A 141,362-nucleotide genomic window follows, 5' to 3' on the forward strand; every position below is an offset into this window, starting at 1 on the left:
TACTTGCAAAGGGAAGGACTTACCACATATCCACCTCTCTGCCCACCTGGCTCCTCATGGCCGTTCCGTGAGCACTGACCCAGTACTCCCATTGAGCCCCTGCATACCATCTTCTCAAGTAAGGCTGGTGCAGTCTAATTACAAATGCAGTAATACTCCACTAATAAAAGTAAACTCTCTACAGGGATGCTACTTGTTGGAGAGTTTACTCAGTTCAGCAATCAGTCACTCACCAGAACCTCCTTTTCCAATAAACACTTTAAAACTGCAAATGTCTGCTTGAGCCTGCTCTCTGAGCTCAGTTTAAACCAAACTATGACACTTTTTTGGAATTGGGTTGTACTTTTGCTCATTTGGCAGAAAGCCCTGGAAGCATGAGTTGAAAGGCTGGAGAGCTCAAATGTTGCACAGTTGCTTCATTTACTGAAACCCTTCCTAATGACTCAGGTTAGTCATTTGAAATTTGAACGCAAAGCAGCATTTTAGTTAAAAAATCAAATATGTATGGTACACCACCACCAACGAAAGGCTAATTTTACCCTCTCCATAAAACTAGAAGACATCTGGATGTGTGTGTTCATTGGTGGCTAAAACGACATTTGTTACACAATCTGTGAATCAACTGTATTGGTTACAAAATCAGTTGATTTTCCCACTTCTTTAACAGTAACCATTAGAAAAGTTGCAACAGTTATTTATGAGGATAGTCATTTTGGTCATTTATGAGGATGTGCATGCAATGCTATCTAAAAAAAAAGTCTTTAAACAGCACTATTGTAAAAAAGGATGGAGTGATAATGACAGTTTTACAGCAAACGAAGCAATAAAGTTTGTTCATACTTCTTTGCAATAAGCTTGCAAAACCTTTTAGGTAGAAACCTTGCTTTCATTTTGAACAGAAACTTGGCTGACAGGAGTTTTTATCCACGTATGAACCTGCACCTGGCTGCTTTAATGGTCACATGTAATCTACATGACCTTTACTGTAAAACTCAGCTCAGAATAATGAGGCTAAATAATTTCCAATAAATCCTGTGATCGAAGTTTTACCAGAAACTCCGTGCTGTCAGCAGAACAATTATGTTTACCTCAGCAGTCGTCTTGCCTGACCGGCATGTGCAGTACAGGAGTTGTCACATGTAAATCTGGGCATTCCTCACTTCCCTGAACTGACTATATCCTGTTCTAACAAGACTTATATAGGTCTGCTGCAGCTGCTTTCATTATCCACAGCTCTGACGGCTTTATAAAAGACTGATCTGCTGAACTAAGCTGGTCACTGAAGAACATGTTTAACACGGGAGTTTCGACATATCTGTGTTTGTTTTTTGCATGCTGCTTCTCCTGCAACAAAGCTATGCCTGCTAAACTTAGCAATGAGGCTGTGAATGACAGACCTGTGATCGGTGAGTAAAATGCACCTTCAGGGCTTCATGTTTGGTATTTTACTTGATACTTGTGTTTAAAAAACGACAAATGTAGTTGTGTCTCTGTCGAATGTGTATTCAGAGCTGCTGTATTTTTATTCCACAGGTATTTTAACTCAGGTTGTTACGGATGAAATCATGAAACCATTTGGGAAGACTTACATCCCTAGTTCTTATGTGAAATACATTGAGTCTGGGGGCAGCAGAGTGATGCCCATCAGGTGGGTTGAGTAAAGACTGGAACTTTCTGAACTGTGTTCTGTTGATTTCGATGAGTAGTTAAGAACAGGATGTATTTAGAAATGGTTATGCTTATTAAACCAACCACAAAGCAATTAACCATCTTTTTAAATCTACATAATAAAAACAGAGAAAGCGTTTCTTTGGGCAGAATCACTTTGGGTTATTAAAGCTCGGAGACTTTGCATCTGCATCCAACATTAGGTGAATGCTAATCTAATGTTGAAATCACTGATGACATGTTATGGAAAAAGAAGAAGTTGACTCCCACTGTGAGCTATACCTTTGTGTTGTTTAAACAATGTAAAACACTACAGTACTGACTGGCTTGTTTCCCTGCACAGATTAACTCTTACTACGTCTGAATATGAAAACATCTTCAGGAAGATAAACGGGTGAGCTGCTGTATCTGAATTTGGATGTGCTGGAAAATGAAATTTGTATCTTAAATAATTACATGAAGTTTATTTTCTGTGCGATGTCGGTTTAGGCTGATTTTCATCGGGGGAGCTGCAGATTTGGAGACTTCAGACTTTGCCAGGGTGGCAAAGATTTTTTACAGATTCGCCATGGCGGTTTGTGCACCATTATTTTCACTGTTTCTGTCTAAGAGCCTGTCTCATTTACCTCTCTGCGTATGTTCCTCAAATTCATAATGTGTCATATCTTGTTTATTTATTATGAGTGTTTTTAAATGTACAGAAATTAACTCATATTAGAAGCAGTTCTTGCACCTCTCCTGAGTGTTTCCGATGCTTAATAAGCAAAGAATATTTAAAAAATAAGCTACAAGCTAAAAGCAATCAATTATTAATACTCTGTTGTTGGTAATATTGTATACCTTTTACCTAAATCTGCAGGACATTTAAGCTGCTGTTAATAGCTGACAAAAGTAAAGAACGCATTTGTCTGTAAATTTTGATTTTTCATTTCCTACTGCATGCACAGAAAAATTACAATTCCAACCTCTTGTGTATTTCAGGCTAATGATGCTGGGGACTACTTCCCCATCTGGGGCACATGCATGGGAATGCAACTGCTCACTGTGCTGGTGGCTGGTAAAAATCTACTGTCAAATACCACAGCTACCAACGTAGCATTGCCTCTCAACCTAACTGCAGGTCAGAGCTTGGTTGTTGTCTTTATGTGACTCTAGCTTTTGCAATTTGAATTAAGCGACAGGATGTGCTTTAATATTTACAAAGTGGACTTTTTTCAGTGGTTGGAAACATTTTGCAGAAAGGTGCCTGAACAAAATCAGAACACTTGGTGTCAGTAGAGCCAAGTTTCAAATCTGAGGGATTTTTGGCCCTAGCTTCACCTGCTGTCTCAGTATATTCATCTTATGGTTTGATAAAATCTTGTATATTTTGCATAATAAAAATATTTGAGGAGGATCAATTAAAAAAAAAAAAAGTATTTGTTTGAAGTGCTCTTTATATGGGATACAAAATGGGAAAAAATAAAAGAGCGCTAACATAATCTGTTTTAACCCTTGGGCCCCAACCCCAACCCTAACCTTAACTCTTACCATAGGCAATCAGAATATGTGATTTTTGCTTTTATTAAATTGTTCTCCAAAGTTTTGCCAATAATTGTTCAAACTGAGACACTTCAAAAACTATTCACATTTTTCCCCCCAAAAGTCTATTTTTGCCTTTAGGGTATGGGATACCCTAAGGCTAAATAACTGTTAAAATGTCTTTATTCTCTCATCCTACAGAAATATACCTGTTCAAATCCCTCACAAAGGCTTGAATGGATTTTAATAGTAATTTAAAAGAGAGTTTGATTTTCTTTCTGTGTTTTATAACTAGACCTAATCTACATATTCCTTCCTGTGCCTTGCAGAGGCCCATTCCAGCCGGATGTTCAGTGGTTTCCCAGATGAGCTCATCAAAGCGTTGACCCAGGAACCTTTGACTGGCAATTTTCACCACTATGGGATCACAGTAAAGGTACAAGAAAAATCCTGCTTTGGGCCAGTGTCACTGTACAGAAAGTTTTACTTCCTGTGTTAGGTTTCTGCCTCGTTATTGTGTGGGGAAATAAAATCCCAGCCAAAGAGCCGATCATTTTTAACATCAACAAATGTGGTTCCCAGATTTTCCATTTAGAAACCTTTGATAGGGATATGATAAATGTTCTTACAGACCTTCCAGGAAAATGAGGAGCTACAGAGTTTCTTCTCCATCTTGTCAACAAACATCGCCGAGAACGGAGCTCACTTTGTCTCAACTTTCGAAGGTTACAAGATTTATTTGGTTTTAACTTTTCAACTTGAGAAACTGAAGGAAACTAAACTGTACTCATAGATATGTTGTTTTGTTATAACAGGTAAAAAATATCCCTTCTATGGAGTGCAGTGGCACCCGGAGGTGAATCGTTTCCAGTGGAAAAGAAATCTGAACTTCCCTCACTCCCGTCACGCTGTTCAGTTATCATCGGTGTTGGGTGAATTTCTTGTCAATGAAGGTAACATGATAACCATGCATTATCAATAAATATACTCATACTGATTGTGATTGAGCAGCATTATTAATGATGTTGTAACACAGTGAGACAAAAGGCCATTAAAAGAACCCTGACAGTATAATGTATTGTCTGGTGCACATCTCAAAGTCTAACATACCAGCAGCCCCACATATGTGCACAGAAAAAAAATGTATTTTGATTACATTACATTAACAGTTGTGCATGCAGTGAATCCATCAACACAGAAAAACCCAACCCAGGCAGGAGCCTATCAACTACAAATGATGATTAGATTAGACTTTTATCTGCAGTTTTGTCTACAGATTTTACAGTGGCAAGAATGTTTTTTAATTAATATCCTTAACATTAATGAAGGTATTCGACTACTGCAGTCAGTGTAGCAGTACAAACACAGTATATCATGGTTTATATAATTATTGGATGCAGTGACTAGTAATTTCTCTGGCACAACCAAAACCAGAGAGACAAAAGTGATATCATATAAAGAACTTGCGGTGAAGTGAAACTGAGTGTTGAAGACACTGAAAACTGTCTAATATGGAGTCTCACTGTCTGTTTCTCACGTGTGTTTTTAAATCTTCGATGACTTCCTTTTGTCACTCTCTTTCCTGCTGAAACCAACTTTTTAACCAATCTGCATCACTGGTGCAAACCTTATTTAAATATGGCTGCTATCTCACTGTGTACCCTCTGACCACTTTCAGCACTGTTGTTATAATTAGATTGCTACCTGGAAGCACCGTTTTGATCACCTGCACTTGCAGACGTGTGAAAAACGAGTACCTTGTAGAACCACCTTTACCGGCTATTACCTCATTTTCTGTGTGACTTTATGTCTCACATCAGTGTGGAGGAATTTTGGCCCGCTCTATTTTGCAACATTGGTTCAGTTCATTGAGGTTTGTGGGCATTTGTTCATGCACAGTTCCTTTAAGTCCCCCCCCCAGCATTTCAGTCAGTTTGAAACTTGGGGCATTGCGCAGGTCCTGTGGCTGCATTGTGAATGCTCCAGACCTGTAAACTGTCAAAACTTCTGCTTTTATAGAAGTGGTCTATAAAATCATCACTTGTTGAGGATTAATTCACCAAATGCATTTGATGAGCAGCACCTGGCTGCTAATTACAGTCTTAATTGCTATGGAAGCAGAAAGGGAGTACTTAGTGCTTCACAGGACTGCAGAGAGCCATGTGAAGCTATGAGATATATTTCTCTCAGAAATCCACCCAGTTATACTTAAAATAATACAAATATTACCTTTAAAGCTTTTATATTTTATATCCCACTCTACCAAATTTTCTCATTAAGCTATGGATGGATGGATGGTAATCTAACCCATGCATTACTTTTCTGTTTTGTTTAGCAAAGAGAAGTTTACATCATTTTGACAGTCCTGAGGAAGAGGATTCATCACTGATTTACAACTACTCACCTGTCTATGCTGCAAACTTCACAGGATATGAGCAGGTCTATTTCTTCTGAGTTCCTCCTGCACCTGACTGGGTCTCTGTGCATGCGCATGTTTGTATACTGTAGTGTGTAGTACGCTCATGAAGTCTGCTGGTTTTAGCCAGAGGTAAACAAAAGTGTTAAGTCTTTTATGTGCTGATTCAGAGTGGATTTTTATTACACTGAGGAAGTATCTTCACTGGCAATTGTGGCATTACTAACATAGAAGTATTATTTATATTACGTTGTGTTTTTTCCCCATTAATGTGCTCATTTGAGAAAGTAAAGTCAGCCTTTTGTTCCTGTAGATGTGAATGTGTTTGAAGTAGAATATCTAGATTGATTTTAAGAAAAATAGATCCATGTCTTTTGCTCTTATTTCAAAAGCCAATTTTAATTAAAAAAAAAAATTTAGGTTAATTTAAAACAAATAAGAGTTTTACAAAAAAAAATAGTCCCCCTCTGAGTGAGAAATATCTTTCTCAGCAGATGTGTTTTGTGCAGCTGTCATAGAAATGTAAATATGAAAGTTCTATCTGAATATTTTAAGGATCTTTTTATCTGACTTTTTATTCATTGTTTAACAAGTAGAAAAAGCAATTGACCAAAAACCTCACTGCGCTGTCCATTCAGTATTTCCAAGGTCAACAGAGGACCTTTAAAGCTTTTGGATGAAGGATAGGGATAGGTTCAAAATTGAACCCTTTAAACCACAAAGCAGTACCTTGAAAACTCTTTACCAGGGGTTTCTTAGGAGTTCCATGAGGAACCTTTTTCAGTTGAAAAGGTTCATCCACAATGGTACTTCTAATAGTGCATGGCTATGCAATGGTGAAAATTGCAGTAAGGTCATTAATTACTCCTTTTTTTAAAAAATAAAATGAATTGCTATTCCTGGTGCGGAGATGTGATGTAAGCATTATGACTCCATCAGTGAAAAGGTTTGGAAACATAAGAGTATTTTTAGATGTAGACAAGTTTTTTTGAGTGACAGTGACATCAGACACGATCGTATTGCTCCTCTGTAGCTCCTTCGCGATCAGGAAAGTGAAGTGGACAGTAAACTCACTAAATATAGAAAAACTGTGACAAACTGATGAAGACGTCGTGGGCTGTTGACCATCTTTCAGTAAATGGGTTATTGAATGTGAAAATGTGAACTTTTTAAAGTGTATGCTTCCTTACAGCAAGCTCAGTTAATTTTTTTTTACTGTGAACTGAAGACATTTGAGTGTGAGATGCATATGAGAAGAAAGCTCAGTTTCAGCTTTTATTCTCTGGTATTTCTAGATACAGTATAAAGTTAAATACAGTTAAAAATCACAGAAAATAAGACATTTTGTACCACCCAGCTTTTCAAGTGAGCCAAAGTATTGGAACAGAATGATTTCAGCTGCATTAAAATCCAAAATACTTAATGTTTGGTTGCATATTTCTTGCTTGCAAGCCTACGACCCAGACTTTTGTTTCTCACATACTCAGTTCGGTGACTGGACTTAAATCTTTGAATAAAATTAATGTGTATAAATGTTTAGCCACATTATCTTATTGGAGATTAATTTCACCTTACAGCAGCTTCAGCAAGTGACATGAAGCAGTTACCTGTGACTTCACAGGACCGCACTTTGTGAATATATTTGTGAAAACTGCCAGTGTCAGTCAAGATAAATGTTCATAAATCAATGTTCCTTTAAGTTTATATGCATTTTCATAGATATATATATATACACACTTTTTGGAAAAATATTTACCCTAAACGGGCGAGGAACCATATATGGTTACTTTATCGATCCCGATCTACAACATAAAAATAAAAAATAAAAAAGTAAAGTAAAAGTCCTGCTCCAATCACACTCTAGGGTTGAAATTTTAAATTTCCATGCATTTCAATGGCCTGACTTGTAACATGCAGAGATGACTGGCCATTGGCCCGCGACCTACAGCGAGTCGGACCCCTGCTGTAAAACATACACGCATCAGTAAACTGCAGATGATAATGAGCTACAGGAAACACACCAACCCGTCTCAACGCAGAGCGACCAGGCGGCCTCGCCATTGGTCTCCCCGCCCACCAGTCACGTCTGGCGGGGCGGGCGCAGGAACATCGAGCCTGTGCTCTAGTTTTCCCCTCTCACACAGATGCTGCTGCGGTTGCTGGGTCAGTGTCATGTCGTCTGTTAATAATAACAGAGTCAAAACAGCAGCAGCGAGGAGAAGCTGGGGAAATATTCACATCAGCATTTCTGCTTTTTGAGACGAGCCAGCGCGCACACAATGTTGCACAACCCCGCTGCAACTTCCGATTAAAACATCGCTCTTTATCCACCTTTTAATTCGTCATTTACGACCTCTTTGGGGTGTTATTCTCTCGCTCACCTCTGCCACAGCTGGCGGGCAGTCACTGGCTCTACTCGTGCACTTCATCGCGGCTGTCCATCTGCGAGGAAGCCTGCGGTTTGTTGGTAAACACGACTCGTATCCCGGCGGCAAGGACTCCATCTGGTGCATTGATGCACCCGTTTCAGTGGTGTAACGGTGAGGAGTCATTTTGTGTTGTTTTGTTTTATGTCCTGTGTTTTTAGGCCTCTGTGATATAATGTGCAACACATCCTGTTATTTTAGTACTGTTAAAAAAGATCAAGAACAAGAGTGAATCAGCCCAGTGTTTTCTAAATTTAGACATCCCCACTGAGTACAAGGACAATGTGCAAGATATGACCGAGGCAAACAAAATTAGTCCTTATTAGATGTGTGTATGGTGCTTCATTTATGCTTAAAAGTGCCCCTAATAACTCCTCATTTATGCTTCACAAACAGCATATAAACGTTTAATAAATGTTTTATAACAGAGAATAATGTAGTTCTGTAAAGGAGACTAACAGCTGCGCAGTAGTGATATCAGTCCTATACTTCATCCTGCTGGTGCCAATAAGTCAAAGTCCACAGAAAAGAAAAGATAGCATCAAAAATGTAAATATGTAAGTGTAGGAAAAGTTGGAAGTGCAGAGTGAATGCTACAAAAATGTCGTTATATCTGCAAACAGAAACGTTATCAGAGCTTTGATTTGAGTCATTAATTTGAAGCTGGTTGAATGCATTATCTTTGGCTGTGGGGCTTTTGTCACAACTTTCTGACATTTTGTAGATGCAATAATTAACAAAGAGCATGATCAACATGGAAAGTCGTGGAAGGCTGCAACCTTGTAGCTCACAGAGTGTTATGAACGTTGCAATCTGCTTATAAATGGTAACTTAATACTTACATTAAGGAGTTATCCACCAAAACAGTGACTATGCTATCAGAAATGTAGTCCGTTTTTGTGAATGGTAGATCAAGAGTGCCTGATCAGTAGGAAACTTTATTTTCACCTAGTGTCACTCCATTAGAAAGTCACCCAAGGCCAGTAAATGTGCTCTCTGTGTAATGTTTGGCCTATCAGGGTAATCTTGTTTGCACTGACTATATCTACAGTCCCTCACTTACACTCTTCACTGCTTCAGCTGACCATCTTCCAAAAGGCCAGAATTCTGAACAAAAGCAGTCATACTACATAGAAAAATGAAACCCTTCACTGAATGGTGTTCAGTGTTTCATTGTTATGGTGAGACTGGGTGAAGATGATGGATTGGGGGTCTTTTTCCCCTGACTTTGCCTGTTTGAATGCACCACTACAGCAGCCTCCTCAGTGGACTGTTGGTGGTGTTGAGACAAGAACAATTACTCCCTTTGTGCAGCTCAACTCGCCTGCCATTCATAGGGGAAATAGTACACACACACACACACACACACACACACACATAGTATGAAAGAGTATCATTCTGCTGGAAAAATGAAGCCGTAACAGTCAGCCGCAACTCTGTGTGTCTGTGTTTCTGTGATCGTGCCTATTCATTCTAGTGTTTATATGTGACACATGGAGTGCTTTCATGCATGTGATGGGGAGACTGGTGCCTCAACCTACTTTCGTCTTGAAAACAGCAGCAGCCATGCAGGCAAGCCTGAGTGATTCCCCTCTATGTGAACTGCTGAATATTTGATGTGAAGCTCTGTCTTTAGTGAAGGCAGGAGCAGCAGCAGAAAGCAGTTTTGTTTGAACACGACATATATAGGACAAAACCCCACCAGGCATCTCATAGGAGCTGTCAGGGAAACTGCAATAGTCGAGGTATTTTACAGCTCGATCAAATCTCAGAGGGAATTTCCTGCCTTTTTGAAGAATAACTCAAGAATCTCTCGGATTTTCTTTGTCCTAAAATGAGAACTTTCATTAGCTAACCTCCATCCTCTCTCTACATCTGCTACTCCATGGCAACAGCGCGCCTCATAAGACTGCCAATATATAGGTCACTGGTCATGCAAGGCTCCACCCAAATCAAAATATCACTTAGTATAGCTGTCTGCGTTCCCTGCATACAAATGTGGAGAAGGAAAACATGAGTGCCCATCTATACACACAGCTGTGACATGATGAACAAGCACAAAGGTAGGAATATGTGTGACCCAGATTTGGGTTGTGGGTATGCATACAGGTAATTTGTGTCATCAGCTGTGCAGTGACATGAATACAGGAGCTGACATTTATACTGTTCCTATTTCACTGTGTGCGTCTCTTTGAGTGCTGATGATCTTTGTGAGGCAGACTCCATGACGCGTGCAAAGATGATGGATTAAATTAGATCACATTGCATCTCTCTGTTTCCTGAGTGATATTCAGGGAATATAGAGCATTTGATGCATTTTGGATTAACGCACATACTATATGTGTTTGGTTTTGCTTTGATTCGGATTTATCCACTTGATTGTATTGTAAAAAAAAAAAAAATAATCGTGAGAGAACATCTGCGATTAAAAATTTTGAGGAAACTGCCTTTAAAGGATGTCTGTTTTTCAAGATGTAAGAAACATAGTTATCTGACATAATTATTTGTACTAGAAATTCCTCTTTGTCATGGCTAAATGTAGATTAATGTGGCAATAATGAGTTGAGATGGTAAACTAGTAAATTAGTAAAACATGATGTCATTAGCACGTTTGCAAATATTTGAATTGTGTCATTTATTCTGGGCAACAATGGTAGAGGGGATTGGAAGAATATATGTAATATAGCATGTGTTATCCTAATGCACCAGATTTTTTTCCTTGTAACTGTTCTGAAAAGTAATGCATCATGAACATAGTATAAAAGATGACTGTAGCTACAGTGATATCATCCACTGGTTTGTGCAGTCCTGTTACAGTAACAGGACTGCAAGTTGTTATCCAATGAGCACACCCCAGATAATCCCCCCTTTTCATTTGTAAAACAACCAAAATTTACAAAATGGACTTAATGATTTATTAAACATGACCTGAAATGAGTGACAGACCTTAAACTCAGTAGGAAAGTGTTTATAGAGGTCCAGCCAGATGGCTGTTTCCCCATAGACTTCTATAGGAATGGAGTCTTTGTGCAACCACACGTATTGCTCAAAATTTCACTGAAATACAGCTGCTGTTTCTTCCATTGGGTTGTTGAAGTTTTGTCTTCTTTAGACTCTTTTCAGGCATTTGTGGATTGTTGGTTAAAAATCAGGCTCAAATCTTGGTGTATCTGGCATTGATTGCCTCTGGCTGAGTGAAGTGGTGGAACTTGAATTTGCGGCCATCAACGAGCCTTGATTAATAGACATTCTCTGCTTGTTCAGCATGAGTGGAACCGAGAGGCGTATAATATTGATCCTCTGATACTGCTGTTTCCACCGTGAGGTGGGAGAAGTGTCAGATAGAAGTCTCAGTCTGTTCCTTTGGCTGCAGGAGTGATTAGAAATATCCTGAATGATTAAAAAGTGGTCCTGGAAGAAAATAATACCCATCACTGGGAGATGAAACTGGTAAAGATCTTGATCTATTCTCCCATCTGCCCCATCCATGTCTTCGATAAGTTGACCCATTAGGCTTTTCTTGAATTTCTGTTATATGCAGTATAAAGATACTGTTAAAATGGTGGATGTTTAAATAAACAAGAGCACTGCTGAGCGGGTGCCAATACTCAGCTGTTTTGGATTTGTAACAGGGGAATGGGGAGGAGTGAGGAGGGGAGGGGGCATGATAATTTTGTCATATTGCATTACAGATTTATGGCCCTTGGTCAGCATGTAGCCCTTGTGATAATGAACAAGTGTGTGGAGTTTGATGGGTCTAGTTTGAACAGTATGCATCTATGGCAGGGGTGTCCAAACTTGCGGCCCGTGGGCCCCCTGATCTATGGTGTGAATTTGAATCTCCTAGGTCACATCGTTCTTGAATTATTGAATTCTCAAGATCTTCAGAAAACTTGACCTCTGACCTTTAGGTCAAGGTCACGGAGATTTGAACTTGTCTGAGATTTTTAGTAGATGCATTTATGGTCTGAATTTGAACATGGCCAATGGTAACGTTTTTGTGCAACAGATGCCAACGCCAAGGCAATGACAACTTTTCCTTTGAAACAGTTAAAAAGGTCCCCCCCATGGGACAAAGTGGAATAGATAGATATGTGATGTGAATTAAAGCTAATATCATCATCTCAGGGACTGTGAGCACAGAAACCCAAACCCTCTATTGCTCAAATATTTTGTTTGTTAGGGGCAGGAAATGACAAGCACTGGTTACTATGGAAAACTGTGTATTCCCTGGCTGGTTGGCAAAAACCTCCTTGCGACTGCTTTGGTCACTTGCAAATTGACGCGGTTTCTCTTAGTTTGCATGGACTTGTCTGCAAACCCTCACTCCAGCAACCTCCAGCAACCACTCACCAACCAGTCTGGAATTACACATTTCCCTGGTGACCGGTGGTTGGATCATATCCAGTATGGTGGACAGCAGTTGAGCACTTGATTGTTGGCATTTGAGAAACCTCTGTAAGATAAATATGATTTTTTTTCCTGTACTCTAAGGCATACATAGCTACACTAATAAACTCCAAAAATTTTAAATATGGTGCTGAAAGGCCATCCATCCATCCAGTCCATCACAGGATTAGTAAACACAGAGAGAGACAACACATTAACACCCATACAGACAGAGCAGAGGAGAAGGAGTGGGTGGTAAATTTGTTTCAGGCAGCATTTGTTGCAGTTTGTTTTTACAGTTAATTTACTTCCATATATGTGGCCTGGAAGGCCAAGAGTCTCCCTGTGAAACAGTACACAGGCTGAGCTCACTGATTAGCACCTTGTCTCTGGGTGAATATGCTAATCAGTGAAATCAGCTGCTGTAGTGTTTGATGAAAATGAAAACCCACAGACTCTCTCAGCCTTCTGTCTTATTGCTGTTCTAATCTGGACTTGAGAGGCCTGAGTGCAATGAGTACTGCGTGAGCTCCACTTCACTATCACTCGCTGGGTTAGCGTGACCCTGATCTCACAAAGCTCCTCATATGCCAACTTCTCATTACTCACTCAGACGCACAAAACAGTGTCCTCTCTGTGTCTCTCTGTTTATCTAACTTAAAAACTGTTTCCCATTTAAGGTTATTCTCTATTTAGCATTTTAGTATTTAGTATCAAACAGTAGTCTGATTTATTGAAATGGATGTCAACTGATCACCACCTGGTGGTGAGTTGGATCAGGTGGCGGGGGAAGATGCTGGACAGACCTGGCACACCTAAACGTATTGTGAGGGTGCGCTGGGAACGCCTGGCAGAAGCCCCAGTCCGGGAGATCTTCAACTCCCACCTCCGGCAGAACTTCGACAGCATTCCGAGTGAGGCTGAGGACATTGAGTCCGAATGGACCATGTTCCGCACCTCCATTGTTGAGGCTGCTGCTCAGAGCTGTGGCTGCAAGGTGGTTGGTGCCTGTCGTGGTGGTAACCCCCGAACCAGATGGTGGTCACCGGAGGTGAAGGGAGCCATCAAGCTGAAGAAAGAGTCCTATCGGGCTTGGTTAGCCTGTGGGACTCCGGAGGCAGCTGACAGGTATCGACAGGCCAAGCGGAATGCAGCTCGGGTAGTGGCCAAAGCAAAAACTCGGGTGTGGGAGGAGTTTGGTGAGGCTATGGAAAAAGACTTTCGGACGGCATCGAAGCGATTCTGGCAAACCGTCAGGCGACTCAGGAGGGGAAAGCAGTGCTTCACTCACACTGTTTATAGTGCGGGGGGGGTGCTGCTGACTTCAACTGAGGCTATAGTCGGACGGTGGAAGGAATACTTCGAGGACCTTCTGAATCCCACTGACACGCCTTCTGTAGTGGAAGCAGAGTCTGGGGATGAGGGGGATGACTTGACCATCACTGGGGGTGAGGTCACTGAGGTAGTTAAACAACTCCTTGGTGGCAGAGCCCCTGGGGTGGACGAGATTCGCCCTGAGTTCCTGAAGGCTCTGGATGTTGTAGGGCTGTCTTGGTTGACACGCCTCTGCAACATCGCGTGGAGATCTGGGGCAGCGCCATTGGATTGGCAGACCGGGGTGGTGGTCCCCATCTTTAAGAAGGGAGACCGGAGGGTGTGCTCCAACTTTCGGGGGATCACACTCCTCAGCCTCCCCGGTAAGGTCTATGCCAGGGTGCTGGAAAGGAGGGTGCGTCCGTTAGTCGAACCTCGGATTCAGGAGGAACAATGCGGTTTTCGTCCTGGTCGTGGAACGCTGGACCAGCTCTTTATCCTCTCAAGGATATTCGAGTGTGCGTGGGAGTTTGCCCAACCAGTCTACATGTGCTTTGTGGACTTGGAGAAGGCATTCGACCGTGTTCCTCGGGGTGTTCTTTGGGAGGTTCTGCGGGAGTATGGGGTGTCTGGCCCATTGTTGCGGGCCATTCAGTCCTTGTACAACCACAGTGAGAGCTTGGTCCGTATAGCCGGTAATAAGTCGGATTTGTTTCCTGTGGGTGTTGGACTCCGTCAGGGCTGCCCTTTGTCACCGATTCTGTTCATAATTTTTATGGACAGAATTTCTAGGCGTAGCCAGGTGGCGGAAGGCTTCTTCCTTGGTGGCCTCAGAGTCTCATCTCTGCTTTTTGCAGATGATGCGGTTCTGTTGGCTTCATCAGGGGGGGGCCTCCAGCTCGCAGTGCAACGGTTCGCAGCCGAGTGTGAAGCGGCTGGCATGAGAATCAGCACCTCTAAGTCTGAGGCCATGGTCCTCAGCCGGAAAAGGGTGGAGTGCCATCTCCGGCTCAGGAACGAGTTCTTGCCTCAAGTGGAGGAGTTTAAGTATCTCGGGGTCTTGTTCACGAGTGATGGGCGAAGGGAACAGGAGATCGACAGGCGGATCGGGGCTGCTTCTGCAGTGATGCGGACGCTGCACCGGTCCGTCGTGGTGAAGAGGGAGCTTAGCGTAAAAGCGAGGCTCTCGATTTACCGGTCGATCTACGTTCCTACCCTCACCTATGGTCACGAGCTTTGGGTAGTGACCGAAAGAATAAGATCGCGAATACAAGCGGCAGAAATGAGTTTCCTTCGAAGGGTGGCTGGCCTCTCCCTTAGAGATAAGGTGAGGAGTGCGGCCATCCGGGAGGGGCTCAGAGTAGAGCCGCTGCTCCTCCACATCGAAAGGAGCCAGTTGAGGTGGCTCGGGCATCTGATTAGGATGCCTCCTGGCCGCCTCCTGGGTGAGGTGTTCCGGGCATGTCCCACCGGGAAGAGGCCCCGTGGTAGACCCAGGACACGCTGGAGAGATTATGTATCTCGGCTGGCCTGGGAACGCCTTGGGGTCCCTCCGGATGAGCTGGAGGAGGTGGCTGGGGAGAGGGAAGCTTGGGCTTCTCTGCTTAGGCTTCTGCCCCCGCGACCCGGCCCCGGATAAGCGGAAGAAAATGGATGGATGGATGGATGGATGGCAACACTGCATAACCACCTGAGTCAAATGTTGGAAGGTAATATCAGTTAATTATCAGTTGTTTAATTACACAAATGGCGGATTTTTAACTTAATTTCCTGTTTTTTAAACATAAATCACTGTTTCCTGTTGCTTTAAGCTTAACGAGTTTGCAAGAGTCAGCTTTAAGTTATCTTGAAACGTTTGAAAACCAGTAAAGAATTTTTTTTTTTTTTTACAGAACACAGAACAGCAATGTGCTCCGTGACGTGTTATTATTAAAAACAGCTTCTCGGGCAGAGATCTGGTTACATAGTGCTCCATTTGTGGCGATTTCTCCACATCTTCCTCTGCAGCTGTGCCCTGGAGTCAGACCACCAGCTTCACAATTGTTAAAGAAGTCCTCATTCATTTGCAGATTTTGAATTAAACAATTACACTGTGTGGTGCTGTTGGTGGAAAAGGTTCCTGAACCAGCTGTTTAATTCTTGAAGGTTAATTTAGAACAGTGAATAAACAGGGTTCAGCTATCCAGTTACTTAAAGTTAATCCAAACATTTCACCCAATCAGACTCCAGTGGTTATGGTATATATATAAAAAAAATAATAAACACACCTGATAAAATAATGAAAACTGTACACTTACCGCTCAACATTTGGGCTGGATTGTATATAGCAACACTACAGCAATCATCTGTTTCATGGTAAAACACATATGGGTGCAGCATCAAAGTAAGAAGGATAGATGAAGGGTGGCACCTTTGATGGGATATCATCTGTTTTGGTTGAATCATGCTGCAGAAGGTGCTCAGTGCTGCATTTGTTTTATAGGCTAGGCTAAAGATTGTATTTTGCCCTTTTTTTTAATCAAAATGTATTCACTGATTCTTGGTGTGTGAGTCTTAAAACTACAGACAAAGAAATGTGTAGCGTATGCTAAAGTACACTAAAACCATCACAGTGCATGGTGGCAGCCTTTTCTCTCTGCGTGTTGTGTTCAAAGGCTCGGTTTTTTGGATTCTCATAGAAGTTTGCGCCCTGCAGGCCTGAGCCTCAGAAAAGAAATGTGGTTATAGCTGCATTCTTTCTTATATTGCGGTATATTCTTGTCAGTGTCAAGCTTTCATTATCTGGCTGTTTGATGCTAAACTCTTCCTGTAAATTTGTTTTGGTTGTTGTTTTAGGGTGCTTCTGTGGTCTGGGACTGGTTTACTCCAACAAGTCGTGCACCATGCCGCCCATCACCTTCCAGGACCTACCTCTCAACATCTACATGGTCATCTTTGGGACAGGCATCTTTGTCTTCATCCTGAGCCTCATCTTCTGCTGCTATTTCATTAGGTGAGAGGCAATAGAAACATGAGGCAAGACTAAAGTTGTTTCAGGCCGGTAGTTTGTTTGCTCCTCTTCAAATTAGAGCAGAGTTTATAGGAGTTGTTTTCTCCTTGTTTCAGTTTCTAGACATGTTAACAGTTCACAGCAAAATAATACATCACTATTTTTCCTCTGTCCTGTAGTGCTATTTATTTATCGCTTTATTTAAATTGTTTTGGTGAGAGTTGATCATTTTTAAAGATAGACATCTGTCTTCCCTTGATTATAATAGAACTAGATACCCCTTGCCTTGTGCTGCTAAACCTCCCCCAAAAATTCATTAAAAATACTCAGAAGCAATGTATTTTTCCAGAAATCATGCCTAGTGAGTCAGAAGTTGTTGTGAGTAGTTTAACATTTTTTAATGAAGTACAACCATATCACTGTCCAGAAGGACTTCTCTAATGACAGTGACTCGTGAGGAAATTATAGTTCAGTGGTGGTTGCGCGTTGGCAGTTCGTTGGCAGATACGGACTACTCGTCTACCTGCAGAGAACATGTGTTGTCAGATGGAGGCAGTGTCAAAAATATGTGGTGCGGGACACCTGGGTGGCTTAGTGGTGAAGCCGGCGACCACATACATATGCCTCGTTGCGGTGCGGGCTGCGCGGGTTTGAGTCCCGGCCCGTCGCCAATTTGCCTGCATGTCTTCCCCTGTATCTTTCCCCCATTTCTCTCTCTCCACTGCCCATAAAAGCTGCTGTGGCCAAAAATGCAAAAAAAAAAAAAAAATGTGGTGCAGCTGGTCTGCGGGATGCTGTTGCTGGTCCATCAGCCAGCCCCGTGGAAGAGTGAAGTTATAACACACAAAGAGCTGAAGTAAATTCAAGTGTTTAAAACAATGATAAGACAGCCATCATCTGTACTTTTCATACTGTATTTTTTGATCTTTGATGATTTATTCACGCCTCTCCCTTTCTCGATGAACTCTGCTGTCAGTCCCTTCACTGTTCACTTGTCTGTCAACTATTCAGCATCCAATTGATGCAAAGCATCATCCACATTGAGCAGGTGGGATTTTCGAGGACTGAACGCGAGCATGTTTGCGTTAGTTGAAAACCCCTCTCCATAGGCTCTTTGTAGGCAAATATCTCTGCAAACGGACACAATCATGGTATAATAACTGAAGCATTATGCTCTTCACATTAATGGGATCTCCCTTTCTCAGCTGAGATGTAGAGTTAGTTAGCTGCATGCTTATTAGTTTGGTAGAAAGAAAATAGTTCCTACAATAAAGTCTTGAGTCCTTGAGTTGAAGGCAGCTAGACTTCTTTTTTGATTCATGACTTTTCACCGCTCATCAGATAGGCTTCCTAGTTTTAAAACCTGATGGGGAGTCCCAGGTATTTAACTCCTAGTGGGGCTGTTCCATTGGAGGTGGTCCTGTGTAGAGAGAAAAGGCTGCTCATCAGGAAGATTCAGATATACATCTACCCTCAGGCCCCGTTTACACAAGAATGCTTTCAGTGGAAGCGGTGTTGTTTTGCCGTTTTCGTTTTCGAAAAGTAGCGCGTTCAGACAGAAACGTTTCAGAAACCTTCTCCATTTACACAGAAACGCTGTTGAAAATGCTGCAGTTCCCATTGCCAGGCCACAAGTTGGCATTGTGGATATAGGAGCCACAACCACTGTGTGCATGTGCCAGGGCCCCCATTTTCAAAAAGTAGCTTTTTCACCTGTTTACACAGAAATGGAGTTTTCTGTTTTCAAAAAGTATAATTTAAATGGTTAAATGCAGAGAATGAATCTCACTGCATGTATATGTATGTGACAAATAAAGCTCTTTCTTTTCTTTCTTATGTTCATTGGACAGGGAAGAAAGATAGTTTGAAAGATGAGTAAAAGAATTATTCAGTTATTGAACAGAGGTGGTGGATTGTGACACCAGCTATGAGCCGCCTATAATGCAGTCCTGTGATTCCTTCTCACCATTCACACCTTGACCCATGTGACCATGGACACCTTGAGCTTAAGGTGTCCATGGTCACATGATAGCTCACATGATAGCTCACATGATGGCAGGGTGGGGCAGTGTTTCACAAAGAATTCACACCTTGGCTGTTGTGACCACAGTGACCCACCACTGATTCACACCTCATGTGAACCATAACAACTTGCATAACAATAGGGTGGGTCAGTGGATTTCTGAGTTCCAGTTGGAAATTTCATCTGGAATGCCCCCTCAAGTCAGATTTCCAACTTGGAAAATTGGAACAGCCCAACCAACCCTGACTTAACAATCCAAGATGGTGGCAGTGAATGTAAACATTAGTAAAACTTGTACTGCCATCGTTGTGTATTTGTGACTGGCTAAATAAGCAATGTGCAGAGCATTGACCAGGCTCTATCCATAAACGTACTGCAGTGGTGTTTTCAAGCCCCCCCACCCCCACCCCCCAAAAAAAACCAAAAAATAAAAAAAAACCCCAAAAAAACAAGCACTGTGCTGTAGTGCTAGTGATGCATGAATGGCTCTACCTTGCTAAGGAGCAATACAAATCCTGTCTTTCCTTGCTTTTCTGCCTTTACCACTGGAAGGCATTCAACTTGTGAGTGACATCATTCCCAGCTCCGACATCCGACTTCTGAGACAAATAGAGGGTGGCATCAGGACCGGGACTCCCCCACTAGGGGTTAAATAAATGGAACTCCCCATCAGTTTTTAGAGTCCAGGTGCTTTCAGCTCAAGCGCTTAAACCTAATATGACCTGGACAACTGGGAACATACATAGGCTTCCCAAATAGAACTACTTTCAACAAAGTTTGTGGTTACCTGCTCATGAATTCCAGAAAGAGATACTGATTCTGAGCTTTTCAGATGATTCAACTTCTTTGAATGTTACTTTGAGTATTTAATAATACTTGCAGTAAAATAACCCAGATGGATAAATAGCACTATGGCCATGAGAAATAAACATTTATATTTCATTTTGAGGTGAAATGTCCATTTACTTCAAATATATCTGGAACAAGATATCAAGAAAGACAATTTTCTTGATTACTGAGCAGATTTCAGGTTATTCTCGGTGCTAATAACTTTTGATTATGGGAAATATAAATGTTTGTAAATAATTTGGATTTTTTTTTTTTTTGCGAATAAGAAACAAATGAAAAACAATATGATAAATATTTAGGAAAAGTTTAGTATCTGTGATTGTACATCAAATTTCAGCTTAGACCAAACTAGTCCCTAAATAATCTCCACAGCAGGGAGATTGTATGTGTGTGCAGTCAAGAAACATACTGTGGGAGGGACTGAGGTTAAAAAAAAAAGAGGAACAGGGTGACCTATCCTGCTGTTGACTGTGAACTCCCTGATGAGCTGAGGATAGGAGGACGGGATGTGAGGCAACAGGAAGCCTCCCGTCACAATGTGTGAGGACAGCAGTGAGGAAAGGAGAAACTGTGTAAACATAGCCTAAATAGCACACAGTGGGAGAACATAAAGTCATCATACATGAAGGTCCGCAGTGAACAAAACGGAAACGTCAGCACCTGCTGCAGGGATTGCTTTTTGTCTTGAGCTCTCTTTGGATGACTAAGCATCTGTTTTTGGCAAATTGCTTGATGTCACATAATGTGGTGCGCTATTGTTGGACATTTAAATGAATGTGAAATGATGTTCAAATTGCAGTGTTATGACAATGCGGGACAGTTTAAGAAATGTTCTGTCTAGAAAACAGGCAGGACTAATGTGCTGTTTGTGAAATAAAGCACAGAGAGAAACGACAGAATACAGATGTGCGGCCACTATCAGGAGGCATGTGGCAATCTCAATTCACATTTGTGCAGATAAAATCCCTCCTGTGGTCCTCAATCGTTTTCTTTCTTATAATTAAATATAATGGAATTCTAGTGAAATAAATGTCACTGCCAGACACCTAACTTAATCTAGACTTAAAGCTGACTCTGACTCTTAGAAAGAAATATTCTAACCATAAAGCCAGTTCAGCAGAGGTGATAAAAGTGCACGTATTCATCACTTAAGTAGAAGACAGATACTTGTTTTAAAAATGACTCTGCCCTGATTCAACTTCTTTACTAAAGTAAAAGTGAAAAAGTACTAGTACATTTTGGAGGACATTTCTACAAGCCATTTTTTTTCTTATTAATAACATAATAAAACAATGTTAGTACAATTTAGTGCAGACTCTATATCCAAATTCACATTTTTATTTTAAGGTCTTTCATTCATTATTGTGTCCAAACTACAATGCTGTTTCCAAAAATCTCAATAAAAATGTAATGAAATGAGTGGGAAATCTTTGCATATGCTACCCCCTTTTTCACAAGGAGTTGATATCGCAGGCAGCTTCCTAACACAAACCCAAAGGGATCTGTGCCTCCTCCCAGAATCAAACTGGGGTTCTTCTGCTTCTCAGACAAATGTGTAAACTACTACATTATGGGAGAAGTTATTAAATGCTAAAAACGTTTCTTTAAATATATGCTCATTTGAATTTAATGCTGGCAGCATGTTTAAAAAAAACTGGGACTCGGGCATGTTTACATCAGATCGCATCTGCAAGCATGCATCTCATTTCCTGCTTAGCGGCCTGAAAATAGTAACAAAGGAATCCTGCTCCTTTTGGCTCCTATTTATGATGTTCAAAAGGAAGCACAGTGTGTTTGATGACTTTTTTTCCTTTTAATTTCATTGTTTCAAAGAGCTATACACTCACCACCCACTTTATTAGGTACACCTTGCTATTACTCGCTTGGACCCCCTTTTACCTTCAGGACTGCTTTAATTCTTCATGACAAAGATTCTAAAATATTTGCTGGAAACATTCTTCAGAGCTCTTGGTCCATATTGACATGATAGCATCACACAGTTGCTGCAGATTTGTTGGCTGCACATCCAAGATGTGAATCTCCTGTTCCAAGACATCCCAAAGGTGCTTTCTTCGCTCGAGATGTGGTGGCTGCAGAGGCCATTTGAGTACAGTGAACTCCTTGTCATGTTCAAGAATATAGTTTGAGATGATTTTAAGTTTGTGGTACATTATCTTGCTGGAAGCAGCAGTCCCTGAAATACTCAGACCAGCCCGTCTGGCACCAACAATCACCCCATGTTCAAAGTCACCTTTCTTCCCCATTCTGATGCTCTGTTAGAACTTCACCAGGTTGTTTTGACCATGTCTACATGCCTAAATGCACTGAGGTCCTGCCATGTGATTGGCTGATTAGATATTAGTGTTAATGGATAGCTGAACAGATGTACCTAACAGTGGCCGATGAATACATATACATATACATATACATATACATATACATAAACATATACATATACATAAACATACATAAACAACTGATACATTTTAAATGTATTTTTTAAAGGGAGATTGCTGTCATTCAATAATTATTTCACAACAAATCTCTCTAATAGGTAAAGTAAATAAACAAAACTATATACCAGCACAAAAATGAAAAAAAACATAAACCACCATCCTCTAAGCTGATTCATTACAAACACTAACAGACAGCATTTGAAGTGTGCATTTTTCCTCCGCGTATCTCACTGATGTGCTGGCTCCCTGAAGCGAGCCCCAGCTCTAAATGGGCTTTGCGGTGAGATTAATCTTTCAGCTTTTGTATGGAAAATTTGGGATAAGTTTCAGCACGAACCATTAAGTTCTTCATATGCTCAAAAAAATTGGAAATTTGAACACTTACAATGACAAATTGTAATTGGTGAATATTTGTTTCCATTTTGATTGATCTGTGTTCTAATGTTGAAGACACACTTCTTTAACTAAAAATGTTTTCTGTGACCTGGTCTCACCACTAACGTGAGCATCATCTCAGTCTGAAAAGGCTCAGGTCCTTCCTGTTTCTCCTAAAGGTCTTTCCAAAGGATCATAACCAGCGAGTCACTTCCTTTGGCTCCATTAACATGCTGAAGGTACTCTTGGGTGGGAGTGTGATTGTGAATTCATTTATAGACCGGGTGATTCATCACATGAATACTGAGTGATGAAAGGCGCTCTGTGTTAGGGGGCAGGTCTCCTATTATCTCTTTCAGACAGGCTCTTTCTTAATCCTGTGTGTCAGAGTCTTTGTGATGTACAGCTTTAACATTAGATTGAGATGCTGACTACCTCTATTAAAATGATTCCTATTAAAAAAAAAAAAAAGCCTTGATAACGTGCGGTGGTTAAAGTTTGCTGAGATTTACTTCTCCCCCACAAATAGATGATACTTCTCGCACAAAGTTGGGATCGTCATAGCTGTACCTGCAAAGTATGAGAGTGAAAATGCGTAAGTGTTCCACACCAAGGACACACTGAAAATTTCACATCTTTAATTATGTTCCCATCTGGTCTTACAGTGCAGTGCAGGGTTTGTATTCAGCAGCGCAGCAGCTAGTCGGAGAGATATTTTAAGATCCGCAAGGCTCAGGAGGGAGGTGGTAATGTTTTTTTATCCAGACAGTACAATGACTGAGGAGAGATATTAAGCCATTAAGTGAATAGCTTTCTAAAATAAACTTTAATTTGCTGGAAGAGATCTTGGAGACATCCCCAGAAAAACAACAACAGCAACAGGCAACACAGGAAATGTGAAAGGTTACTCAGCTACAGCCACCTTTTACATCCCAAACTTTGAATCAAAAAACAGTTTATATTCAAACTGTGCTTCTTAAATCTCCTCTGTCATCATTAAACTGATGGTACCTCGCTTGCTAAAACTATCAGGACAGATTGAGTTTAGCAAAATAAAAGGATGGCTATTTCAAAAATGCGACAGCAGTGAAAATGACAGACTGGAGGTCATCTACTGTGAAAACAGGAATGCAGTCAGCAGTTTTTCTAGCTGTCCTTGGTTTCAGATTATGATGCTTGCACTGGAGGATGGCGGGGTACAGCACCACGGACACTGGGGGTAATGCTGGGTGATTTATTATGTCCCTCAGTTACCTCAGTGTGCCAGGTTGATATTCTGAATGCCAGAGGTGCAACTATGGCTTCATTAGCAGCTTAATCCAGAGTGCTGGCCTCAACCTCTCTGGTTTCAGAGCACTGAAAAAAATGCCATGCTAATTATGGATATAGTGAGAAAATGATAATTTATGTTATTCTGTGTTGTGTTTAGCAAGTAGATATACTTGCCACTGGACAGGTGAAACTGTCGTGAATAGCTGTTATCAAATTCTCCCTTAGATTTCTATTGAAGAGTCATTTGTCTCTCTCTCTCTCTCATAATGTCCTTATAGCACCTCTTATTTCCATGAGCAGCTTGTTTTGCTGGGCATGGTAGGGTAGATGTAGGTCAGCCATGTGGTTGCTATGCCTTGTCTAGCAAAAATGTTTTTTGGCCACTGCTGCTTTCATGCAGATTAGTCTTAGAAAGGATGTACCTCTGGGGAGATCTGTCCATGTTTCTGCCCCATAGAGCATGGTGATGAAAGGTAAAAGATACTGTGTAGTGAGTTGACACGTGACTTTTTAATGTTGACTAGAGAGGAGACCAAATTTGTGTTTAGGGCATGCTGTATGGACTCTTGGCTATGCAGCATGGTAACACAGTCTTGGAGTCATGGTGGAGCACACAGATTTGGCAGCTCATTGTTTTTGATTGTGCTTAGAACTGTCTTCTGTCAATGTGGTACTCCAGGTAAACTCCATCTGCGTGTCCTAGTGCATGGGGAAGAACCCCAACCTCAACCACAAAGGACTTTGTCTCTGAGTTTCCTGTGATGATTCTAGGTTGCACTCATGCAATTTCTGCAGGAAAAGGAGAAACTTTGTTGGGCCCCTTACAGTTTGTGGTATCAAAGACTTGGCTGGGATTGATGGTGAAATACTGATCTTTGTGCTACTCGGCTGCTTGTGGTGAGTTTTCTGTTTGCTGATGCTCTGTAAAGAGGGAGATTAGCCCATTCCTATTCCCATTCTATACTGGCAAAGGACTTTATGCCATAGAAGATCCTCTGTGCTCACTCGACCTTTGAAGTCTGCTATGAGTATTTTTAGCTGGGGGTTTTCTGAATGAAAGAGTTGAGTCTTGTGTCAAAGTCCTCTCTAATGTTTTGCTCTGTGTCCAGAGTTGGTACGGAAGTGCTGATGGGTGTGGCAAAGCATCTTTAATGTAAATGTTTCTGTGTAGTAGGGTTGCAACTAATGAATAAGTTATTTCTGGCTAATCAAATTATTGCTCATGTCAGCAAATAGTGACAGGTCCTGAAGGCAACTAGAATTTTCTACAGAAGGTGGAATACAGTGGAATGCCAGGAAACCAACCAATTTAAATGAACTTCACCAGTTCTGAGTTGATGTGGCAGACGCTTGTTGATGGTTACCAAAAGAATCTGGTCAAGGTGCAACTTGCTAAGGGACATTTAACCAAATATTAGTGGGGGTGTATGTATAAATTTAAGCCTGTATGTATGCTTTTGACCCTCTGTGTATTAGAGAAAATCCAAAATAAGTTCAACTAATTCAAAGAAATCATTAAAAGCCCCAAATTACCATGATATTAATGCACTTCTGACCACAACTGTATACTTAAAATCTGAATGATTATCAGTATTAAAGACAAAGCAAAGCACCCTGAGAATTTTTGGGTAGTGTGACTTTAATATTTTTAAATGTCATTGATTATTATGATACAATTGTAGCAGATTATCAGATCAATTTATTAACTGACTGATTAGTTTGGAATTAACTGTGGCAGAAAAGCCATAGCAGTACCATGTGTAAAATATTCTTTCAAACGTATGTTTCGAAGATGTAGAAATACAAACATGTAACAGTGTTTTGTAACATTGTAACAGAGCTGGTATTTTAGCATACAATAAAGCAGGACATGGCATGTGAGGCTTTGAGGTTGGTTGAGAGGAATTTCTATTCTTGCAGACGTTCTTGCACAATGGCTTGAACGAAACACAGAAATCTCTGTCGTGGGCCCCCTTTCACCCACTTCTCATCATTATTCAGGCATGGGAAACCTCAACATGTAAATTGTGTATCCTCACATTGTTCACATGGAAAACTATTAGCAGCCATCAGTGTAAACAATAAACCAAATTACAAAAACAACAAACAACTGTCAATTCCTTTCTGTAAGTGGTGAATCACTGCATTCGTTTTTTTTTTTTAGCGGGATACCACCACAGATAAACATCTGCCTTTTCTCAGAAGTTGTCGCTGCACTTACTTTCAGGCCAAATTTACGGACAGCGGTAGACCTTTGGGTCTACGTTTGGTTGTTGCAAAAACAAGAGGCCAAAAATAACCGCCTGAATAGACACAGCTCGCCAAGTGATAAAGATCGCTCCATTGTTGCTTTTGGGGGTGGTGCAGAGATTCAAAGAGCCAACATACTCATTAGCTTGTTTGTGTATGCGTGTGCATGTATGTGTGTGTTCAATTTTTTGAATGTAGTTACACGATCCATAAATAACAGTTCAAACATTTTTTTAACCTGATACCAACAACCTGATAACAAAATCATCTTTTTTCTGTTAAAAATCAAGTGGAAAATGCTTTTTCACAAATATTACCTCTAGGTTTTATATGTAAATATTCCAGTTTTGGTTCACTATATTTATCTATTAGCTTTAATCAAATGGTTGATAAATAACTGTTTTACATGTCCTATTTTTTTTTATATAATTAAAGTTTATTATTACTGGGAAAAGGAATGTGCCATGACCTGATGCCATACACCACAGCATTTATAGCCTAAGCTATAATTTGAAATCCCTATTATTCTGGAAAATACATAAACCACAGCTACACATATATAAGGAAAGGCAAGAAAGGAGAAAATCAACAGGACACTACAGACAGAACAATTTAAGAGCACAAGGCACAAACAATAAGAATAGAACAAGAAGCACCCGATCATTCTGGGCTGCTCGCCTTTTTAAAACTGGTTTGTAAATTTAAAATGGTGCCAGGCGGCATTCAGTTTGAGTTCTGCAGTTCCTTTTGGACATTCAGTATCTTTCTGAGCCCGAAACTCTTGAGTGGAACCGCAAGGGGCAGTTAAGCAATCTTCCTGTCATAACCATGTGACTGTCATCTAATAAGTCTGAGTTTTAGTAAATTTGCTTTTGCAACCTTGATTTCCTTTTTTGGGCTTGCTTGCCTTTATTTGATAGTGCAGTGAAGCTTAAATAGGAAAATGGGGGAAGAGACACAGCAAAGGGCCTCCGGTCAGAGTTGAACTGAATTTAGCCTTAAGGCGTGTGGTTGCCTGCTCAGCCTGCTGTTCAAACCTTCTGTTTGTGAGGGGCAGCCAATCAGAAGAAAGTTAGCTAAAGCAGAGGCTGGATTAAAGTGGGATGATTTAAAATGGCTTGCTTCAGATGGGATTATTTTTATCGGTGAATCTTTAAATCTACTTAAGAATAAAAACATGATTCTGAAAAAAAGAACCTCCTTGTAACCATAGGTGTCTTTTAAGCCAGACCATGATATTTTAAACAAGAAATACATGCACACTGTGTTTAAATGAACATTATACAAATTGTCAAAGTGTATTTATGTGTTTCTCCACTCATCCACAGCAAACTACGACACCAAGCACAGAGTGAGCGGTTTGGATACAGAGAGGTAAGACTGGTGTTAATAATTTTAAGAAATTTAAGGAAAAAAAGCTCTTTTAAAACATCATGTGTTACTCCTACAGGTAGTTTTAAAAGGAGATCCAAAAAAGCTGAGTCTTCATGGGGTAAGAATGAAATTCACATTCATACCTGTTTGTGTTCAGCTTTAAGCTGTTGACTCAGGATAATTTCATCTAATGACTGTCCTCTCCCACGCCCTTCTGTCTATCACTCACACAGCAGACGTGCGCTGTGTGTCTGGAGGACTTCAAAGTGAAAGACGAGCTGGGAGTGTTGCCATGCCAACATGCTTTCCACAGGAAGTGAGTAGAGCACAGTGGAGTCTTTCTTCACGCTCGTTTGCCAGTTCACACCTGCTGCCCTTGTTAAAATGAAAACTGGTCATGTCTGATGTGAAGTTCATTCATCAAAAGTTACTTAAAGTAAATTTTTTTGGTGGCGTACTTGTCATCATTCATTCATATCGTGGTGCTGTGTATTCCTGTTGAGGAGCTCGGCGTGTACGTCAGGCACAGCTAGTCTTAAGACCTTGCAGAAGAGGCAAAGTTGTGTCTGATGTTTTTAGTTGTCTAAAATTAAAGTCCTTAATATGAAAAACATTTTTTTAAACTGGGTTCTGTGAGAAGAGTGTAAAAACAGTTGTTAGAGGAGCAGTTTTGGGCTAGCAGCCTTGGGCTACAGTAGCTTTGGTATAAAGTGCTAAAGATTCTCCAGGTCATAGTGTAGGTACAGTCACAGGCAACTGGAGCTCATTTTGGTTCCTTAAGTATCTCTTACAACTAAATAAGACAAGTCATGCAAGGAAACAATCATATGTGGTTTGTTGCTACTGCCTCAAAAACACACCCAATTGGGAGACTGGGGTTTGACTCATATATGATACCATATTTGTTGGATTTGTTGAGGTTTTGGCCACCAAAGCCACTTTGTTAGGGTTATGAAAATGTCATAGTTTAGCTTAAAATACACTCAAGGTTTTCTAGGTTACAAGTTCTATTAGAGCAAACCCAAGATGCTTATTATTGTTCTCGGACACTTCTACAGTGGCTTTGCATGATTCACTGTTCAACATAATCTTAACTTGTCTTATACTGAGCCTTGGTGCAGCCCTTAAGTTAGCCCCCTCTCTGAAAGGGCCATTTTATCTCCTCTCCCTTTAATCCAGCCTTCTTCTGATTGGCTCAATCTCACAAACAGAACGTATGAACAGCAGGTCTGTGGAGCTGCTGTGCTCACAGCCAGTGCTGCCTGCATGTATCTGTAACAATTAAGGCAGATTAGAAATACTGACACCGACTGTTTTCATCAGTCTGCAGACTGAGCTTTTGGTAGACAGGTATCAGTTGTACATACCCAGACCCCATTATTTGAAGCTTTGGTCAGGTTTAATATACAAATCCTTCACTTACTGCACACAGCTCTAGTTGCAGGAATTCACATGGCTGCTAGAGGTTTCTTGCTTTTAAAATGTAACAGCTTGCACTGATGACTAGTCCAGCTGTTTTCCCTGTGAGGATGGTCTTTGTGAGATGAAGCATCCATCCACCCATCCATCCATTCATCCATCCATCCATCCACCCATCCATCCATTCATCCATCCATCCATCCATCCATCCATCCATCCATCCATCCATCCATCCATCCATCCATCCATCTTTTTCTAAAATCTAAAGTCAATGGGTTATTACAATTCAATTCAATTTTATTTGTATAACACCACATCACAACAAACAGTCGTCTCAAGGCACTTTGTATTGTAGGTAAAGACCCTACAATAATACAGAGAAAACCCAACAGTCAAAACGACCCGCTATGAGCAAACATTTAGCGACATTGGGAAGGAAAAACTTCCTTTTAACAGGAAGAACCCTCCAGCAGAACCAGGCTCAGGGAGGGGCAGCCATCTGCTGCGACCGGTTGGGGCTGAGAGAGACAGGACAAAAGACATGCTGTGGAAGAGAGACAGAGATTAATAATAACTAATGAGGTGAATAAAAAGAAAGTGCATCATGGGAACCCCCAGCAGCCTAGGCCTATAGCAGCATAACTAAGGGATGGTTCAGGGTCACCTGATCCAGCCCTAACTATAAGTTTTATCAAAAAGGAAACTTGGAAGTAACAGAACCTGCCTACCTTTAAAGCTAAAACACTTCTGAACTTCCTGCAGTCTTGCCATTGCTGTGGGACAACCAGCACAGGCTACAGGAATGAACTGCCCCCAGCCTAGAAATAGTTTCTGTAAACACTGCTTACGCATGAGTGGTGGCAGCATCACATTTTGATTCTTGCTTGTAAATGACAGAAAAATCAGTGAGTCCTAAAAGGCTCTCACATACGCATGCATGGGTCATAAGGGTGTCATTTTGTGAAAAAATTATTAAGATGTTTAATGGTTTCGTGTTGCAGATTTTGTTGAAATTAGTCCAGCTTGCTTTTTCTTCTCATCTCTGCCCTGTCTTTGTTTCTCTGTGCAGGTGTTTGGTAAAGTGGCTGGAGGTGCGCTGCGTCTGCCCCATGTGCAACAAACCCATAGCCGGCCCCCCTGAGCAGCACCACAGTATAGGGACTCTGCTGGATGAACTGGTATAACTTCTCAACTCTCATCAGCCTGGGCGGGACGTGGGCACCCGGCCAAACTAGCTGCTGATGTGAGTTAGTGACCAACAGGAAGAGGGAAACTGCTTTGCCATTTAAACACAGCAAAACACAAATATAATGATGGTAAGTCAGGGTAACCTAGTTACCACCCGGAGGAAGACTCTGAAGGATGTTGTTGCCTAGCAACAGTCTCCGTGATGGCAACACAACACCTTGTGGTGTCTAAGAGATTATCTTCAGCCACCCACACATCACTCCAGCACTCTCCTTTCATGATCCCCTTCCAGATGCCTTTTCTCCACATCTCTCACATCCTCTCTTGTTGGTTTGACTGAGGTTAACAACACCACTGAACGGAAGACTGTTTTTGTGACCCTGAAGTGGACAAATGAGCGCTGATGAACAACAGCGCTCGGGAGAAGGTGCCGATCCCCTCTGAGTTGTGTATCAGTGCTGTATGTCATGTGCTACCAGGGGTTAAATAGTATCCATATTTGCTGAGGTTTTAGAAACTCCTGCAGGAAAATTATTCCAGGATGTGGCACTCCATGAAATTTTTTCAGTTAAGAAGTTTTGAGACAAAATTATATTTTGTGTTCGACATCCCCGGCAGTAGCTCAAGGCCAGTTTTTAAGATTTTGTAGAAAAGAACAGGCAGAAGAAGAACAAGAATATCTGGAGCTGAAGAGAATAAATATCACTGTAGCAAAGACAGAGAGGGGTAGATAAGAAATGTTTTTTTAAGATTAAATTGAGGTCACACTGCTTAAAAATAAAGGAACAGGAAAAGTTATTCACATTACATTTATTAAAATGTTTCCACATATGAACTCTGAACAATGACAAACAGGACATTGTCTGAAGCTGCCTTTTCTTACATGTAGCACGCAAAAGGAGATTAATTTACTAGAAATTTTCCATAAGGTTTAGCTGAGGGATGGTGTCTGGGTTTAATATGCAGGAAACCCATTTGCTGTGAATTCTCCAGACAGTTGGCTGCTCTATTCTCAAAAGAGATGAATCGGACATCACACTGAATTCATACCGGGGAGCTGGCAGGTTAAAAGTCAGAAGTTAGTGTTCTACATTTAGCCCAGAAAAGTTCAAGACTGCAGAGCATGTGTGAAAACGGCTTTACAGCATTTGCAGCTGCAGCTTTCGTTCACGTGTGGTAAATGTCTGCATCAAGTTTCTCTCACAAACCATTTTTTTCTGATATGATGTCTAAAATCCATTCTGGTGCCCACCCCTCTGACACTATGATATTTTCACATGCTCTAGCTGTTTTTTTTTGTTTTTTTTTAAAGGGGATGTGTTATTGTCCTGATGTGTTCTCATGTTAATAGATGAAAGGAACACATCCTGACTTTCACGGTAACAGATTTATTGAAATATGTTGAAAGCTTTTTTTTTTTTTTTCTAGGTATTGCACTTTGAATTCTCACACACACACACACACACACACACACACAAACACACACACACACATGCCTTTGTTCTTATTCTTATAAATGTTAGACTTAGGTTTGGATGCAGCACAGCTGTGTTTTGAGGTGTGGTGAATTTTTCATAAAAGTCTGTGAAATGTCAAAGCTGAGAGATAAAGGGAGCAGCAGCGCAGGCCCTCGCCAAATTCACCTGGGAAGCGACTAAATCTCACTCTCATAAACAGCATTTTCGTGGCATTATTGCTGGTGGTTTACATTCCTCAGTCGTAAGTTATTTCTGTCTGTTTTGTGATTTACAGATTCTGAAAGCGAAACACTGCCTAAGTTGAGCACAAAACTCACAAAGCACATTGTCCAGATACAGCAGGCAGCTGCACCGTAATTAAAATGTCCATGTGCCAAGAAAATAAAGTTAAAAAAAAAAAGAAGAGTTGATCCTGTTTCATTTTCTGTACATGAGGAAAAGAAATGTTCACTCTGATTCTGACCACATTCCACATTTTGTAATTCAACAGATGTAAATAATAAATAATAATAAAAATAAAAAAAATACAGTTCTCTGTTTGGCCATGCAGCTTCTTGCTTATTTCTTGAAAGTCATGGATATGGCACCACCATCAGGTGAAATCATGTATCAAGATGTGTAAGATTTTGTTGTGCAATGCAAACAAAGTGATTCAGCCCCATTAATGCTGTAGCAGCAGGCAGAAATTTTGAAAAGTTTCATCTTTTCTCTGTTCTAAGCCCCTCACCTCTCTTAGAATTGTTTAAATGTTGGTGAAACTTTTTTGGCCTCATGGAATTTGAACTCAAATGTCCCATGTAAAAGTCTTCGTAGTGTAGTAGTTTACACATTTGCCTAACAAGCAAGTGCTTCCTGGTTTGATCCTGGAAGGAGACATGAACTCTTTGGGGTTGCATCAGTAGGGGCATCTGGGGAAAAAAATCAACCACGTGGAGCTACCTGCTGTGGTGACTGCTTGTGAATAAAGGAGTGGCTGAAAGTATATTCTCCCAGGTAAAAGCCTTCAGCGTAACCCATATCTTACTACTGTAGATACAGTATATAGAGTTTTTTCTGTCTTTATACTACTTTGGATGACTTGATTTGAACTCAAGAGACCCAACTGACCAAAGTCTCCCTTCACAGGCTAAGCCTAATGCTTTCAAACCATTTTAATTACTATATGCTTAAAGGACATCATGAATTTTTGAACAATCATGCCAAAAAATTTTAGTCTGAGAATTCCTGCAAGAAAAAAAGTTTCCTTGTCAAACTTAGTTAAAAACACTTTTGAAGTAATGTTTTGAGTTCCTCTTTCCAGTGCTGCAGCTAGGAACCCCCAGGGTGGTGACCCCCAGACTGGGAGAGGGGCTTTAATTATTAATGGTTAAACTCTTGACTGTTTGATATCTAGCCATCCAAATAGTTTTTCTTGATTTTTTGGGGGACTTTGAATCTGTCTCTGAGATTCTCCATGAAAATCAAACCTCGCATCAAGTCAATTAATTCTAAGCAGCATACATTGAAATAGACAAAGTTTTTTTTTTTTAATATATATTGAATTATTCCATATGATTGCTTTACAATGAAATACAAAACAAAACTTAAAAAAGAGCAGTAAAAACAATCAAACAAACAAAAAACAATAAATACTTACAAATAAACAAAAGTGTGTTTAAGAGGTGGATCTTGTGTTGCTTTTAAGAATCCAAAATCCAGAAATGTGTCGCTAAAGCAGGTAAAAAGGAGATGTTGGGATAGGATGAATTAAAAGCATTAAATCAGATAATGTAATGAGGACTACATAAGTCTATGCCTGATGACTTTATTTTTAATTACATTACAATAATGCAAATTTCAGAAACACTGAAATATTGATGAAAACAGTGAATACTTAAATACCATATTGCATTCAATGCACTTAGAAAGAAATTCATCATATTCACTCATATATAAGTGAACACGAGGAGAAACAAAGCAGCGAACTTCAAGCCCTTAAGGAGTCAGACCTCAGGAGTCAATGAAAACAAGGACCATCTGTACAGCGCCTCATTAAATGTGCAAGACCCCGTCCTATTGGTGGGACTGGATGGGTACCTAGCTATTTCCCCCATAGCAGCTTGCAGGTGGCAGAGCATCGAAGTCTGAAGGGCATTCCTTACTCCATTTGCCTTCTAATTATTTTAAGGGCAGAGCAGAGCCTCTGAGGAACTGAAAGGGAATTAAGGATGAAGGCAGATGTTATGAGATCTTGTAGGGCAGGTAGAAGTGTGAAATGGAAAAAAATGAGAAGAGAGGAGTGAAGAAAGAGGCGCTGGAAAAAGGTGGAGACTGTGAGGCAAGGGGATGGGAGAGAGGAGGTCCTAAGTTCAGTTTACTCCTGTGAGGGCACTCCAGCCCTCATTTTTGGCAGTGCAGAGAGCTGTTTTAATGTCTCCACACATTTCTCACTTTTAAAGTAAAGAACACAAGTTGTTTAGGACAAGGACATCCAATATTAGTTTCCCTTTGAGGTGCACAGCTGAAGGTGAGTGTAATTTTCTTTTGTCTTCAATTACAGCTTTTATAGAGTGAAAACTTTGTATTGTGGTCATGTTTGAATGTTTCAGTTATCTTCATAAATGTGATGATTTATTTTTCGTGTGGATGAAAGCTTTATTTGAAACAGATGAAAGCCTTTCGAAGGAGCCACAAGAGAGAAATGATTACAGGCATGACTATAATACTACTGATATCAAATACAAGTGGTAGGGTGCAAGGCTTAAAAATTATTGCTATTTTTTAATTAAAATGACTGATATTACACAATTGTACACAGTTTCTAAAGATCAGCATGTTATGCGCTCATACCTACATGTATCTTAACGCACACTCACATTGCGCAGATGGACCTTCAAACATAAGCGTCTTTCATAAAATCAGATTCTACCTGAGCTATAAAGAGCCAACTGTGCTGTGAATAAACTGATTATGGCACAGACACACACACGCGCGCGCGCACACACACACACACACACACACACACACACACACACACACACACACACACACACACACACACACACACACACACACGGGGTAGAGAGAAACACACAGAGAAATGCTTGTTTCTGTCACCTCCCGCTTTCAGCGGGGTGGCACTCTTGTCAGAGTATTTATTTTTCTGCGCATTTTATAGCAGCCAAACTAAACCTGACCAGCACTCTGACAGCATTGAGATGAGGCCACGTGCAGTGGACTGGTAATGAAAACTCACACCAAACTGAGGATTCGGGTTTTCTTTTTTCATTTTATCTCAGTTTTGGCTGGTGCTGGGTTTTTTTTCTCACTAACATTTTTTACAATTTTTTAAATAATTTTTAAAATATTGAGTTATTTTTTTGATACTACTGTTACAAATTTGCCTAAAGGAATGCAATCTGCCTCCTTAGATCTGTCTTTGTTTTAATTATTTCACATTTGGAGTTTCCTCACAGGGATATAAAGTATATCTTAGCTTATTACACACTTTAATTTTTAACAGTCATTTGAAACAGTTGTTGGTCTGGGGGGTAATCTGAGAGCTAACATGATCATTATTAGGTGAGTTGCCTGCTCAACTCCTGATCAAATAGGAGGAGTTAATGGCCAAAGAAACAAATAAACAGACAGAAAATTCTGTATTATAGTAAAATACTGGAAAGTTTAGCCTTTTTATGTTTACAATCACCATGAAATGAAGTACAGACTTATTCTTCTTTCGGCTGGTCCAATTAGAGGTTACCACAGTGGATCATCTGCCTCCATCGTACTCTATTCTTAGCACGCTCTTGTATCACACCACCACTCGTCATGTTCTCCTTCACTACATCCATGAACTCCCTCCTCTGCACATGCCCAAATCATCTCAATCGTCTTAGAAAAGTTTCTATAGCTTTATGAAATGTTTGCATTTTTTTACAAACTCAGTAAATGTGAATTTTTCATGGCATTCCATTTTGCTGTACCTAATTTTTTCTAGCTGCAGCATGGATAGCATCTCTTTAATCCAACTTTCAAAAATAGGGGGTTTATTAGACTTCCACTGGAAGAGAATGAGTCTGCGTGTCATTAAAGCTATCGTTTTAGTTTGTGTTTTAGTGATTCTAATTTCTGAGGGGAGAATCCCAAAGACCCCCACATGGGGAGAAGGTGTTAGTGTTCCCCTGCACATGTGAGAAATGACCCTGAAGAATTTTACCCAGAAACTGTTTAATAGTTGACAGTTCCAAAACATATGGCCTAAAGTAGCCCGGTCTGCATGGCATCTTGGACACACCAGGTTCATGTTGGAGTTTAATGCTAGAGAGTTTATCATTAGAATAATGCAGACGGTGCAGAACCTTGAACTGTATTAGGCACTGTCTAATGCAGATGGAGGAAGTGTGAATACTTTCTAAACAGTGTTGCCAGTAATCTGCCAGTAGACTCTCATCCAGATCTTTTTCCAGGCTATTTTTGTGTTCTCCCACTGCGACGGGTTGATATGCTGAGTTATAGCATATATTTTTGCAATATTTTTGATGATATATTCATTTCTAATCCTGTCCATCCCAGTCACTCCCAATGACATTCGGATCATCTTCAACTCTGCCACCTTCAGCTCCACCCCCATTACTCTAAGTGGCCTAAGAGGTTGAGAACAACTGCTTAAAAACTGTATATTTCTCATTGTAGGGAATTTGAGCACTGCAAGGATCACTTCCAGACAAACACATTTGTCGACAACAAATGAATGTTCAGAAGTGTCAAGATGCTTTTTGAGGAAGTGAAAGAAGAGGCCAGCACAAGAAAACAGGAGGACTGTAAAAGCCATATCTTTTAATTTATTGTTTGGGAGCAATGAGTTGCTTGCGTTTTTTTGTAGGTGCATCTCCAGCCTCAAGTGTTTGAGAATTCTTTAAAAGATAATCCACCATGTTCAAACGGTGGCTGCTGGCCCTGGTGGCCCGTGTCAGCCTTTATGTGCTGGGCCTCTGCTGCTGCGTGTTGGTGTTGTACCTCCTAGCCTGCAAACCTGCATCACATAGCAGCCAGCAGTCTCTGCTATGGTCTGGCGGTGCTACCAGTAAGGAGAGGTACATGGCATTACTGCAGGAGAGGGAGGACTCTCACAGACATTACATCAACAGCCTGTCAAAGCAGATAGCCCAGCTGAAGGAAGCTCTGCAGGAGAGGACACAGCAGCTTCAGGAGTCCCTGGATAAAGCTAAAATCAAAGGGATTCTACCTCAGGGTTTGGAGAGCCTGTACAAAACCCCTGATTTAAAGGTAGAACAACAAAATAAATACATTTCATGTGACATTATAGATGTAGTAGTAAATGCTACATGATGTCCTCCAGGAGTTCTTCCGCTCCCAGCTGAACCAGGCAGAGGTGAACTCAGGTGTGAAGCTGCCCAGCGAATATGCACTAATTCCTTTTGACACGTTCACCCTGCAGAGGTAAGTGAGACAGCAGAGCAGCTGGAGCCTCCAGGAGTGCTGTGTAGCTGTTAAATCTTACCTTATGTTACCTGTTAAGTGGGCTTTTGTTGTGTCATCCAGTGTGTACCAGCTGGAAACAGGGCTGACCAAGCATCCAGCAGAGAGGCCTGTGAGAAAAGACCGCAGAGATGAGCTGATAGGCACTGTGGAAACAGCTCTGCATGTCCTGAACAGACCCGAGCAACATACTGACAACATTAGGAGGAAGCGCACATACTCCCCTTTAGACTTCATACAAGGTGAAAAAGAGCTCAGTTCATTCATTCATGCTGCACACACAACTTCATATAGTGCATAAATATGTTTTTGGAGAGCACAGAAATTGTGGGAAAATAGTGGACCAATAAAATAAAATACTATTATGATGCTCTCTTCTCCGTGGTAGGGCTGACTCGCACAGAGCGGGACAGAGGAAGTGTTTATGAGCTGACGTTTAAAGGTGACAGTCCACAGGATTTCATGCAGCTTGTGCTCTTCAGGCCCTTTGGTCCCATGATGAAGGTGAAGAGCGAAACTGTGAACACGCAAAGCATCATCATCAACATCATCGTACCTCTCTCCAAGAGGGTGGACACATTCAAGCAGTTCATCAAAAACTTCAGGTATCATTTAGAAGTAAATTAATAAATAGGCACCCAGCAAACATGCCTCCTTGCTGGCTTGTGTGGGGCCACCTGTGGACAGACCCACACACGCCCACAATGGGCCTTAACCCACGTGTACCCCACATTTCATGCTGGTATCAGGACCAACAGTAGGCTTGGCCATAGAAAATCCATATAGGCAGGCCAAATGGCAAAACTGCTGTGGGCTCTGTGTGGGCACACCCACTTGGGGCCCACGTGGAATAGTTGTGGGTTTACCCTGTCCACACAACCCCACAGTTCACCCACAGGTACTCACTGTGGGCCAGCTTGGGCATATGTGCTGGGCACCTGATCACAGCACTAACTGAGATTGTATCATGAACTCTCAGACATCTGAAAAATGTCTGAAAGTGCTCAGAGAAGTCTCAAAACCAGCAAAACTCCTCAGCATTTATTAAGGAGAAAATACACACATTTTAAAGGCTAGCTCTGGTGATTTAAATGTCCACGCAAAACAGGTAAATTGTAGCTCTCTGTTTCATTGAAGTGGCCTTCCCACATTTGTTTACTTGTCTTTTTCATTTAGAGAAGTGTGCATCCAGCAGGACGGTAGGATTCATCTCACCGTGGTCTACTTTGGTCGAGATCAGATAGACCAGGTAAAAGCCGTGCTGGACCAGACCACAAGGTAATGTAGCCATTTCATAGTTTACTCATTATCCAAGTTGGATACACTTGCATTGACCAGTTATAGTGTTAATGTGAGGCTGCAATTCATGGGATTCATTATGCGATGCGATGTGATGATATAGGATGAGACGTGACCAGAGCCGTGATAATAATGTGTACTTGCCATAAAAAGATAACATTTTTCCTTGTCTCTTTACGCTTAACAAATGTATCTGTGCTTAATTACAAGATGAAAAAAAAAAACAGCAAGAGAGAGCAACAGTGTTTTAGAGCTACAGGCAAACAAAAATAAGTCCTGTGAGGCCTCTGCACCTCCAGGGACACACACATCGCTATACAGCCCCTCCAGGGACACACACATCGCTATACAGGCTTTCATGATTTTATCATCACAGCTTGTGCACCACAGAGGGGTGCACCAAATACTGCATTAATGTGGAAGGTTTATTTGTGCAGACTGGTTGTTTTTGCAGAAATGTTTCTCTCAATTTTTAAGTTAAATTAAAATTAAAACAGACACATTAGCGTACCTGTCATCTGTGACAGCCCCCCTATTGTCTTTTTCTTTCTTTCCCCTCAGAGAGACTCGGTTCAAAAGCTTCACACTGATCCAGCTGAATGAGGAGTTTTCTCGTGGGCGGGGCTTAGACGTGGGTGCCAGGGCTTGGAGGCGCAGCCAGAACGTCTTGCTCTTCTTCTGTGATGTTGACATCCATTTTACAGCTGATTTCTTAACTTCCTGCCGTCTCAATGCAGAACCTGGTGAGATAGTTGAGGCTGTGCGAATCATTTAGATAACCCTATCTCTAGCCCAAGTGGTTCCAGCAATCAAGAATAAAACAGCTTAGTTAAAAATTACAGCTGATGGTGCAGACAATATGATGATGATTAGATCTCGGGGTGAAGCTGAGTGCAGCTCTCCTGTGAGCCAGTGTGTGAAGTCATCGACATACAATATAAACCTGCAAACATCTTTCACTGCCAAGATGTTAGGTTTTTCACATCAGGTAAACATAAGTTGTTACTTATGACAATTACACTGAATTTTATGCAAACTCCTTGCAGCACGACTTGCCGCTTGGCAGCCACCTTGAAACGCCTCAGGGCCCTTATTTAGCTCCACTCACAAAACTGCATGTACAGACTCACCAGTCAAATTTCATAAAAGGTTTGCAGACTGGACTGAAAATAATATTTAAAAATGAATTTTCCTATGAAACCCACACGTCTGTATGTGGTTGCAAAATTGTCCCTTAGATTTAGAGTCTTACTGGGGCATTTTTTGGAACTGAGCCACTGTTAACAAATTTCTGTTCACCCAGGCTGTTGGGTGGGCTCTTAAAAGCTTACCTGCACAATGTAACACTTTAATCATTTGCTCTGTGCAGCAGGTAAAAAGGAATATCTTGCATTTTAGGACAGAATATGATAAATTCTTGTGGCTGAATCCAAATATAAATAGGTGCCATACCGTCTCAGCCAACAAGATTGAATTCTAATTTTTAACAGCATCTTTAACACCTCCTGCCGTGCGATTATTAGCTGATAGAGATTCAGCATCACGTCTGCCCTTGCTGCTATGCGACAAGCAGCACGGTCCTGGCCTCATAAATTATGGCCCAGCTCCACTGAGCAGGCGTTTGCCAGAGACAGCAGCATGCTACAGGTGTCTGCATGCCTGTCCTTAGAGAGCTGGATAAACCATATGGGATGACTATCAAAGAAGTAGCAGGAATAAATGATGTAAATAGGTTAGAAATGTAAAAATGTTCATCTGTACTAAAGAGACAAAACTCTTATCCATCCCTTTAATGAAACATGTTAATGTTGAATAACACAGCTCTGGGTTATTTATTTTAACTTCTTAACATCCACCAGGGTACCTGTTTAGTTTAGTGGTAGGGTTAAACTTAGGTTCACCTCTGTTTTCATCTCTGTGGCCTGCTGAAAAGGAAAACTGTAAGGCCAAAGACTTGTTTGAAAAGTAAAATGCTCTTGTTTTTGAAAATATCCTAAAATGCAGTCTAACCCTAAGTCTAACCTAACAAGAGTTAGGGTTAGTCTAAATTAGACCTTGTGGATATGAAGAGGTTTACTATTTAGTCTCATCAGAGATGTTCAGATTAACAAATTTTAAGATTTAAGATTCATGAACTCCACTGGCAACATTTTTTTTAATTCACCACCGCTGTAACAGTCAGCATAAAATGTTTTTTAACTTTTAGTAAATAAATGGTTGATGAAGCGTCATTACTGTCATTTTTGGAGTAACAGAATCTGTGTCTGCTTTGAGAAACATATTCAAAAATCCATTATTTTTTTTTAGGGGGGGGGGGGGGGGTTGTGTCCCTGTCTTTGTGGTGTTTCTGATTTTTCTGGAAGTTGGTCAGCAGTCACTTTTTGTAGCAGTGACGTGTGATTCTCTGGAAAGGGTGATCTTTCATTTCTTTGTTCAGGCATGCTTGTTATCGCTTCCCATACTAACCACACAGCTCGTATTCTTTTCACTCCAACAAAATCTTCTGTTGCTGCCAGTAATGAAAAATGCATCTCCCCCCCTGACTGCCAGAGATTTTTCACAGCAGAAAAAGAGAGTGAAAGAAATCCACTAATCACCAAGTGTTAAAAATGGAAAATGTGTCTGCTACAGCTTGAATTTTAAAATCAGGTTATTGTTTTTTTTTTTTACGCTCCCCGTTGTTTGTTTGCAGGACTGTGAAATGTTTAGTGCTGGATCGTAACAGAGTGCAACAAAACTTTTATAAAACCAGATCATTTTGTAAAAGACAGTTATGTCATCAGGATTGCTTGTTTATCTTTTTTTTTTAATTGATTTATTTTAAAAATGTTGGTTTTAAAATTATGAAACTAATTCTGTTTTTGTAAGGGTCATTTGAATATATCAGCCGCTTAAAGAAAAAAAATATTTCTTGGACTTTGTTGTGGGGGTTATTTTTTCCATACAGGGTGCAATAAATTCATTGTTTGAGTTTAAGGCAATTCAAATATATTTAGATTAGATTACATGGTTTTGCAATACTCTACTATCTAATAATGCACATGCATTTGCATTAAGTAACTGTATATATTTTAAATCATTCTTACCCAGCATTCAGTGTGTCTGTTTAAACTGTTCTTGTAGGTAAGAGAGTGTATTATCCAGTGCTCTTCAGCCAGTACAACCCATCTGTCATCTACAGAAATCAGACACTCCTTCCGTCACCTCAGCAACAACTGGTAGGTTAAAGTTAGTTATAGCAAATATGATCCTGATGCAAGAGTCTAATTTATGGCTGCTCCTTTTGTCTCAGGGGATAAGGAAGGAGACCGGATTCTGGCGAGACTTTGGATTTGGCATGACATGCCAATACAGGTCTGATTTCATCAACATAGGTAATGACAAACTAATTTCATGTCAAGACACAGTATAATTAAATGTTACTGCTAAGTACTCTCTTCCTAGAGCTTTGAGGAATAATTTAATGGCGCAAGTGTTGTTGTACATAAAAACCTTTGTACTCCTGATATTACTCCTTTGAATAGTACTGCTCCAGGCAGGATTCCAAGCTAAAGATAAGCCTTTATTCAGGGAAATGTCAAGTCCACGAGTAACAAAAGCACAAGAATGTCAAATAGACACAAATCCAAATAACACAGGCACATGTGGAAGTTAACATACAGGCAGAGATAACCAAACACAACAGACATTGTGACTATTTATGCACAGAGGCCTGATTAATGAGACACAGGTGAAACCAATCAGGACAATAAGGGCCAGGAACAGACAGGAAGCAAAACTGACACAAGACATAACAGAGTACAAACCTTCAAAGTAAATCAGGAAATACCTAAAGGAGACTGTTACAGACACAAATGCTAACCATTCATCCATCCATCCTCTTCCGCTTGTCCTGTTCAGGGTCACACGGGGGCTGGAGCCTAGCCCAGTGACAGCTGGGATAGGCTCCAGCCCCCCTTGACAAATGTTAACACTTGACAAATATAAGACAAGGAAGCAGCCCAAAGGAAATAAAGTAAACACGGAGACAAGAAGACTCCCACTAAACATAGAAACAGAGACAAGGGAACACCGTAGGACGAAGACATAAACACAGAAAGATGAGACACTGAGGGGACTTGTTCTTTCGACCGCTCCGTTTAGGGGTCACCACAGAGGATCATCTGCCTCCATCTCTGAGGGGACATGACCTACCAATAATAGAAACAAAGGCATGAAGCAAAACACAAGATGCAAAAGTGAAGATCATCACTACCATAACCACAAGGTAAAACAGGAATCAAAGATTCAAAAAATGTCACAGGAATTAAAGTTTGCAATCTACTAGAGATCAAAAACAGGAATCCAGAAATCAAACACAGAAATCAAAACTTCAAATGCTTAGAATAACGTGTGTGTGCCAAGTGACTGCACACAGTAATACAGAAAGAATGAGGCAGTACAGCATTATAAGACAGCAAACAGTTATTTGCACAGTAAAATAGTCAAAATGTCATGTTTACTTTTATAGAAAGCTGGAAATACTGACTAAAAGTCAAACATTTTTCATACATTTCTTCTATTGAGGAGCCTAATTGCTTTTGACTTGTTTAAAATGCCTTAAAAATCAGAATTGGACTGCACTTGACTTATAAGTTAACCAGCTCTGCTTTAAATTCCACTTGCTTTGGGGTTGAAAAATAAATAAATAAATAAAAGGCCTGTAGTGATGGTCACCAGGAGTCAAATTAATAGAAAATTCTTGATTTAATTCAGCCTTGGGTTTCTATCTCCTGTCAGGCGGTTTCGATCGCAGCATCAAAGGCTGGGGGCTGGAGGACGTGCACCTGTACAGGAAGTATCTTCACAGTAAGCTGATGGTGATTCGCTCTCCATCTCGCGGCCTTTTCCATTTGTGGCACGAGAAGAGCTGTGCAGATGAGCTTCCTCCAGACAAATACAAAATGTGCATGCAGACCAAAGCCATGAGCGAAGCTTCGCACAGCCAGCTGGGGGAGCTCTTCTTCAAGCGAGAGATTCAGGCTCACTCTCAGAAACAGATCACCAGAGAAACCCAGTGAGGGATATTAGGTTAGAGACTGTGATAAGGCTGATAAATACAGCATTTTGGTGATAATTTACTTTCATTATGAGATTCGAGTTATGTTTTGGGTTAATAAAACTATGAAAGATCTGATGTGTTTGTTTCTTATGTATCACTTTTTTGTTTGTATCACCACTGTGACCTCCCTGTCTTCCCTGTCATCAAACTGATCACAGCATCATTTTTTTTTATTACCACCAAATAAAACATACTTAAAAAAGACTTATTTTACAGAACAAAAAGCACAAACAGAACTGCCAGCATTGGTAAGTAATTTCAAGGTGCATTGTCACTTTTTTCCGATCTTGAGTGTGAACTAAAGCTCTACTCTCTCACTTATACTTCGTAAAAGGAACGAAAAAAGAAAAACAGACTTGGAGATCACTGTAATTAAGAAAATCACTACTTAAACCTCTCTGATAGGTTAAAACAACTTCAGTTTTTTGGAAAAACTTTTTTTTAATTAAGACCTTTGAAAAGCAAGGGAAACAAAACGCCACAAAAATAATAGAAAATAGGAAGGCGACTTAACTTGACCAGCTAGCGAACAAACAAACATGGGAATTCAGAGTGTCCATAGAAAAAAAGCAAAATACATATTGCAGGTTAATATCATTTCAAGCTGTGGCTCCACACCCTTTGTCCAGGCCAGATCCAAAAGCTCTGATGTTACATTTAGATAAGTTATCTCCTGTTTTATGGCCAGCCAGGGAGCTTAGCTGTTGTATATTTCTTTCTAGTAAGAGTGAGGGATTTTTGCTTGTTGGTTTGGCCCGGCTAATCATGAAATGGGTCATAGATCTGGTAGAATAAAGAGTTTATCCTGTTAAGGTGTAAAAATGCTTCAGATGGAATGATTACTTGTCACAACTTGCAGTGATTCAGAAGACCAAGATACATTTCTGAGCACAGTGCAGCAGATTTTTTTTTTTTTAAAGGACTCTGTAGTAAAAATCAGTCAGTAACTCATTCAGTCCAAACAGACAAGTCCATGTACCAAGATACAGATGGTACTTAAAAATTACATTAAACTGTTGAATAATTGTAATCAAAAACTGCTGGTAAATAAAATTGATCCCACAGATTGATATTTAGTACAGTGAAATATTAAACTGCCTCTCCCAGACAGAGCTGCATTACTAGGACTCTGGATGGCTGGCTACACAGGTATTCCTGGCCCCAGGTTCCATTGTACCCAGGTCAGATTCCCTATCTGTCTTTTACTTTGACATCTGCATTTTTAATTCTCTCCTAGTCAGGTAATAAAAAAGGTTTATTTTAACCTGGCATACTTCACATTAATATGGCAATTTTAATAACACACACACAAAAAACAGTTGCAAGCTACAACTGTATGTTTGAGGAAGAAGTATTTCATGAAATGTGTTTTCGGTTCTCTTTGAAAGTGTTTGCTACACACAGTATACGCAACCTCATGGAGTTCCCTGATGCAGAGCAACAACAGGCTGCGTGTTTAAAAACATACCCTGCTTTATCGTCTATTTTACTCTTCTTGGGACAATAATTTACTAAATGAACACCATGCTGTATTTTTAAAGAAGACCTGAAACTAGGGTCTGTAACCAGAAACACACCAGAAAAGGATTTACTGAGATCACAAATCAAATGAGAAATGGTGTTATTTTCCTCACTGCCCCCCTAAACACCACAGAAGAATATGAAGGTAAATCTTGCTGCAGCAGATCAATGCGTTTGACTGATCAGGATTCCGGAAGCTCTCTTCTATTAATAGCAGTGGCTCTGTAACCTCATTAGCGTCGTGGGTGTAGCAGAGGAGGGAGTAGTTCTGCATCGGCCGACGACTGGCGTAGAGAGCGCAAGCACGGGATAGGCCCGAGACTCCTATTACGCTTCCTTGTTCCGTGCTGCCTTTAGGTGCTCTTCGGAAATTCAAAACAAATTGTGTGCAAGTGCACAATGGCAAAAAGATATTCCACACTCCATAGTCTTTACTTAACTAACAGGACTTCAGTCTTTTTTTTTTTTTTTTTTTTTTTTTTTAAAGAAAAACAACAGCTTTGGCTTGTTTTCAGTCTGTTTGCACCCGTCTCTGTATTTTCACTTCTTTTGAATTCCTTTTAATTATAGAAATAACCAGTTGAAACCTTTCAAATTTACATTTAACGTCCTAGAAACCGATGAAATAACCCTTTAACTCCATTGTTTTTTTGTTTTTTTTGGGGGAGATTTAGGCTCTACCCCCCTTTAAAAAAAACTAAAAACTGAGGGGAAAATTATTACAAGCTATATTTAGGAAATGTACTAATTAATTAGCCACTTCAATTGCCATTAAATCAGCTGAATTTGATTATTATTTATCGGTAGGCCTAACTGGGGAGAGGGAGGTGTAAATGTAATTATTTTTTCCCAGCTATCCTGAAGGCGCCTTTAATAACAGCTAGAGAGAAGCGCTTGTATCTGAGAGTCACCGGTAATATTTCATTTGGGGACAGGAGGGTATTATGAGCCGAAGAAATCCCGCTGAGTTATGATGGTCTGTGAGCAGCTCAAAGGGTGAGAGGCTCTTCACGTGTGTGGTGGTGATTTTAGATTAGATTTAGCGTTTAGTTTGTTGTTTGTTTGTTTTTTTCACTCCCAGAGTATATTTTACCTCCCTGGTAGATTTAGAAGCTCCGTAGCAGTTCCAGGATAATGACGCTGGTGTGTTTAAATTTTGTGCTGGACTGAATAGTGAGACATTTGCAGCAGATAGGCTGCGTCTCGTCTCTCCTAAAAGCAGCCGGCGGCCGTTCAGCAGCCGGGATAGTCCGGACGGGACATTTTTTCCAAAGACAGAAACTCACAGAACAAGAAGAACAAGAAGGAGGAACATGTTTGAAGCCTCAGGAATCCCTCTGATCGCGCTGGATATCGCGTGTCTCATCCTCGGTATGTAAATCCGATTCTTCCCTAACCGGTTAACAGGTCTGTTCAGTCACCGGTGATTTACAGCTCCTAAGTTTTCTTTTACATCAGTCAGAATTTAAAAGGAATGCTCCGTCGGAGAGACGTTACATAAATGTTCTGTTAAAGCAAATCTATTCAAATTATATGCATATATATCATGTAAATGTTCATAGGAAGGCCTGGGGTGAAGGGAACCAGGCAGGAAGATGGAAAAGGAGCAATTAAAGTCCCACCCTGTGTGTTTTTTTTTCCGAGGAAAGCTGTATTTTTAGCTCACTGTTTGCAATGTAATCAAATCACAGAGGCTGGTGCAGGACTGCGAAATGTAAATGACAATACTGCAGTACCCATGCAATAAAAGACATTAAGTGAGCTCTTCTTACTGGAAGCTGTAAGAACCTTGAACTTTGTATTTGTGACACTCACTTCAGTTTGATAGTTGGCATGCTTGATGAGGACAGATAGGGCCACACCTTCAGAAGTCTTTCCCTGTGATTGCTTTGCACTTCTTCACTGCTTAGTCAGAGTCTTGCGGTTGACTGTGTAATACTGAGTGTACACCACATTCCTCATTTTGTTTTGGAGCTGGTGTCAGTCAGACTGGAAAAAATTCTTCTTGTCCTATTTAATCAGCCCAAAGGCGGAAAGTTTATGTACTTCCTGCAGAACATCAAGCCTATGATTAGTCATATGTAAAATCATTAAATCATATTTGAAAAACAGTTTAGATACATTTATTTAAGCAAAATGAGTCAAATTCCTGCATTTAAGCTGTACTGCATTAGAAGTGCATTTACAGAGTAATTTATTATTGTTATCAAATAAACAAAAGTACAGCATTTATTCCTGAAAGGAAAAGTAACATATAATGCTTATGCTTAAGAAAGGTGCAAGTATGTATAGTTGAAAAAGAAAAGACCCTGAAGTGTAGACATCAACCTGACTGAAGTGCTGGGTGGGACTTTATGAGAGCTGTGGATAAACAAATGCCTGCAATCCTTAATGAGCCAAAGCAACGCTGGCCAAAGTTTGACCATAATGATGTGAAAGACTGATATACTGATAGTCATACAGAAAACAATTATTTAGTTATTGCTGCCAAAGGTAGTTCTACTGTACTGCTGCATAGAGTCCTGTGAAAACTTTCTTTTTCACATGAATAGATGTACTCACTGATCTCAACCTGGATCTTAAATCCAAGCTTCCTGTCCTTAAATAATCACTAATTGTTTCCTTGTCTTCATAGATTTTTGCATCTGATTTGCTCTTTGTGAGTGTTAGCAAGTATTTAGTTCTTAACTTTGAATTCTGTGCTGCAGTCTGTGTCCCATCTACTCAAAATCACTTTTCAGGCTTTGTTGTGGCCACTCTACAGATATTAACGGTTATCTTTGTGCCGTTTGCCTAGCTGTCCACACCTAGTTTCATAATGTCTTTGTGTTTATGGTGAATTGCTTCTCCTTTTGTTGAAAGTGCGGTTTGTTTACATGTGTGTTACACAACCGTATGTTGTGTAACACATTTAGCAATTATAACTATAAAATAAAAAGGATGTGAAAGCATCAATACAGAGAATGCACATCTAGTAGTGAAGTACCTGCAGCAGCAACAAAAAAATGAATGGGCGGGCTGCTCTAGATCTTTTGAGATATGAAAAATAAAATGTATTAACATTAATCTGGTACCAACAAAGAGAGAATTAATAAATTGGTTCCTTTTTCTCTTGGTGTAGTTAAAATTTGTAGTACTCTGAGAGCTTAACTGTATGAATAGACCAGATATGATCCACAGCAGTTGATTTACTTTATGCTGCAATGACTCTACATTGGGTCATTTAGCCTAAAAGCATCAGTGCCACTTATTCATTGATCACTGTGCTTGGAAGTATGCCTGGTATTGCATTTACTGTCTTTAGTTTAGCCAAGAGGCAGTGCAGTTTTGTAATAGCTAAAGAAGCTGAAGACAAAGAGTTTGGGGGGAGATGTGGATGCAATGCAAGTCCGAACATGTTTCATGTGTTTTGGTGCCGTCTCTGTTCAGATTAACAGAATGGCACTAAAACACATGAACCATGCTCTGACTTGCATCGCTCTGTACAGATGGTGTGTCTGGGTCCAGTGTTTAAAGCTAAATATGTGATTTAAATGACAATAAAGATTGTCTTCCTGCTGTGTTTTGAAAAATGTTTCCACAGTAGTTGAAATTAATTCTGTAACATTGTTAATCGTTGAAAGCTTCAGATCATATTTCCCATGACTGATTATTTGCAGCAACTTGTTAGTATGATGCTAAATTTTATGATCTAAGATGAGCTGAAATCTGTAAAGGAAATGAAATTTATGCATTTGTGGTGTTTTTTTTTTTTTTTTAATTTCAGTTGGACTTCCTTTTTTTATCCTTACTCCACGACACACCCCTTTCAAACGGGGTTTCTTCTGCAATGATGAGTCCATCAGATACCCCCTCAAAGAGGACACCATATCCTACCAGCTGCTGGGAGGTGTCATGATCCCTTTCACACTGATTGTAGTAAGTCAGCAGTCCTCTTTCACAATAAAAGCTTGTTACTTTTCATTTGGTCAAAGTGCGTCACTATTCTTTCCCCCGTTTGATCTCTTCTGCCCCAGATCGTATGTGGCGAGTGCCTTTCTGTTTACCTGTCACGCATCACGAACCAGTCTATGGGGACCAAGTATGTTTCATGTGTTTACAAAGCTGTGGGGAGCTACGTGTTTGGAGCTGCTGCCAGCCAGTCTCTGACAGACATAGCTAAATACTCCATTGGTCGTCTGAGGCCAAACTTCCTGGCTGTATGCAATCCACTGTGGGATCGCATTAACTGCAAAACTGGTGGATACATTGAGAATTTCACCTGCACCGGGGACAAGTTTCTGGTGGATGAAGCCAGGTAATCCTGGACACAAACCAAATGAAACACATTTCATTAAATATTGTGTAATTGTAGTTGTGGTGGATTTGCTGCATGTTTTTCATACTGTTCTCATGCTGTTTACAAATGAGTCATGCCCAGTGATACTAAATATACAAGCATTAATAATAATTACTGTGTTACAGGAGCCTCCTTTTTTTATTTATTAAAAAAAAACAAAAAAAAAAAACAAGATGCCTCCAAGACATCAATAAAGTTAGTTTAGCAGATAGAACTTCAGCAGACATTATTATGACTATTTTATACTGATTTTATACTGATTATGACAGACTGACTTTATTTAGAATTTAAAATGTACATTAAAAAAGAAATGTGACCTGCAAATGCTGATTTTGCTAAATTTCATTCTCTATATTTTGTTTATTTGTTGTAGACTGTCCTTCTACTCTGGTCACTCATCCTTCTCTATGTACTGCATGATGTTCCTTGTAGTAAGTACACATCGTCTTTAATATTAAATTATTTATTGCTTTGTTATGCATGATAGAAATGCTAAAATCTTAAGTGTTTAATCTCTCTCATTACTGTAGCTATACATTCAAGCCAGGCTGAGGTCAGAATGGGCGAGGCTTCTGCGTCCCACCATTCAGTTCTTCCTGATTGCTACTGCAGTGTACGTGGGTCTGTCCCGGGTGTCTGACTACAAGCATCACTGGAGTGATGTGCTGACTGGCCTTCTGCAGGGGGGCTTAGTGGCTGTTCTTACAGTAAGTTTCACCTTAATACAAAAGTGATTTCACTGTAGAAAAAAGTCAAAGTACATTTATAAAGAGCAAATGTTGATCAATGGACTAAATCCTTATAGGTGCAATATTCTGCCTTTTCCCTCTATGTAACTATAAACTGAGAAAAAATTGTCCTAACATATTTTCTTAATCAACTTGTTCCAACTTTCAAATCAGTTTTAAAATATGTATTTTATTTTCTTTGACTCGCATCTGGTATCTTTATAATCTTTACGGTCCCCGCTTGAATTTTAAAAGTTTCTATCAGCCCACTAGCAAACCAGCAAGATTAAGACTGCTAAATGTAAAAAAGTAAACAAGCATAGAAACAAGATAAGATGAATTAAGTGGAAGCCTAGTATACTTTCCAGTTACAATAATACAGCTGAATGGGCTCTAACCTTTTTCATGTTTTCTGCAGGTTTTCTGTGTCACCAACTTCTTTGCCCAGCCAGCGGAGCCAGTGGTGTCGCAGGAAGAAGACACCTCACACACCAGTTTACAGGACAACCCTTCCAATGGGAACCACTATGGCAGCACTGACTGACCCTGAGCCCCAAAAGACAGTACCATGCAGGGTCTCTATAATTTAAATCCATGGAACTCAAGTATTTGATTTAAACTGCTGGCTCTTTTTGTGCATGTCTTGAACACAGTTTCCCACTGCAGTGGAGCCATTGCAACAGCCTGCAAGCTTTAGCTGCTACCTGGTGTAGCTGTTAAACTTTGGTTCCAGGAAGAAAAGTACACTACAGAAGCAGAACTTCCTGCCAACTTTTAGTTAAATCCAACATAATACGGTTTATTATGCAGTGACAAAACAAAAAATAGCATGTTGGGTTTAAGTTATTTTTATTTTGTTTTGTTTTGTTTTTTTATAGTATGAGCTTTTGGAAATGTGGTTACTCTTGCATATTGCTCTTATGCTGCCATCATGAATGAATGGAATCCCTTTTGCCCAGAATATAAAGAGCGTCTGTGTGTGCACTGCAAGCAGGCGTATAGATGCCTGAAACCTGTGAATAAGAAAACCAAAACTGTCCTTAATCTAGAGAGTGAACTCAGAAATAATATGTTTATTTTTGCCTTAGATTTTTGCTGCTACCTGTTGTTAAGGCACTTCCCCAGTGTAATTTACTGTATGTAAACACAGTTTAGTAATTTTTATTTGTCACTTTTAATAGATTGTATAATATTGCTTATGTATCTGCCCACATTGAAGCTTTAAAACGTATAGCTCCAAATACTGGGAACAAATGAGAGAAATAAATAAAATGAAATTTTGGTACTTTGATACAAAGAAAAGAAACTATTCCTTTTTGCCTTGCCTGTGCAAAAATACAGCATATTACAACTTTTTTTTTTTTTTTTTTTTTGCAAAAACGAGACTAATTTGTGGCTGCAGAGGAACTAATTGCCACATCTGGCTAAAATAAGAGAACTGCATAATAAAGAAGGACTAGAAACCAATGCGGGGATTCAGAAGCAAAAGGAAAAGAATCAGCTAACTAAAAGTTATGAAAACCAAACCGTGCCTTGGGTGAGTCATTCTGTCAGTGTAGTTTGACTGTATAAACCACAAGTGTGCAAATGTAGGGAGATTTTATCAATGAATAAAACGATGGGAAGAACAAATGACGATGCAGCAATGACCAAGGGGAAACACAGACAATAAATACACAAGGCGATAATGAGAGGATTGAAAACAGGTGAGGAGCACAGCTGAACACAATTACACAGACAGACAAGGGGAAGCAAAACTAAACAAGTACACAGGACAAAGGACTGTCAAAATGAAATGAAGTAACCAAACAAGGTACATGCAGACGTGACACATAAAGGGAACCTAAAATATGACCAAAACAGAAACCTAAATACAACACTCAGGGAAACACTGGGAACAGAAACAAAACATGAGACAAGGGACACAGACATGAGAAACAAAACAGACACATGAACACTGACCAAAGAGGAGGACATGGAAATCAAAACATAACACAGACTTGACACCGAAGGGATAATGCAAACACCTGAACACAGACCACGGGAAAGACAACATGAGGGAAACAACTAGAAAACAATGACAAAATAAAATCCTAATTCATAACTAAACAACTCAAAGAACATAAGGCGCACTGGGCCAGCGGCCCAGGATCACAACAGCTTGATTTTCTCATTGAGTGCCTCTCTCAAGCAGAAGGTTTGGAGAGCAGTTAGGCAGGGCGTTTGAGCTCATGGTAAGATCCAAAAGCTGAAGGCGACCATAAGTACTGAATCCTTTTTCTCTGGCATCATGCATCTCCGAGAGCAGAAAAAACTGTTGGAAACTGAGAATTTAGAGCAGTCTGAAGCTTCAGCTTTTGACTTATAGAGATTGCATATACACATATGCACACATTGCACCCTGATCTTATCATTTGAAATTTTGGCCAAGGTTTTCACACCGATTTCTCCACCATTGTAACAGTAGATACAGGCGCAGAAGATAAGAGAAAATGTAATAGGTCCAATTGAAACATGGCAGTAGCATATAGGAGTCCCTGGTTTTTGATAGCAATATTAAAGAACATGAAAATACACCCCAAATTCAACGGATATTTTATATTGTAAGATTTTGTTTAGTTTTTTTATTTCAATTTTAATGACATTAAATTGTTGGATGCACCTTAAAGTTCCACTCACAGTACAATGGAAATAAGAAAAAGAAAAAGAAGATACAGTTACAGAGCAACAAGCTAACAAGGTGCTACAGTCACACCAAACACCCCTCTGAAAGGATCACCCCTTATGTCTCTGGTTACACTGTAATTACTGTGGAACTCTGCCAGCTGTATTTTTCATTTCCAAGTATGGCAGAATGGATATACGACATACGCAGACCTACATACTAACCTGATCTCATATCATTCTCATGGGCTGTATTTACTGTAGCTCAGCTAATTCATATTTTGTATACACACCAGTCTTTAATTTCCACTTGAAGATAAACTTCCTGCATCTGAAATCTCTGTTTCACCTTAGCCCTTGCGTGAAGCTCCCAGTTTTAGCTCCTCCTAAAGATTCAGTTAATCTCACGTCACTTTGTGTATTCACAAACAGTGTCGTACACATGTCAGCAGTTTTGAGGAATGTGATGATGTGATAAATTCAGAGACAATTTACCACTGTTGCTCTGTTTGACTAAACTCCTAACCCTGTGGAACAAATTTGATTTAGCGGCAAAACAGCACCTTTTTTGTTTACAGTGGTGACACACGTTGCACGTGGTGGAATGTGATTTGTTGTTCTATAGTTTTGGCATATAGGACTACTAAATAATAAAATAATGTGGAAAATAATAAAGAATAAATATGACTTCAAGTGCATCTGGTGACTGAAAACTGCTCATCACTTTTGACCCATCATGCTGTTTGTTTCATCTCTCTTAGGGTGTCTCTCTTTAACTTGAACTGAACACCATTTTTATTCCTGAAACCCAAAGATTGTTACCAGAGAGATATATATATATATAAAAAAAAAATTGAATAAGACCATAAGAACAAACTTTGGCTTCTTTTTATTCTTGTTGTATTTACTTAGCAAGAGAGTTGGAAAAGTTGCATTCAAATATAATGTGACTACCTACTAGCATTTTTAATCTGTCCCACTTTGTCCCACATAAACACAGTGTTTGTCCCACAATTAGTTTGTTGAGATCTGGTCACCCTAATCTCTCATGTCACACTGACCTCAACAATAGTCCTTATTGAAAGCAGCTCCATTCACTCTCTGTCACATGCCTCACTATATCTTGCCAGGCGACGATGCTGCTCGAGGAACAAGTGACTCAGAACAGAATGTGCAATGGCAACTTTTAAACAACAGTCCATGAAATAATTATGATTTTGTGTAATTTAAATAAATTTTTTTTTTTTGGCTTGTGTGAGAGAAAATAAAAAAAGTAAAAAAAAACAAACTGGTGATATTTTAATTATATGGGGAGCAAAATCCAGTAGAAAGCAAGCCACCCAAAAAAGTCACAAGCTTTGCCATTTTTGTTGAATATGATGGTGACAACCACAAAAAAAAAATGAAGTAACAGTATATTTTGAGAAATCCAGACTCTTCTACTGCTAAGTCATTCTGTTGTAATAGATGCTGTATGCAGTTGTCTCGCAGAAAGATGCAAGACTGGATGGGAGCATATGCTGCTCTGAAACTTTTACCTTTTAGGACTGATTGTGCCTTTCCAGATATGCAAGCTGCCAGCAGCCACTAATACACACCCATGCCAGCTAGGGTGAACAGATAACTTCACTTAAAAAAATACAATAAATTGTATTTGCATTTGTAATTGCACGCTACTGAATTGTCATTTACCATGTACAGGCCAAATATATTTCCAACGCTCTTGCTAGTCTTTATATAATCCTGTATTCTTTTATTTCACTGTTATTTTAGCTGCTCTTCTTTCTGGGTTTCAGTCTGGATGTGTCCATAGATTAGCATATCTTTTTTGAGCTGTATTGCACCTGTCCATTTATAGCAGTTTTTATCTAATTGTGGCACACATATACTGCATGACTTCACACCATATTTCCCCCTTGTGCAAGATTGAAAAATAACTAGCAAAAAAGACAAATACTTTATTTCTCAAAATGCCCTGCTGCTTCTTTGTGGTTATTACCACCATGTTTAACAAAATTTGCACTGCCTGTGATATACTGGGTAGGCTTCACCTTCCCCTGCTGGGTATGGGATTAGACAGCAAGTTTTTCTGACTGTAAGAAAAAGCCTTCCTTTCATATATAACGGGTAAAAGTGCATGTCCAACAGAACCAGTCAAAATGGACAGGGGGACAAGGAATAAAAATACAGTCCTACATAAAGAATGTAGATATATACATTCTTTATGTAGATATCTACATAAAAAATGTAGATTTGTATATAAAGAATGTATATAAAGAAATCTGTTCACCCTAATAACATTAAAAATGTAGGCTTTGGAATGCTGATAACAAGTCAGATGGTCTCTGTCCTCTTTAGTTTAGAGGATGCAGCATCCATGTTTTCCAAAAAGAACTTTCGATTCATCTGACCACAGAGCAGTTTTCCACTTTCCATTTAAAATGACCTTTGGCTCAGAGAAGACAACGGTGTTTCTGGACCATGTTCACATATGGCTTCTTCGCATGACAGAGCTTTAACCCATATTTCTGGCTGAAACGGTGAACTGTGTTCACAGTGATTTCTGGAAGTGTTCCTGAGTCCATGTAATGATTTCCATGACAAAATTGTGACTGCGCTTTCTGAGGGCCTAAAGACCACAGGCATCCAGTACTGGTATTTGGTCTTTTCCCTTGCATACAGAGATTTTTCCAGGTTCTCAGAATCTTTTGTTATGATATTAAATGATGTAAATGTAAATGAGATATTACATCCTTACATTGAAGGACATTATTCTGAAACGGTTCAAAAATTGGTAGTTTTGTAGGGACCCTCTAAGATGCTCATTTTATACCCAGTCATTTTACTGACCTTTTACCAGTTAATCTAATCAGTTGCAAACTGTTCCTCCAGCTTTAGTACCACTTACTTTTACAGCCTTTTGTTGCACCAACCTTTTTGAGACACGTTTCTGACATTAAATTCAAACAAGCTAATAATTTTCATGAAATAGTAAAATGTCTCAGTTTAAGCATTTGCTATGTTTTCGATGTTCTATTGTGAATAAAATATGGGTTTAAGAGATTTGCAAATCACTGCATTCTATTACATTTTACACAGTCACATCTTTTTTGGAATTGGGGTTGTAATTTTAAAGCCCACTGTCAAAACTATTAAATAATTTTGTGGAACAATTTTTTTTCTATATTTAGAATATATTTTTTAATGCCTTTTATCATTCCCCAGTAAATAAAATTTTCATAAAATAAGAAGGCCTTTAACACCTGTCATTCCTACCAATTCCTTTGTGGTCCAGGAGATAAACAGCAAATAAGATCTAGTGGCAAATCACCTCTTAGCCTCAGTTGCTGTATTATTTGGTTCTATCACCACCTGCTGGATATGAATTATATGCTTTTCCAGTGTCAAGTTAATTCTGAGATGACATGAAACAAAGCAAAAGCAAAAATATACATATGTAAATGCACTTTTGCAAATGTGAGGATGCTCTGCTTTGTTTTCTTCCACTGACAGCTCATTTTTATAAAGACACATTAGAGGGCAATGCCTTCTTTCTTTAATTTCAAAGATTGTCAGACAAATGCAACATCTGTGTTGCAATGCCTTTGCATAAGCTGCCATTGTTTTGTAGATTTATCATACATAAATAGGCTTCAAGATGTGGAATTTAATATTGATTTAAAGCCAGACAACACATCATAACATATTTTCTCTTCAATTTTCAAACATGACAGTACACAGGGATTTAATTCATGACAGTGTCACTGCATTTATTAAACATTTTACCACGCCCTTTCAACCACAGTTCAGAAACTGGGCTTACACTTCACTTTAAATGTTCTGAAACCAGTGAAGAGAAAAAACAGATTTGAGTCAATCTAAACCCATTTATTAGCCCCTTTTAATATGATGCTCCTATGAACTACTTACAGTAAACAGCAGAATTTATGAATGAGTTGTGCGCAATGTCACTTGTGTTCTCTGTTTTGGTATATTTAAATAAACCAATTCAAAACATGTTTGCTTTTGCTCTTGTTACACTGGTGAAAACTGCCCAGAGGGAACCAACATGAACACCAAACTTTCCTGTAGCCAACCAAACAATCAGAGTTTTACACCACCGCAGGGTTGTAAATTTTTATTTTGACAAATCTGTACATGGAGGTTTTGGCCTTCAGTGTTTTCACATATATAAGCTGAATGGGGACACAGACAGGTAGCTCACTGAAGATCAAGAAGTGCTATTACTCAAAACTGGAAAGGAAGTTCAGTACAATCTGCTTCAGTTTAGCGTCTGATGCTTCTGAGATCTTGCCATCAGCCCTAAAACAGAAAACAGGTCAGGTCAGGTCAGATTGAGCCTTTTAAAATCTAACCCCTTCAAACATTATAGCTAAAAAAATTATTCTTACTTGATGGTGGAAAGCAGGTCCTGGTGCTGGCTCAAAATGTGCTGCAGGAAAGCCTTCTCGAATTTTGTAATCTTGCTAGGCTCCATCTTGTCCAGGTGACCCCTGACACCAGCGTAGATGACTGCTACCTGCTCCTCAATGGCCATGGGAGCTGGAGGAACCATCACAGACAGTTTAGTTGCATTCTAGGATGTAAAATAACAGCTGAGCATATCTAGAGGAATGAGCTCAAAAGTAACTCACAGTACTGTCCCTGCTTCAGCAGTTCAGTAAGCCTGACACCCCTGTTAAGGAGCTGCTGGGTGGCAGCATCCAAGTCAGAGCCAAACTGGGCGAAGGCAGCCACCTCACGGTACTGAGCCAGCTCCAGCTTCATGGTACCAGCCACCTACAAGGTAGGAAAATCTCAAATGTAAGAGTATTTAAGATTTTAGCCTCCTGCTGAATTACATGCAGTTCTTGACACTTGAAAATATAGACTTAACACAGGTCAGCTAGATCTTACCTGCTTCATGGCTCTGGTCTGGGCAGCAGAGCCTACTCTGGACACAGAAAGACCCACATTGATAGCTGGGCGAATACCCTTGTAGAACAGCTCAGTCTCCAAGAAGATCTGAGGGGGACATACAGAGAAATCCAAAGTTTTAATCCAAAACATCTTATGAATGGGTGCACGTCAGTTCCAAGAACAGCCTAAGACAACTTTAAAACAAACCTGTCCGTCTGTGATGGAGATGACGTTGGTGGGGATGTAGGCAGACACGTCACCGGCCTGAGTCTCGATGACGGGCAGGGCAGTTAGGGAACCACCGCCGAAGTTGTCGTTCATCTTGGCAGCTCTCTCCAGCAGACGGGAGTGCAGGTAGAACACATCGCCTGGGTAGGCCTCACGACCAGGAGGACGCCGCAGCAGCAGGGACATCTGACGGTAGGCAACAGCCTGAAGGAAAAAGAATATGCCATATGAGGATAACACTTAATATTTGCTTATTAAAGTCTGTGCACAACATGTTAAATTTCAGTGATGAATATAATTTGATTTTCATCTGTAAACCCTTACCTGTTTGGACAGATCATCATAGATGATCAGTGCGTGCTTGCCGTTGTCTCTGAAGTACTCTCCCATGGAGCAGCCAGAGTATGGGGCCAGGTACTGCAGAGGAGCAGCATCAGAGGCAGTGGCAGAGACCACAATGGTGTACTTCATGGCATCAGCATCAGTCAGCCTCTTCACCAGCTGAGCCACAGTAGACCTCTTCTGTCCGATGGCGACGTAGATGCAGTACAGCTTCTTCTTCTCATCAGTTCCATCATTGAAGCGCTTCTGGTTGATGATTGTATCGATGGCAATGGCAGTTTTCCTGGAATTTAGCAGAATATTTTAAAACTTTAAAAATGTGCCACTCATCTACAGCTCCTCTATTAAACCCAAACCATTATTAAAATCCATCTCTCAATTTTAGAGTACTCACCCAGTCTGCCTGTCACCAATGATCAGCTCACGCTGGCCTCTGCCAATGGGTACCAGACTGTCCACAGCCTTGATTCCAGTCTGCATGGGCTCCCTCACAGAGATACGGGGGATGATACCTGGGGCCTTCAGACCCACACGCCTACGGACCTTGGAGCCCAGAGGACCCTGAGAAAGGAAGTGTTAATTTAAGACAAACTGCAACATCGAGATAAAGACAAATACCGGCGGGGGTGTGGAATAAAAATAAAAAGTCATCATAATTTGCATTGAGAAGACTGCTACTCCATTACCAATGCCAGCTGTCAGGTATAGACTCTTTCAGTCACACCTTGGAGCTTATATAAAAATATAATGTTTTGTTGATTAATAGGCACTCTGGTAGCTCTATATTATTATGTATTAAAACAAACAAATCTAAATAGTGCCTGATAATGAGTTCTGCATTAAAATCAACTTAAACAATGGAGTCCATCTGAGTTGATTTTTTATAACTAAAAAAAAAAAAAAAAAAAATTTTCAAATAACCTTTCCGTCAATGGCATTTCCCAGAGCATCCACAACACGACCAAGCAGCTCCTCTCCCACAGGAACATCCACAATGGCACCGGTCCTCTTCACAATGTCACCCTCCTTGATCAGCTTGTCGTTACCGAACACCACAACACCAACGTTGTCAGGCTCCAAGTTCAGAGACATACCCTGGAGAATAATGACAACTTGTGAGCAGATTTCAATACCTGGGTTGCTCAGGCAACTGAGATATATGACTGAACTGAAAACAGTAGTATTTATATTTTTTAAAAGTGTTGTCAATTCAGCAAGATAAATGACCAAATGTTGGATGCATAGCTGTACATCTACAATCATCTCCTCTTTAGTGTAGATTTAAAATCAGCATGGCTTGAAAAGAAAACGTTTTTTATGCTTTCAGACGTACTTTGAGGCCAGAAGAGAATTCCACCATCTCTTCTGCCTGGACATTCCTCAGCCCGTACACTCTGGCAATACCGTCACCAATGGACAGCACACGCCCCGTCTCCTCCAGGTCTGCAGAGGTGTCAGCTCCCATGATCTTCTCCTCCAGGATTGATGACACCTCAGCTGTGCCTGTGAAAGAGAAAAAGTGTACATTACAGTATTCTGTTCAGCCACAGATTTAACCCCCCCAACCCAAACTTTTAATGTTAAAATAACAAGAAAAACTGCGCCCAATACTAAGGAAAAACATGTGACACACTCAGTGATTTCAGTTGTAATACTCGGGGGGTTTGCTGCAAAGATGATTTCTTTAGACATCCCAATGTGCTTTTATCCAAAATCAAGTGAAATATACATGTTTTAAATGTCTAACTGATATATTGTTATATCAGTCTCAAACAACTGATGATGCCTTTGCTAAATCTGGGTAGGTTCTCAGTCATCCAGGTCAGAGTAGTCTCTGAAGCTTGAAGAAGAAACAAAAAAAAAAAGTGACTGGACTTCTTTAACTTAAAGAACTTTAGCTTAAATAAGTCAAGGCACCTTTTTTTTTTTTCAAGCTCAAGAGACTGCCTTTGCTAAGCATTACTTAAGTGTTATTACACATAAACACTGGGATTAAACAGCATTTTCTCCTGCATAGCAAGACCCACGATTTTCCATCGATCGCTTTTGCGAGCTGCCCCGCTGTGCGCAGGACAAAGTTTCCATCCTGTTGTTTTTGATTTTCTCACCTGTCTTCTGCAGCCATGGTCTGTGTGTGTGGAGGTGGTTGACCCCAACGCAGGCGGCCGGAATAGTCTTGGACACCTAGGTTCAATGACAGGCATTTAATTAAAAGCTGATCGCAAATGAAAGTTAAGAGATATTTAAAGCGTCAATAAGCGCTCTTTAAAGTAAGAGAAGTGTAAGCTTGTGCAGCAGAGAGGACATGCGCTGTCAGGCTTTCTGACCTTCAAAGCGTGGCTGAATGAGCCGTTAGCTGACAGCTAGCATTAGCTTGAGTGCTAACTTTATCGCTACAGGACCGAAGGCGGTCGCTCCACAAGGGCAACTTTAAAAAAAACAAGTTTAATCGGCTAATTTTCAAGACTTTTCATATATATTACTGACGAGTACTTAGCAGGGTATTCGCACGCATTCATACGCCGGTGACAGGCTCGCTAGCGGCCTGCGGCGTTAACATTACCCTTCACGCCCATAACTCTCACGCTGATATTAAATAAACTTATTGCAACATGCTCGTTAAATGCAATGTGCTTGATTAAAGTACTTACAAATCCAGCCCTTCTGGGCAGGGTTCTGGCCAAAGCTGCTGCAACTCTCACAGATAGCATTTTCTCGGGTTGCTAATGACCTGTCCTCCACTGCTAGCGGATGCGACCTGCCTGTGAGTGAATGTAATGGCTGAATGAACCCTTCTTCTATTTATGCGACCGTGGTGCTAGTTCCTGCTTTAATGCTCATTGGCGCCCTCTGCTGTCGCGGAAATTATATTTCCACTCAAAAATGCATCTTGGACAAACCAACCTGTCAGGAAATCAGAAGACAGAATATTATAAAAGATATTTTAATATAATGCAGTCTGAAACAATAACAGGCTATAAGCAGAATTCATGTCAGTAATTTTTTTTAACTTAATTTGATAAAACTTATATACCCAATAAAGTGGCCAGGGACTGTATGTAAACAATTTTTTGAAAATTATTTATCCCAGAGTTTTTCCTGACTTTAAATATGTCTTTGGTGTTATGAACACACAAGCACTGCTGGTGTAATTAAAGGCAATGAGTCTTCTTCTTTCAGCTACTCCCTTTAGGGTTTGCCACAGATCATCTGCCTCCATCTCACCCAAGCCCTATCAGGGATGTAAGAGTGAGAGGATGTCTAAGGAATGAAGGGCAATGTGCAGAGCTGTAGTAACTAGAGAGGGATAAAGGTGATGACCATACCATGAATATGGGTAAGAGTTGTTGAAGCTAGGTTCAGAAGAGAGGCGATGCTCAGCAGGCAGCAGTATGACTTAATGTTGAGACAGAGCACTACAGATGGCGATGTTTGCGTTGAGAGTGTTTTGTGGTGTCTTGTGGATCTTGAGAAAGCATATGATAGGGTGCCAAGAAAGGAACAGTGATTGGTGTGAGGCTGGTGCGGGACATGTATGAGAACAGTAAGACAGGGGTGAGGTGTGTGGTAGGAGTGACAGATGGGTTCAGGGTAGGGTTGGGATTACATCAGCGATCGGCTCTGAGCCCAGTCTTGTTTGCAGTGGTGATGGACGAGCCCGTCCTCCTTCAAAAAACGACCTCATAGGTCGTTTCTGCAGGCACGGTTTTACGACCAATACAGAAACGACTGATACTGTCGTTTGGATTGGAGGACTTGTTGGTATTTAAACTCATCTTTCTTCACTATCTCTGTTCTTTGCAGTATCACTGTTACACCTGTCTCCCTCTCATTCACACACATGTATTCTGTCTTGCCTCTGCTGACTTTTATTTCTCTCCTCTCCAAAGCATACCTCCACCTCTCCAGGTCCTCTTCCATCTGCTCTCTATTTTCACTACAGATCACAATGTCCTCACCTGTCAACCTGTCCATCACAACAAGTCCTGCAGAAACGACCTATGAGGTCGTTTTTCTGAATGAGAACAGGCTCAACCACAACGGTGTCACCACCCAGGACAACACTGCCATCACCAAGTATGCTGATGATGTACCTACCTGTACCTACTTTATCCAACACGTGTCTGCCTAACGAATGTCAACAAGTCAGCAAAAAATATTCACGTGAATTCATGTCAATTTTCCAAATTGGGAAAAAACATATTTGATTATTTTCTACACTACATATTGAGCAATTGCGTTGAATCACGGGAAATGTAGGATTTAGCATATCTGGCACTTGACCCATGTAAAAGCCGGAATATCTTTCCTTGCAATTCTTTTATTTTCACTTTTTTTTTTTTTTGGTTTATTTTCTTGTTTTTTAATCAGTCCCCAGTGAGTTCCCTAATGTCACGCGCGTACAATACCAAACAACGGTGGTCCTTTAAGAGGGTATTTCAAACTAAAAAAACTCAAACGGCACAGACTGTTAATGTGTTTAAATAGTTTCTATAAAGATTAACTAGGCAAGGTCGAATAAGTTAACCCAGAGATAGCTGCAGCTTTGGCATGTAGAGCTGCAACATCGCCCTCTTTTGCTCCGTACAACAAATGACATGTCTGCTTTTGTCAACGACAACCAGGCGAGTCAGACAGTCGTTTGGTTTGGTTCGCCCGTAGTGTTTAGCCAACCCAGCCAGCAACAACCAGCCGCCTGAATGTAGATCCGCATGGGCTACTACCACTGTATCTCTCCAAATAACCCAGCGGAATCATAAAATAAGGATCCCAGGATGGTGTTAGTGCATGTCGGATATCTGGTTCTTCCTGTATTCGGCTCAGTAAGAAACAGAGGTACGGTATTAATATTCATATCGATCCAAAACATGTGCCCTGTTTATCTTAATATTCACTGCAGCTGTTGGGCTAGCTAGCTCGAGCTCAGCCGTTTGGTTAGCTCCAGTGAGCTAGCTTGAAATTAGCGGTCAAATTACTCGCCGACGTGATAACGCTTTAAATTCGCATCCGTCGCAGATTAATATAAGATACCGAATTATGCAGTTTGCCAGGTGTAATTACACTTGATTAAACATTAACTCCGCCGCTACAGATAAGCTAACTGGCTCCTTGGGCTGTGACTATTTCTTGAAACATTTTTCACAAAGGCTTCCACATGCGCGCGACGTGCGGCCAAAAATGCTTAATGTAGGAAAAATAGTACAACGCTTTCCTGCGTAAACAGACGTCTTTATTAACCTGGGACGTATTTTTTTTAATTGTGTGATTTTAAGGAAAAACATTCCTTGGGACTCCGTGTGTTTGTACTGTAAAAAATACCGCAAAATAGACGTAGCCTGTCCAGCCAGTCAGCTTATCTGTGCTCGGATGATGTCATTTGAAGATCATCCGCTTCTGCCACCGCTCGCCGCTTTTTCCACCGTGATTTCAGTAGTTATTACAATTATTAGCTCTCTCAATTGGCCAGTGTACTAATCGATACGTGGCCAATCGCTCGGGGAGCGTTTAATTCCGAGCCATCAGTGGATCCGTCGCCCTTTTCTCTTATTTGCTAATTGACAATTCAGCAGCTGTTTGTTAGAAGCTGCCGAATTGCAAAAAATTTAAAAAAAAAATTAAAAAAGAGAAAAAGTCAAGTGTGCGGTCACAGTTAAACAATGATAAAGCTACAGTGCAACATTAATTTCACAACAGTGGCATCAGTGATTTTCATTGTGCTTTTATTTCTGTTCTTATTTCCCTGTTTCATAGTATGGAGGCTGGCTCTACATTCTGCATTTATCAGATCTTTGTCGTCCCCCCCATTGTGTAGCTAATGATCATCTGCTGCTGTGTGGTGTGGCGTGGCCTCTGCCTGTTCTCTGCATTTAGCTGTATTGTGAATCCCTTCTTCATTTCCTCTTTCCATCAGAAGACGACATTGGTATTAAAAAAAAAAAGAAAGCACTCCCTCCCCCCCTTTCCCAAGATGTACTCAGCCATAGATTTTCCATGTTAAGCAGACTAAAACAATAGCTAACACCTAGAACAGAGCACCTTTTTTTTTTTTGTCTTTTTTTCTGTCAAATTGCTGTAGCACTGAGTAAACATTTTTAGCTCCTTTCTAGATATCAGTTGAATGTCATTGTGTACCTCCCATCCAGTCTTGATAGACAACATGCTGTAAATTTCTGTAAAGTGGATACATTTTGCATGATCTCAAATACTGCACTGCATTGTTGAACACCAGAATTTGGCTCATCTTTTTCTTCTCTTCACTCAAGGTGCAATGTACATGATTGAAGTGACCTACGATTGAAAAAAGAAAAAAGAAAAAAAAAAAGCATGCAAATTGGAGCCATGTGCATGCTATTTAAACTTAACATTTAAACCAGTGTTGCTGTCACTTAAGATTACTGAAGGTACACTGCACCTGCACACAACAACCTGCCATAACTGTCTCCATTTTTTGTGTAATCCTTTTGTTCCCTTTTTGCAAATTACAAGCTTTGAATCACACTGAATTATCAGGGCTGTTTTGCCCTTTTACAGGCAGCTGAAACTCTAAACATTTAAGTAGGAAAACATGCTCACTGGTGGTTCATCACTTCTCAATTTACCCCACTAACATAAGACCAAAATGCTATCCATTTCACAGGGATGCCTATTTTTTCCTGCACTGCTAAAGAGATCCTCTATTAGTAATAACGTCTTTATTGTTTGGTTGTGGTTTCTCTTTATCTTTTGTTCTGGTAATAGTACTTTCAATGCATGGTCACGTTTATGATTCATAATTTTTTTGTTTATGTTTTTTCTACATTTGACTAGTGAAAATCCAATGTAATCTTTCTGTAGAAAAGATGTACCCTGCTGTACTGAAATCATGTGCTGTAGCCAACACGTCTGCTCATTGGATGCCGCTTTTGTTCTTTTTAACCCTATATGGAGCATGGTGGGCCTTGCCTTCAGTGTATGTTGTTTATTTTTGTTGCATGGATTTATACTATTATTACAAGCAAACAAGAAAGAAAACACAAATTCCACAATACTAATATTTTTCAATAAAGAATATAGTGTTTTTCCTAACCTTCAGTGTGCTTCTTGCTGATTTCCATTTATTGTCCTCCCTCTCCCTTGTCCCCTATCTGCTCCCCCCTTCCCCTCCCTCCCTCCACTCCCCCCACCCCCACCCACCCACCTACCTACCTACCTCCTCTCCCGCTGTGACAAAGATAGACGATTTCCACGCTTACTCCATCGCAGGGCCTTGAATGAGTCTATCTGCTGTCATTCATGGTGATCGTTCTCACTGAGACGCTTGAAAACGCAGTGTGCTACTTGTAGTCTAGACTGTGAGCCTTTGACCCACGGCAGCAAGGTCATATCTTGCCTGCTCGGCTACGCTGACGATCTGTCAAGCTGAAATGTGAAATCTGGAAAGCCGCACTGCTTGTCTTTCATGTGTTTAAAATTCAACCTGCATTTTTCAAGCGTGCTCCGAGTAAATGCAATGTAGACTTTGCCTATTTCTTCATATATACATATATATTTAAGAGATTCACTGTTTACAAGCAAAGTACTTTTGTCTTTTGTACTTCTATGAGAATTTATAAAAGTCAGACATAGCAGAGCATTATTATGGCTCCCTTTGGCAGAGATTTTCCCCCAGAAAGTTTCTTATCGAAGTTAAATTGATTATTTTCAGTCCCACTGTAATACAAAAGGTCTTTTTAGGCTTAACCAGAGTATTAAAACCATATTGCAACACAGCACAAGCTAGTCTGTGTCCCTTTTTTTTTTTCTTTTCACTCCCTGTCGAGTCTCGACAGCAGTCTGTTCACTGCAGTTGCCAAATAGCTGTGGTTGGAGAGAGTTAAAAAAAGCATTCAAGCTATTTCCTGTCAACTCCTGAATGTTCATGTGGGAGAAGAATAGCAGAGCTTTACTGGAAGTGTATAACACAGAGAGACAGCTGATTTAAGTAGAGCACATTTATAATGTGAATTTAATGCCTAGTTGAATTTTTTATATGGAACAAATTGTTCTTTACAGTTGTATAGATAGACTTGGCAGAGAAACAGTTTATTTCTCACAGGCAGTGAGGTAATGGTTTACCTCTGTGTGCACTGACCTGCTGTCAGCTGCAGAATTTACAAGAATTGAGCTGCGTCGATATCTGTATAGGGGTACAGTTCATCTGTTCTGATCCAGTTCCTTTGTCTGTGAAGACGAGGAGTCGATCCAGGGGCTGGAAATACATTTAAAGAAATGAACGCTTGCGCTTTGTTTGGAGCACCAAAAATGGTTTTCATTCTCATGGTACTTGTGGTAACCATCATTTTCCCACCCCCACAGAAGTATTTTTCACCCTAGGTAAGAGGTAGGGCTTCATTAACATGCTATATCTCACACACTGACACTACATTTCACCTTCTATTAATTCCAGCTAATTTCTTCCCTCAGGTGCCTGACAACTTCTCCTTATACTCCACAGGATCCCATTTCAACCGGCAACAGCAACAACAGCAGCAGCAGCACAGCCATGCTACCTCTTGCCGGCACTTCCAGTTAGGTCCTCAGGCCCCGCTGCCCATGGACTTCCCCATGCCCCATCCAGGGCAGACACAGTCAGGCATTAACCCCCACCTGGCCCCACCCAGCCACCAACACGGCCCTCCGCTCCACTCGCCCCTCAACCCTTTACCCACTCCTCAGTTCCAGGACATCCCTGCCCCTCCTTTCCTACCTCAGGCATTACACCAGCAATACCTCCTCCAGCAGCAGATCCTTGAGGCCCAGCACCGACACATCCTGCCACCCTCCAGGTATCCACACAGCTTTATGGTACAAAAAAAAAAAGAGGAAAAGGCAAAATATTTTCCTTTGTAAGCAGCCTGTTGGTAACTACGGAGGTTATGCAGTGACATTTTAAATTAAACAATAAACTCTTATTTTCTAGGATGTTTTCAAATGCTTAGTTTTTTGTCTTAGTAGACGGACCCCAGAGAGAGTTCCTCACCAACCCCACAGGCTGCGGCCCGGTTATGAGTTTGCTCCTCCGCTTCATGTCCCTCCACAGCCTGTGGTACAGCAGCCTCGCTACCTGGCTGAGGGCACAGACTGGTAAGCTGTACATCTCTCAAAACAGCACACACAAAACCAAAGATGCAAAAAGCTATTTTTTAGATGACAAGTTAAAATTTCTTGCAGACACCTTATTTCTTGATTTGAAAACAATTTGATATGATCATTTAATTTGGATGTATTCTTAACCAGCTTGTCTTAGTCCATTAACGATAAATCTCAGTTACTTGTGGATCTGAATGAATTAATTTAAGCTGAAAAAGCAAAGTCCAAAGCAAATAAACTGCTGTTGCAGCACTCTTGTCAGTGAGAGTCTTGGGTTATATCAACTTAAGAGTACAAATTAAGACAACAAAATAAACGCGAAACATGATCCAAAGAATGAAGATCTTCAGTAGTTTCCAACCTTCTCCTCTATTTATTTATTTAAGTAGTTCATCCCATAATTTTAGCTCTGTGCTCTACAGCCATTTATCCAATTACCTTTAGCTGTTCCACATGTATTTATTACTTTTATAATTTGATTCATCTATCCACAACTTTTAGCTATTTCAGACATCTGCTTGCATGGTAACTAGTTATCATTAAATCAAATCTGCTGTACCTGTACCTGGTATGTATATATATTTTTTTGAAATCATATTGCAATCTCACCTTTTAAAAGTTTTACCCTCCGAGCATTTACAGACGTACACAAGCCTGCTGTTTTTGACAATCAATGTTCCAGAAACCTTGCTGTGTTCCGCTGGCTGATTTATGTTTCCCGTTTCTGTCCAGGGATCTAAGTGTGGATGCTGGGCTTCCCCCCCACCAGTATCACATCCACCCGCTGCCGCAGCACTATCAGCACTACTTGACCTCTCCTAGGATGCACCACTTCCCTAGAAACAATGCCTCAACACAAGTGGTGAGCTCCCCTCTGGCTCCATATGATCGATCATGTTCATCTCGATGAACTCATAGTGACTCTCTTCTTGGTTTCTGAGATTAATCTCAGCACCCAGCAACTGGGAATGACCCATGTCCCTGTTCTTCTTTCTGATTTCTGCTGCAGAGCTGACACTAGCTTCTTTTATCTGTCATCTCCTAGGTCGTCCATGAGATCAGAAACTACCCATATCCCCAGTTGCACTTGCTGGCTCTGCAGAGTCTCAACCCCTCCCGCCATGCATCTGCAGTTAGAGAGAGCTATGAGGTTTGTGCGGCTACTTCCTTGCTCTCCTCAGCAGACGCACCAGTCTACACTAATTTATCATTGTTTTCTCCGTGACCAATCTCTGGACAAGCTTGAGTGTGTAGCTGATTTTCTTATTTCCAATTACCCTGGGCTCCAGATGCTTCAAATGGTCCAGCTGCCTTTAATCTCATGCCATTTGTTTTCATTTTGAGCGAGATGTCCTGTTCCTTAAGGCACCAATTTCATTACATTACACACTTTTATGTCTTTTTATTGTGTATGCTTATGTCTATCATTTCAGTGGGCAAATAAAGAAAGGTCCTTTAAAATAAAATAAACATTAAAGGCATCTGCTGTTTTCTTTGTAGGAACTTTTGCAGCTGGAGGACAGACTGGGCAGCGTAAACCGTGGAGCAGTCCAAACCACCATCGAGAGATTCACTTTTCCCCATAAGTACAAAAAGGTACGGCTGGAGACTCCTTAGCTCCTAGCTGGATTTAATATACCTTTTTGATGTGATATGGTACAGAGGAAGAACTGAAGCTGTGAAAGAAAGGGATAGTGAAGGGCAGCGGCAGGTCAAAAGGATCAAAGAGTGAAGACGAGAGTGGAAAGAAGGTCACGTCTGTCAGTGTAGTTCAAAGGTCAAACTAATTTCCGTCGGCAGATTAGTAAGACAGGGCTGCAGTGTTCACAGTTCAAGGCGAGGGATGAGTCATCCAGCTGTCTGCAGATATGTACGTGGAATGAATTTAAAGAAACATCTACGCTGAATATGACCCAAATACTCAGCATGGCAGATTATTTGGTACATTTTGTGTTAGCAGGAGTAATTGAGTCATTTCCATCTTGATGTCTATTTTTTCTGGGAAGTATGATTTGAAGACTTTTCTTTTTTTTTTTGATTCAGTCTGAGCTGACTCAGAGACCCCTGTGGCATAAACACTGCTCACTTCAGTAATTAAAGCGTGTTTGCTCTTGTGCGGTTATCTGTGCAGAGAATACCACAGGACCTGAAGATGTGTCTGGATGATGAGGAGCTTGACACCGATGAAAAGTGCACCATATGTCTGTCGATGCTGGAGGATGGAGAGGATGTCAGGTACTGCTTTTTTCTTTTGCTTGTTATGCAGATGTTGATGTAGGCTGTGCATAAAAACTCCTTGTTTTTGTTTTTTTCCTAGAAAGATGTATTTGTTTTTCATGTCCTGAAATAGTATGACATTATCTGTCTGTTTGTCAGTCAGCGAGTGTACCAGTGTGGTTTATTTTGGTGATTAGTGACTTTGCCTCTAGCACCAGGTTGAGGTTGATTTGTGGATTTGGATGCATTGCATTGAAATTCAATATAGACATGCGTGTCCCCCTCAGGAGGAATTGTAATTACTTTGCTCATCTCCTAATTAAAATTAAATGTATCACTTACTTGGGTTCATGACTAAATAAATACCTGCAAAACTAACTGCATTACCCTCAGATACAACTGTGTTTAGTTACCTCTCTAAAATATTAGACCTTCTTAATCACCATGGACTGTAATTAGAATTTATATCAAATTTCCGCTGTGCCGGTATCTTTCGTGCTTGGCTGCATTGGCCAGAAAATTATTGTGAAATGTCTCATTTATCCATAACATTTGTTTTTACATCCAGCCTCTACAATGTCGTGGATTTAGACACAATGCTGGGGCCACAATTTACTCTGAAGCCCAACTGGGTAAATGATGATTGGTCTTCACAGAAACATCTTCACATTTACTAATTTATACTTATTCACAATGCTTTTCGTTAAACTGGATAGAAAGGCACAGCATCTAAGAATTTTTAAACCCTAAACTGGTTCTGCCACCTAAGTTAAAAAGCTTCGTGTCTGAAAATCCCATCACAGGATTTCTCCCAGCACCTCATCTTAAAAACACTCCCCGCAGGCAGCATTAGCTTTTCGCAAAATCTTTTTGATGTGTGTCCGCTGTTGTGATCTGTTCCGCTGGGGAAGTGACAGAGCAAATTATTTTACCCACTGAATAGGGAGAAATGAGACAAGAATAAACAGTAGGTTAAAAACTTCAGATTTTCTGTGTTTAAAAGCGGGAGGGCGCTGTGATAAGGTATTAGAGTTTAATTCTATTTAAATTCAGTGTACACCTAACATCGCAGCTTGATTGTGTTACTTTTGCTTTGCTTCATGTTGAAAATCCTTCATCATTTATGATGCACAAACGTGCATTTTAAGCCTTTTCCCCCACAGATAAAAATCAAATGTGAGCTGCTTTCAGATGTCAAATGTGAATAACAGTCCAATGGCCGGATCTATTCTAGACACAAACTGGATACTGGGTACTACCCTATGTATCACATGCATGTAGTAGACTTAAAGGCTGTGAAGTTTGTGCAACAAAGCAGAGCAATAACAGTTATATCCAACTTAGTTGAATGATGAAGCTTATTCCTACTGTAGTCCTTGATGTTCACAGCCCTTCAGTCTTTTACCAAGAAGGAGACCATCTGTGATATTAAAAGTCTGGATAAGGGTAAAAACGGTGTTAATGGTTAAAGAAGAAAAAAACAGAATCATAAAAATGTCCATTTATAGTTTTATGACATTTCAGAAAATAATTTGCTTGTGTTGTCAAATTTACTCACAGTAAATTCTGACATTGAAAAACCTTGGTTTGGTATTTTTGCTTGAACAATTGCTGAAATATTAAATCAACTCATTCAGCTCCAGCTGCTGTAGACACATGAAAAAAATCTGCTCATTCAGGACAGAGATTCAAATCCTTAAGTAAATGCATAAGGAAAAATGAGGAAATTCAGATTTTGTATGTAAATAGCTTGCAACCACTGATTAGGTTTTGCTTTAAAAGCAGATAATTAGACATCATGAAAAAAACTGTATTAGTCACTGCAGGGAAATCGCTTTTTAACATCTACTTACAAAGTGTCAAATTGCATTGTAGTTGTAAAATTGAAAGCACTGGGGTGCACAGTCAGGAACCAGCATTTTCATAAATCCTCTTTTGTCCAGGAAAATGGCTTTTGTCCAGATTTGGTGATCTTCAGTCAGCCACTTGTAAACCTCTGGAATTATTCGAAAGCTTGACATTTTGGAGAGGCGCTTTTACGTTTGTTTTAAATTCCTGACCTTGTCTCTTCTGTCTCCTCAGGAGATTACCCTGCATGCACCTCTTCCACCAGGCATGTGTGGACCAGTGGCTGGCCACCAGCAGGAAATGCCCCATCTGCAGAGTGGACATTGAGACCCAGCTGACCCCCGACAGTTGATAGCTCCTGTTGACTCCTGCAGCTTTGGATCTTGGTCTTGTTAATTTTCCATTGCCCTCCCTCCGGGGGGGTAGGCTCTGCCAAACACCGCTCTTCCCCTCTGCATCACTCAACGAGCCTGCCTTCTGAGACAGCTGTGACAGAGGGATCAACAAAGCACACTCACCTACAACACAACGAGGGATGGGGGGTTGATGCACAGATAGGCGTCTGGACTGAGGTTCGGTTTAATGGACTTGGCTGGATGTAAAAGGTAGGAGTGGACGTGTATGGACAGATGTGCTGAGGCTTCACACAGTTCTGTTAGATTGTGTACCCTGTGTACATTTCTCCATACAGCCGCCGAGAGCACGGGTACTCTGACAACCAACCTCCCCAGCTCAGTGTGGTGTATTAAGGCCATTTCTCTGCCACTATAACCAAACCCTTTGCCCCCCTCCCCAGGCCTGTGAAAAATAATTGAAGCTGCACTCTGCCCAAGCCCTCAGCACATCTGTACAGAACATTATCAAATGATTAGCATGAGGTTGTTCGGTGTGAACTCTTGTAGCTGAACGCTTGTGGTGTAATGGAGTATAGTACTGAATAAGTATTTACAGAGTAACAGTGTTGTGTAGCAAGCAAAAGCCTTTTGAGAAATATGTTTGTGAAAAATAAACCTACAGAGAGGGTGAATACAGCTCTAACAGTAAGAATATTCAGTGTGTTTAATCGTAGGCAACCAGAGAAAGAGCTAGTTGTGTAAAAAGGCCAAAATCCCTCTTTCTTGTCTAACATGGTTTTGGATTTCCAGTTAGTAGATGCCATCAGAGTTGATGCTAAAAACGCTAACTGCAGGCATGGCTTCCAGTGATCTGTGTAGTGTCGTAGTCGGGCCTCTATAATCTAGAGCAGAGGCCTCTGATGTGCATGCTGTATGGCAGGCTTGGGCTGTGTCGTTAATATTGTGGAGCAGTAGAAACAGGGACTGTGTCTGTGCATGTGAACCGTATATTATGACTCTGATGATCCCACTCATTCATAGAGGAGGACAAGAATGCACCTAATACCCCCTCCCCACCTCTTCCCGCACCCTTCCCCGCTCATCCCGAGTAGACCAAAGTTGCCCTTAGACACCGATCACAGGCCAGCGAAGGATTTCCAGCTGTGATTCGGACTCAAAGAGCTGTTGGTGGATCTGTGTCTAACAGCAACACCTCTCTGTGGCCTCGCTCATGGCATGATTGCGATCATGAGAGGCCGGCATGGGCTTGAGGATGCAGTGCCTGAGTCTTGCCATCAGAGTACGTGACATTTGTATTACCTATCACCAGAACCTTATTGCCTATCGAACAAGCACATGTGATTTCTATATCCAGTGAATGGCCTCTGTTGTGTATCGGCTCCTTTCATTTCAATCTAAGTTGCTCCCACTGTTTGATTAAAAAAAAAAAAAAGACTGTGTCTGGTGTTACAGGGACAATACAAACTAGTTTGCCTGTGATATGTGCTAGAATGTGTATGACTGTCCCCACCCCCTCTCCCCCATGGTCGTAGTGTATGGTATTGCTAGAACAACTGTGATGCGTTCAGTGATAGAAGCTGTTTTTTCTATATCATGCATGAACCATGTTGGCGTAGTTCACTTGAAGGAGGGTGAAAGGGAGAAAAAGCCATCCATTTGAAAAATACCAAACAATTGTTCTTAACATTAATTTTGTTTTAATTGTCTTTTTTTTCCCTGCCATTTCTTTCGTGTTTTTATTATCTGTACTTTTTTTTTTTTTTTCTTTTTTTTTTCTCTTGCTCACATGCCAATCCGGACATGGTACTAATATGCCGAGTCCTTGTCCACTTTAACCATAGTGAAGAAAAAGCTGCAATGCTGCAAAAACATATTTATTGTTGTTCTAATGTAGCTTGTGTTTTGTAAATGCACTATAATATGGAGTTGCCTGATTTTTTTTTTGGTTTGGTGGTGTGGGTTCTTCTTGTCCTAGATTTTGTGTTCCAGTTCAGTTAAGTATTTTCATGCTTCCTTGTGTATTATTGGAGGGTAACTTGACTGTTTGTGTTGCGTTTGTTTTTGTTTTGTTTGTTTTTTTTTTTCCTTTCTTTTCGTATGAAACCTCCATCCAAAAAACTACAGATGGATGAAAATGGAGGTTTGCTAGTTCACATAGAATGCTGTGATTAAAGATGCCTTAAGTATTTAACAATCATTATTTATTACTAACTGTAGCTAGCTAGCTATTGTGGTGGAATATTTAATGTCTCTATCTCATAACTTTGCAATTTAATCAATATATTTATTTAAAATAACACAAAATATTAAAAAAAGAATACCTCATTATGCATTGGTCGGTGGGGATGCTTTTGCATGCCGTCTGTGTTTTCTTTTTCAAAAGAGGAAAAAAAAAAAAAGAAACTTGTTGAAAAATCAACTGGGGTTGTTTCCCCAACACATTTTTCTAGCCAGCATGGTGCTGTTGATCTGGATTACATTCCATTCATATCATCTCTCGATTTTTCATTATTTTGTAGACATCATCCCTGCTTTGACACAAAGCAGATGTTGGGGTGCAGCCCTTTTTTTTTTTTTTTGTCTTAGCTCGCTTCTGTTGTCATAATCAGTCACGTTTAATTTAGTTTTTCCACATCTTTTAAGTTGACCACAATATCCATCATATCTGGGTCTCAATTTAGTGCTTATTTTTTACGACCCACATTACAAGCTGTATTAGTTGTTGCTGGCAGTTGCTTTGTGTGGGATTATGGGACGTATATCTAACATGCTAACTTGAGCCATTGATCTTATTGAGCAAACTTCTGGTGTACTGTGGTTATACAATATAGATGTTTTACACCTGGGTATAATAAGCTAACTACGTTTTCGGTGTGCATTTCTTATTAATACTCTACTAATCCTGCAAATTATTATAACATGTATTGGATTGGAATGAAGCTGGCTGGTCTTACTATTATGATTTCATTTCGTGCTCTCACTGGCCTTACCCCGTGCCCTCCACAGTGTAACCCATAACTCCAGAGCGAACTGGACAGTAGCCATAGTATTAACTCAAGCTGATGAACCGGAATGAACAGTAGAACTTAAAGCACAAGCTTTTTAATGCATGTCCTTCTCAGGTTTTCCTATGTGTATGTGGGAGTAGCTCTGTAGATGTGTTTAATATGATGCTGTACCTTCTTGAATATTTCAGATGTTTCTTTGCTGCTGAAAAAAAGTTGATTATTAACCTGCCAGTGAAAAAGGGAAGTGGCCATCTTTGTACAACACACTGCTGTTTTGCTGTAACCGCGCAATGTTTTATGATCTTGAGTATTTTATAGAAAAGTAGAAGTATGTATCAATAATATGAAAGCAATAGCTAAATCATAATGAAGAATAACATGATCAGTGAATATTGTGGAAAATCTTTAGATTCACTCTGGGTGGATTTTGTACTGTATTTATTACTAATGATGATGCAAAAAGTTGCATAGCTTAACCCAAACTGTTCTGTCTCTTTTTTATTTATTGTCTTGTATATGATCTTTTTGTATGTGTTTTTCAAATAAACTGCCTAAAATGCTGAGAACTAATCTGATCTGTGGTGCTATTTGGTGTCCTGCAACTTAAAAAGAAAAAAAACAAAAACAAACAAAAAACTCTACATTTATGGATTTTTAAGCTATTTGAATGTATTGGAGAAAATATCACAAACATATCTGTAAGGGAATACTGTGGATCCATACATTTTCCAAGTTTCTCTCTGCACACCACTGTGTTGGATTTGAAATAAAGCACTCGAGATGTTTTTAAATGGTGGAAGCTGTAGAAGGAAGAATGTTGCGCAGAGCAGAGGGAGGAGCTGAAACAGGCTCCGGCTGCTAGTGGATGTAGTGAAGGAGGACGTGCAGAATGGCTGGTGTGACAGAAGAGGATGCTAGGGATAGAGTGAGATGGAGGCAGACTATCTGATGTTGTGACTCCTAAAGGGAGCAGCTGAAAAAAGGGAAAGAATAAAGGTGTTATCAAAGTGCAGGGATTTGTTTTTAGTTAAAGAGGTTTGACAAACATATCGCCCACTTTTTAAAGTATCTTCATTAATATAGGCTCAAAGGTTATTAGACAAGCAGGACAAATGAGGGGTCTGTCATTTGTCCATCCGTCCACAATTGACAAGAATTTGCTACTCCTCCAAGAGCACTGGTCAGATTTGATCACCTAATGGACCTTCATCCATATTGTGCTCAAGGTCAAGGTCACATTTGTTGTTCGCACTAGATTTTCATCCTCATTAGTTTGTGCAGTACAGCCAACCAATGACAAGAAAACATACCACTTTCTTTCTGTACTTCACTCATTACAATAACGTGAATTGTAATGGACTGTGAGCCAGATGAGCTACTACCACATTGAAGTTTAGGTTTTTATTAATTGGATGTGTTTATTTTGCGGTCCATGACTGTCTGAAGTCTGAAATTCATAGATATGTGGTATAATTATTTAAAAAAAAAAAAATTCAACACATAAAAAAAAGTTGGGACCCTGTGTAATATGAATGTAAATAAAGACAGAATGTGATGATTTGCAAATCTCACAAACCCCCATTTTATTTAAAGTAGAACATAGAAAACATATCAAAAGTTTTAAACTGAGAAAATATACCATTTTAAGAAAAACAAGGTAATTTTGAATTTAATGGCAGCAACACATCTAAAAAAAAAAAAGTTGGGACATGGCCATGTTTACCTCTGTGTAGCATCCCCCTCGTCTTTTAACAGTCCTCAAATGTTTGGGGACTGAGGATACCAGTTGCTGGACTTTTGGGAGAGGAATGTCATCCCATTCGTGTGTGATCTCAGATTCTTGCTGCTCAACGGTCCTGGGTCTTTTTGTTGTGTAGTTTTAATTTAATTATGCTCTAAATGTGTTCCTTTGGTGAAAGGCCTGGACTGCAGGAAGGCCATTTTCAGCACCCGGACTCTACGATTTACCATTATCTTGCTGAAATATGCAAGGCTTTCACTAAAAATGATAAACTATGTTCTAAAACCAACCAGTCTACATGTGCTTTGTGGACTTGGAGAAGGCATTCGACCGTGTTCCTCGGGGTGTTCTTTGGGAGGTTCTGCGGGAGTATGGGGTGTCTGGCCCATTGTTGCGGGCCATTCAGTCCTTGTACAACCACAGTGAGAGCTTGGTCCGTATAGCCGGTAATAAGTCGGATTTGTTTCCTGTGGGTGTTGGACTCCGTCAGGGCTGCCCTTTGTCACCGATTCTGTTCATAATTTTTATGGACAGAATTTCTAGGCGTAGCCAGGTGGCGGAAGGCTTCTTCCTTGGTGGCCTCAGAGTCTCATCTCTGCTTTTTGCAGATGATGCGGTTCTGTTGGCTTCATCAGGGGGGGGCCTCCAGCTCGCAGTGGAACGGTTCGCAGCCGAGTGTGAAGCGGCTGGCATGAGAATCAGCACCTCTAAGTCTGAGGCCATGGTCCTCAGCCGGAAAAGGGTGGAGTGCCATCTCCGGCTCAGGAACGAGTTCTTGCCTCAAGTGGAGGAGTTTAAGTATCTCGGGGTCTTGTTCACGAGTGATGGGCGAAGGGAACGGGAGATCGACAGGCGGATCGGGGCTGCTTCTGCAGTGATGTGGACGCTGCACCGGTCCGTCGTGGTGAAGAGGGAGCTTAGCGTAAAAGCGAAGCTCTCGATTTACCGGTCGATCTACGTTCCTACCCTCACCTATGGTCACGAGCTTTGGGTAGTGACCGAAAGAATAAGATCGCGAATACAAGCGGCAGAAATGAGTTTCCTTCGAAGGGTGGCTGGCCTCTCCCTTAGAGATAAGGTGAGGAGTGCAGCCATCCGGGAGGGGCTCAGAGTAGAGCCGCTGCTCCTCCACATCGAAAGGAGCCAGTTGAGGTGGCTCGGGCATCTGATTAGGATGCCTCCTGGCCGCCTCCTGGGTGAGGTGTTCCGGGCATGTCCCACCGGGAAGAGGCCCCGTGGTAGACCCAGGACACGCTGGAGAGATTATGTATCTCGGCTGGCCTGGGAACGCCTTGGGGTCCCTCCGGATGAGCTGGAGGAGGTGGCTGGGGAGAGGGAAGCTTGGGCTTCTCTGCTTAGGCTTCTGCCCCCGCGACCCGGCCCCGGATAAGCGGAAGAAAATGGATGGATGGATGGATGGATATGTTCTAAAACCTTTCAGCACTGATGTTGCCTTTCCAGATGTAAATGCTTCAAAATGAGCTAATATTTTTCATGAAATGGTAAAATATCTCAGTTTAAACATAGGATATATTTTCTATGTTCTGTTGTGACTAAAATATGGGTTCATAAGATTTGCAAATCATTGCATTCTGTTTTTATTTACATTTTAAACAGCATCCCAACTTTTTGGAACCAGGGTTGAACTTCACTGCTAGGTTAATTCTCCTGTCACTTTGCCCTTGATCAAAGCAGGGCTGGATTTAGTCCCTGGGCACTGCTCCTAATACCTAAGAGGATTTAAATCCAAGGAAGGAAGTTCCTTATGAAATTTCCAAAAAATATAATTCATAACTCTGTACAATACTGCAAGATACACAAATAATTTCAGTGGGAGACAGTAATGTGTTTTTTTTTTTTGTTTGTTCTGATTTTTCATGTAGCTCTGCCTCCACCATCCTCAATAAGCCATTTTCTTTTTGCTGCTCCAAGTGGCTATTCCACTTCCATCATGCATTGCATTGTGTGAGACTACAGCCCATTACACTCAGAAATGTTTTTTTTAATTTTTCAATTTTTTATTATGCATACTGACTATTTAAACCTGTAGTAGAATGCAGTATTTATGTATAATGTTTTTGTGGAACTATTTTCCATCTTTGCATTCCATCATCAAATGATTGGCACTGATGTGAAACCTTTCACTGAGATGTGATGAAAAGTAAAATGAAGATATTTAAGGTAAATATTTACTGTGCTGGATTGGGTAATATTCAGGTCTGTTTATTTGTGTAAGATAGAAGCAAATGGCTTTTTCTGAAGAGTGACAGCCTAAGCAGTTGGCACCAACTTAAAAAAACCAAAACAAAGCACTTATTTTATCCTGAAAAAATTGCATTAAATTTACATTCAGATGGGTTAACTCTAACATTTCCTTACAAATTGGTTTAAAAAAATAAGCAAAAGAGGGGAAAGGAGACGCTCACCCACTCTTTGTTTCTAGCATCCTTCTAATATCTGGGATAGAGAACTCGCTGAATTTGTCCATCAGCTTTAGCAGTATGCAGCCACTTTCCACAATGGAAAATTGTTGTCACCGAGTTGGCTGTGTTGGTCACCTCAATACACTCTAAATTCCACCCACTGTTGGGGCTGGCGCCATCGTGCTCCACTTTGACCCTCAGCAGCTCCCCGAGGTCCAGCATCTCCACAACGAAGCGGTCTGTCCGCCCTCGCTCAAAAAGGTTGCGGAACTTCTGCTGCAGTTGACGCTTGCCCGAGTCACCATTGACGCCATAGATTGTGATAAAAACATTGGCGTCTGTGCCGCCCCCTTTGACGTCCCCGGTGATGACAATAATTTCATACTTGACAGGAACCAGGTTGCGGACTTTGCTCGCAAAGCTCTCGATGGATTTATAGCACTCGAATGTCAGGAACTGGTCTTTTTTGGCTGCCAAGGGGATTTGTGCATCACAGTGGAAGAAATACCTAAACAGAAGGGAATGCATTGAGTCAGCACCATCAATTTTATATAATATAATGTAGGTTGTGTGAGATTCCACTCACTTGTTTCCCAGCTCCTTTTCTGTCACCACCACCTCCATAACATGCCAGAAAGCCTCATTCTTCACCTTCTTGCCATCTTTTGTGATGTGGCCGATGCAGACGCCAGCTATTTCCCCCACGTGCTTGGACGAGAACTCAAACGTGTCAGTGGCACCGCTGTGGAAGCGTGGAAGAAAAGTTTGTGTCGGGTTTGATGTTAAACAGTTAAATTCAGTGGTCTGCCTAAGAGGTTTTTTTATTCATCTTATGGGATTATCTCTCCTGAGAGTAAAGACTTGGAGAAGAGAAAGTGAAGCTACCAGATAAAAGAGTGTAGAAAAACAAAACATGTGAAAGAGGGAGATTATGTAAGGCCACATAAAGGTTTTTGCCACGAGCCAGGAACCTTAGACTCTCTGAAGACCTACCTTAAGAACTTCTTTTTCTTATTCTCCATAACAAACTCTTTAGAACGGGCTTTCCTTCCTTCCAACACGATCCAGACATTTTCTGTTGTGGAGGCGTCGTCTGTGTTAGCAGTTGTTGTGGCAATTTCATATTCTGTGCCAATGCAGAAAAGACACGAATTGCTGCATTATTTTACAAGTGATTGTAATGACTGCGAGTCATTTATCTCAACTAATTACACAACTTGTGATTATGCATGCAGACTCCCATTTTTACTAACTTGTTTTGTCACTGAGGTCTACAGAGTCATTGTTGGCACAAGCCAGCTCCCTCATAATCTGCCCGTCATCTTCATTTTTTGCCAGCCAGCGGTCACAGGGGAACCTGAAGGTATTGTCCATGGCCTCATCTTTCACATCAATGTACTCCAGGTGCCATCCAGGAGCAGGGCCTGTTTATAGTAAATGCACTCAGTCATGATACTATTGGTGGGTATGTATCTGACAATATACTGTAAAGTATCTTGAGATAACTACTGATTTGAATTAAACAATATAACAATAACAGTATGCTATACAGCAACTCTGTAATAAGGAAACATTCACAGAAGAGCATGTATGATTACAACAAGGAAAGATTCTACTATTTCATCCTTGTTTTGGGTTAAACATCTTGTCAGCTTTTTGAGTTAAAAAAAAAGTTATAAATAAAAAAAATTACTTTGTCCCATCTATAAATCATTGAATGTAGTGACACTACCTCACATAAAATTATGTATAACATTTTTTTCTATGCAGTCCTGTGGAAAACGAAGTATACCCCGTGAGTCAGTAGCTTGTAGAACTACCTTTAACAGCAGTAACTTGAAGTAATTATTTTCTGTATGACTTTATCAGTCTCTCACATCAGTGTGGAAGAATTTAGGCCCATTTTTCTTTACAATGTTGCTTCAGTTAATTGAGGTTTGTGAGCATTTGTTTATGCACAGCTCTTTTAAGCTCCTGCCACAGCATTTTAATTGGGTTGAGGTCTGGACTTCAACTGGGCCATTGCACCAACTTGATTGTTTTCTCTTTTATTCTGTTGTAGATTTGCTGCTGTGCCTGGGATCACTGTCCTGTTACATGGCCTAGTTTTTGCCAAGCTTTAGCTGTCAGCCAGATGGCCTCATATTTGACTCTAGAATACTTTGATATACAGAGGCGTTCATGGTCGTCTCAATGATTATAAGGTGCCGAGGTCCAGTGGCAGCAAAACAAGCCCAAATCATTACCTCTCCACCACCGTGCTTGACAGTTGGGATGAGGTGTTGGTGCTGCTATGCTGTGTTTGGTTTACACCAAACATGGTGCTCTACATTATGGCTAAACATCTTCACTTTGGTCTCATCTGTCCAAAGGACACTATTCCAGAAGTCTTGTGGTTTGTTCAGATGCAGCTTTGCAAACCTAAGCCGCGCTGCCATTCCAGACAAACCATACTTGTTCAGTCTTTTTCTAATTGCACTGTCATGAACTTCAACATTTAACATGTAAACTGAGGTCTGTAGAGTCTGAGATGTAGCACACACCTGAATACTCCAGACCAACAAACTGTTAAAACTTTTGCTTTTATTAAGGTGGACACACTTACTGATGGCCAATTACTCAGGTACATTTGATTATCAGCACCACTTCCTTCCTTCCTTCCTCATGACTGTAGCTCTCCTTTTCTCTCACCTTTGTTGTCATGCCACACTCTGATTTTGGACAGCTCACCCAGACTGAGCATGTCAGGAAATCTGAACACGTCCTTCATTTTTCGCTCAAACTTGTTTCTGTTGGTGCTCTCTTTCAGAGGCAGCGTTCCTGTGTCTCCGTACTCCCCAAACACAATCAGAAACACGTTGGCATCGGTGCCAGCACCTGGAATAATGCATAGGTTAGAGGACAGAACACCATCAAACTTTAACATATTAGTAAATCCATCAGTAATTGTATGCTTGTTAAATTTAAGCACTCTGTCTGACTTAGTACTTGTAAAGTAGCTCTGATTTCCATTATTTGGTGAAGAAATTTGGGGAGTTGAAAGAGAAATGTTAAGGGATGATTAGCAAGACATTCTTTGAATATTTTTTCCAAGGGAACACATACAATTACAGCTGACTGATACAGTTTCTGTAACCTGGTCAAGAATGAATATTGAGAAAACATTCTAAATATTAATTCATTCTTTTCCACTGGTTGTCTTCAGAACAACTAAACACTCATTCTTGATAATTGCAGCCATTACTTGGCTATACTGTAAAAACCTTGTGTGACCCACCTCCAGCATCACTGGTCTGGACTTGGATGATGTAGGTTGTTTTTTCCACCATCTCCTCCTCATCCACCATAGCAGCCAGCTCACAAACCTTTGTCCTTTTGGGCCCTTTAGTCTTGGACAGCCAGTTCTCGTAGGTGAACATGTACTCTTCCTCTGTGGTCAGGTTTCGCATCAGGATCTAATATTTTAAATCACATGATGACGACACAATTATGATTATACAAATGTCTGAATGTGAAATCTGCCGTTTAGTTGCCGCAGAAGAGGAGGAGGAGGACGAGAAAAACTATAAGTTCAAAACTCCTTTTCACTGTGATTTTGAAATTAATTTATGAATTTTTAAAATGTATCTTGTTTTAATCAGAAGAGAATCTGATTAAATGATCAAATTAGCAATTTAAAAGAGTGCAGTTCACAGATCACAAAAGCTATCATTTTAATTACAGCTCATACAAAGCACCATACATTGCCGTGATGTACCAAGCACACAAGTGAAATTTACTGGCTTATGAAAACTGTTTGATGTTTCATCTGATTTTATTACATGAATAAAAAGTTCCTAAAGTATCACAGAGAGTCATGGCCACTTTATTAGGCACACTGGTTGTTTAAGTAGCCAATCATATGGCAGTAACTGCATTTAAGCATGTAGACATGTTTTCAAGATGAGTTCATGAAGTTCAAACTGAGCATCAGAATAAGGAAGAAAGGTGATTTTTTTTCGGACTTTGAACGTGGCATGGTTGTTGATGCCAGACAGGCTGGTCTGAGTATTTTAGAAACTGCTGATCTCTAAGGTTTACAGAGGATGGTCCAAAAAGGAGAAAGTATCCAGTGAGCAGCAGTTCTCTGTGGAAAATGCATTGTTGTACTCTTAGGTTGCCAGAGAAGGATGGCCAGACAACTTATAGGAAGGCAACAGTAACTCAAACAACCACTAGCTACAACTGAGGTATGCAGAAGAGCATCTCTGAATGCACAACACATTGAATGCTGCAGAAGATCACACTGAGTGCCACTCCTGTCAGCTAAGAACAGGAAATTGAGGCTACAATTCACACGGGCTCACCAAAATTGGACAACAGAAAATGTTGCCTGATCTGATGAGTCTTGATTTCTGTTGCAATGTTCAGATGGTAGGATCTGAATTTGTTGTAAACTAAAATTACATGAAAGCATGGATTCATCCTAACATCTATCAACAGTTCAGTCTGTTGGTGGTCCAGTGGTGTGAGTAATATTCTCTTGGCACACTTGGGCCCCTTAGTACCAACTTAGCATCATTTAAATGCCACAGCCTACAGTACCTGAGTATTGTTGCTGACCATGTCCATCCCTTTATGGCTACAGTGTACCCAGCTTCTGATGGCTGCTTCCAGCAGGATAACACGCCATGACACAAAGCTCAAACCATCTCAAACTGGTTTCTTGAACACGACACTGAGTTCACTGTATTTAAATGACCTCCACAGTCGCCAGATCTCCATCCATTAGAGAACCTTTGAGATCTGGTGTAACGGGAAATTCGTATCAAAGCTGCGCAGCCAACAAATCTGCAGCAACTGTATGATGCTATCATCTCAGTATGGACCAAAATCTCTGAGGAATGTTTCCAGCACCTTGTTGAACCTGTGCCATGAAGAATTGAGGCAGTCCTAGAGGTAAAATGGGATCAAACCTGGTACTAGTAAGGTGTACATTATAAAGTGTCTGGTAAGTGTATAAGGCAATATTTATGATAATAGTGATATTAAACATTTTGTGACAGCTGCTTTGCTGTGACTACAAATTATTTTTTGTCATTCTTTCTTACATTTTGTATTCTAATACCAGAAGTGTCACATCTGACTCTCTTTGTATTACCCTGTCAAGAAACCAGTCAGGGCGGCTTCCACTGCCATCTATTCGAACTCTGATCTTCTTCAGAGGAGCGATATCATCTATCTCCAGGGTGAATGTGTCTTCTTGGCCTCTTTCAAACCTGGATGAACCAATATATATGATATATATGGTAAGCTACATTTAAAGACATCTTTAAATGAGACAGGGTCTGTGCTAATTACATAGTGTAAAGTTTCTGTAAATTTGATTGCTCTTTAACTTAGTGAAATCAGCCTTATGCTCATGTCTTTGTAGCTGTAGACAAAAGCTTGTTAGACTAGCTCAGGTTAAAAATAGAGAAACAGCTATCCTAACTTTGTCCACAGACTATCACTGATTAACACAACATATTGTGTGTATTTAATCTGCACACACAAAAAAAACAAGGTATAAAAATGATTTATGGGGTTTATATGGCAGACTGTTTGTTGGCTGTGAGGCCTGACCTTCAGGAAATTTGTTATTAAGATACTAGTGGAGACAAAGGAAATTAGTGCTCTGAGCCAGGCAGTAATCCACTACACAAACAGCGACTTGTCCTTCCATTTAGGTCACATTAATGAGCTATAACATATACATTATTGGGCCTTAAAGATGTTGATGAGCTCATTTTGTTTGTTTAAATTTAGACTGTTATTTCTTTATTGAAAAGTGATCACTGTGGGACTGACCTGTCCTCATTCTTGGGCAGTAGCATTTCCTCTGTGCTCCCATTGGCTCCGAACACAGTCAGGAAAATGTTGGTATCAGTTCCCGCATACTGAGTGTCACCTGTGACAACTGTGACTGAATAAATGACCTAAAAAAATACAGTACACGATAGAGATACAGATACAGATACAGTTTTTATGTAACACATTAACTGAATGTTTTCCAACACTTTATATTTTAGGTGCGGTGACTCACTTTGCGGATAATGTTGATCGTGCTGGAGTCCAGCACATTGAACAGTCTGGCAGTCAGACCATCTCCCCTGTCTTTAGCCAGCCAGCACTTACATGGAAAGATGTACTTGATACCTTTGGTTGGCACGGCAACCGACAGCTCATCCACCAACCAGCAGCTCTCTGGTGTGACACCGTTATGGCCAAGCTGAGGAGAAGACGAGAGGAAAGAGAAGGGAGAGATGGAGAGGGAGTTGGTATATCGTTTGATTTTTTTTTGTTTGATCTAGGCACATCTAGAATTAATTATTGCTGAGCTAGAATGGCTTTATTAAATTTTTAACAGCAGTGCATCTGAAGAGGCAGCAGAGAGGAGACAGTTTCACAGATTTAACTACAGAAAGAGTCCCAGATTCTCACTTCCACCCTCTTGATCTCTCCTACGTCAGTTCCATAGCACACAAAGTGCTCCATGGAGTCAGCTGTGAAGGATTTCTTTCCCTCTGGCAGGTCCAGCCACAGCCGGTCTGTCTCAACGTCGTTGGGGCCAATGATGATGACATAAACCCTCGCTGTGGTGCTGGCATCCCGGTCGATCCCCGTGGACAGGGTGAAGTGATAGGGGATGACTGGGTGAGAGAGAAGAACTGCTTAAAGTTTTTTTTCATATAAAATATTCAGTCTGAAGTCTGTGCCACTTCAGAGACTATTCCTACTTCTTTATATTAGTAATATCATCTTCCTCCAAGCTGAATGTGACCTTTTGATCTTTTTCAAATATGGATGGAGACAATATTAAGGTTTATCTTAAAGGAGTGGTTTGACATTTTGGAAAAGGTGTATTCTTACAGAGAGTCAGATAAAGGTGGAAGATTGCTACCTCTCTTTTGAAACTATAGCCAACAGCCATTTAACTTAGCACAGCATGAAAAGTAGAAAAAAGGGCAAAAGGTAGTCTGCCTTTGTCTGCAAATAACAGATCTCTCCATCACCACCTTAAAACTTGCACGGGCTTGCCGGCGGGCCTGTTTGACGTGCACTTTTTAAATGACCATAACTGATAGAGAGAAAATTCCAACAGTTTTGGGATGAAGAGAGAACAAGCTTTACAGAGATATTTGGTCTATTATGATAGGGCAAAGCATTCACAAGATACTGCTGTCTGAACACAGGCAGAAAAATCTGCTCCTCGATTTCACCATGTGTGACTCCTCAACCATTCTGGGCTACAGAGAAAAAATTCAAATGGTTCCTGAAAGATGAGAATGATTTTTCTTAATTCTACAGCCAAAATTACAGGAATAAGTCCAGGCAGCCGGTATAATATTTGGATGTTAATCGGTTCCAAGTATCATCATTATTGTGAGATTGCAAAAGAGCAAAAACTTCATAAAGTTACTACTTGTAGCAAAGAAATAACGCCTCATCACTGTACACTGTAAAACCATTCAGCTGTCCTTCTTAGATGAAACATACTGAATTATAGGTGCACTATTCCCTGTTTTGAGAAGTACTTTAAACGGTTTATACTATCATGTGCAGGTACACAATATTATCAAAAGTATTCACTCAGTCATTCAAATCATTTTATTCAGGTGTTCTAATCACTACCATGGCCACAGGTGTATAAAATCAAGCAGCTAGGCATGCAGACTGCTCAGTGAATTTCAGCATGGTACCATGATAGGATGCCACCTGTGCAACAAGTCCCGTCGTGAAATTTCCTCTCTACTAAATATTCCACACTCAGCTGTTAGTGGTATAACAAAGTGGAAGCAACTGTGCATTAAGAGCTTCATGAAATGGGTTTCCATGGCCGAGCAGCTGCATCCAAGCCTTACATCACCAATAACAATGCAAAGTGTCAGATGCAGTGGTGTAAAGCACGCCGCTCCTGGACTCTAGAGCAGTGGAGACATGTTCTCTGGAGTGACGATTTATGCTTCTCTGCAATCCAATTATTGATTCTGGGTTTGGTGGTTGCCAGGAGAACATTACCTGTCTGACTGCATTGTGCCAAGTGTAAAATTTGGTGGAGGGGGGGGATTATGGTGTGGGGTTGTTTTTCAGAAGTTGGGCTTGGCCCCTTAGTTCCAGTGAAAGGAACTCTTAATGCTTCAGCATACCAAGACATTTTGGACAATTTCATGCTCCCAACTTTGTGGGAACAGTTTGGGGATGGCCCCTTCCTGTTCCAACATGCTTGTGATCCACAAAGCAAGATCCATAAAGACATGGATGAGTGAGTTTGGTTTGAGTCTTGACCTCAACCTTACAGAACACCTTTGGGATGAGTTAGAGCAGAGAATGCGAGCCAGGCCTCGTCCAACATCAGTGTCTGACCTCACAAATGTGCTCCTGGATGAATAGTCAAAAATTCCCATAAACACACTCCTAAACCTTGTGGAACGCCTTCCCAGAAGAGGTGAAGTTGTTGTAGCTGCATTTTAAACCCTATGTATTAAGAAAGGGATATCACTCAAGTTCATATGTGTGTGAAGGCAGATGAGCAAATACTTTTGGCAATATAGTGTATAAAGAGAAAGTAGAGGGTTGGTTGCTTGTAGGAAATCTTATAGAGGAAGAACAGAAACAGCAAAAAGTAAGACCAGAGATTTATTTTGCTTGAGGTAGAGCAATTCCACTACCAATCAGAGGGTCAGTCGTTCAGTCCCCCCTCCTTCAATCTGCACAGTGAAGTGTCCTTGGGCTAGATACTGAACCTCAAAACCTCCTCCTCATGCATTCATCAGAGTGTGTGTGTGTGTGTGTTTGTGTGTCTGTGTGCATGTGATAGAAAGTCCTTAAAGGCACAAAATACTGTGTAAATGTGTGTGAATGTGGCTTGTAGTAATCAAGTACTTTGAGTGCTCACTTAGACTAGAAAAGCACTACATAAGTACCACTCCATTTACCATCCATATCGGAGAGGTACAATGAGGATTATAGAGAATGAGGTTGCAAAAGGTATGTGAGCCTAACTGTCTCTTAGTGTCTTTTCTTATTTTTTGTGAGGCAAATGCAGGTCTGTGTCTCTGTCTTACACTAAAATACACCCAGAACTGCATCAGAAACACTTCCAGAAGTCTCAGTTTTAGGAGTGCTAAAATGCTGTGGTGGTGGTGCAGGCACAAACATGGTAAGTTAGGCATTTTAGACTGAAGAGCCAGACAAACAGTTTCCCCTTTATTTCCAGACTTTATGCCAAATTAAACTAACCTGCTGCTGGCTGTTACTAATCTCCTCCAGTAGCTCCAAGCACAAACAGAAACACATTTTCCACTATGTAACTATTTATTTCCTTTTGGCTAACTTGGCTTAAATATTAGGGTTAACTGTGATCTGATTGACATTACCTGTTATCTATTACCTATTTATGACGTTTCTAAAAGTTTGTGTTGAGTCTTCCTGATGATATTGCAGTTGTTTCTCATGATTATTTGAGTGCTTTTTCAAAAACTTCCCTTATGTTTATATCTGCTCCAAAAACCCACATGCCACTAAGAGATACTAAGAATATTTTTCTGTCCTTACTTGGACCCTCTTCAACTACTGCTGCCTTTTTCTTCTTTTTCTTCTTGTTGGCATTCCTGTCCAGTCCCAATTTGGCCTGAGCAATCATCTTGGAATATGGATCGGTGCTTCTTTCACCCTCATACCCCTGAAACAGGCACAAAATGAACACATCTAACCATTTTCTTCTGTGGAATAATGGAGACTCTCACACAAAAAAGAAAGTAATAAAGCACTCTCTCTAAACACAACCTTGGTGTAGAAGGTTCTGTCTATTCGTTTGTCCTCTTTCTTTGTTGATAGCCAGCGCTCGCACAGAAACATGTATACTTCTTCTGTTTCCACATCCAGCACCTCCACCTGGTCCAGGTACCAATCGGCCCCAATCATGGAGTTGTCATGACGCACACGAATCTTAAACAGCTGGCCCAGGTCCACAGCCTCAATAGTGAACTTGTCCACCTAAGACGTAAAAGTAATTGAACAGATTCTGATATTTTTTTTTGTGTAATATTCCACAATGATTCACACCTCTCCCCTAATACCTCTCCTCTCTCAAACTTGTTCTTGTTGTTCTCAGATTTGGCGAGTTTGCGCTCTCCTGTGTCCCCCAGATCTCCGTAAATGGTGAGGAAAACATTGGCATCGGTACCTGCTCCGTACATATCGCCTGTCCGTACAGACACTGTATACGTGTGAGCTGTGAAGGAAGAAAAACTCTAAAGTAAGTAAATGTAGACCTTGTTTGCTCATAGATTTTTTTTTTAATTTGAACTGTGATGTTTCTGACAGCATGCCTATTTATTTAGTATAATGTCTCAAAATTTGTAGGAAATGCAGAAGGGTGGTGTGACAAAAGAGGGTCCTGGGGACAGGGTGAGATGGAGGCAGATGATCTGCTGTAGTGATCCCGAAAGGGAGCATCCGAATGTAGAAGAAGAATGTCTCAAAATTTTGACTTTAAACCGTCCTCCCTACAAACCCTTTCTAAACTGTGGTAAGTACAACTTTGAAAAACTGCATGGCAGAGGAACAATGCAGGATGCTAAAAAGCAACATTGACCAAGACCAATATCAGCACTGTGCAACAGCTGCAATAAAAATAAGTTCCACTAACGTTTCCTTAAGTAGAGCATGTGAGCAAATGTAGTTAGATTCCCCCAGTGAGATAATTGTAAACCTACTTTCCAAAGCGTCCTCCACCTCAGTTTCAGTCGATTTCAGTGTCCCATCCCTGAGGAGTTTCTGAGTGATGATGTCTGAGGGGACAAGCTCCCGCACTGTCTCACCATCATCTTCAGACTTGGCCAGCCAGCGCTCACACGGGAAAATGGTCGTCTCTGAACCCTGCCATTAAACACAGACAACTCTCCAATCTGGGACCAGTTGTGTCTCTATCTGAGACTCAGTGAATTATGTAAGCTGGAAGATGTTAAATTATGTGTTAGTTAATAATTTAGGCCACAGACAAGGAATCTCTTAAGGATGCACTTAGCTATGAAGATGTCATCTCAAGTGGATTTTGGCTACCTTTCCCTTCCTGAGCTGTCGCCTGATCTCCACTCTATCAAGATGCCATCCTGGATTGGTGCCGCTGTTGTCATGTCCTATCCTGATTTTCTCTATAACATCACCAATGTCTTCCAGCTGTTAAAAGACAATTTATTGTTCACAAACCAGCAGCCACTTTTTTTTTTTAAAGCTCTGTCGCTCAGTAACCACACACTTACCTCCACAATAAACATGTCCTCAGCTCCCCTCTCAAAGTACAGACGTCGCTCTCTCTTGTTGACACACAGGTGTTTCTGCTGACTGCACACCCCCTTACGGCCATACAAGACTATAAACACATCAGCATCCGTTCCTGCTCCAAATATATCACTGGTGTATACTTTTATCTCATAAGGGACGACTGAAAAAAAAACAGAAAGTTTTGTTTGGTGACAGGTAATGTGGAAAACCCTTTTTTGAACCCTGCACACACTGGCTTTAAAATACATCTTGGCCCATAAGATCTCAAGTGGACAGCTGAGCCACATCGCCACTTACACCTGAGTTTATCATGTGTCATTTACAGCTGACCACTTGTGTTCAGATTCCTGTCTGTCCCGTCTGGTAGAAGGTCAAAAGTGCTGAACACAGTTATCATGTCTGTCTGTGCCAGATTTTTTAAGCAAACACCGGCAAAGGAAATTAATGTTTTGAGACTGGTAAAACACAAAAGGGTGAAGGACAAGGAGAAAAAAAAAACAAGGTGTTACATGCTTGCTGTGGACATATTAAGACACACTACAAAATATATGTAAATGTCTCAAAGCTAAACATCTCAAAGATAGAAACTGTGGTGCTTTGCTCCAGGCATGGTCTCAGGAGACATCACCAGTTGCATGTTTCTTTGGAAGGAGAAGCTATCGAGCAGTTTAAATTAGCCATATTGTTAGGTGTTTCAACTTACTGTAATTAGGAAGTTTTCAGAGACAACAATTAAACTGGTAGCATATTTGAGTTTATTCCACCTTGATTTTTGCTCAGTTACTTGCTCTAGTGCTTGAGAAAAGGCCTCAATAAGACCCGGCTTGCACAAAATAGAGCTGCCCCTCTTGATCTCTACTGCTCAATGAAGGAGAGTGTGGATGGGATACATGCCCAGCTGTCATGGATGAGGGTGGAGGACAGGCTGGCATGTAAATTTGGTCTTTTATTATAAGAAACATTTACATTTGAAAAGGCAAATATTTGTATTTACAGCTAGTATATACTATGAGAGACACTTATGATATCAGACATGCTTTTATGCATTAGAGAAAACTATCATTTATCAGGCTATGTCTAACTGGAATAACTGTGCATTGTTCTTAATTGAGATTTAGAGTACTACAAGTTTTTAAAAGCAATTAAAAGCAGAAGAAGAGCAAGAAGAGTCCTGGAGGTATGGAAGTTTCTGCCACTTAAAAAAACAAACTTTTTTTTTTTTTGCCATCCACAAGTCAACATTTTGGGTTATTATCTCAAAATTTTAACCTATTGATCCAAACTTTGAGAAAAATAACTTGAAATTCAGAAAATAACTTGAAATTTTGAGTTATTTTCTCAAACATTTGAGTTATTAAGTCAAAGTTTTGACATAGCTTTCCCAATTAAAAAAGTTTTTTTTGTTTTTCTTTGTTTTGTTTTTTTTCCCAGTTGCAGAAGCAAGCTTCCATACTGGAGGAATGAATAATTAAAGACAGGACACCACTGCAGCATTATAACATTCATTACAGGTCAAAGTTAATGCTCTGACAAGCACCATTCTTCAGGCAGACTGCTTTAAATACATTTTACTGCTAATGCTTTCACACTTTTATCAGAGTGAAATTTTGCATAAAGTACTTTTAGAGGACAATTTCTCAATAAGCCTACTCTACTTTTACTAATGGATTTGAGTGCTCATATTGCTGCTGTTCGCTCACATGGCGTGTAGAACTCAGTTTGTATGTCAGCTGGATAGAGATCCCTCACGGTTGCACCGTCATCCTCTCCTTTATCCAACCAGCGGCCACATGGGAAGCGCATCCTCTGACCCTGTGAGGGGGCGTCAATGTCGATCCAGTCCAAGAACCAACCAGGTGAACCCCCTGGTACCAAAAGAAAAAAAAAAAGTGATTGGGTTTTCTACAGTGTGGTGCTTATTTCTATGACTGTTTTGTTTGTTTTTGTATAGTAAATTCTTTCCCCACCTGAGTTGTCGTGCCCAATCTGAACTTTTACCAGGTCGCCCAGATCGACGGCCTCCACAGTGAACTCATTGATCATCCCCTGTTCAAACTTATTCTTGTAGTGTTTACAAGCCTTTAGGTTGATGATCCCTGTGAGTGGCAGTTATTAGTTATCATTTAGCCAGTGACACTGATGCCACCATAATGCCAGGATGCTGCTGAATTATCGCACCTGTGTCATCATTTTCACCAAAGAGGATGGCAAAGACGTTGGCATCGGTTCCAGCATGCTTCTTCTCACCAGTTTTTATCTTAACAGTATATGTAGTGGACATGGCTGCAGGATAAATTTATCATGTCAGCATGTGAAACTTTAAAGTAATGCTTTTGTTTTCTTCAAACCTTTATACTACACATCACTCAGATAAATATCTAAGCAAGGCTTCTGTTAATCATGTCCCTCTAAGACATAAACCAGCTTTGAAGCTGCGTTACATTTCTGCTCGAGGCCCAGGGTGCCACTTGTCCCATTATCCTCATCCTTCCTCATGAAGGCCTCATCCACGGGAACCAGCTCTCTAGCTATCTGCCCATCATCTTCATCAACTGCGAGCCAGCGGTTGCAAGGGAAGTAATATCTACAGAGGAAGAAATGCCTCTGTTAATCACTCAAAGACATCATGTTGATTTACTATTATAATTGCACAAAACTTTTAATCTTTAAAAGTGCACTCTGGGATTTTTCTGGAATCTTTCTTCTTCTCCAGCTGAATAACTGAGCAAAACCTATGCGACTGTCTGTTTGTGCCACCTACGTTATATCCTCTTTTGTGTCCACTATCTCAACGCGATCCAGGTACCATGAGGAGTGAGACTGAGAGTTGTCATGACGGATTCGTAGCTTCTTCAGAGGGCCCAAATCAACGGCTGTCATGATGAAAACATCCTCCTGCAAAATACAGCAATTAGATATAGTGCTATGTTTGAGAAATCACTTTTAATATAACTGTCTTTATTTGATAGTTCAGAGTGACCTCAGCAACACAGTTGCATTATTAGAAGATTGGTTTGGCATTGTCTTGCAAAATTAAGCAAGGCCTTCCTGAGGAATCATCATCTGGATGGCTTCACATCATTAGGCATTGCAGGATGGATGGTTGCATATGTTTCTCCAAAACTTGCACTGTTTTTTTTTTCCCATTTGACCTAAGTCCTTCTTAAATATGCTTGGAGCTAGAGCAGCCAGGAGTCTTTCTTACATGGTTCACTGTGTTCACTGTCAACAGTTTTCATAAGTGCTTCTGTATCCGTAGACTGATTTCCACTACATGCATCTTCTCTGTATTCTCTGAATTTTTAAAAAATCATCCACTGTTTATGACAAAACACCTCATTTCTTTACATTTTTTTAATGTAATGTTTCTTTAAATTCAAAATAAGCATATAGCTTTCAAAACTTGTTTTTTGACTTTTCCTTTTTATCATTTTAAATTTAATACAATTTCTAAATGATCTGCAGTTCAATGCATTTTTTCTTTTTCCATCTTTCCAGTTATTTTGAAAAGGAAATGACTACTGGACATACTCCTCTGCAAGCAACTTAAAATGTGAGCTGCAGCTCAATTCTTTCAGGATGTTGTGACAAGGATGGTACCATTTGTTTGTTTCCTTGTCCTTTCCACTTGCCACTCTTGGATTTATTTCTATGGGCCTGAACCATCAGAAAGCAGTTGATGGCAGTGATGGAATCTCGAACAATTCCTGAAGCTGTGTGTCTGTGATGCTCAGTATAATACACTCACAAAGGACCCCTTATTTGTCACAAAAGCTGTTAGCCCCTCCGTGGTCCATCTCACATACACGACAGTCTGTATTTTCTGGGCCTATTTTTCCCCCCCTTGCAGCTTCCTTCCACATTCCCTGCTTGTTATCCTCTGATTTCTGCAGGGATGTCTGTTGTTGTTATTCTGGTCGTCATGCAACAGTGGCACGTTTAATAAAAATGGTAATAAGGGGTCAAAAAAAACCCCAAAAAACAGAGCAGAAGTCTCCCGAGCAGCCTGTCCAGCAATGGCACAGCTCAGAAAAAGGGAACTGGCAATAAACCAAACAAACCAAGCGTGACAACAAAAAAAAAAAAATAAATAAATGAAAGCAAAAAGGAAAGAAGAAAAGGTGAGAGGGAGAGAAAGGTGAGGTATCAGGCAACCAGTTGTTGTGATATCACACGTCACTCATTATTACAATATTGTATTTTTACATTGTGTCAATAAAAGAATGTTTTTATTTCAAAATTATGCTGGAATTGAGGCATAAAATCTAAATTTGACTAAAACAATGTCACCAAAAGGTTGATTTGGTTAGCTGTCATAAAGGATTGTACCACACAACTTGATTGCATATTAACAAATAATTGTTTTGGTATTTTTTTTTTTTTCATGACACTTGTAAAGAAATATACTGCTGAAAGCCCCAGAACAACTGAGAGTGGCACTGTTCATTCAGAAGCTTTCTTTTTGGTATAAAAATGAACTCTCTTTCTTGAATTCTTATGATCTTTTGCATGTTAAAGTGTGTTCAATGAGAAGTTTTGCTTAATAATTTTGGTCAGAAGTAAATACAGAGCGTGTAGTTGTCATCGCCACAGCAGACGTTCCCATCACTGAATTACAATGAGCTTTTTACTTGTGGGCTAGAAACAGACCCATTTTCCATGAAAGTGAGCTCTGTGTTCTTACAGGGCCAGATGTTATAATTAATTAACAGGTGTGGATAAAGTATGGAGTAAAAGTAGAACAGGTTCAATGACAGAGAGGACTCCTGCGAGCTCATATGAGCCCAAGCCGACTTGCCTGCAGGAGGGTTTGTAATCCGAACACACTCCCACCCACGCCTCAGTGCAAGACTCGTGTTGCGTGAACAAGCTTGAATCTTTGACTAACTGCTGGTTACTTTTCAGTAACAAATATTTTATGAATATCAGGTAGTACAATATGAACATTATGTTTTTATGAGCCACAATGGAGCATTATTCCAGCTTCACCAGTAAACATTGTTACATCTAAATTGTCAGATTGTTTTGCTTCATCTCACACATTTAAGGGTGATTTTGTATTTCCTTTGTTACCTGTCCTCGCTCAAATTTGTTGATGTTGTCAGAATTCTTCAGGTAGTGCTCTCCGGTGTCTCCGTTCTCTCCATAAATGTTAATGTAGACTTTGGCATCAGACCCGGCTCCCATCATGTCACCAGTGAAGACACACACTTCATAGGTGTTGACTGCCAGACAACACAAGGGTTCAGTTACTAACACCTTGTAAAGCTGTATGTTGGCCAAGAAACTGTGTCAAGTCGTACCAATTATGAATTAAAAAAAAAACCCCAGTAAAAACAGGATAAAGATGTCCTAAAATATTAGATGTAAATGAATAAATTTCATGCACTTCAACTAAACATAAACATGTGTGTGCAAGATTTAATAAAAGAAAAAGGGTGCATTAGAGTGGCCGTAGGAGCACTGAAAGTCTTAAGGTTCAACCTAACTCAAGGGATGAACCTTGAGTTAGGTTCCATTTTCGTGCTTTAATGACTCAGTGTTAAATGGCCTAACAAACAAATAAACAAAAAATATATAAAAATAGAGGAAAATATTCCTCTGAAGGTGTTCAGGTACAAGAACTGAACTGAAAGAAAAAGCAGCCAAAGAAAGGTTGCCGTATTAGAATACAGAGAGATGAGGGGTGGAAGCAAAGCGTCCATTTAATGTACTTATTTTCAGCTGTGTTTTACTGTGCCAGTGTGAACAAAATAAGGATGTTCAGTCAATAAATAAATGAATGATTTCATAAATACATTTATAGGGCATTAAATAATTTATAATAAATAATAATAATTTATAATAAATAATAAATAATCTTTCTAATGCCTCAACAGATTTATTTAAATTCTACTTCTGCTTTAAGTTGTTTTTGTGTTCTTGTACCTTTATAATATTTTTTAAAAAATGAATGTATAAATTATGCATTACAATAAATAGGTTAATGAAAACATTTTAAAAGTAAAAAAAATTAAAGAGTAATTTTCAATTTGTGTAATTTTCTAAACTTAAAGACTACATTTATTATTCATTATGACTTCTGTTGGACATAACGTCAAATAAATGTGCCGACTGGGTCATTTTTCAGTTGTCCATTGGTTATTGTTAGTTCCTTGACTGACAAAGACGGGATAAAGTGGCTCTGGAAAGTTTTGGGCAAAAAAGATTAATACAGACAGCTGTGTGCTCACTGGAAAATTGATAAAAATACACCTAGTTTAAGCCGGTGACTTGAATTAATTAACAATATTCATGTGCAGAGAAGGGATACATATTGGAAGAAGAGGTGCTCCTTTGACTAAAACAGGCCTTTTCTTCTCTCTAACTTTAAAGACATATTGTTGAATCTTTTAGCTCTGGTTGATTTAATGGTATTATTACGTGCAATGTAATCATGAATTTCATCCAGCACTTGTGTGCTTCTTTTTCTCTGAATGCATTATTCATGTGGAAGGCATTTGAATTCAGTACAGATGGTAGATTATCTCTATGACTAGATTTCTACATAAGGAGGTAACTAAGAAGTGCACACAGTCAGTGAGAATGCAAGTGTTGATGCCCATCGTAAATAGTATTAAAAATATGATGAAGATCTTTAACATTGAAACATTAATCTGCTCCAAAGTCAGAAAGGTTTAAAGAACATACGCAACTTGTTAAATACATTTTATGTTGTTGCATTTTGGATATAATTTAAGGTAAGTGTTCATGGAACAGTGAATAAAGCTGTGTGTGAATTATTCTTTTCCCCTGAATCCATCAGTGCATGAATAACAGCTCCATTTTGCTGCAGGTGGTGGATTTTTCTTCTCTCTAACTTTAAAGACATATTGTTGTAAGGAGTAAGGGGTTTTGTTTTGTACTGTGTTGCAGTTCAGAAAACATATATTGTCAAATGTACATCATCATGAACTCAAATTTTTAAAGCTCTAAGTCCAACAAGTTGTAATAAATAAAACCTTGTTTTATTTATTATGCTTGTTCATATTGTACCTTCCATCTCTTCTGCATCTTCAGGCAGCAGCTCCACTGCCAGCTCACCGTCCTCCTCTCCCCCAGCCAACCAGCGTGAACAGGGAAAGTGATATGTCACCACCACTTCTTGCATCTCCTCTCCTCCATCCTCATCCTCATCTTCATCTTTCTTCTTTTTCTTCTTCTTTTTCTTGTCCTCCTTTTTCTTCTCTTTGGGCACCAAGGTCATAATTAGATGTTTCACATCTACTGTCTCCAGGAACCAGCCAGATCCAATGCCGGAGCCATCGTGACCAATGCGTATCTTGAAGATCTTTCCCACATCTTTGGCTTCTCTCTGTCAAAAAATTCGAAACACAACATCTGAGCAATTTATTCTACATTCAGGTTTAACTGCTGTGATGCATTTTGGAATCCTGGAAATGATAAAATCCAGGTTCGATACCTTGAATATTTCTGTGGCGTTCCGCTCAAAGTTGTTGGATCTGCTTTCGAGTGTGATAACCTCTGTCTTTCCCTTGTCCCCGTAGATTTGGATGAAGACCTTGGCATTTGTCCCAGCAAACACTATGTCTCCACTCACGACTGTTATCTCATAGGTGATTTCTGGGAAATGCAGATTGATGAGGGTGAAAGTGAATACAAATTATTTTTGTGCACACATGCAACAACTGTTGCCTCAAGGTGCTTTATATTGTAGGCTACAGACCCTACTATATTAAACAAACAAACAAACAAACTAACAAAAAGGAAGAAAGAAAGAAAACCCCCCAAACAAACAGATGACCCTCTGCGAGCAACCACTTGGTGATGGGGGGAAGGAAAATCTCCCTTTTAACAGGAACAAACTTCCAGCAGAACCAGGCTCAGGGAGGGGCAGTCATCTTCCACGACTGGTTATGAGTGAGGTGAGGGGAAGAAAATAAAGCAAAAGAGACACCTTAGAAGAGATATTCAGAGTTTAGTAATTACTAAAGATTAAATGCAATAGTGGTGTATGAATACCAGTAGAGTGAAAAGAAGTGAGTGGAAAAGAAATGCTCAGTGCATCATGGGACTATAGCATGAGACTATAAAAGCAAAACTAAGAGATGGTTCACGACCACCTGATCCAGCCCTAACTATAAGCTTTGTTGAAAAGGAGAGGGGCCTCTGTCAGTACTCTTGCTGCAGCATTCTGGATCAACTGAAGGCTTCTTAAGGAAATTTTAGAACATCCTGACAATGAATCACAGTAGTCTAGCCTAAAAGTAATAAATGCATAAAGTAGTTTTTCAGCATTACTCTGAAATAGAATCTTTCTAATTTTAGCAATATTGCGCAAGTGACAGAAGACTCAGTGTCACTGGAGGCCATAGTGATGCCTTCAATAGTAAGTATATAGTTACATGCCACATTTCCAATGTTTTTAAGGCCAGGTACAATAACCTCAGTTTTGTCTGAATTTAGAAGTAGAAAATTAGAGGACATTTGGATCTTTATGTATTTAAAACATGCCTGATTGATTTGTGTCATCTGGTTTCATGGATGAATAAAGATGGGTATCATCTGCATAGTAATGAAAATGTATGCAACGTTTTCTAATAATATTGCCTAGGGGAAGCATGCATAGTCTGAATAGAACTGGTCCCAGCACAGTACCCTGTGAAACTCCATAATTAACCTATCAATCAGGCATGTCTTAAATACATTATATGAAAATGAATAATGGAGAATATACATTACTTTTTACTTGCTTATTTGATTACTATTTGTAATTTTCTTGCTTTTTTGTAGCACAAAGGGCTGCAGGGCCGGCCGAGGCGTAGGTGAAATATACGGCTGCATAGGACCCCCTGACCACTAGGGGGCTCCTAAGTCTACCTACATTTTTCACAACTCTTTATTTTTTAACATGCCAATGTCCTAAAAGAAGAAAATGACAAGACTCCAGAATTGTACAGTTGTAATAATAATGAATAGACTACTTGCTGACTGACTTTGTGTGTCAGCATACATTTGGATAGTTTGGGCAGGCAGTGCTCCAAGTGACTTTGATAGGCCATCAGTTTTGTGGATGAGGCTACAAAACAAAGGGACCTATCCCTCTGGGGCTGAGAAGAATAAAAAGAAAAGATGAGAGGTAGGAAAAAAAGGCAAGAAGACAAAGATATCTTTCCATGAGTAATTACAACATGTTTTGTTGCTACTAACTCCAAATTATGTAGGTATCATCTTGAAAAAAGTTTTCTGGCTAGAACTCTTCATCCCCCCAAAATGTATATTTTCCATTTATATGTATATCCCAGCATTAATAACTGTTAGGCTTAGGTGACAATGAAGTGGTATCGGGTATCTGAATTTTGCTTAGGGCCACTTCAAGGTTTGGGCCAGCCTTGATGGGCTGTATGTGTGCATGATAAGAGGTAAAATAATAAAGCAACCTTGAATAATTAATTATGCAATTCTGTCCTAAGGGTTTATGCCTGTGTGTGCTCTGCTTCGAACACCTTTAACTGAAGATGTTCTTGAAGCTAATGCAATGTAATGTAAAATACAGAATGAGTTACTATCCTACTTAAATAGTGTTGGATATGTTTCTTCTAAAAGTGATTGTGTTGCCTACGTTCTTCCACATCCAGGATCTCGCTTGGGTAAAGCTCCACTGTTGTCTTGCCATCAGCCTCATCTTCATCGAGCCAGCGGTGACTGGGGAACATGTAATTCTTTCCATGGACTGGAACCAAAATCTGAACACTGTCCAAGAACCAGCCTGCACGCATGCCTTTGTTAGTGTGGCCAATCATCAGACGGTTGATCTGGAAGAATTAATAAATCACAGCAATTACATTTGATTAAAGATATTTCACATAGAATTACTGAGCAGTCACGGGAAAAATCAAAACAACAGCAGCTATGTATTTTTTTCCCCATTATTTTAACAATTTCCCTGTTAATCAAAAATCATTACTATCGTTATACTACTGATAATTATTGTTGCTAAACCACTGTCCACAAATAGACACTATTCAAGGATCTATTTGTGGATTGTGACAGAGTAACAATAATTAAGAGTAGGGCTACAAATTAATTTAGGCTACAGTTATGATCTTTATTTTTTCTTGGACTCCTGATTTTACTAATCTGAATGAACCAGAAAAGGCGTGTCATAAATGAGAATGTGCCTTTAACATACTCATAATACTACAGTACTGTGCAAAAGTCTAATTTCTTTATTATTTGTGAGGAAAATGGGAAATAGTTGCAGATATATATATATATATACATATATATATACATATATATATATATATATATATATATATATATATATACATACATACATACACATATACATATGGCTTTTTGACAGCCATCCTCCAACTGAGACAGTTTCTCATATCAGATTCTTTGCTGAATTTCTAAGGGCATAATGTTCTCATACTGTTCACCTACTTTTGTTCATCCCTTTAGTTAGGTGCCTTTTTTATGCTAGAATGATTCAGATGTCAGTGTTAAGTGGTTCGACAAATAAAGAAAACATTTCTCTGAAAATTGTCTGGTATAAGGACCGGACTGAAAATGAATGAAAAAGCAGGAAATGTCCACAGAGTTTTGCACAGTGCTGTACATGAGCATTAACATCAAATGAAAAAAACCTGTCCAATGTCAAAGGTTTCCACTGTGAAGATGTCAACGCGGCCTGTCTCAAAGTAGTTCCCTAGGTTGTTGGCAGAGACCACCAGCATCATCCTACTGGTGTCACCCTTCTCTCCATAGAGCTTCACAAACACATCAGAGTCAGAGCTCCCTCCAGGGATGTCACCTGTCTTCACTGCGATATGATAGGTGGTATCTGACACACACACACACACACACACACACACACACACACACACACACACACACACACACACACACACACACACACACACACACACACAGATATAAATACAAGCAGCACAATGAGATTAAAATGTTACCGAAATTTCAGATTCCTCTAACTTACTGTAAAGACGCTGTCCATCTGAGAATGGCACCAACTCTCTGACAATCTGTCCATCATCCTCGCTACGGGCCAGCCACCTGCACGGCACATCCAGTGAGCAAAGTATTATCTCATCCATTACACGCAGACATGCACACCTGTGAATTTAATAACTATTATGCATACACTTGCAGAACACTTTATTAGGAACACCTGCTTATTCATGTAATTATCTAATCATCCTGCCACATTCATGTGGCAGCAGTACAATAAACAAAATCCTGCAGAGGCAGGTCAGGATCCTTAGTTTATGTGCACATCAAACAGCAAATGGACAATGAGATCCCAGTAAGTACACCACCAAGAAATGAGGGAGGCTGTCTTTAAAGAAATTATAGTGCTGCTAACACAGTGTCCAATTAGTACTTTTTTCATGTAACAGCACTGACTAAAATGAAAGCACCTGTTGCAGGGGAACTCCACAGCATTTGACTCAGCTTGACCCTCCTCTCTTACAATCACTTTGTCAAGATACCAGGCGCAGCCTCCACCTTTGCCGTCATGTCCAATTCTCACCCTGCGGATCTGCCCAATGGCCACTGCCTCAATTATAAACTCATCCAGCTGGAAAGACACACACAAAAAGCAGTAAGTAACAAAGTGTGTGGTGATGAACAACATTTGTTTTTAGTTAGAAGATAAAACACTTGAGTTTATTCAATGTACAGTATGTTTACAGCATTTATAATTCAAATGTTTATGAATACAAGTTTGAGTCCCAGTATTCACAGTTAAATTCACAATCAGTTGAGAAAAGATTCCTCAAATATGTTAGCATTAGCATAAACACCACAAATTAAGAAGTGCAGTGATGGGTGGCTGGCTCCAGAGTCACTCATACAGAGCAGATTGGATGAAGAGCTGTCATGTGACTTTTAAACAAAATGATCAAAAAACCAAGAGTGAAGTTTTACTTCATGAGCGCTGTGTTTAACAGTGTGTATTGAATATACCTACACTTCCTTTCTCAAACTTGTTGACATTATTTTTGCAGTTGATCAGGTCCCGATCTCCAGTGTCCCCTTGGTCTCCAATCAGATTTAGAAAAACAGATGCATCTGTGCCGCTACCGCTGACAGTCCCAGTGCAGACAGTTACTCTGTATTTAATCACTGGAGAGCACAATAACATACTTCATCATCACTTATGCACTTCTTCTAATTTAGCTAATAAGATTTGGGCTGTTCATGGTGAATGTGCATATACATACAGGGCAGAGGCTCGGCAATAAGCTCTCCAGTGGCGGGAAGCTCTCTCACAACCTCATTATCATCTTCATTAGTGTCCAGCCACCGCTCACAAGGAAATGTGTATTTCTCCTTTGTTAATGTTTTCATCAATGTCGCCTGAAAGAATAAAGACAATGCTGAAAAGACTGTTTGATTTTATATATGCTCATTATATGATCATCATTTCCCTAAAGTATTAAATACTGGTTGAAATTCATTACTATCTTCTGAATCTTCTTTGCTTAAGGCTAGATAGTAAAAAATAGCATGAAAGATTAATTGAAATCCTCAAATCAAAAATTTATTTTATAGCTGCTACATATGGCTGTTGTAGCTGAGGAGCTAAAAAGTAGCTGTATGAAATTTATAGGATTTTTATGAAATAATAATTATTAATAAGAAATATAGGCACAGAAGTGACATAATTTAACTGATAGAAGTGATTATTATAAAGTCTCACTTTGCTGAGATGCCATCCTGCAAAAGGATTCCTCTTTTCATGCCAGATACGGAGTTTGGTCAGTTTTCCCAAATCAGGCAGTTCAACCTGTGAGTTTACATCAAGACAGTAATAGTTTTTTTTTTTTTACTGTGCACAGCCTCAATAGCTGCCTTGATGATACTAACGTGTGTGGTATTGAATTACAGGATACTTACCATGAATCTATCAACTTGTCCCTGTTCAAAATTGTCTGTTTTGTTGTCCAGCCTGATCTCGTCCGACTTGCCCTTCTCTCCGTACACCTGGAAGGAGATTTCTGCATCGGTTCCTGCACCGGGCAGGTCTGACGTCCAGATCCACAATGACCAGGGATGCTCTGAGGAGAGTTAACTCAAATCATCATCTTAAATGAAGACTGTCATAGCTTTTCATTCCCTACACGAAACTGCAGGTGTTCCATTTTTCATCATCATCATTTGTTTGTTACTGTGACTAAGAGCTCATCCATGCCCCTGAATTGCTCACATAGAGTGTAATAAGTATGTTTGACACATCTGAAGCCAGCAGGAGCATGGAGTCCATTGAAGCAGATTGTGACAAGAGCTTCAAGATGTCAGGAGAGCAGCTGAAATGGCATTTTTGCTTGTTAAAAATCTTCTCAAGACAGAAACTACCATTTTGAAGTGATTGCAGCAGACAGCTCCCAACTGTGAATTTGTGTGATTGTGAATGGATATGTAGCTGGGCAGTGAAGGAATACTTACTTTACAAGCTGATGTGGACCCCCCCCCCCCAAAAAAAACAAAAAAAAACTAAACAAAAACAAAAAACCTGCAGCTGTTTATGTTTGCGGACCAGATGAAAACTGAAATAATACATAACAACTGCACTTGCATGTCTTTAAAACTTGGACTTAATTTCACTGGCAATTTCACACAAAGCGGCATAAAAACAGACTGCCTACTGAGTCATTATGCAAATGTGTACTACATGTGATGCGGTTTTGAGTTCTTTTACTGAGTGGTTCAGGAAATAAAAGTGGAAATGACAGCATTAGGTGCCACTGCTGACTAGCCCTAATTACTGACATTCAGCTCACTTTTCTGTCTCTTCTGCCTGAGTGAGACCATCTCGTAGAGCTCTCTCTCTATCAGCCCATCTCCCTCCTTCTCATCCAGCCATTTACTGCATGGGAAAGTCTGCTCTATTCCTGTGAATGGACAGTAAACAACAACCTGCAAAGAACATCAGTTCAGTTAAAAATTTTCACCGAAAATGAACAGATTTTAGCGCATGCAACTGTGCTTATTGTAGAAATGTACCTTTTCACAGTACCACCCGGTACTGAGCCCTGTGTTGTCGTGTCCAATGGTGACCCTGCTCAGAGGACTGAGGAGTGCAGCAATCTCAACATTAATGATGTCTGTTAAGCTCCGCTCAAACTTCCCTCCTTCCAAAAAGACCTTAATTAAGTACAACAGAGAAAAGTTAAATTATGCTTGTCAACAAAAAGCCTAATTCATACTCACTAGTCAGAATTGAGTTAAATGTAATGCTTTAATTTGCACTGTAGCATGTATGGGTTTGTGTCACATGAAATCATGCTCTTCTCTGTTCTGTATCTCCTCTTTACCTTCCCACTGTTCTTCATGCCTTTTGTGCCGTGCAACACAATGTGGATTTTGGAGTTGGTCCCAGCACCTCGGATGTTTCCTGTCACAATCTGAACGTTGTACACAATACCTGATGGATACGGTTACATGTTAGGATATCAGAGGTAGCGCCCGTGGGTCACCATGGTTCACAGCACCCGTACTCCAATGGAGCCGAGCGGGACCCGATCTAAACATCAGTAGTCTGATCCAAGAACTAATGATTACACAGCTTTCTGGCAAGGTTAGTCTGCAGTTCTCTGTGTCAGACCAGGCGAGAGGATCATCATTTCAAACTGAGGAAAACTGTTTTGGAAAACAGCCTTAATTTTTAGTCATCTTTGCTACAACTGCCATCACTGATTTGAGGGAATATGAACCAGATAAAAACTCTCAGGCTTAAAAACAAACTGTCACCTGTGGGCTGACTCCCCCCAACCAAAATGTCCCTCTGGATCTTCCCATCATCCTCATCGAGTGCAAACCAACGGTTGATGGGGAATTCATACACTAGTTTGTTTCCAAGGTCATCTATTATCACCTGTAAAAAAAAAATATCCCGATTACACTGAGATACTCGCGCTTCATCTTCTCATGTGCTTACTCATCACAGGTCACATTAGTGAGATGTATGATCCATCTTAGAGAGGAAGTTACAGTAGAAAGATGAAGTGAGGCATGGCAGTCTGAGTTTCAAATTACAGTTTCTTAATTAAAGGCTGTGAAGCTGACTGAGCACATTTGGCTACTGCTGAGGTGAAACAAGCAATATTGTCACTCAGTATCCACTTAGTGGTTGTTCCTTTCCTCGAGTGCTGAATACTATTTTGTTTTTGTATTTAGTTTTATTTTAATTGCAGGTTTGTGAGGTTTGATTTTTTTTTTAAGCATCTATAATATGTTCATTCTTCATGCTCTGGACAGGAACTTAATCTAGGAGTGGTCGACTGTGTTTACTGCAGCATCAGTGTATTGGTTGTGTTTGCAACTTGCACCTTTATCCGTAGTAATGTGTGTTTATATGAGAATGCATACAGTAAAACATTCTTTGTATCAGTTTAGAGTGTTTCCTCTAAACTTTTCCCTTGGCTTGGTGGTGCCCACGCACTGAGTAGTCTTTTACTTGTATCCTCACTAGCTATTTTTCCCTTTTATATTCTTGCCTGAATACCTTTACTAGCTTTTATTAAATAATATACTTATTAGATCCTGACTGATATAGATATAACTGAAATATCGGTCTTAAAAATCTCATATCAGTCTAAAAGTATGACTGTGTAATTGTAGCTTCTGATTAACGCAGAAGAAAATTATTTACCTTTCACTGAATTTTGTGCATCTGCTTATACGGGTTTCAGCAACAATGACGAGAAGTGTTTTATTTTCCTAAACGTTTATTTATTTTTCGTTGTTGTTTTTTTTTTATTTTATATTGATTGTTCGAAATAAATTGAATAAAAAAAAAAAAAAAAAAAAAAAAAAAAAAGAAGTAAGCTAAGCTTAAATAATTAATTTTTTACTCCACAATATATATCATAGTAATAAGGAACGAAACAGATTTGAAATGCAAATAGAACATGACTCAGTAACATTGTCACTACTGATCTTTGGTGTCAGTCTGTGCTACAGTAACCAACAAATCTACCGACTCATCTGTTTGTTGTAAGGCAATCTCTTAATGGGGCACGGTGTCCCTTTACACAGCAGGCAGAATAAAGACATGCGTGTTTCACGTGTCCGTTTGAATGAGCTCATCTCTCACTGTATGTGTTGGAGGCGCAGGGACGCTGGTCTCAGATGAGACGACTAACAGGAAATGAGGAGATCACATGTCTTAAGTACGACTGCAGAAGCAAGACTGCAGCACAGTGAGACGCTTAACATAATAGCATTAACATATATAACAAATGAGAGTCATTCTTCATTATTTGTTGTGAGAACTGACAAAGGGGCATTTCTTTGGACCATTAACATCATGTCAACATAATTAAATTTTTAGATTCATAAGAGAGCAACCTTGTAAACAAGATCTGTCCTGCCTGTGTGTCTGTGTCTGTTTCTTACTTTGTCTGCAAACCATCCTGCTGAGGAGCCTTTGTTATTATGGCCAATGGTGATTTTTCTAATTTTGCCCAGGTTTGGTGCCTCAATGGTGAATTTGTCCTCTGTGCCACTTTCAAAATTATTTTTTGTGCTGTCAAGTCGCCTCTCCCCTAAAATAAAAACAAACAATTCTAGTGAGTAAATTATAGTTTAATTAAAGTACTGCATGAACTTAATGTTAAGTTAACTATCAGACCACATGTGTTAGACATTTTTTTTTTTTACCTGTGTCTCCAAACTCCCCAAAGACATTAATAAAGACATCTGCATCTGTGCCACTGCCTTTTACATCTCCAGTGAAAACACTCACAACTAATTTATTATCTGGAAAATTAAGACGAGGTTTTAAAAGTTACTGTTTTGGCATAATTTTAAGACAAAATTAATATTAAAAACTTCAAAGCATGTCAGCTGCTGATTCCTGATTCCATTTAATAAATGGAGGTGTGTTTTATAGATACTTTGTATCTGCACATATATACATTTGGGTATGTCCATGGGGTCCATGGTGCCGAGCAGGTCTCTGACATAAAGGCCATCTCCTTCCACCTTACTGAGCCAGTTGTTACAAGCAAAATAGAACCTCAGGTGAGGCCGAATCACATCTGTTACCACCACTCTGTCCAAGAACCAGCTGGGATTAAGACCAGTGTTGTCATGCTCAATCCTGGAGAAACAGAAAAATAACATCTGGATAAATCACATGTTCCTAGTTTAAAAAAAAAAAAGGTTGAACTTGATCTGTGTTGTACTGAATACCACACTGAATAGTATTTTCCAGTGCCTGGATGAAGGGGTGAAATATTTCATGTCTAACGTACCGTATCTTTTTCAAAGGTCCAGCATTGTGAGTTCTGATTCTGAACACATCTGTTTTGCCTCTTTCGAATGCAGTGCGCCTCCTAAATTAACAAAATGATCAAAAAAAAATTTGGAAGCCACCTGAAAGTCATCCTCCTTTGACAGACAAACTCTTCACTGCAAAATAAATGTAAAGCAATGAGAAGTGAAAAGGTAAATCTAGGAAAATAAGTGCAAAGTCATGCAAACTTTTGAGAAAAACTCATGCAGGAAATGCTGCCACCAAAAACCACAGCACGATCTGATGTCTGAGCTGCCACGACTTTTCTTTTTTACGCAGTTAAGAAATACATACTTCTTTTCTGTGCTGTAAAAGAGGAGGAAAAACATTGTTTTAGTTTATGTGAAAAAAAAAAACAACTTTTGAAATAATACAGGCTTTCTTTGAAGGAGACTTACTTGCTAGCCAGGTGCACTTTGGGTGTGATGCCATAGTCTCCAAAAAGAGTCACAAACACATTGGCATCAGTTCCTGCTCCTCTCTCATCACCAGTGATGGTAACCACCTCATATACTAGAGGGTTCAATAACAGGAGAACAATTAAAAACCAAGGAAAGCATGAAGATGCATTAAGATACTGTGGTAAACACACAAGGTAATAGTGTACATTTGTGCTGCAGTACTTCTGTCCTTATGAGAATTAAAAATATTCATTCCCCACTACGAAAGTTTAATTTATTCAAACCCACACAGGTGTTCCCAGTTGTGCTTTGTGCTCAGTTTTGGAGTTATTTGGTGGAAAAATAACAAGTCACCAAATGTAAACCCATTCATAAGTTTCTCAGACATATTTTTGTGCAGTTTCACTGAACACTAATGGTTGTCTGACTCAGAGTGTTAACTTTGCTATGCTTTGTGCAGACGTGTACTTTGTCTCCTTTGTTTTCAAAGAAAAGGCATCCTCTTTGTCAGGATTGGTCACGAAGCTCCCCAGATGGAATAATCCACTTTGATACACTGCATGAGATAAAACATGCTGTTGTGATTATTGCTTATTTTGTTGTTGCATTATTGTCTCATTATGGTTGGATGTTAGCTGAGCCAGGCGCAATGAAGGTCTATGAGAAGCCACTGCATATAAAAATTAGTGAAAGATTTCATAAAGCAGCAGGGTGTTAATGACATGCTGAGTGACCATACACTGATACTCATCCATCCAATCAGCCTAACATCACTATGAACATTAAACCAAGGCAGAGATGCTGCCAGAACCAGTGAGACTCCTGAAACTGCAAAGATCCAGCTCTCCTCTGGGTGTCAAATAACTTTCCTCAAGCAGAACTTACATCATGTTGTCCTTGAACTAATCTCTTGAATATAGATATTTTAGTCCCTCATCTCAAATCCTACATTTCACAAGTAGGGAAAAAAGTTTACCTTTCTTTTTGTGATACTCATCCTCGTAGTTCTCCACTTTATCTGGCTCGTAGGTGCGAAGCTCTTTCTCGTAGATTTCAACATAATTTTCAATCTTTTTCTTCTTCCCTTTTCCCTTCTTGGTGTCGTCATCGCTGTCCCCCTTTACCGAATCTTTCTTCTTCTTTTCTTTCTTTTTCTTTTTCCCTTCTTCTTCATCCCCAGCTGCAGGGTCGTCTTCTTTCTTTGAGTTCTTTTTGGATTTTTTGTCCTTTGATCCCATCTTTGACTGAGGACTTCTTTGAGCCTTTCTTTGTGGTCTCAATCACATCAGGGAGCCTTTCTTCTCTCATTCTATCCTTGATTTCACTGTTAACTTCATTTTTATTGTTGAATATTGCCCTGTCTCTTCTACTCTTTTTGAGCGGTTCTTCCTTTTTACTAGATGCTCCTCATACCAGCCCCTGATAGGTCAGAATTGCAGCCTGCTTCATCAGTCTCCTTTGACTCACTCAGCTGCTTAGCTGGTGACAAACCTGTTTGGTTTCCTCCTCTGCTCTCTGACTTCTTTTTTCTTTTTTTGTGGGCATCTTAATTTATTTAATACCTTGTAACAGTAACCAATTCCTGTGGGTGAAACTTGATTAAACTGACCCGTGACTGCACAGGAGTGACCCACTGTGGGGACAGGTCTGAGTCTGAGTTTACATATTATTTGTTGGTAGGTTGCTGGGGATGCCCCTCTCTACTAATGACCTAATGAGAAATGATGAAGTAACCTGTCACAGGATAGGGAGGGTTTCCTCCTTGAATGGATAGCCTAATAACCTAATAACCGTGTGACTATTATATTATTGCATATTATATTACAGGATTTTGCTGTTATGTTTTATTCAACAGTAAAATTGACCATTTTCATTATGAATTCCTCTTTTTATTATATTGCCAACTGACTGCTGAAAATCTCACAAACTATTGAGTTTGTTGAACAATTTTTGTTTATATTTTCTCCAACCAGCAGTACAAACCTCAAAATAATCAAAAACTACCCAGAAAAAATATTTTAAAATTTGAACAGTTGTTTAAGCTACTGTTGGTTTATCTGATATATGATAAATCATAATATATTACAAGTTATTGATATGTTTTATATGCAAACATCTTAAACTTGTAACCTAAATAGGCCCACATATAAGAGTAAAATGTTAAAAGTACATGTTTTTGTCTGAAGTGTAGTGGAGAAGAAGTTAAAAGTAGCATTAAAAAATGGACTGCTTTCAGTGTTTCAGAAACTGCTGATCTATTGGGATATTCCCACACAACCATCACCAGGGTTTAAAGAAGATGGTCCAGAAAAGAGAAAATATCTGATGAGCATCAGTTCTCTAGGTGAAAATGCCTTGTTGTTGCCAGAGGCTGGAAGAAAATGATCAGTATATTTCAAGCTGAATAGGAAGGCAACAGTAGTGTTACAGCAGTAAATCTGCGTGGCTTTATAAACTGCTTGTCAACTTTTAGTGTTAAAAAAAAAAAAAAATTAAATGAACAAAAAGAGGATACTGCAAAAAAAAAAAAAAAAAAAAAAAAAAAAGAAGTTTTGTATGTGTAGTTTTAATTGCAACCAGCAGAGGGAGACACCTACATTTGCATTAGGCTTTAAAGTGTACATATATATATATTTTTTTTGCACCCACTCAGCAGAGAATGAGCAGTACTTGTATCATCCAGACTGACTTATCAAAAGAAAAACACCTGGTTTTTCCTTCATCACAAATTTATCTAAAGCCTGTTTTTACTCAGTTGTCACTAATGTGATAGTGACCCATACGGTATTGAACACTGTATTATAGGCTTGTTTTCTATGTTCCTCTGACATGCACTGAGTAAAAGCTAATAAATTAGGAAATAGCAATAACAAACACAACAAAAACTATAAATACAATCACAAGGAGCTACAAACTGTTTTGGATATGTAAAGATTGCAAAGAAAATCTCGTTTTAAAAAAATCACAAGCAGTTAAAAAAAAAAAAGAAAAGAAATAAAGCCACATCCTGTATTTTCTGTCTGGGCGAGTGCTTTTGTCTCCATTTTCAGCAATGTTTCCTTTGGCTGTAAAGCAGACATGTTCCCTGACATGATGGGCTCAGTGACAATGAATGCTCGTCCTCTTCCTTGTCCTCATCTTCCTCCTTCTGTTTCCCTCCCCTCCCCAACATCGCTTTCTCTGGCTGTAGCTCTGATTAATTTCAAAAGTGGAAAACTCACTTTTGGCACCTAAATGTTAATGTTTGCATCTGTGAAATGGACACATTAGTGTTTCGTTACAGAAGTTATGTTGTAACTTATGATTACAGCCTTATTTAAATAGTTTCACAGTGTGAAATTTGGGTCGTTGAATGTGTTTAATTTCACTGCTAACGTTTAATTTGCTCACCTAAATTTCCTCATTAGCTGGGGGCTATGCAATCACAGGTTACATAAAAAAGTAGCAGTTAAATTGTTTTTACAGATGTATGTCGACTTCAGTGATTAGACTATAATATAATTTTGTTGAAACAGCTATTACATGGCAAAATAAACACCATTAAATTAAACCAAATGTAATGAATCCCAAATCAGTTTGGCTGATAATTTTCTTGTTAAAAGAGAAGAGAGAAAATTGAGACCCACTCCCTTGCTGTGTAGCCTCTCATGGGGACAGCTGTTAGGTAAGGCGGCTGTTTATAACATGCATATCAGTGAAGCATCCAGGAAAAGGAGTTCATGATAATTGTCCTGACAACCTTAACAAGCTGACTGCAGTAAATCAATACACTTTTCTTTGGAATTCACTGAGAGGAAGCAGTTCAGCCCACAGAGGAGCAGATCAGCTGTCATCAGTGTCCACAGGGGCCAAATACTGAACATCAAACTCAGCATTTATCTGCACTTTCTTTGAACGCAGATTCAAAGAGTCTGAATCCCAAAGCTTAGTTCAGCAGTCAGCCAATTATCACTGTTGCTTGCTCACTGGAGTCAGCTAACGGGCACTCAAATTCTAGTTGACCTTGTTCAAGAAAGTTCTCACTTTAAGCCTGCTGGATGGCTCATGGGGCCTTTATCTGGATGTGGGCATGTAGCGAGGAAGGTTTTCTGTCTCTCCGTGTTAGCCTTGTGATGGATTGGCAACCTCCAGAGTGTATTCTGTGTCTTGTCAAGTGTCAGCTGTGATAGGCTCCAGACACCCTGGGACCCTAGTTTGATTAAACAAATTTTAAAACAGACACAATGAGCAGGTCTCTCTTACATAAAATTCACCATAACATGTTCACCCCATCCATCCATCCTCTACTGCTTATCCTGTTCAGGGTATCTCATAGGGTGAGAGGCAGGGTACACCCTGCACAGGTCACCAGCCTGTTGCAGGCTGAGACAGATAACCATTCACACTCAGAACTATGAGCAATTTAGAAACACCAATTAACCTAACCCCATATCTGGGGGGGGGGGGGGGGGGGGGGGTCTCCCATGGTCATCCAATGACAATTAAAATGAATCTTGAATTTAATCAGTCCAAGAAATATAATTTAAAAAGTATCTTTCATTGCTTGTTAAAACATTTCCTTAAGGAATCTGCAGCGATTATATGATGAATATTTACGAGTTTTTCATTAAGAGAAATCAAAACTGTCTTTGAGTCATTGGCAGCAGCTATAATGGTGGTGTTGTTCTACTTAATTTTAACTGGTTGCCATTCGTGTATCAAGTTGCTACTGTACTTAAGAAATCGGTTTAATCTGTTTAAACAATTCAGAGTCTGTGATATATTTGACTTGTGTGTCTTTAAAAGACGAAGGCAGTTAAAAAAAACAAACAGAGGGACATCTTTCTACTCTGCACATCCACAACACCCTGATTCACTATCAGCTCATGGAAATGAACTGACTGACCGCGATTTATCTTAGCGATATAAACATCAAGAAGCAATGTAAACTCTTGTGGGTCTGAAATGCCTCCTGTACGTGATATTGACTTCAGATCCTTCCATAGCCTGTAGATTATAAGCTTAATTGGTTTCCAAAACTACAAATGTTTATTTTTTTATCCCATCCAGAAGGAGCTTCATGATAACATAGCCACGGCTTTGCGACACAGAAGACACTCTGCAAGATCTCTCAAAACAAACACAGTGGAGGGTCTGTCGGTTCACGCAGGATGCTCAGGAGGAAATGAGGAGGAAATAAACTGTCACAGCAGGATACGTGAGGAACACAGTCACTGTCATGTTGCTTGACCAGCCACCTCAGAGTCCACGACTGTGGTCGTATTATGTTATGACAAGGGAATCAGATCGTGGTGAAACCTAAACACTGACTTATTTGACAAGGACAAGGTGATTTGTTCCTTCTCAGAGCAACTTGTTTGTGTGGTGGTTATGCAACAGAGAAAGAGGTCACAGCTTGTGTTGATAGTATTATGACTGGGGCCAGTACGCGACATAGTGAGAGATGAGTGTGAAAACCCATATTGAAGGTGTCATGTTGGCAAGCATTCACCCTGTTGGAAAGCTCTTTGTGCACAGGAGGAGAACACTGTGCAGTGTAAAGCCAATACATTACAAATCAGAAAGGCACGATGTCATGCCTTTATGGGAATTTACAAGCAATCAGTGATGCCATTTAATACTTTGGCTGTCTATGAAGCAGTGATTAAACTGTCCTCCTTCCAAAGCTGAACCTATTTATAGTGTCCTTTAAATAGCTTCAGCTTCAACTTTTAGTAAAAAGAAGTTCCATTAAAAGTGAGCTAATTTCCTAATTGAGCTAATGCAGATGTCAGAAAATTTCAGGCTCTCTCTCCTTTTTGGAAATGTGGCGCAGTGGTGGAGGTGATGAAGAAGAGGTCAGCACAAGTCTTTCACTTTCCCAACCCCAATTTATTTTACTCCTCCACAAATGAAGCCAGCAACCTCCTGAGGCAACTGCTAACCAATTTGTCTCCTCACCTGAAGAGGACAAAAACGAAAAGCAACAATCACGGTTGAGAGCTCATATAATTACCCATCATTCAGCTTAATTAGTCATTTTCATGTTGTCGGCTCAAATTAATGCCTCTATACAATCACAGTCCACTCACACAGATGTTCTCATTTAAAGTGGCTAATATTTTTATAGTAATGTAACCCTCATTTCTCCAGTCTCTGTGGGCTGTGCTTGAATGTTGGACCACAGTTTCAGTTAAAAATATCTTCTATAATAAACATCAACACAGCAGGTCAGTGTACATGTTATTTATATATATAAGTATATATAAAATGATGAAGTGCTGCAACTGATAATGAAATACTTCAACTCTGCAGTTACAGTATGTAAGTCATAACATTACACAACTTATTAAACAGCATGAATGAATATGCTAACACAAAAACTAAGGTTGCAGTAAGAACAGAAAGTATCAAATGTCAAGTTGAAAACAGGGCAGCAGTTGACGTTAAACAGAAACAGGAAGAAGTTTGCATTTTTTTTTTTTAAGGTGATAAGCTTTATATGGTCTAAGACACACATGGGAAAATACTCCCCGAGGGCCAGAACCTGCCCTTGAATCGGCTCGATCTGGCCCCTGAAGTCATTAAAGGGAAACTAAACAACCCAAACTATCAAGTGAAAAGTTGTCACTCAATTTCAGGAACTAGAACACCTTAATTCTAATGGTAAATACAAAAGTTAGAGGCTGATGGAGCACTTTAGTGGATTCTTTTAAGTTAAGACTGTTTTTGAAACAAGGATTTATTTGTTATGTTTATTCAGTGCTATGTGCATTGTATTTTAATCCAACTGTGGCCGTTCACTTGGTTTATCTGTCAGTTTAGCCCCCTGTTAAATAATGTTTCCCACCCCTGGTCTAAGGTCTTTACCTCAGTGGCACCAAAACAAGCAGCATTCAGCAGCATATTCAGATGCTGACAAGCATGAAAGCAAGTGTTCATAAATGTGTCTTAAATGTCTTAACTTTTATCTGACAGTCTTGAAACAGACAGAGAAACTGAACAAAAGTGCACAAAAGTTCAAAGTGTGGATAGTGTGACTATGTCATGTGCATCTTGACTGTGAGGACACCAGATGCATTCCTGATAAAAACTGACAGCAATTAATCTTCATTTCAAGTTTCAGTAGAATACGGTTCAAGTCAACCATTAGAAAAGCAGCAGAGGTGCACCGCCATAGACAGGATGAGACTATAAATTTGCTGTCTATGCACACCACACATGAGCTGTTTCCTCCAACACTGGATCAGTTCTAAGGATTTCTTCAAGGCAAAACATATTCAAAATGTATTTTTTACTGGCAGAAAGAAAACAACTGGAGGTCAAAACTGGAATGGCATCATCACTGGGTGCATCTTATGAGAAAGGAGAGTGCAGTGGAAAAGGTCTGTGAATGCAAGGCTGTCTAAGTAAAGTAAATTTTTGCAATAAAATGTGTAAACTTGAAGTTAAACAATACCAATGTCCACCATTTCTCGCTTGGTCTTCACTGAACTACATTAGCTGTAAAATAATAATTGCTATGGTTTCATCAGATTCCCTGCCTCTTGACCATCTTCATAAGGATCATGGATCAAACTACGACCACCAAACCAGAATCCAACAGTTAACTAAAGTAAGAAGCCTCCAATCTTGGTTTTTGCATTTTGATGTTGAATATACCGTCTTAACATTTATATCAAAAGCTGTGAATTGAACTTTCTCTTTTTGTTATGGTTTGCACTAAAGTAATCATTTTTTTATTGAAAACTGTCCCAAATATTGCAAAAACTGATCATAAGAAGCTTTTCCTTTTCTGAGCGTGGCACAGTTTGTGATGCACAGCTTATGGGTTCACCAGCAGAAATAACAAGAATGTGGAGTTGTCAGCATCAGTGTCACAGCCCAGATAGACATACTGGACTTTGAAGCTGGGACCAGAGTTACACAGAGTTACATAATCTATTTCAAACTTCTACTTAATCAACATCTCACAACCTTCAATCTGAGCTTCCTGTTATTCTTCAGCTTTTAAGATATGGGTACTTCAAGAGGATCACTTTCTCAGGGCATGATGCGATTTCAGAAGGAACTGCAATTTTCATGAAAGAAAAATGGTGGTGTTTTATACTTATCAAGTCTTATCTGTCACATATTTGGTGGTGCAGCATACTGTACATAGGTGAGTGACAGAAAAAAAGACGGGTACCAAAGATGATGGAGCTAGAATACACAGGACTTTTCCACAAGAAAGGTCAAATATTTTGGCTTTCACAACCACATTATGAAACACAAACCCCTGTGTGCATTATTTAAACTGTTGGAAATAAGTGTTAGGATTCAGATTTAAAAAAAAAAAAAAAAACATGAGGGGAATATCTATAAATACTGCCAAAAAAGTGAGAAGTTTAGTAAATAGCAAAATAATATAATTTAAAGTAAACGTTTTACAACTTTAAAATGCAATTAAATAGCAATTTGGATATTGTGTCGTCATTCTTAGCATAACAGATAACATTAGGTCCGGGATGCGTGACTCAGTCTGTTTAGCTTGCAAAGCCTGTTTCAGTTTGTGTATGAATGTTCTAAGGAACTTGATCCAAATTACAGTTTACCCTAAACTGCTGGACAACTGACAAAGAAAAGATTATAAATTTGGGCTTTTCAAACTATTTAGTTAATGTCCAGAAAGACTTTAAGAGTTTTATTATGAAAGCACTGTTTTCCCGATCTGGAAAACTACTTGGAAATCCTTGTGAGTGCAAAAGATAGTTAAACAGAAACAGAGTTACCGTAGATGCATTCACTCCACATCTGCAGTGCTTCATGCCATGATGTCTTTGGTAGTTATTTGGAGAGAAAAGAAACCCAAGAGTCATAAGAGGAAGAAACTTGAGCTGTGTGGGCGATACACATTTATTATGATTAATAGTATGCATGATAGTCAGTCTTTTGAGAATAATTTACTTATTAAATACAGGGGTGCGCTTTTCCCACTCAATTCTTGCCCCATTGAAGTTAGAGATTTCATAAACCTTTCCAAGCTGCCATAAACTAGCAGATTTATGGTCTGCTCACGTTGTTTTTGCTCGATAGCCTAAACGACCCATCCAGTAAATCATGCTAGAATACTGCACCTTTCATCAGAAGTTCCCATGCATGCTGTTGACTCAGAGTCACAACATCCTTCAGATAGAGATTGTTGTCAAATAGTCAGCTATTGCAGCAACATTAGATATGAGCACACTTGCAGTGACTCAAAGTTTTAGCAAATTCTTTGAATCAATCACAGTAACCTGAAGCGCGCACACACACACACACACACACACACACACACACACACACACACACACACACACACACACACACACACACACACACACACACACACACACACACACACACACACCTTCTGATGGCATCTGTTCTGACCATGTTGCACTTGCAGTGTACTCAATGAATCTCCTGATGTTTGTCAAAGCAGTAACCTTTAAGCTTGCAGGGATGCAAGCACTGGTTATCCTGGTGTGGCCCAAAACTCATACATAAATATATGCACGTGAGTTTGCATGGTGTCCTTGTGCCTGTGTAGGTTTCCTCTTACAGTCCAAAAGCATACATGGTATGTGAGGAGGTGAGATAAATAAAGATCTGCATAAATGGGTAAAACACTTTGAGCAGTCAGTATGGCTACAAAGGTGCTCTACAAATAACAATCCTTTTTGCTTTTCCACTTTTCCACTTTTTAAATCTTTGAAAGATTTAAATGTGACTTCTTTAGACAAAACAATCAAATTTGCAACAGTTTTTCATGTAAAAGTTGAGCTTGTATCTGACACCAGGTCAAAATAACCATATTAAATATTAACAACAGTCCAAACGTCTCTGAGAATAACATTTGAGCTGGGACATTCATTCTCAGTGATTCATAACCACATTTGCTGTTTTAGAAATTCATCCTGTGATTAATAAAAGTGTTTTAAATATGACACACTGTGCAATAGTGTTATGAGGTGTTCAAACTTTAAAACAAATCAGGATATAAGCAGGTTTAAGCCATCAACACTCTGTCAGAATGCCATTTATTAAAAAAAAAAAAAAAAACACAGACAGAGATGCAGTAATTAGATTCCTGGAAAAGTAAGGCAGTTCAGCAGTGAGTGTCTGGTAAAGCTTGGAAATCGAATAAGCCTGTTTTCAAGCCAGTGATTAATGATGCAAAGGACCACTGAAAGGGCATTCTACCGAGCATGTAATAAGTGATCACAGGGGGTGATGATTATTAAACAAATGAAGGACTTACTTATATTAAGCGTCCTAAAAAAAAAAAAAATATCTGCTCAGAGCTCCAAGAATCACTAAGGGAAGTTCCAGAGTTGGCAGAGACAGCGGTCAGAGCTGGGAAGCACTGCTGGCTTCCAGTATGTGAACATGTGACTTTGTGTTGGAGCACCTCTCTGAGGACCTGAAGCAGTGAGCTGAAACTGTTTACCATTGCATTTTTTATTTTTTTTTGGTTAAACCACATGGATACACAGCTCTGGTTTAATGAATCACTGCTTGTGATGTGGTACTGTTTTTAGACTTCGGTGGGTTTGGCTGGCCAAAGCAAGAATTTTAAGAAATACTGAGGTTAATTAGATATTTGTTTAAGGTTGGATTACATTGATGGTTTTATTGTATTGCTTTTTCAGTTTTAAATGTAACAAGTGACTATTTAAAGTTATTAGTTATTGAATTTATTTTTGATAAATCAGAAGCATCACACTCTACTCTGTTTACCCCTTTCTGTTTGTCTATATGTTTCATGTCTCTTCCATTGATTCTTGTTTTATTATGAAGGTTATTTCTTCATGTTGTGTTTTTACTTCCTGCCCTCCTAATGGTGGATTATTGTAGAGCCTATGACATAACCTACATCACTGGCCAATGGTATTACCAGAATTTATGCTTTTGGTGTTATAAGTTGGGGTTTTTTCCCTCCTGGCTTTTCTTTTCTTTTTTTTTTCTTTCTTTCTTTCTTTCTTTCTTGTTTTGGGGGAAACATATTTGTCCCTCAAGTTTTTCCACTTCTTTGCTCTTGACGATCTTCTTCCAGGAATTTGCTGACATCTGTGAGTCCTTATACTGAGGCCATGACTATTGTTCTGCCACTGATAAATTCAAAAACTGCAGTGAAAACCTAGCTTGAAATGCACAGGAGGAACTGACAGTGTATTATTACCCATCAAAATCCATGATTTTCATTTCCTTTTGGGATTTTTATTTGGACTTGGTTTGATTTTCTTTTTGCTTTTTTTGTTATTCACCTTTCATGACCTACATTTGGGTCAGTTAAATATATTCACCATAAAACCCTGATAGGAATTTATGTTATAGCCATTTCCTCCATTTCCTGGTCCAAACACTACTTCAAATCTCAAAAGCCAACAAATTGTTAAGCACCAAAAAGGTTAAAACAGAGTCTTTCACTTCCAAGAGAATCATAGCTGTTCACCGTAGTTATATAATCAACAGCAGATCCAGGCATCCACGAGGTTGGAAAAGGATCCCTGAGGAAATTATTGGATTAGAATCATAATACTTTAATTAGAAATGTAACTATGGAAGACAGAAAAATATAAACTCTGCATGTAAAATAAGTAAAAGGCAAACTATTCAAGGTGCAGTGTGCTGAAATAAATACTCTTGAGTTAAACAATACTATGCGCAAGACATGGCAAGTGATGTCTACAGGTAGCTACGGTAAGACTTCCTGTGGTGTTCTGTGGTGCATCGTGGGGTAATGAGTCTTTTGGTGAATGTTCTCCTGTGACTGTCCAGCTCATCGTGGAGATAGTGTGAAGGATTGCTACTAGACGTAATCGCCCTGAATACCTGAATGTTTGTCCTGACAGTCATTTACAGCATTAGTCTAGAAACACTAAGTGGCAGTAATCATGAGTACACAGCACATCTTTAAGGTTATAGGCCATTTGCATCCTTTTCCTTTTGTTGTGTTTGTATTTATGACTTTTATGAACACAGCAGCCTGATAAGCAACCTTTCTGGTTAGATTTGAACACACAGCAAGTGTCAATGACTCACTTATTTCAGCTGTTAATATTACATTTGACCCGCTTCAGCCAATTTCCTTGATAATATGAAGTTTGCACAAGCAATAAAAATTTTCTTGGGTGGTCTATGACTCATTTGAAATGCACATTTGGAAATTACTGACTCAGTGACCTACTGTTCTTTGATAAATATGACCCTGGTGAGTACACACACCCACACACACCCACACACACACATACACACGCACGCACGCACGCATGCACGCACACACAGGAGCGACAGTAACAGATGGTGTAACACTTTATTGTTGCTAGACACTTTTGTCTGCTGTGCAATACATTTCCCAACAACCAATTTTATTCAGTGAGTAACCACAATAAAACCTAATTTTGTTAAAGGACAGGATTTCATGGCCCAAAAAAAGAAAAGAAAAACTGGTTTAGAAATATGTTGAAGGATATACAGTGTTTAGTTACACATTTTTTTTCACTGTCTGTTGCCTAACAGGTCACCTCAAGTGGTTAAGATTTTCCTATTTGCTTATATAACAGCGGAGATCAAACTTGCCAATTAGCTGCTGATTTCATGGGAACTTGCTGGTGTACATACTGTAATTCTGTTTTAAAACCTTTGAAATAAGTTGCTAAACATTCTGTGTATTTGTATAAGATTTAATGTAGTCTGGAGTCAACTCCAATTCTAATTCTTGGCCCAGAGCTGTTTGCACTGTCATGTCCTCTGTAATGAATGCTTGGATGAAATTTGAAAATATAAGAATTAGGAAAGTATTTCCTTGTTTATTTGCATATTTTGAATACATATGCAGAAATCAAACAAAGCCTCCCATTTGCAATGTTTCAAGCACAAGAAACACTGCTTTGATTAGAAGTCAGTTCGCTGATATCAGATAAAATGTCTTCTTTATCTTTAGGCAGATACGTGAAAAGGTTTCGCATATTAGTTACTGGCATATCTGCGCTGAGATTTATTTATTTTTGCAATGTTGTCGCCACCAATATTCATTAGTTCACCTTTGTCTCTGAAGAAGATCCCAACCAGAGCTGTGACTTTTAAAACACTGTGTTGTTGCATTGGTTAACCAAAAAATTCTGAAGATTGAAAAGAAAAAGATCTTGAAATTAATTTCCGCTAGCTGCACCATGTCTTTCAATTTTCACATGGGCTATTTTTTGTTAACTCAGACTTTAGCTTTTCAGTGATATCATAACAGCCTCCAAATAATCACACCAATTTCTAGCATCTCAAACGACCCACATCGCTGAAACTTTTTCTTTTTAAAGACTTTCCCTCACTTTCTGTTTACATTCATTTTTCCTCTGTGTAGGTTTAGACACAAAAACTATGCTTATCAGAAGCACTTCTTTACAAGAGTATTCCTTTAATACACTGGCATCATAAAGGATTCAGGTTGTGGTCCACTCAGCATTTAAAAGAAAAAACAAACTTGCATTAAACAAATACACCAAATCAAATCATCTGAGTTAAGGCAGACTAAAGCTAATTTTGGCTGCTCACTTATTTGCAAGGGGTCAGATTTTTATGCAGGATGCCGTTCTTGATGCAACCCAAAAGAGATTTGTGTCTCCTCCTGGGATAAAACCAGGGGTCTTGTGTTTATTAGAATTATTATTATTATTGCAATTTGGGTGATTTTGTGATTTTAAATTTTCTTGTTACTTTATTGATATTGAAATGTTTTACTTGTTATATATCATATTATTGCTTGATATTTAAATTTATTTTTGTACTTATTTTACTTTATTGTAGTTATTTTGATTTCAGGTTAGTTTTTACCTTATCAAAATATTGTTTTGTCATAAGGTATTTTTATTTTAAATACCATCCATCCATCCATCCATCCATCCATCCTCTTCTGCTCATCCTTTTTATTTAATCTTTTTGTTGTATATTTACTGTTTAACTGTTTAACACTTTTGAAAACTCTTTTAACTGCTGTAACAAAACAATCTTGAAATCTCTTACTGTCTTTGTTATTACAGTATCTGCACCCTTCCTCATCAAACAAGGCCTCACTTTTGTGATAGGGCATTAGCACTTAGCTTTTGTTGCTTCACATGGAAAAAGGATTGCCTTTGCACTGATGACTCCAAACACTCCATAGAGGGTCATATTTTCCCTCTGAATTACATTTAATTCCTATTTTCGCCATCATTCAAAGGATGAAGCACAGGTACTGAGACATTTATGAGCTCCTGCATCTGCTCCGCTTCGACTCTGACATATTTTCAGACCGGTGTTGTTTCGTGTTCTTCTCAAGTGAGGGTGACAGCAGACACTGTTGAGCAGCAGGTGCTTTCTGCTGTTTATCAATGAACACAGAAGTGACAGTGTGCAGAGCGTCACTAAAGGACCCCGCTGATGTTAAGCAGCATCACAGCTTTGCCACTTACACGACATGTCAAGTTGTGGATCACTTGAGATCAAATCCTCCAAGCATCTACTTGTTTGAGGTTAGTGAAGCAGTCTTGCACATTTATACAAGATGTTATTATGCACCTGTACAAACAGATGGTAAACATAAGCATTGTTGCTTTTCCATTTATATATTTAATTAGGTACTGCAGACTCAGGTGAGCAAAGGTGATCAAATTACTGAGAAGCTTCATGGATTGTTTCCACAATAAGATCCTGCCTTTCACAGTTTAATTCAATTAATGTGCGTTGTTCCCAGAGTCTGGAGGAGACTCTCACACTCTGTCTTTTAGCCGAGGTGTTTGCTTATGCTACTGCAATGCTTGTTTAAGCTTTAATTGCCCTGAATTGGAGCCTTCAATTGTGTTTATTGTTTCAGGAGTTTAGTGCTCTGGGCCAGAGACTTCCAGAGACCCCTGATTTTTCCTTTCCATCAGAGCTAAGACCTCTGATTTCCTCTTATTGTGTGTGTGTGTGTGTGTGTGTGTGTGGTGTAAGCCATGTGTCACACTCTCAAGATTCAGTAAGATTATTGCACATTTGCAATAATCTAATTTGTGTTTATTTATCTGTAAACGGAAAAGTGTTAGCACACTCTCCTCTAGGTCATTTGTCAGAATTAATGGGGTCATGAGATGATCTCACTAAATCTAAACAAGAAAAATGTGACTGTGAGAAAGAAAGCTCATATTAAGCAGTCTTGTTTCATGGTAATAACATATGACATGTCAAAGCTGCATCATAAATGTAGCCGTTTTTATTCCCTATAACACAGAAGTTCTCGATCATTTTCCTGTACACCAAGTCATGTTTACAGATATGAAATATGATACCATAGCAAATAAAGTCAAAGTTCATACATTACATACATGTGCACGGATTTCATTCTGCATTACAATATGAACCAAATACAAAATAAAGTGCATAATTTAATGATTCAAAATAAATTAAAAGGCCTTTTCACTTATCTGTCAAACTCTAACTTCAACCACTACTGCACAGCCTTTATCGGCAGTCATCATCTGCTGCTATGCACACAAATAAGCTCATCTAAAATTAACACGAGGAAAGAAGCAAGAAAAGCAAAACATTAAGTAACAGCCTGAGATGGTGTCATAATGGGAGAAAGGAGGAATGCTGTGCGCTTCAAAGTTCTTGAAAGTCAGACAAAAAGTTCATTTGAGTGGGAAACCTCAAACAAACTGGAGTTCAAAAGTTCAGTGTGTTATTTTCTGTAGTGTTACGATGCCAGACGTTTTAGCTGACATTAAAAGGGAGAATTTGCCATATGAAAATGCAGCAGAGAGAAGGATTGCTCATTATGTAGACCCTTGATTTTTGTATTATTGATACTAGATCTGAAATTGGTTTGTATTTAGTCAATTTTCATGAAAAAAAAAAGGCCAAACATATACTGGTACCTTCTTTTTAAATGTGAGCATTATCAGCTTTTTCCTGATTTTGGGTCACTGTAAACAGCATATCTTTGGCCAAAAAAGAATGCCAACACCTTGATTTCCTGGAATATTAACACTTAACACAAACATTAAACTAAAAGAGAAGTATGGGTCCTAACTAATACAGAACATTTTACAAAAGGTTCTTTGATATTTTGAGTCCTGACATCATGTATAGTGTATAGTACTGTATAGTAATGCTGAAAGGCAGTTCATGAGTATTAATACTGATCAAACTCCATGACTAATATAACTTATAACTGCACATAAATGCTTCTTTTGGACTGCAAATCCTTCTGGAGTTGGGATCTATTCATTTTGACCTTCTCTTAGAGAAGAATAATTATATCACAAAAAATGTTTTACACAACATCACTCATTTAGAACACCATTTTTCTCAAGCTGACCGCTTATTGCATCACATTATTCAAAATCAGTCAACTGATTTTCTGTAGCTGGAGCAGGAACCTTTGTACCCTTTCTTTAAGATGGAAAACAGTGTTTTTAAATAATTTGAGATGATATATTTGTGTGTATTCCAGGTTAGAGGAACGAAAATGTCTGTGCTCACTACATTGTCAAACTCTACTCTACGTTAGTCCTGGAGCTAACACAATGTGTCCTTCTAAAAGCACTGCACAATAGAGTTTTTAGAGGAATCAGTCCTAACAATAGCAAACACTTGTCAGTGATTACTCATTGTGATTACTCATAAGAATCGCATTCAGGACCATTTTCATTTACTTCACTGACCACAAGCTTGTGGTCAACAAAGTTTGGCTAAAGTTAGGAAATACAGCTTTACAGTAAAGGTTTCCACAATGACTGAACAAAGTAGATGAAACTGGGAATGATAAGCTTTTCCATCAGTGGTCTCTGTCTAGCATCTTTCTTAGGCAAAAATGACAAAATCTGCTCACACAGTCAGTCACTGAGGTAGCTGGGTGCTGAAACAGACAATAGGACGATATCACTCACAGCACTTATCTCTTTCCCACTGCATGGGGCCTTTTACAACAAAGAGTGACTTCTCATTTTTATGTGCCACCTCCACTTTTTTAGTGCTTTAAAAGTTCTGTCATGGAGAAATGAAACAGTAGAGTTGGATCAGATGCATTTCTCCTCCACTGTCTCAGTGTTCAAAGTGACCTGAAGTCCTGGATCTTTAGGGCATGAAGATGCTGAAAGATCTGTGATTACATTTGCCTCTTCTCTGGTCTGAGCCTCAGTGCTGCCCTTTTGGGATGAACAAGACGCTTGTGAGTTTCTAGCTGAAGTTTGTTGTGAACCAGAGAGTTTGTGTTCCCTGGGACATCTTCCAGTGCACTTCTCAGTTCCCTCTGGAAAGTAGAGGAAGGTCTGGGAGGTGCTGTTGGCATCTCGTAGGTCATTGGACACAAAAGAGTGAGAATCCCGGTTAGACGTGACAGAGGAGAGCTGATAGCCATCTATACAGGGGAAGTTTCCCTGTCTCTGTTGCCTCCTTGCTCCCATTTTACAAAAGAGGCACTTGATTTTCTCAATGAGCTTGAGGAGAACAGCCTTGCGAAGCAGGATGTAGATCCACGGGTCAAGAATAGGGTTGAAGGAGGCAAAACGTATCGCCCGTAGATCAGGGTTTTTGTCCAGCCGTCGCTCCACTGGAGTCTTATAAAGCTGGTTCAAAAACACCTGAGCCTGCAGGAGAGAAGAGAATAGTACCTGAGTGAATAGATAAAGTGCAGCTTCACATGTGCAAGTTTGTGTGTTTGAGAGGCCACCAATATAAACATGAATGGGAAAGGAGTCAGTTCAGATCTAATATAAATTTGTGTGAATGTTCATCCCAAATCGTTTACTTGACATTACAAGACGTAAAAACTAACAGCGGTGCATAACAACAGCTATATTTGGGGATAATCTGGAGTATAAGAATTGTGCCTGAAAAGGCAGGAGGAAACGTTTATGCGGTACAAAAAAAATTTGTTTTTATTTTACTTTAGTCATATTTTCGTTACTTTACCTGATTAAATAGTTTTATGTACCTAGAAAACTACATTTATGTGAAAGAAAACCGTGCGTAGAGCGTGCGTAATGGTGACATACAGCCCAAAAAATAACTTACAACAAGTGGGATAGAGCAGATGAGAACTACTGCCGATGTGCCTATGAGGAGAATGACCATCTGAATCTCTGCACCGGCCAGACGTCCAAAGCTGCGTCCTCTTCTCCGCAGGTCCACGGTGCGCCCGAGATCGGTGCCCAGCGACGTCCTACGCACAAAGCGCCGATGCATCCGGATCAAAGCCACGCACACCAGCACATTACAGATCACAGTGGCGAGAATAAGAAGAGAGCTAAAACCTGCATACATGTAGGAGTAAGCGGCATCGCTGGTCTTGTTGCTCCTCCACTCTAAAAAACACCACGTCTGTGGATACTGTTTCTTCACCTGCCCAAAGCCTATAATCGGCAGGGCGCAGAAAAAAGCATTTGAGATGTAAATCGCTACTAGAGTCAGCCCGGCGAGTTTTTGGTCCACGTAGTCATTGTAGAAATAGGCATGGTTTATAGCAATGTATCTCTCCACCGACATGGCACAGATGATGCTGAGCCCTGCCAGCGAGAAGAAAAGCAAGGTGAATCCAAAGTACTGACACAGCGGGTCCTCTCCGGGCCACGCGCCTTTCACATAAATTGCGATAGTGACCGGACTGGCCAGCAGTGTGCCAAGCAGATCCGTGACTGCCAGTCCACACACCAGCGTGTAAAAGGTGGTTTCTTTTTGTTCTTTCCGGGATTTACAAAGAACCACGATGGCGATGAGGTTTCCAACCACCCCGAAAATGAACATAATGGACGGAATCGTGGGGACCATGGTCCTCCCCATGGTTTGATTATTCATTGCTAAGTCCAAACGCACTTCAAGACAAGTGAAACAACTCTCCTTAACGCCTGTATTTCCAGTCCAGAGCAAGAAACTTACCTACATGTGAAATAAGCCTGGGTAGCATTTTCAAAAGAGAAAACAGCCTTTCCTTATCTGAAAAACTAACCACTAAAAAGAAACACCATCCCCCAAAGCATCATCTGTCTGCTGCGGTTACCAGCAACTCGGTGGTGCTTCCTTATCAGATCCTCAGCTAGCTGTGCAAGACAGAAACAGATTTTACACACCAGGGCAGAGAGATAAAAGCAGGCAACGGACACCAGTGACTTCACTGAAATGAGGTTGTGCCTTCAGGCTTCTTGCTGGACTCAGTCCCTCCCCTTGATTTCACTTCACAACCTTCATCAGCAGTTCAGGAAAGATCTGTGGCACATTTTGTAACCTGAACTTACAACAAATTGTGTACGCCATGGTTTAACATTATTGTGTGTGTGTGTGTGTGTGTGTGTGTGTGTGTGTGTGTGTGTGTGTGTGTGTGTGTGTGTGTGTGTGTGTGTGTGTGTGTGTCAAAATGAGACATTGGATAATAAAATTAAAAAATAACCAAAGGCTACGTCACACTGACAGTCATCTCATATTTTGCTTTGGGATCAAGAGTCTTTATTTCATCCTCAACACAATTTCGAATGGCGAGCTGCAATTGAATCAATTAGTCTCCAGTCTAATTCTGGTCACATATACGCTTGTCACGCATCCTGCTGATAAAATATCAAACCTCCTCTTTGAGACAAGCATCTCTAATATAACTTTCTGTGATCATGATTAATGAGAACATTTTATTAGTAACTTAAAATTCAGTCCCCTAACACATTTGGTTTCAATTAAAGGAAAAAAACAAGTGGCCATCATTTTCACTGTGGAGTACATGAACACAATGTCCTGCCAATCTATAGTGATGATATCAGTGTCCCTGGCGTGTTTTAAAATTCATTATTTATATTACATAATGTTGATAATCAAGAACCTGTTGTCAATTGTTGTGAATTGCTTTTTTCCTCATAATTAGTGATTTTAATAGTAGCAAATAATCTCAATATCCAGCTAAAACTGACACTCTAAAACAAACAAACAAACAAACAAACAAACAGTGAAAACACTAATATGTGCTTATTCTTTGTCTGCTGAGAGAAGCAGACACTTAAATTCTGGCTGGGCTTCATTTTATTTAATTCTTTTTGATAACTTTCAAAGTCACATAAAACACATCAAAATAAGAAAGATATTTAAACAAGCAGGCAGATGCACCGAGGTGCTTATTCTCTAGTGCTACTGAGATTTAACATGAGCTAGAATCAAAATAAAAAAAATAAATGAAACTGAAAACTCAAGGCTTGCACCTAAGGTCCCTCAATTATGAAAATTCATCTAAACCTAAAATATTAACATATCTAGTCAGATGCTACTCATAGTTAGTAAGCTAATGCCACACCATTCAGTCTTCTGAAATACTATTAGATTAAATTACTAAGTTCAATATGGACCTCATGGTTTTAATGTCTTCTCTTCTATAAACTTAAATGTTAGGTTATGATATTATACCATTGTGAGTCTCCTACACTGCCTTAAATCATATATTTTTCTCTTTATACTTGGTATTTTTTAAGGCCATGAGTGCATTACTACTTACCCTCATGTGCTGCACTCAAAAATTCAGTGGTCACCATCTTGGCCTCTCAGGAGACAAAGAGGGGTGAAGTCAATGCTGGCCAACTAACAACAGCAGAATTTTGACATTATTTATTTTTATTTATTTATATAGCTCCAATTCACAACAACAGTTGCTTCAAGGTGTTTTATATTGTAAAGAGCCTACTATATTAAAAGGAAAACCTCAACAATCAGACGACCCTGATCAGCATGCACTTGGCGACAGTGGGAAGGAAATACTCCCTCGATGTAGTTTTACATTTTTAACATTTCCAGATGCTGCAGGTAGCTGACAACTTGTGATGTCTGGTTTCAGACAAAGCTACCCTGTTAACATTCATGCACTTCACTAGTAACTGCATAGAGGACACAGTGCGTTACATGAAGAAGTATAGTACTAATGGTACTGAAACACCTAAGTATCCTAAATCAGGCAAAGTGCTGGAAAGAGCTGGTGCTCAGCTGAACGAAACTTCGGCTAGCCTACAGTGCTGATTCAGCAGGTCTGGCAGTAATCAGGCCTGGGTGTGGCCAGAAAAGTTGAACTCAGCTTTCCCAAAAATGTGGCTAATCATAGTTAATTCTAGATTTAACAAAGGGTCAAGTAGGATTGGATAGATTTTCCCCTTAATAAATGAAATCATGATTTGAAAAAAAGTGTATTTACTTGAGTTGTCTTTGTCCAATATTAAAATGTCTTGAAAAATGTTAAGTGTGACAAATATGCAAAAACCTAAGAAATCAGTCATACTTTTTACACAACTGTATATGGGGGCGATGCAGTTTCAAAAGAACTCACATATGAATGCATGGCTGCTGACAAACAAACCATCTCTGCCAGCATCACTCTGCTTAGGTGGGTGGTGTTAGTCACTGCACTGTCCTTAACCCTGAGCTAGCTGTCAGCTATCATTTGTGGAAAAAACCCAGCATGGGCATGTCAGATGAAAGTTTTTTTTTGTTAAATAAGTAACGATAAGTATGAATCTGCGAGAGTTTTTTTTTTTTTTTTTTTTTAATTGAGAAAGAATCTAAAACTTCTGGCTGTTTCGTCTCTTTAACTAGACTGTGACCGAACACACTGAACTCTGGAGACCTTGAGCCCCCTTGTCTGACGTCATCCCACTATGCTGACCCTGTTCACTATGAAAACACACTTCTTGTTGTCACTTTCTGGCATCTATTTAAATACAGAAAGGGGGGAAACTGTCTGTGATTATAGGCAATTTACAACCTTGAAAATTTATTTTTTTTAGCATGCCATTTATATGTAATCTGTATTACATAATTGGCCTTAACACGTCAGCCCATTAGAAAACCCAGCTGCTGAGTTTTCCTCCTGTTGTTTGTTTCTGAAGTTATGTTTAGTTTCAGGGCTAGCCAAATGTGCTGTAAGTAGATTTGAAAGATTAAGCTTCACATGAATGTGCTTTTCCTGGATTTGTGTGTTGAAGTCAGATAACCTGCAGCGTAGCTGCGCTGTAACTTACAGTAATAACCACCAATACTACTGAAAGAATCTATTTTCCTGTAAATACAATACCGACATAGTTATTGTAGATGGACAATTGCACGACGTGCTTCTTGAGTTGGTCTTTCTATTTGTACATTTGTTTTTTTTTTTGGTGAGCTTTGTGGTCTAAAGAAAGCAAAGCAAAAAACAAAACAAAACAACAAAAAAGCTACTTCCCCATACTATTTCTTCTCACTCTAATTCCTATGCCAAACAATTATTGCATTGTGTTGTGGAAAGGATTTATAGATTCCTATGTCCTCAAAGTATTGCCAGTTGAGAAAAAAAATGCATACTTCTCTCCCATGACTTTATTTCCTAAAACAGTCATTGATAGCAAGGAAGAAAAACCAGAAATGTGATTACAGGAGTGTGGGACTCTGTATTTGCTACAGCATTTACAGTAGGCACTGGTTGCCCTTGCAACAACCTGTGTTTTGGTTTACTGTTGTGTTGCCACTAAGATTAAGATTTGGTGCAGGCCTTTTTGAGAAAAAAAACAAAACAATAACTGTTACCTGTAGAGTGGCATGATCTCCATGAACAGGTAGAGACACATTCAATAGCTTGAAGACAATTCTGCAGAGTGTGTGTGCAGAGATGAGCTGCCTACACACCCACCAGTTTCATAACTGATGAATGTTGTTGTAGAGCTTTGGAGTAGCAGGCGTTTGTTTAAAAATGTGCAAATTCTCACATTTGTCCCTCTCTGTGGTTTAATGTAAAAAAAAAAAACACACACACACACAAAAACAGCAATTTGGGATATGTGTTCATTCACATTTTTTAAAGGATTTATACAAGTTCTCAAATGTGCCATACAACTAGCAGCTGTTAAGTTTAGCTAAGAGTGTTTACGTAAGAGAGTACTGTAAGTGTGGCTCTGTCCAACGGTAACAAAATCCACCCAGCAGCATTTTTAAGGCTCACTGATGTTAAACATGTGATGTCTTCTTGTTAAATCTGTATGCAAAATTAAAACCTTTGCATGGGAGCTATTGTAAGACAATCATCAGAAAATTCAGGAAGGCCCAGCCTTTGTGCTTTGTTAGGCTGCGGGCTCAAGAAAGTATTGTTAATATCAATCCAACTCTGCAAATGAGGAAAATATCCTATTTCAAAAACTGTCAAACTAATTATTTAAAAGCTGAGTGGACTCGTTGCTGAACTGAGAAATGAACTTCCACTGTTTTGAATGCTTCACAGAAGTGTGCAAAAGAAAATATGTGTAAACTTATTTTTATGAATGAGTAACGAAATGTGTTAAATGTAAAAATATTGCATCTATAATTGAAGAGCTCTGTGTGTGAATTTTATACAAATGCTTGCAGGACATATTTGTAATTAAACTTCAATCAATATTTTTTTGAAAGTTGTAGTGTGTGGCACATTCAATAAGCAGGCTACCTAGGGCTACTGCGTGCTTTATTGCATCAAAGGTGATGGAGCTGCAAGTGAAAAGTTCAGTGACTCATGTTTAAAGTAGAATAAATATATAAGCAGAAGAAAATGGATGGATGGATGGATGGATGGCTGGATGGATGGATGGATGGATGGATGGATGGGTGGGTGGATTAAAAAATACAGTCAGCAGTAGCTGTCGTGAGTCAGCATGAATGTGTTAAACATGCAAAAACATATCACTGAAAGCTCTGTATGATGTGGTTCACTTCTGTTGAATCAGAAGTCGCTGAGTTGCAGCTGAGCGTAAAAAGACTGCTCACTGTTATAAGACTGTTATTTACTCTCTAATTGACAGTCTTGATTAGGAAGAGGATTCAGCCTTGAAATTGTGGAACGCATATTGACTGATTTAAAGGACTGTTTTTCAGTAATGTATCAAAAATAGCACAGAGCGTTAGGGTTTGACCTCAGGGCTTTAAACAGAGAAGTTTACAGTTACTTTAAACCAGACTAAAGATTCCCAGCATCTCCAGGAATAAGCCCAGGTGGACAGGGTTGTTGTCCTTGAGGACGTTCGGCCTGCAGCTTGTTTTTAAATGTAAAGTTTAGAAATAGCAAGGATGTGTTTATCTTGAGGTCTGGTTGATTTATAAGTAACATCCGTATGCGATCTTGCTCAACATAACAAAGCCGCAGCGCAGAGAATCAGATATAAACTGTTTGAACTGGCACTGAATTGCCAACATGAAAACAGAAACAGGTCCCTTTTTTCTAGCCTTTTTTTTTTTTTTGATGAGATTCTGTCAGTTTGTTCAGACTGTCGATGAAGCTGAAAAGTTAATCACATGCACCTCTTAAAAATATTAATTTACAGTTGCTGCAGATGTGGCCTTCAGTGATCTGAAAATAAAGCATTCACCTAATGTGAAGATATGTCATCAGCTGACATGCGTCGACCCAGAGAGGAGGGTAACTTTCGATTATTCAAATCAAAATGATAAAGAAAACTCTGCACTTTGCATTTTATGCATCACCTCCCAGAAAGTTTTTCTTAAAAGAAGACGTGACTCATCATCAGAGCAACAGCCAAACAACGATATTATGAAAACTTGAAGTCATAATCAGCCCAAATAAGCAATATTCCTGGGAAAAACGATGCCATGATCCTGGGTCTGTGACGCAGCATTTTAAGTTTTTGGACTTTAAGTTTCTCTTATTTAATGTTTGACTCTTAATTTGCTGTCATTTTGAGTTTTGTACCTTTTTTGGGATGTTTCCTTGTTGGTTTCTTTTATTTTCTTGGGCCAGGTTCATGCTCATAGGTCTGTTCCTTGTTTTAGTTTATTCTATGACCCCTCTGCTGTCCCTGTTAAGTCTGCATTTCTGTGTCCCATGTTGAGTTACTTCCTGTTTTATTTTGTTAACCTCTCATCTCATGTGGGTTGTGTTTAGTTTTGCTTCTCCCCATCTCATTGATTCTTTTCACCTGTGGCTCCTTTTTTCCCCCAGCTGTGTCCCCTCTCCCTAATTACCTTGTGTTTGTATTTAAGCCCTCAGTTTTTCTCAGTTCCTTGTTGTGTTATACTGTTTATCTGCCCGTGTGTTCCCCCTGATTACTGTTTAGATTACTGAACTTGTTTTCCATAGCCTTGTAGATCTGCTACAACCAAAATAAAGGTGTTCTGTTTGTTAAAACTGTCGCTGAGTCTGCATTTGGGTCTGCATACTGCTAAACACATGACATCCTACTTCAGTCCAAGTTGTGAATCGGACATTACGGTAATCATTAGCCAGGAAAGAAAACCAAAGAGGCATTAAGGCAGTTTGCTGCTAACCTGTAATTGACTGAATGACTATATTTGGCCATTAGAGCAGAGTGGGAAAAGCGTGCAGGAAGTTGTGTTGCTGATGGAGCAAATCTATAGCCAAAGGGCAAAAAACCAAGACAAATGAGTACCAAGTCTCATTTAATTAGCTCATTTATATTCTGATCCCTGAGTCTGCAAATTACTTTTGAACATGCTGGATGCTGTTTGTGAACTTTTCATTTTGTTTTCATTTGAAATGCAGGTAACTGAATGAAAGCCTTCCATTCAAATTACTGATGTTTACGTCAATAACAGGCAACTTTGAGACAACTATTTGCCAAATATATTACAGCAAATAATAATATCTTCTATGTAATGCCCAAACACATTTGTTTTACCATTACATGTAGGCACTCTTTCATTACACCTATTAAAAGAGAAGTACAGTTTATTTCATGGCTATTGCATTTGGCTGGTAACAACATAAACACCTATTCATTCAAATTAAAGTTTGCAAGCTTCTTAGAACAGCTTAACAGCAATACAGCCTCATCTGCTTGCTCAGCCTTTAATAACAAAACTTTGTGACTGAAATCTTTCACCCGCTATCCTCACACGGTCCTGTCACAGGAAATGGGAGCATGTGAGGTTCCTTTCCACTATTTGAAGATTGATTCATATGAAAACATCCCGCTGCTTCTATTTTTGTTTCAACATCATGGCTGTAGCCGCCATGCTGCCTCATAGCTTTCAGTCCAGTGGGACAGCTGGGAGACGTTTTGCCAAACAGTTATGTCATCTCTAAACGCTCAGATGTGGCTCATCCACCTCTGCTGGGTCAGTGTGACTTTACAAAGCTGTCTCGATCAAATATTTTGGGCTCCTGTGGTCATAGACAGAAATACCTAGTAATATCAGCATGCATTGTCTCTAATGCCGATAAATGAATAACAGACAGAAGTTTATATGGTTTGCAATTTGTACTTGCTATAAACTTGCAACACAATGTGTGAATGTGGCTTCAAGAGAGGTCATTACCATCAGCTATAAATATTTCTGTCATGGACTTGTTGAACAAGTTAAATCATTTCAGCTGTATTAACATAATTGGTGTCTTTGGCCAGGATGTGTGCGAATTTTCACCAGACGCCAACAATTTAGAAGCAGATAATGGAAAACACAACTTGCAGTGCAGCCACATCTGAGAACAGAAAAAGTTTGCATATTAGCACTAATAAAAATCTGGACATTCCCATCTGGATTTTATTGATGAGATAATGCCACTTACAGAGGTGCAAAGAGGGCAGATTTATTTGACCACCACCTAATGTGAGCTTTGACATAGACGCCCTAACTTAACAGCACTCCAATGGTTAATCCACCAGTATGTGCAAGCTCACTGATCAAAATTATATTTTTAATGCTAAAATGTGAATTCAGTTATTTTTAGTACTAAACAAGTTTTAGAGAGATTTCTGAAATAGTTGTGTTTTCTTGTATTTATGACAGGTGGTCTAAATATATTTGTTAAGCGCTGTGTGTGTTGTTGTTTGGTGTTAACCCAACCAGTTACAGGACATCTTTTTTTCCATGTTAGCTGAAAATAGTTATGAAGTTTGAAGCTTTGACACTCAATAGATAATAGGTTCAATAGGAAAATTCAGTAGGTCTATAAGTATTTGGACAATGAGACAGTTTTTTGTAGTTTTACCTCTGCACACCACCACAATGGATTTTAAATAAAACAATCCAGTGCAGACTTTAAGCTTTAATTCAAGGAGTTTAACAAAAGTATTGCATTAACTGTTGTCTCAAACCTGTTTCAGGATAGATTTTGTTGTCTTAATGATTCAGAATAAAGCCAGTTGAATCTTTTTAAACCTACTTGGAGGGGTCATTGAATGAATGCATCTGTCACTCCAGTTTCTATCACTCTTCTTCTTTGTCTCCTCTGACACAGGTGCTCCTTTTCTTTTACTGGAAGAGTTTCCACAGGTATTAAAGATGTTTTAACATCCACCATTTCAGCTACTTAGACAAAGCTACCAATAGCTATCACTGCCTTGACAAAGCAAGGTTTCAAGCCAACCAATCTAAATCAAGTCTTTCCCAAGCCAGCCAAGGGATATAATCTTTCCAGTGAGTCCTGGGTCTGCCTCAGGGCCTCCTCCCAATAGTTGTCATCAAGGGATTCATTAGTTAAAGAGGCCACATGTGTTTTTATAACAAGCTATAAACTGACTGATACAGGAATTTCACATTGTTTAACAGATTGCCAAAGTCTGGTGTTCAAAGTCACAAAGTTAAAGTTAGCATACTGTAGCGAATGGCTCAGATCGAAAATTTATTTTGATTACATTTTAATTGCCTGAAAAGGTCATACATTTCAGCTCATGGTGTCAAAATAACAGGCAAATGAATCAGACAGCAGATAAATCCAATGTCTAATTACCACTGCACATTGCCCTAATTTATTAGTTTAATATATGAACAACGTGTCAGCGTCAGAACACATTAAAGCCACGTGTGCCCTCCAAACAAATGGACAGATAAATTAAACATTATTTGTTTTCACTTATCTTTTTACAATTGTTAAAAATGAAGCCACTGACCCTGATGAATAATGAAAGATTAATAAACATCTTTTTCTGGAGACTCTGTGGGCATTCTTTAATAGTAACCCAGCTGGCAGCATCTTATCCTGTTATCTGCTTTACAGAGAAAGACAGACCTGTGCGCTCTAATCTTGGAGATATATCAGTATATATCAAACTTAACCAAGAATAGCAACATTTGAAGGATCAGGTGAAAAAAAGATTGCATGCTGCAAGGAGAACTGCAGATATAGCAAGATAAAAAGTCTCTTAAATGTGGATAAATTTAGACCCAGAAGAACATACTGTTCAGAGATAGCACATACTAAACCTAAAAGATTAAATAAGAACGTGTTGGCTTATTTACAATTTTTCAAACCAAGAGAAGCACTTCATTCTTCCCAGGTGTTTTTGTGAGTGTAGATAAAGGTTTGTATAGAAAGAAGTGTTGTATGAATGATCCAAGCTCAGCTCTGATAATGTCTAATGCACACGGTTTTCTCTTTGAGATTAATATTTGCATCTCAAACAACCCCTGACATCATACCTAGCCATCCCCCTCCTATCCTCCATGAAAACACACATAGATGTTTTAACACACTTAAAAAGCTCTGGGCATCTGATAACCAGTGAAGTGAATGTCAAACTTCCTGACATTTCATCCGGTTGACTTGATCAACAGTGTTAGCACACTGATTGTGCTCAAACAACTGAAATGGTGACCAGAAGCCTTCTGGGACAACAGCAATGAAAGCTGTTACTGCTGTTAATCAGCAATGCCCCGTTAAAAAGGTGCAGATTAGAGCTATTTTACTTTCAACAGCATTTACACAGGTTAAACTTTATTGCTGTGAGATAAGTATCACACACCAAGAGGCTTGAATCTGTGGAGATAATCTGACGCGTACAAAGAAGAAAGACTTCATTGATAAGGTGCAGGAAAGGCAGTGACATATTACTATGTTAATCCAAATATCAGCCAGTCCCATGGCAGCAACTTTGCAACAGCAACGAAGTGCCCTAGATTATACCATTACAATTAGTGAGGAATATTGAAAAAGAATAAACAGGTGGCCAGTCATACAAAACACAAAGTACCTTCAAAAAGGCCTAGGCTAAGCCAGCGACCAATTTGCCTCATTACAAACAAACAAAACACAGGAAAAACAAAAACAAAGCACTTTTGATGACAGCATATAAAATTTGTGCCTTGGTCACTTTCTAGCTAGGTGCTACCATTGTGTAACAAAGTTATGAGCATTTCCATAGTTTCCGTTTCTGGAAAAATTATCTAACTTCCAGGTCATCAAAGCCTATAAACCCAACTTTCAAAGAAAAAACTCACATGGCTGTAAACATGAAATGGCCAAACCTTGGATAAAACCATAATTATATCAAAGATACACACCAATTTGACAATCATTTTAAGGGGTCATTTAGTATTTTACAATCCTAGTGAGATTTTCCCACACAATCGTCCTTGGGGTTTAAAGAGAATGGTCCAAAAAAAAAAAAAAATATCCCAATAAGCGGCAGTTCTCAAGGTGAAAATCCATTGTCCAACCGCCAGTAAAACCCCAAGAAGAAGAAGAAGAAGAAAATCCATTGTTGACAGATGTCAGAGGACAAAGGGCGGACTGCTCTTGGTCTGAAGATTGTCAATTTCTGCTGCAACATTCAGGTGGTAGGGTCACAATTTGGTGTAAAAATATGAAAGCATGGATTCATCCTGCCTTGTATCAGTGGTTCAGGCTGCTGGTGGTGTAATGTTGAGGGGAATTTTGTGGACACACTCAGCTCCTTGTTTTCCCACTTTGAAAGGCCTGATGTCTCAGAAGATATTCTTGTATGCAGAGAATCTCAGGAAAGTGTCATAGCCTCATTTACCAGGGTTAAGTTAAGAAAGCCTGCTGGTCCTGATGTCATTTGTGGGTGCGCTATACATTATTGTGCTGACCAGCTTAGCTGTGTCTTCACCAGACTTTTTCATTGGTTTGCTGATATCCATCCATTACATTCTGGAAGATGTCTACTATCATACCAGTTGGAGGACTTCTTATGAGAACATATTTATATTTATGTTTTCTGATGACACTGTTCTCTTGTTTTGACACCTTTTTGGTAAAGGTGTCAGAGGAGGGAGGTTTTGATTCAAGGTTTTGAATCTGATCACAGTCTAGGAATTTGTGAAATGGTGTGACGATAACTGCCTGGACCAACATTATAGGTTTCAGTCGCTGTGACACTAAATATAAAGCCAGTGTTATTCATGGCATGGGCGTCGAGATATCTTACAGATATCTTGTCTTTGACAGTCTTTGACATCAGCTCAGGTTTGATGTTAACACAGTCCTTTGTAAAATGGGGTCAATAGATAATACATCTGTCAAGGAGGCTGAACTCTTTTAATATCAATAATAATTTTTATTGTTCATTCATTGAAAGTCTTTTAATCCCCTTTGTGGTTACGTCAGGAAGTGTATCCGGCATAAAACTTTGCCAAATCAAACATGCAGAGCTCCCCGGTGTGCTGACCCCTTATGACACAGGGAGGAGCTGAAAGTAGCTATTTAGTTTTTTAACAATTTCTTTTTTTCTGCTGGTTTCATGTTTTATCTGATAAATATAGACACTCCTTCATCGGCACTGTTAACACCTGCTCCAAAGTCATGGGGGTTAGGCAAAGAGATTTGTGTTCACTCTGTGGATTATCTGGTGATTGAAGAAGGCAAAAATCACTATTAACCATCGTGACGATGTTTTGTTGTCTGTGTTCAGGAAGTGGCTGTCAGTTTGCAGACACCACCACGCCAGAGTTTTATAATTGTTCATTTTTAGACACATTTCTTTGTCAACCTATTTATTTGTTTTATGTATTTAATTATTTATTGCTATTTATCCATTGACTTTATTGTTTGTTGATCTGTGCCTTGACAAGTCGCTACCAATATCAAATGGCGGCTGTTACGTCCCTACCAATATTTGTGATTGAAATATTACACGGTACACAAAGAGGTACACAAAGAGTTAGCAACTCATTGTGGGGCCATAGTTGCTACCGCGTCAGCAAGTTTGACTGTAATTGGCGGCACACCGAATCTTACATGAATAGCTTGTATGAAATTTACACAGCTGGATAGTTAAACATTAGTCTCGCAGTGTCTGTAGGCCAGGGTCTGCTCCAGGCACTGTAATCTTAGGGTGGAGTTGAGCTTCCGAAGGCTTAAGTAAAATGCCATCCTAATCCATGTTGATGGCTCAGGGAGGGCTGCCATCAAGTGATGTGTAAAAGTTGTCAATAGACTGCAAAGAAACAACCAACCAGAGGAGCAGCTGATTCCTTGCCTTGGGCTGTTCTGCACCCCCTTCTAGTGAATTGGGCGCTCTTTTCCCTCCTTTCTTGTTTGAAGATTTAGAGCAGACCTATGTGTCTAAATTGTTTCCTTTTAGTTATATTGTTGTTATGTGAGATAAAGTGCTTTTACATTTCTCTTGTGATGTTTTGCTGCATGCTGTGACTGGTTTGCTAAACCTACAATCCCAGCGTAGGCCCACAGAAAAATGCTATATTCCTTTTGCTGAAATATAATCATGGTGGATGAAAGAAGAATAACACCACTAATGATATGCAGTTAAAGGATACTGTTTTTTTTTTTGTTTTTTTTTTACTGTCAGTAAACTCCAGTGTCAACGTACTGATTCCACTACCAAACAACCAGAACCTAGTACACAATTTTCTACTCTTATTCTTAAAATGTATTTTGTTTCACTCCTCTGTGCAGCAGGGCCATGCGGCTGCCCCAAAATGATCACCCACATCAGTGAACCCAGTGATTGGATGGTTTAACTTTGTGACTGGGTTGTCACAAAGAATCTGCTATAAAGACAACATCAAAATGAGTAGCCTACTGGTGTCCACAGGTTCTCTGTTGTTTTCATATCTGGTGACTGTGGAGGCCATTTGAGCACAGTCAACTCATTGTTCAAGAAACCAGTTTGAGATGATTTGAGTTTTGTGACATGGTGTGTTATCCTGCTGGTAGCAGCCGTCAGAAGATGGTTACATTGTGGTCATAAACAGATGGACGTGGTCCGTAGCAATATTCAGATAGGCTGAGATGTTTAAACAATACTGTTTGTACCAAAGTGTGCCAAGAAAACATCCACCAGACTGTTACACAACCACCAGCAGCCTGAACTGCTGATACAAGGCATGGTGGATCCATGCTTTCATGGTGTTTATGCCAAATTCTAATCCTACCATCCAAATGTTGCAGCAGAAATCAACATTTTGCCAATCTTCTGTTGTATAGTTTATCCTGAGCCCGTGTTGTATAGTTTATCCTAGCCTCAGTTTCCTGTTCTGAGCTGACAGGAGCGGCACCTGGTTTAGTTTTCGTCTGCTGTAGCCCATCTGTGTCAGTGTGCAATCAGAGGCACTCTTCTGCTTACCTTGGTTGTACGTTTTGGTTATTTGAGTTACTGTTGCCTTCCTATCAGCTTGAAACAGTCCAGCCCTTCTCCTCTGACCTCTGGCATCAACAAGGCATTTTTGCCCAGAGAACTGCCACTCATTGGATATTTTCTCTTTTTTTAGACCATTCTCTATAAACCCTACAAATGGTTGAATGGGAAAATCCCAGCAGATCATCACTTAATGAAATAATCATACTAGGCAGCCTGGAACCCACAACCATGCTGCATTCAGTCATTTGAATCACCTTTCTTCCCCATTCTGATGCTACTTTTGAATTTCACCAGGTGGTCTTGAACATGTCAACATATCTAAATGCATAGTTTGTGCCATGTGATTGGTTGATTAGATGTTTGCATTAACAAGCAGCTGAACAGGTATACCTGATGAAGAGGTTGGTGAGTGTACTGGTTTACAGATGGTTCAGTGTTCTTTAAATTTCACCACTCAGCTAATTTGTTTGTTATTTACGGCCCTCTTTAAAAAAAAAAATCCAGTCTTTCCTATATATGTACAAACATACAGCATATTGCATAATGTATTGCACATTATACAATATACTGTATTAACTCAATGTACTACAAGTGCAGTATAACCAAAATAATTCTAATGCCAACTCAGCCAATCTGGCTTTTTAAGGTTAAACTATCCACTGATTCACCTCATGGTATCCAAATATGGACCCTGAGTTGAAAGTATGACTCAACATTTGCATGCTTTTAATATTTCTTTAGGTGTTGTGATTTATGTAATAATACTATTAAGCAAACACTGACTATGCATGCATAGCTACTCTGAGAACTGTTGGTGAGGTGCCTCGGGATCACAATGGTTCTTGTTTCAGCATTTTGTGCTGCTCATTCATCCTGGACTGCATACCAGGCTGTTTCCCAAGCTCATGCTCTGAATACTGAATAGCTGCAACATAATGTGGAATGAATGCATTATGCACACTACCACAACGGCATTTTTTCCCCCCAGAGATCTATTATCTTTTTGTGCAGAGTCCAAACATCTTAGGCTTAACTCCATTTGCCAGTTAACATGCCATTTTTATTAACAGTGCTATTTCCCTGATGCCAAACTTTTATGAAGAAACTGACATGCACTTTGTCTATTCTTACATTTATCAGGATCTATACAGCATGATTGGATTTTCCATGTGAACGGAAAGGTTTCTGGTCAAAACTGCATTCCTTTCCAGGCAAAGAATTTGTTTTTCTCTAGATTTGCTATCAGCAAATTCTCCTGTGCAATACCCCTTTCATTTCCCCCCTGTGAGAAAAACTCCCGAAG

The 141,362-nt window shown here is 39.7% G+C and overlaps 8 protein-coding genes across 12 annotated transcripts; 5 read left to right on the forward strand and 3 right to left on the reverse strand.

The window, feature by feature from the left end:
- The first annotated feature begins 1,235 nt into the window (after positions 1–1,235).
- Positions 1,236–7,030, forward strand: LOC115785961 (gamma-glutamyl hydrolase). Its single transcript, XM_030737919.1, has 9 exons — positions 1,236–1,406; positions 1,534–1,648; positions 2,012–2,062; positions 2,158–2,242; positions 2,650–2,788; positions 3,519–3,625; positions 3,821–3,914; positions 4,005–4,142; positions 5,525–7,030. The coding sequence occupies exons 1-9, from the start codon at positions 1,289–1,291 to the stop codon at positions 5,641–5,643; spliced, it is 966 nt and encodes a 321-aa protein (XP_030593779.1). The 5' UTR covers positions 1,236–1,288; the 3' UTR covers positions 5,644–7,030.
- A 729-nt stretch (positions 7,031–7,759) lies between these two features.
- Positions 7,760–31,398, forward strand: rnf122 (ring finger protein 122). 2 transcript variants are annotated; one of them, XM_030736863.1, is made up of 6 exons: positions 7,760–8,145; positions 16,570–16,726; positions 27,277–27,322; positions 27,399–27,440; positions 27,556–27,638; positions 29,811–31,398. In XM_030736863.1, the coding sequence occupies exons 1-6, from the start codon at positions 8,121–8,123 to the stop codon at positions 29,923–29,925; spliced, it is 468 nt and encodes a 155-aa protein (XP_030592723.1). In that variant the 5' UTR covers positions 7,760–8,120; the 3' UTR covers positions 29,926–31,398. The 2 variants fall into 2 exon arrangements, with proteins under 2 accessions (XP_030592723.1, XP_030592724.1); XM_030736864.1 differs by having other exon boundaries at positions 27,559–27,638.
- Positions 31,399–33,805: 2,407 nt separating this feature from the next.
- Positions 33,806–43,314, forward strand: LOC115786007 (chondroitin sulfate N-acetylgalactosaminyltransferase 1-like). The gene is made up of 10 exons (XM_030737997.1): positions 33,806–33,913; positions 36,082–36,675; positions 36,749–36,849; positions 36,952–37,130; positions 37,277–37,493; positions 38,065–38,166; positions 38,749–38,930; positions 41,311–41,405; positions 41,480–41,561; positions 42,967–43,314. The coding sequence occupies exons 2-10, from the start codon at positions 36,322–36,324 to the stop codon at positions 43,245–43,247; spliced, it is 1,593 nt and encodes a 530-aa protein (XP_030593857.1). The 5' UTR covers positions 33,806–33,913; positions 36,082–36,321; the 3' UTR covers positions 43,248–43,314.
- Positions 43,315–45,677: 2,363 nt separating this feature from the next.
- LOC115785587 (phospholipid phosphatase 1-like) lies at positions 45,678–51,152 on the forward strand. 2 transcript variants are annotated; one of them, XM_030737332.1, is made up of 7 exons: positions 45,678–45,805; positions 45,984–46,180; positions 48,576–48,727; positions 48,826–49,106; positions 49,522–49,579; positions 49,679–49,855; positions 50,295–51,152. In XM_030737332.1, the coding sequence occupies exons 1-7, from the start codon at positions 45,780–45,782 to the stop codon at positions 50,418–50,420; spliced, it is 1,017 nt and encodes a 338-aa protein (XP_030593192.1). In that variant the 5' UTR covers positions 45,678–45,779; the 3' UTR covers positions 50,421–51,152. The 2 variants fall into 2 exon arrangements, with proteins under 2 accessions (XP_030593192.1, XP_030593193.1); XM_030737333.1 differs by having other exon boundaries at positions 45,767–45,805; positions 45,914–46,180.
- Positions 51,153–56,663: 5,511 nt separating this feature from the next.
- Positions 56,664–60,837, reverse strand: LOC115786240 (ATP synthase subunit alpha, mitochondrial-like). The gene is made up of 11 exons (XM_030738302.1): positions 60,682–60,837; positions 60,139–60,214; positions 59,364–59,533; positions 58,952–59,125; positions 58,425–58,591; positions 58,013–58,313; positions 57,668–57,892; positions 57,458–57,565; positions 57,196–57,340; positions 56,953–57,103; positions 56,664–56,863 (listed from the first exon to the last, which is right to left on the reverse strand). Exons 1-11 carry the CDS (start codon positions 60,739–60,741, stop codon positions 56,785–56,787), a joined length of 1,656 nt encoding a protein of 551 aa, XP_030594162.1. The 5' UTR covers positions 60,742–60,837; the 3' UTR covers positions 56,664–56,784.
- Positions 60,838–62,544: 1,707 nt separating this feature from the next.
- On the forward strand, positions 62,545–75,137 carry ark2cb (arkadia (RNF111) C-terminal like ring finger ubiquitin ligase 2Cb). 3 transcript variants are annotated; one of them, XM_030738304.1, is made up of 8 exons: positions 62,562–62,866; positions 66,504–66,834; positions 67,004–67,132; positions 67,871–68,000; positions 68,184–68,288; positions 68,639–68,734; positions 69,270–69,373; positions 71,438–75,137. In XM_030738304.1, the coding sequence occupies exons 1-8, from the start codon at positions 62,806–62,808 to the stop codon at positions 71,553–71,555; spliced, it is 1,074 nt and encodes a 357-aa protein (XP_030594164.1). In that variant the 5' UTR covers positions 62,562–62,805; the 3' UTR covers positions 71,556–75,137. The 3 variants fall into 3 exon arrangements, 2 of the variants coding, with proteins under 2 accessions (XP_030594164.1, XP_030594163.1); XM_030738303.1 differs by having other exon boundaries at positions 62,564–62,866; positions 67,001–67,132; XR_004020405.1 differs by lacking the exons at positions 66,504–66,834; positions 67,004–67,132; positions 67,871–68,000; ... (2 more) ...; positions 69,270–69,373; positions 71,438–75,137 and adding an exon at positions 63,782–65,136 and having other exon boundaries at positions 62,545–62,866.
- Positions 75,138–78,758: 3,621 nt separating this feature from the next.
- Positions 78,759–109,009, reverse strand: loxhd1b (lipoxygenase homology PLAT domains 1b). Its single transcript, XM_030738181.1, has 43 exons — positions 108,748–109,009; positions 107,769–107,883; positions 107,665–107,676; positions 107,330–107,410; positions 106,991–107,175; positions 106,734–106,832; positions 106,470–106,618; positions 104,823–104,946; positions 104,387–104,496; positions 104,076–104,216; positions 103,853–103,988; positions 102,969–103,129; positions 102,772–102,858; positions 102,293–102,428; positions 102,040–102,194; positions 101,486–101,646; positions 101,044–101,120; positions 100,694–100,890; positions 99,661–99,853; positions 97,501–97,661; positions 97,074–97,392; positions 95,112–95,263; positions 92,800–92,933; positions 92,480–92,622; positions 92,217–92,321; positions 92,006–92,134; positions 91,739–91,903; positions 90,017–90,198; positions 89,817–89,933; positions 89,471–89,633; positions 88,832–88,986; positions 88,539–88,748; positions 88,308–88,434; positions 85,194–85,402; positions 84,796–84,981; positions 84,561–84,688; positions 83,872–83,989; positions 82,009–82,186; positions 81,423–81,608; positions 79,985–80,155; positions 79,725–79,857; positions 79,318–79,473; positions 78,759–79,239 (listed from the first exon to the last, which is right to left on the reverse strand). The coding sequence occupies exons 1-43, from the start codon at positions 109,007–109,009 to the stop codon at positions 78,759–78,761; spliced, it is 6,789 nt and encodes a 2,262-aa protein (XP_030594041.1).
- Positions 109,010–122,999: 13,990 nt separating this feature from the next.
- ptger4a (prostaglandin E receptor 4 (subtype EP4) a) lies at positions 123,000–126,866 on the reverse strand. Its single transcript, XM_030738453.1, has 2 exons — positions 125,802–126,866; positions 123,000–125,374 (listed from the first exon to the last, which is right to left on the reverse strand). Exons 1-2 carry the CDS (start codon positions 126,579–126,581, stop codon positions 124,805–124,807), a joined length of 1,350 nt encoding a protein of 449 aa, XP_030594313.1. The 5' UTR covers positions 126,582–126,866; the 3' UTR covers positions 123,000–124,804.
- Between the last annotated feature and the right edge of the window lie 14,496 nt (positions 126,867–141,362).

This window comes from Archocentrus centrarchus, chromosome 9 (assembly GCF_007364275.1).
Source record: "Archocentrus centrarchus isolate MPI-CPG fArcCen1 chromosome 9, fArcCen1, whole genome shotgun sequence".
Lineage (NCBI taxonomy): Eukaryota > Metazoa > Chordata > Actinopteri > Cichliformes > Cichlidae > Archocentrus > Archocentrus centrarchus.

Bases quoted from the DNA above. Each gene is read 5' to 3' on its own strand.
- LOC115785961 (XM_030737919.1), top strand. From the start codon at position 1,289: ATGTTTAACACGGGAGTTTCGACATATCTGTGTTTGTTTTTTGCATGC. The intron at 3,626-3,820 runs GTACAAGAAAAA...ATGTTCTTACAG, and splicing joins ACTATGGGATCACAGTAAAG to ACCTTCCAGGAAAATGAGGA. The intron at 3,915-4,004 runs GTTACAAGATTT...TTGTTATAACAG, and splicing joins CTTTGTCTCAACTTTCGAAG to GTAAAAAATATCCCTTCTAT.
- LOC115786240 (XM_030738302.1), bottom strand. From the start codon at position 60,741: ATGCTATCTGTGAGAGTTGCAGCAGCTTTGGCCAGAACCCTGCCCAGA. The intron at 59,126-59,363 runs GTACGTCTGAAA...ATTATTCTCCAG, and splicing joins AATTCTCTTCTGGCCTCAAA to GGTATGTCTCTGAACTTGGA. The intron at 57,566-57,667 runs GTTTGTTTTAAA...TGTCCCCCTCAG, and splicing joins TCTCCATCACAGACGGACAG to ATCTTCTTGGAGACTGAGCT.
- ark2cb (XM_030738303.1), top strand. From the start codon at position 62,806: ATGGTGTTAGTGCATGTCGGATATCTGGTTCTTCCTGTATTCGGCTCA. The intron at 67,133-67,870 runs GTAAGCTGTACA...GTTTCTGTCCAG, and splicing joins CTGGCTGAGGGCACAGACTG to GGATCTAAGTGTGGATGCTG. The intron at 68,001-68,183 runs GTGAGCTCCCCT...GTCATCTCCTAG, and splicing joins ACAATGCCTCAACACAAGTG to GTCGTCCATGAGATCAGAAA.
- ptger4a (XM_030738453.1), bottom strand. From the start codon at position 126,581: ATGAATAATCAAACCATGGGGAGGACCATGGTCCCCACGATTCCGTCC. The intron at 125,375-125,801 runs GTAAGTTATTTT...TCTCTCCTGCAG, and splicing joins TCTGCTCTATCCCACTTGTT to GCTCAGGTGTTTTTGAACCA.
- LOC115786007 (XM_030737997.1), top strand. From the start codon at position 36,322: ATGTTCAAACGGTGGCTGCTGGCCCTGGTGGCCCGTGTCAGCCTTTAT. The intron at 37,131-37,276 runs GTGAAAAAGAGC...TCTCCGTGGTAG, and splicing joins CCCTTTAGACTTCATACAAG to GGCTGACTCGCACAGAGCGG. The intron at 41,406-41,479 runs GTAGGTTAAAGT...CTTTTGTCTCAG, and splicing joins CGTCACCTCAGCAACAACTG to GGGATAAGGAAGGAGACCGG.
- rnf122 (XM_030736863.1), top strand. From the start codon at position 8,121: ATGCACCCGTTTCAGTGGTGTAACG. The intron at 8,146-16,569 runs GTGAGGAGTCAT...TTGTTGTTTTAG, and splicing joins CCCGTTTCAGTGGTGTAACG to GGTGCTTCTGTGGTCTGGGA. The intron at 27,441-27,555 runs GTAAGAATGAAA...TCACTCACACAG, and splicing joins AAAAGCTGAGTCTTCATGGG to CAGACGTGCGCTGTGTGTCT.
- LOC115785587 (XM_030737332.1), top strand. From the start codon at position 45,780: ATGATGGTCTGTGAGCAGCTCAAAGG. The intron at 48,728-48,825 runs GTAAGTCAGCAG...CTTCTGCCCCAG, and splicing joins TCCCTTTCACACTGATTGTA to ATCGTATGTGGCGAGTGCCT. The intron at 49,856-50,294 runs GTAAGTTTCACC...TGTTTTCTGCAG, and splicing joins GCTTAGTGGCTGTTCTTACA to GTTTTCTGTGTCACCAACTT.
- loxhd1b (XM_030738181.1), bottom strand. From the start codon at position 109,009: ATGGGATCAAAGGACAAAAAATCCAAAAAGAACTCAAAGAAAGAAGAC. The intron at 107,884-108,747 runs GTAAACTTTTTT...TGAACCCTCTAG, and splicing joins TGAGTATCACAAAAAGAAAG to TATATGAGGTGGTTACCATC. The intron at 99,854-100,693 runs GTTTTTTTCATT...TAATTCTTCCAG, and splicing joins AAACCTTTGACATTGGACAG to ATCAACCGTCTGATGATTGG.